The sequence below is a fragment of the Labrus bergylta genome, chromosome 24 (genome assembly GCF_963930695.1).
Source record: "Labrus bergylta chromosome 24, fLabBer1.1, whole genome shotgun sequence".
NCBI classification, from domain to species: Eukaryota; Metazoa; Chordata; class Actinopteri; order Labriformes; family Labridae; genus Labrus; species Labrus bergylta.
This window is the reverse complement of record NC_089218.1, coordinates 10,792,806-10,936,984: the sequence shown is the minus strand read 5'-3', so window position 1 is coordinate 10,936,984 and position 144,179 is coordinate 10,792,806. Positions and strand designations below refer to the sequence as shown.

Below are 144,179 nucleotides of genomic sequence, written 5' to 3'. Positions count from 1 at the left end.
AGAAAACAAAAGAATAAGACTGATCTAAAAATCGACTTCAACATGCCAGAAACACCAAAGACATCCCTCGCTTTGGCAGCAGGAAAGAGCCAAAAAGCATTTTTAGATAATGCCAAGAAGTGCACGATATAAATGAGCAGGTCTTGCATAAAAAAATAAGCATTTCCTCCTGCTTCTTTGCTTCTCTTTTCTCTTCATAATACTTCTCCCTGGACCCAGAGTATCATAAATGACTGTCATGTTTCATCCCCGCTCCAATTCTAAAAAGCTGGAGCTTTTCTCTACAGCAGCTTTAGACAAACACCTGCTTAATGCATGACAAGTTGTCCACCTTTTGAAGGCTGAGCAGTTTAAATTGAACAGCGGTTTTTTCACATGAAAGGCCAATTAGCAGAGTGACGTTCATGTTGCACAACCTGGCGTCCCTTCCTGCAGCCTGAATACTATCATTCAGCCTCACGCTCGCAGGCAGGTATGCTCTTGTCATCCTCCATCTTCATAAACAGGCATGTTATTATAACATGATGGAGTGCTGTGTTTTTCTCCAGCACCTTTATTTATGGGACACCGTAATATGCCGGAAATCAAAGCTTGTAATTCGCCGGTTGATGTTTATTGTGTGCCTCCTGTGTCTAGAGACATTTGATAAACAGCGTGTTGCAACAGCAGAAAAAAAAAGGTGTTGGAGGATCTTGTGGGAGCTTGCCAAAATAATACCCCATTCAACGCAGCTACCGTGTGAAAATGCCTCCCCGCACTGACTCATATTTCACCGCCAGAACGAGCGGTTCGCCGTATGGGCCCGGTGATGAATTACACCAAAGCACATTCCTTATGGGAAATCTGGATGGTGCAGGAGAGAAGGGGGAGCGAGCTCCAGCGACAAATTGCCTTCACTGCCAGTTAGTCTGTGTTCCTTTCTTCTCTGTTGTTGTCGGAGGGAGAGGGTTGGGGGTTTTATTTTGTTAGGTGAAGGTTATTGCGTCTTCTTCGAGGCATTTGGAAATCCCTCCAGGTAGCGGAGTCTCTGAATGGGAGGCCGGCAGAACAGGGGCCGCCTGTGGGACTGAAACCAAGCAACGCAACAGAAAATCTCTCAGATGATGATTTGCCCCATCAGCTCCGTCGATACCTGTTAGCAGCAGCGAGCAAGCAGCAGTGGGCTGGAGGCCAGACAAGCTGCCCAGTCGGATGGTTGGACGGTTGCCAGTTTGAATCCCTGGGATGTTGCGAACAGGAAGCAGCGCTCACCCACTCTAAGTCCTGCAGGCTGGAGAGCCAGCGAGGGCCCAGGGCCACGAGGATAACCCGCAATCTGGAGGATGAACTCCGCCTCTGAGCCGGGCTCGAGAGGAGATAATACAGGAGGGAGAGAAGGGTTCAATCCCATCCACAAACAGCCGAAGTGTCCTTGTGCAAGACACTAATCCTCCATCAGGCCAAGACTCTGACCACTGACCTCTTTTTCTTTCTAAGAACACCTTCATGTGTTTTACAACAACTTGTGCAATGATTACAAAAAGACTATAAAACACAGGAGCCAAAACTATTAAACTAAAACTCAAAGATTCTCTACAAGACAGATGGTTCACTACAAAAGAAATTCAAGATAAGAAATGGTTTTTCCAACACATAATAGAGCAGAAAATAAGAATACAAGTATTTTTTTTTATGAAGGAAATACATGTTGTTCTGTAGTTTTAGCTTTAAAGTCATGTCTTCACATTCAAGCACATTTAAATTTGAGTTTCTCAGGTCAGAAATGAAATAGGTCAATAAGCAATAAAATGCACAATCAGACAGATATGCGAAAACTGCTTCATCTTTCGTGACAAAACTACAGAAAAAATAACTGTCAACAACCATCTCCTTTTTTTTAACTCCGTCTGATTTGAACCACAAAGCTATTGTCCTATCTACAGCCTAAAAGTACGATTTACTGATAGAGACGTTGTTTGTCTGCAGCTGAGGAAAAAATGACCAAGTGGAAAAGCATTTTCTACTTGCCAGTTCGGATTAAAACAGATTTGTCCTTGTTTTTATTCACAGGATTATTTCCTTTTTTTTGTATTTACACATCCACCAGACTTGTTTTCTAGTTCTTTGGTTCCTGATATGAGCACCTCGATCCTCCAACTGGATGTTTACCGCACACACAGACAACAGCCAGCTTCCAGGTCTGTGTAATGTGGAGGGATTACCTCCTCCAATCCCAATTTACCTCTGAATAAATCCCAAATTTATGAGCATGTTAGCAGGCGTAATCCAGGCTTGATTTGCTCATTTTCAGGAGGCAAAGGGAGGAAGAACGAGAGAGAGAGAGAGAGAGAGAGAGAGAGAGAGAGAGAGATACAGAGAGAGAGATTACCTACTGGGTAGTTGTTGTCACCAGCAGCAGAGTAGGTGGCCAAAAAAGGCAGACAACAAGATGAAAACATGCGCAGACGGCTGATGTAGAAAGCAAAATAGGTGGTCTGTGCTCTTGTTGGTGTGTCTGATTTATTGATATCCCTCACTGGGGAGCTTTGTCTTTCGTCAGACTGTCAGGATGCACAGTGGCGACAAACGAAGGGGGGGGGGGCGGTGGGAGAGAAAAAACGAGTGGTTATTTCTGCTGATAGGGCATATTTTCTGTCAACAGTCTCTGGCAGATGAGTATATGTGATAATACCACTGCCAAGGAAAGTCTCTCAGCTCTTCAGCCTCCGGAAGAATATTAGTGTCTCAGCTCGGGGGCCGTGGCTCCTCTTTCCCCTCCTTCCAGCTTTTTTAAATCAGTGAACTCGAGTAATTACCACAGAGGCATGCTCGATAAACACAAAACGCCCCGTCACGGTCATGTAGGTAATGGCGTATCTTTCTCTTCTGGCAGCGATAACACAGGTGGGACGAATGGCTGTAAACAGATCTGATAGTATTGTTAATGGTAAAGAAATGACATTATGATCAAGGGTGGCACTGCTGCTGGGGGGGGAATACTGATATTTATATATGTGCGTGTGTCTTCTCTAATCTAGGCAGGTAAAAAGAAGAGCCGAGCGACATTCTGCCCATTTCTAAAGAGCGTGTAGAGATCCAGCCTCGTCTTTATCCCGTCTCATCTCTCCTTCTGCAAATCAGCATGAAATTTGCTTAATTATCAGCCGCAAATCGACAAAATATTAGCTGTTGTTTGCTGTAATCCCATTCTGCTTAGTTTAATTTCCCAGGCTCCTCTCCTGGTGGCATGTTTACTCAGGATTGGACATGGTGGCGTCCTGCAGATCCCGGCTATCCGAGCTGCAGCTTCTGCTAAACGGCGTCAGGAACGCACCACGTAATTAGCAAAATGCGGCCCTAATGCTCGTCTCCTTGAGAGTTTGACCCTATTTGTTTGTGCCGAGGTAATTTCATTACGCCTGTGCAATTCCCAGGAGCCGCCGCGAGTTAACGCTAAATGCTCACCAGAGAGCGGATAAGTATTTGGCAAGGCATCAGCAAAGAGAAGAGAGGGAGCGCTGGAGCTCAATAACACTTCTTTCATGTTGACAAATTCCATTAGTGCGCAAAGGCTGGTGTTTGTGCTCTATTTTATTTATGATAATGCTCCGGCATGGCAGGGAAGAGGGGATTCATCACCCGTGCCACCTATGTGGCCTGACAATGTGCGGCAGACGTGTGTGATTTGTTCACAACACTCAGCATCACTCTCACACCGCGGGCCTGTGGGAGAGAGAAGGTGGCATCCCGGATCAGCATTTCAACCCCCCCCCCCCCCCCTTTCTTTTTGGAGAACAATTCACTTCAAACCCCACACCATGAGCTTCGTCTTTCCTTTTGAGGGTTACGCTCTCGTTATTCACTACAAGGTACCAAGAAGATGGAAAGTTACTGGTTGAATATAAGAGTCTGGGATAAATATTCAACAGAGGGGTGGTCCTTTTGAAATCATTTATCCAGGACTCCTGGGCTCTGAGGTCAAAACAAACGGGAGGGTAGGCCAGCAGGAAGGCCGTAAACCTGTCTGAACTGAGGCAGGCCCGTTTAACTGAAACTTTTGTAATCTGTCCCTGTAAAATAAATGAAAAGAAATCATGAGGAGCTGAGAAACAAAAGTTCAATCATCAAAGCGTCTGCGCAGCTTTCTGTAAGCCGGCTGCGTCCACGGAAAGAGAGAGAAAAGGTTGCACAGCCTGTTTACTTTCCTCTTAACTACATCACTGCTTGATTCATAAATGTTTACACCAGCCTTACATGTCCTCATAAGTGATGCTACGTATATGGAATTGCAAAGAAAACAGAATTTGGGGCAATATTGTGAAAGATAAATATTGTTCCCTACACTCCTTAAACATGTTCTAAACATATTCAGACCTGGACAAAACTGCTTATTTCTGCTGCTGCAAACGTCACAGATCGGTACTTCTACCATTACAACACACCTTCAGTGGGATTTCTATGACCGGGGTGTGCAAGACAATAATTCTAGAAACTTTCTGCATGTATAACTGTAGGTCACTTTGCTCCGAGTCTCTAGATTGGAAAGCAGCCAAACTCTCAGAGGAGCTTCCAGAGGTTTATACAACTTCTTCTGGTTCCTGTTTCTCATTTATACTCAATCAGAGCTCTTTGTGTTTTAAATTGCATGTTTAATTTTATGATGATCAAGACGAGATACTGACGTATAAATATGTCAGGATCCACACAGCGAGCTTTTAATTCGGTCCCCTAAAGCCGCTCCAGGACCTGTGGGATGCGGTGGCCTCCACAGTGTCTGCTGGCAACATGCAAAGTTTCTCTTTCAATAAAATACCCTGACTTTCTGCATGCATGTGGCTTTATTTGACTGTGACTGTTGGTGTGTTTGCAGATGCCTGTGTGTGTGTTTTTTTGCATGCACGTATTTGTGTGCAATTATGTAAGCGTCTCATGCATGTGTAATGTGTGTGTGTTTTGGATGTTTTCGGAGGGGGGTAAATGCACGCTGAGGTTGGAAACATTCTGATGTCAACAGCGAAGCAAGAAATAGGAAACACATTTAAATCTCTGGCGCTGAGGACGGTGTGCGGGAGCCAGGCAAAAATCAGCGCACGAGCCCCGGCATCGCGTGTGACAGGGTGCATCGTGGGATAGCTCTTTATCCTCAACAAGAAAAAAAAAAAAAAGAGCAACGGGAGAGGTAGAGTCCCATCCCATGAGAGGACAGGGAGTGGGCGCAGGTTGTACCTATTAGGGAAGCTTAGTAACTCAAGAAGCGGCAATTTGAGAGCGAAAGAAAGGCAGGGAGGGAGGAGGGGGGGATCGAGGGGGAGAAAGCTAAACTAATGCCATAACTCCGAGTGCTCCCAGAAGACAGCTTTGAGGATTGCACTGGTTGACAGAAAGGCTCGTCATCACAGAGGTGGGTATGAGCTCTCGTAATGAGACGACTCGCTCCATGCCAGGCTTTATTATGGACAGATTGCACCCACAAAGAAGAAGAAGACGAAGACGAAGAGGCCCCCTTTGTCGGAACATAGATCCTGAAACATGCAGAGGGAAATATTAGGCAACAGCGAGCTCCGTCTTTTTTATACATTTCAAAGCATTGTTGATTCTTGCGGGGGGAATAAGAGAGATTTTCAGGGGAGGATCATAATAGATGACAGAGAAAAATGCGCCAACCTACTGTATTTCTTTTCTTTCCTCTCAGTTTTCAATCTTTTGTGGTTGGCAGCAGGGACAGAGCCCAGGAAACAGTATCCTATCACTTTAAACGCTTAAGTATTTTATGAGTAAAATGCTTCCAAATGTCTCTCAAAAAACCTTCCAGACCACACCAAAGACAAAATGAGGTAATATTACGTTTCTGAAAAAAGTCCCCAGTATGATACCCCGACTCTGCTGTAATTGCATCAGAAAAATGGTGCGCGAGTCTCTCTCTCCCTTACATGTCAGGCCATTTGCCTTGGCAAAAGCGGCGCTCATTAAGAGTGTGGGAGAGAGAAAAGTTCTCAAATTCTTCCCAGCTGACGGTTTGTGTGCGTACAGAGGAGAGAAAGCTCAACATGCAGACGTTACAGTATCATCAAAGTCACCCGTGTGTCTCCAGAACATCACTGGCTCCCGTGTTTCATGCCAACACTTCTGCAAAACGGTGCCGCTCCCATGCATTTAGCAATGCAAAGTCAAGACGTACATGCTGCATGTGTGTCATAGGAGGGTGGAAATGACTGTTAATAGCTATGATTAAATGTCATCGTGAAAGGAGCAGGTCATCTTCAAGAACTTAATAAGGTCAACACATACTGAACGCAAAGTTCAATTCAAGTAGTGTAGCTACAATCCTACGGTGATTAAACTGTCATGTAATGCTATTTCAATGACACACATTATGTTAAAGTGGAGGTGGTTAGGTTGTGCAATACCGACCTGGAGGAAATCATCTCTGCTGTGAAAGTCTTGAACCTGTATCGACAAAAATCCAAATCTTTACTGAAAATGTGTTCCATTATCCAAAAAAACGATTGTCGCATCATGCGCTGCTGCCAATTTCTACATAGTCCGTCCTACCCGCAGGATGGTTTTGCTCCGTCGGACGGCCCTGCCTCACTGGGTCTGTTTCTAAAGCGTGAGCGCAGCCATGAGCGAAATTGACAAGAAGTAGTTGCCTGTTTGGATGTAAGGTTTCTGCAATTCTAATCCTTATTGTCACATGATTTTAATAAGAATTCTGTTCCATAACTTTAGTGAAAATTTGAACACATCACAAAGAATTGCATAACACCACAATGCTGCTCATCATGTTAACCATTCAGAGCCACTGATAATATCCTGATTGTAATTTTAAACATATTGCTGAGCTGAGGATCAAGGCTCGTTTGGCTCACACCTCTGACAGCCTCTATAAGTGGAGTAGCCCACATGCTAACCCGACACAACCCTGAAGGCGTATCCAAGAAAAAAATAAAGCTATCATCTCGTCTTTACAACGATCATACCCCCTGAGGGACTTTCTTTTTTGGCCCTCTCCAGCTGTGGGCCCCTGAAACAATCGTCACCTTTCACCACATGCTGGAGGATTATTACAGCTCCTGTGACTGACACTAAAAAGATGCACTGGGACCACATTTGAGGTGCAGTGTGAACACGGCCTAATTCACCAGTCACTTAAGAGGGTCTCTTTACCCTTTACCAAAACTAAAACACTGTGTTACAATATATGAATCCTTAAATATCCTCTGTGATTCAGGGACTCCACCCCCCCGTCACCAGAACCCCTGGTCTCCATGGAAGCCTAATCTACTGCAGATTGTAAAAATGGCTATCATGAAACAGGCTTTCCCTGTAAGTAATCCCCTCCTCTGTGAAAGGAGAGAGAGGGGGGAGGCGAGGGAGGTGTTGGGAGAGAAGAAAATGTGCAGCAAAGAGAATCTTTTTTTTTTTTTTGCGTCTAGTTATGTCAGGCTGTATTTTAAGCAGCGCTAATCATATACCTTTGTGGACACTTAATTAAAATTACAAAACCAATTTTAATCGGTGGTCCAATTAATATGCAAATGTATGCAAATGTAGTAAAACAAGGTGGTGATTAAGTTAAGGACACTCTATTTCATGTCTTCCTTAAGTGTGAAAACAAACCGTCTTTTTTCCCTTGCCCCCCCCTCCCTTCCCCCACTGCCACCACCACCTCTCCACCCCCCCTGCTCGAAAACATCCAAGACTGATGGATTGTGATGTTTAGGGGGCCACATGCTGAGTTGGGAAAATACCCTCCGTGGTATTGTTTTAAAAAAGGAACATAGAGGAGAAAGGAGCCGGCTTCCCTCATCCACATTTCTCTTTATTTACTTATAATGCCCACATTCAAAAACATGCAATAAACAGCCGTGTTCATTCACCTCAGGACAGAGCAAACGGCAAGGTATCTCCGATGAGCTTTACAGGCCGCGTTTGAAATTCAAGGCGAAGTTTTCCAGGCTTGAGGTGAGAGTTGACAATTCCAAACGAGCAGACTTTCAATTCTAATTAGGCCTGGGAGATACGGTGCTCGTTCAAAGTGCTATCTGGAAGGGCCTGAGCAGGAGCCGGAGCAGGTAGTAATAATGAATCTGAATCAGAGTGGATATTAAATAACTTTGGGCAAAGAAAGGGAGAGAGAGCGAGAGAGGATAAATTAATTTCGCCTGTGAGTGAGGCCTGCAGCGCTGACCACATCGAGGTGAGCTCGGGTCATTAAACTTTGTTGCTTCCCAGTTTTACGCGCTCCGATAGTTTTATAAATACAGTGAAATCATCCTAAATGTTCCTTAGTTAAATGTTCTATCTATTTAAACGACTGAGGCCATACCTCTTCGATATATGAACACCTGACTGAAGAGCATTTAAAAAAAAAAGACATCTAAAGGGATGTGGTATTTTCTGCAGGAATGGTGTATTGATATGGATAATAAGGGTCTGTTGAATACAGGTAGAAATGCACCAATACGAACATTATCATAAAATTCTCCTGGTTGTCTCTGCTCAAAGGGTGTTTAAATCTAGCTTTCAGGTTCTGTGTTTCAGCATTGTTCTGTCTGTATCCTGGACTCTAAACGGCTGCTAGATTTGGTCACATTCTGGACCATTTGGGGCTGAAAGTTTGTAGTAAGTAGCATCCTATCTGCAGTGAAGTTTGATGAGTCTGGTATCCAATCTGGCACGAGTCTAGCTTTTAGATCTGCAAGATTTAGACCAGTTTTGAGTGGATCCGTGCATCGCAGTTTGAGCCAAAGCAGAATCTTTTAAACTATGTAAGTCATTCAGTGTTTCCTGGTTACTTGAGGCTGACACAGCTGAGTTCTGGTTTGTTTTCTGGCAATTCCACGGCGGCCATATTTGGTTTTTGTTGGTTTTGGCTCGCAGAAAGGGGCCAATTTAGACTGACAACTTTTTATGGTTAGCATGCTTACTTTGCCAGTTATAGGCCAGGCAGCAGGTTTGGGGTGACTAGGGTGACAATGCATGGCAACTTAGACACAAGAAGCATCGTTTAACATTTTTCTTTTTATTAATAATTATAACAAAAAAGAAAAAAGATATAGGATGTAAAAAGTAGATTATAGAAGACATGAAAAGGAACATTTAACTGGACCTCTCTTTGGATGGAAAAATACATTTTTATATTCAAAATTTAAATTCCTATGGCCTAGTGGTTAGTGGGCGCACCCTATGTATGGAGGCTGTGGTTCTCAGGGTGGGCAGCCCAGGTTTGGGTCCGGCCTGTGTCGTTCCCTACTTTCTCTCTCTCCCTGATTTCTGACTCTATCCTCTTTTTTGTCTGTAAAATAAAGGTATAAAAAAGCCAAAAAACAACCTTTTAATATTTTTTTCAATCCAATCAGCTTCGTTTAAGACTTCAAAAACTACGACTTTAAATACAGTATAATTAATATCAAGCGTTCCCACGGTGACGTAGATCATGTGAAGCTCAGTGATCATAAAAAGGGTCAATTAAAAGCACTGATACTGCCATGAACAGTGATACAGTGCTGGATATTAGTGTAACATCACACACTGATTCCATTAGTGAGATGAGCTGTGCGGTTATCGAGTTTGTGTATGGAGTGTGTGTGTGTGCGTGTGTGTGGTTGTATGAAAGGGAACTCAGGCTTTTTTTGTGCATGGATGAATATGTGCCGTCTTACATTCATGCGTGTAAAAACAACAACTCTAACTACAGGATTGTGTTGCATGTGTGTGTGTGTGTGTGTGTGTGTGTGTGTGTGTGTGTGTGTGTGTGTGTGTGTGTGTGTGTGTGTGTGTGTGTGTGTGTGTACTTGCTCACTCATGCTTGCCCGCTTGTTTTCTTCCATCCAACACAAATGCAATCTTACGTACGAGTCAAGCCGCCGTGCATGCACACACAACCTCGATTTTATGAGCGAGTTAACGCGCGCGCGGGTTCAGCGCACGTGAACGACAGCTTAGGTGGGCGAGCGTGTTCGTCACCAAAGGTGGGCTCGGTGCTGGAAACAGCTTGTGTCATCAAGTGTTAGCAACCTGTAATCCCATCTGAGCCGTGAGGATGTGCACCCCCCCCCCCCCCCCCTTCTCCTTGCATCACTCCGGCTCCCTGGGGCTGCGAGTGCAACCTGCGCCCCGCTGATACCTCTGCTACACCAGGTTTCCAGGTGACTTACACATATAAACACCAGGAGGGGGTCTCAGCTGTTAGGGAGGTGAAGCTAGTCCCCGAGCGGAGGAAGATGAGACCCACAGTCACAGACGGAGAGCAGGTAGCAGCACAGGTGGAGATTTATTCTGCCTCACGAGGCTGCAGCGAGGCAGCTGCCGGAGCTAGAAAAAGAGAGACTCCAGCATGCTTTAGCCCGTTGACGTCAGACTACTGGAGGTTTTTAACCAGCAGGAAACTTTCCTTCCATTGCTAAATTCAATGCACCTAACTAAATACTATAAGACCTCTTTACATATTTTTGAGGGATGCAAAATATCACCAATCCTCATTATCGGTAATATCCCCAAATATATCTAGTTATTATTTGTTGTCAGTCCTGCACACGCCTAATTCTTTTTGAATTTACAGGACAACAATGAACCAAGGAATATGCAAATTGCCATTCAAAGAATAGTTGTGCTAAATCATCAAGCTAAACTGTCCAACATGACAGTGACATGGAATAATGTGTTGTTTTTTTTTTATGGGCTACAAAAAACAAAAATCTCAGCATGTCACGTTCCACATATCATAACAGACGTGTTTAATCTGAGTGTGTCTGAGAGGGGAAGCTGAACGTTTGCCTTCTTTCCAGGCCCTTTTTTTCGGACAGAATCCAAGATATGCATCACAGCTGGACCCGGTCCTGATTGGCTCCCGTCGCTTAAGAATGACTGAAATCCGTCCAATGAGGCCGGTTTGCTGCAGCTGAACTGGAAAGTCTCCACTCAGCAGGGTTACCTCATTGAAATGAGAGGAGCGGCTGCTGATGGCCAAGCCGGGTTCACTTCTGTGCACTGAAGACATTCATTTCAATTCATTAAGCTGAACTATTTTAGACCTTAAGGGACCCAAATTTAACCTCCTGTCCTGCCAAAGACATGCTGCCATTTACATGTACTTCATCATTATGAAAAAGTATCGTCTGATATTTTACTTTGACTTTTTTTCTACAAACTAAAAGAGCAACATCTTAAAAAAAAAATACACATATTTCACATCGTTACCACTTTGTTCATGTTCCTTTCTTGTCTTTCTTTCTTTTGCAAATGGATGAGGAGCTGCATGTTGTAAAGAGAACATGAAAGGTGTTTTTTTAATTGCTCATTCATGTATTTTTGCAGATGCCACTTCTGTCATGAGATGATGTACTTTGTGGGCTATTGAAAATCTGAGGTGATGTTTCATTCAACACTGACATCAAAACGCTCGACTCCGAGACAAAATTATCACCTGCAGAGAGCCATGGTGAGAAAAGGAAAAAAAAAGCGGTGGTACTAATCACAAACGGCAGAATTGTTGCTTCTGTGGAGTGACAAGTGTTGAAAGGTGTATTTGCTGCCTTTGAAAATGAAATGTAGAAATGACAACACTTTTAGGAAATGAGACAGCAGTGAATTTGTTATTTTATCGCCAGGGGAAAGCACCTGACAAAGAGCAGATTCACATCCCGATTTGACTCATAAATATGAACTCAAGAGGTGTCACAGGATTGATTCCTACACTACCAGTTCCTTATTTGTACATTTCTGATTTATTCTCATTATCCCCGAGAATTCATAAAATCAGCCTTTTGTTTATACAAAATTTATGGCATGTAATGGTAGGCTTCGACTGGATTTTATGTGCGTTAGGGTAATGAAACCGTGTCTGCCCGTAAACATGGCCATGACTTGTATCATTTGACAATTAAATTACATACATGGGGATGTTTCCTACGCAGGGTAAATACCTCAAACATTTCCTGAACCAGGAAAGGAAGATGCATTAAGGTGATACTAATGGTAGGCTGGCAAGTCCGCAGAGATATCCACTCAATAGGCAATTTAAAAATGGAAGGAGAAGGTTTGACTTAGCAATAAAAGTGTTGGACTGCCAGCGAGAGCAGAAAAAAAGCAGGGAGCAGGGAGAGGTGGAAGCGATGGAGGAGGGGGGGAGGAGGGGGGACCAATTATCTTATTTTTAAATCAACAGTAATTCCACTGATGACTTGATGCTAAATTTGATCAAGCTGCAGGTTTTGAAGTCTCCTTGCAAAAGAGAAAAAAAAAAAAAAACCTCATTGATCTAATTCCCTTTATTGGTAATAATCACGAGTGTCCCTTTGGCCTGCACTAATCAGAGTCCCATTGATCTGGACCGGAGGGCTGAGGGAGAGAGAGAGAGAGAGAGAGAGACGGCCTGAGCTGACTCACTTCAGTATCCACAGAAATAAAGGATAAAGTTTAATTGGTCCTACTGAAGATGTTACTCTCAATAAGAGACTCAAAAATACATATGTTTCCTTTTTTTTTTCAAGAAAGAACAAAAGTGGCTGTGAGACAGAAACGCTCACTGAACAAGACCAAACTGCAAGATGAAACCAAACACTGGAGAAATTGAAATTCTGCCAAGCTATGATGAACATGTCGAACTGCTGGAGGAGCAGGAGGAAAAAGTCAGGATAAAGGCCTTGACCCACCAAGGAGATCGTCGGCCGTGAGTGAGCGGTCACCACCTTAGTTCTTGCAGTGTGTCCGGCTCCATCACTACCCCTCGGTGCCCACCGGCATTTTTTGGGCCGATTCTACATGTTGAATCGGTATCGTAACAATTGTTACGATACAAGAAGACGTTGAAACCAACACGCTTCAATAAATCTGCTACCACTTTAAAACATGCACGTTCTCTCCTTCTAATTACGCTCTATAAGATCATGCTTTAATGCTGCTGTAGCCCTACCCGAGCTGATAAATGAGGTTACCAGGTTAGCGTGGGCATTATCATGCAGCAGCTTGTCACTAAGACACATCGTCAACACCATGAGCATCCTCATTAGCGTGGTCACTTTTTTTTTTTTTTTACAGGTGATGCCTCTGGAAGAAGACACCACGACTCCAACAAGAGTGCAACGGTGCTCGGCCGGAAAAGAGAGCGCCCAAGACAAACAAAAGATCATTAGAGCACATTAAAATCCACATTACAGCTTTTACTGCCTCCTCAGGAGTCAAACGCACCGGGTGAGTCATCGTCGAGCCCGCTAACTCGCAGCACCGTGGCCTAATGGCAGCTCATGTGGACGCCTGCCCACTGATTGCAATTTGGCAGCATGAGAAGCTCAGAGAGGTGTATGATGTTACTGTATGTGGGCAAACACAAACTGGCTCAACAGAACTGAGTGTTTAAGCCAAACGAGGGTTAAGAGTGCGTCCAGAAATGACCTCGGCCTGCCAGTAAAGACGTAGAAGACACAGCCATGTACGCAGATAAATAACCTCCTCTCAATCTGCATGCTCTCTGGAGAGCAACATGGGTTTGCATGCAAGAAAAGGTTGCAACATGTGGGGGAAGTTCTGTTTCTTCTTCAAACCATAAAAACTGATTCTTAAAAGTTTTTGAAAACGGTCGAGAGAGGAGCTGCCCTTTAAACTGGAGTATTGGTGCAGATTTTGTGTTTTTATCTCCCATACAAGAAATAAAATGTTTTCTAGAAGGGACTAAATGTTCAGATGTATCAACCAAAGCTTTAGATACTTTTCAATACAGCGTGTTTTGAAGAAAAGAAAAGAAAAGAAAAAGAAAGACAGCAACTTCTAAAATGCATGAATGTATGAACAACTTTTCATTAGTAAAAATGTTTAAAATTGAAAAGTTGCCGATGTATTAGTCCTATTTAGATTTAGAGGCGTTTGCTTAGAATTTTTTTTAATTGCCCTGGAAAGTTTCTGGAGATACTAAACATGTCGGACTGTTTTGGATGGAAACGCATCGACAATAACGCACAAGACATGCAGAATATTTCCATGTGATGTAATGGGTGCAGCTTTTTAAATGATGGAATCTTGGGTTTGCACCTTTCACTCAATATAAGCATCATAACGCTGTAATGAAAGGTCGGAACATGCAGATATGTAACAAATACGTCATGTTCACAGTGGAAAAAAATAGAGGTTTTTTTACCACCTTTAAAGTCACTTGAAGTGAAATTAAAAGGTTAATGTTTCCATTTGACCTTCACTCTCAAACCCTGAGACAGTCTTCAGACTGTGTGCAGCTTTTCTCACAGCATCCACATATCCAGCTCTACTTAAATGCATTATCTCTGAGCCGGGCTTCACGGGTGCTAACCCCCTCAGTGTTTTGCCGATGGTGACTCCTGCAGCAACAATCAGAGGATCAGAGAGAGAGAGAGAGAGAGAGAGAGAGAGAGAGAGAGAGAGAGAGAGAGAGAGAGAGAGAGAGAGAGGGGATCTGCAGCACCGTCGCTCGCCCCGATGATAAATGAGTTTGTATTGTCTGTCAGGCCGACTTCCTGCCAGCCCAGGTCACTGGTTATTAAATTACCACTTGCCAATGTCCTAAATACTGATTGATGGATGAGCATGGCAAATGAAGGACTCCTATGACTTTTTGTCCCCCCTCCTCCCAGCCCTCTCAGAGCGAGGGGAAACCTACACCAGATTGTTATTGACATGTATTGAATGCAGGCTGGTGGCCTCCTTCCTGAATTGTTCTCTGTGGTTTTGTTACTGTTTGAGTTTGGCACACATTTCTCGCCCCTAGGGTTTCATCCAGCTTCTAATTGTTCAAATGTGACCAGTAAAAAGAAATACTTTTTTTTTTATCGTTCACGAGCCAGACCAAGCTCTGAATATGTCACAAATGTTTTAGCAATCATTTGCCTTCTCTAAAATGCAAAAATGGTCCATGTTTTTTTCCTCCTTTCTTTGAGCTAAACGGGACTTGTTCTGCCACTTTATTGCACAAAACTGCATTTTTATCCACAGAGAACCAGTAGCTACCTTTGCCAAAGCTTTCAAGTGTCTTTTAAGGAACTTCAATATTCCTTTATAAGTGCTGTCTTTTCAGCAACTGTAATGAACATTTAAACCGCAGCTTTTGCTTTAAGATATGCTTTAGGGCATGGTAGCCACACCCTAAAGCATTACGCCCATTATCTTCTATTTTTCTCTGAATTTACAATATGACCCTCACGCTGTATTGAAGAAGACTTGAACTAGCGTTGATACCAATAGCTCGTTTGGAAATCGTTTACAAGGTCCTACGTCCAATGAGAAGTCGGCTAATTACCTCACTAACCGTTATAAAATATGAAATCTAAATGAAAACAGTTGAGTCGCCCCCTGCTGGCCATTAGAAAGAATCGCGGTATCAGGCACTACCGCATTGGCTTCACTTGTCAAACCTCAACGTTCATTTCGTATATATACAGTCTTTAACGCTTCTTCAAGCCACAGAAGTGAGCTGTAAAAACCAGCGGCACTAATTCACTTTGTACATTTCTGCTTGTTTATAAACTTGCTGCTTGCTGCAGAAATTGCAAAAATTGTAATAACAACGTGGCCTGCTGTGTGTTTGATTTTGACCAGAAAAAGACTTCTGGAAAATCCATCTCCAACTGTACCCTCGTGCCTTGTTTTCTGCACGCCCTGATGCTGAGCTGGTGTGTAGTCGTGTGGGTTGTGTGTGTGTAGCCTGTGTGTGTCTCAGGGGCGTGCTCTGGGTTAGGGGCATTGATGAGTCTGTGGCTGACATTTGAGTGTGATTGAGGGGGGAGTGCAGATACTAAATCACTGCATTGTTCTGCTGTCGCTGCGTCCTGTCCTTACTGCACTTTACCCACCAACATGATGCGTCTAATAGGATAATAACCAATTAAACAGGAGCAGGAAAACTTGCTGCTTGGCTAGCCGGAGGTGCTCAAACCAAAATCTTAAGAAAGTTAAAGAAACAGAACGCCAAAGAGAAGAAAGTAGCTGTTGAAAACGATTAACTGCGTCTTTATTCAGCAGTCTCAAAGAAGAGTTTCTGGCTCCAAAGCCTTCATCAGCCTTATGAAGAAGTTCTGGCTCGCTCTGGTTTTTCTTTCTCCACTCATTGTTAACTATGCCACATTTGTGTCTAATGATAAGGTAAATGAAAGGATATTTCAAAGAGAACCGGCCCTCCCTGAGTAGTTTTTTTTTTTCCTTTTTTTCAAACACTGGACAAACTGGAGCACTTTGGAAAAAGACCGCAGGCGTGCCGAATGATTGTCAGCCATGCAAATAATCACTTACTTACACTCAGTGAGTTTGCTTCGGATAAGGCAAATTACCATTTGAAAATGAGCTCAAAAACACTCTGGGCGAAACGCTTGCATCATGATTCTCAGTTATATTATTGTGGATATGGAACCATCGGTACATGCACACAAATGCTGACAAACATGCACAAACACACGCTCTGTGAAGCCTCTGAACTGGCTGCAGGGATCTAATATGAGCGCTCTGATCTGACGGAAGGTTTGTCTTATTGCTGCATCTCATGAAATTGGTTTTCAGCCAGTCAGATGCTGCTTCCGCTTTATTTTCCCGCTGCTGATGTTGTCATTGTTTCGAGGCATTTTTTGCAACATTAAATGCAAAAGGAAACGGTGGATGTCAACAGGGCCAACTAGATAAGGGTGACGATGACGTGCTAGATAGTCTGCAAAGTTATTTTAGGCTGGTCAAACACTCGTTGAGTGCCAATAACTCTGCATCCCCAAAGAATCTGAAAAAGCATTTTAAAGTAGAGAAATGGGCACATGAAATGATCAGTATTTGTGTGTTGTTTCTGCTTCAGGCCTCCTGCACTCTAAGACAGGTGTTACAGTCAGCGGGTCCTTCTCAGTTAGAGAGCATCCGGGTGAATAGCCAGGTTATAAAAAGCCCTTTAAGCCCATATTATCCTTTTAGTTGCTGAGTCTTCTGTTGAATCCGGAGCTTCTGTCGACAATATGAAGTTCCTGACCCGGATTGGGCGGTGAGCAAAGTTTTAGCTACAGTGCTGAACTAATGCCAGTTTGATTAAATGCTCTGGATACAAACAGCAGGGGTTTCTGAGCTCCTGCACCATTATACTTCTTCTCAGGGTTTATAGAGCGGCTCTCGCTGCGCCACTCTCTTTCTGACCTCCTATCATATCATCAGAAAATGGCCGCAGTGTTTTCTCATCATCTCAAAATACAGCGGAGTGATTACTTCATCAGAACGGGGGTGTCAGTCTGGTAGAAAGCGCTGCTACAGTTTTCTGAAGCTTTCTTTCCAGCAGATGCATGGCAGAGAATGAACATTTGTTTGCATCCCCAGATACATTAAGTGTTTATTTGATTGCAAACACAATCCAAATTGTCACTTAGCAATGCAAGCTCCAAGTCCAATAAGCCGCGGGTCTTTAAAAGTCACAAAGTGCTGCCATGTTTAACAGGGTTAAATACACAAACAAAGATGGATTGAATGTGTAATTTGGAGCATTCAAATTTGGTGGAAGGGGGAAAAAAAAAAAAATCACAATAATTCTGGGAGAGTGTGCCTTGCTGCATATTAATTCTTATCGTGGTGATGAATAATCATGCGTCTTACGAGGAAGAGTCAGTAGAATACAGCAGCACTTTGAGCTGTCATAATTAACAGACTCACTCAACAATGGGCACATTCTCAAAGAGACTTCTTATTAACACAGACATAATGGGTAAAGTGCATATTAAAAATGGGTATTTAGAGTGGAAGGGATCACAACTACCAATGAAAACCCGGTTTTATGGTCGGCGTGTTTCATTGTTTCAGCATTGAACGGATGCCAGCCGACAGACGAGGCCGGGGCCATACTGTACGGCTGCCCCGGGGTGTCAAAAAGCTCTGGCGTGACACTGTCATTACCCACGGGGCTCGTGCACACCTCATTAGCGACAGAGTATCCTTTGGCCACCCATGGGCGAGATTCAGTCCCTTGGTGGCTTAACAAGATCACATTTGAATCTGTGACGAGATGAGAAAATGTTCCTGATGAAGATTCATCGACTGGGTGCAATTATTTTCAGACGGCTTCCATTTCTGATCCGGTTTTGTGAGGAATTCATTCACATACTATTGGCTTCTTGGTGAAAATATGGACAAAAAAGGTTTCAGGGTTCGCGCAACCAAATGAATAATTTCTGATCTGCATTTAGAGGCATCAAAACAGGCGGACATTTTTGGTTCAACTGCGAGAGAGTTTGCTCTCCTGACATCTGAGCTACATTTAATGGAGGTAAATTAAATTATTTTTGTAATTGATAATAGCTTAAGTCCTTGTTGCTCTGGATAATCCTGATATGGATTTTTCTTTTAAAGAAACTACTTCTTAACAAGGAAAACTAATGGGCATCTTCAAAATTGTGTAAATACATCTTATGGAAAACTATTTTTTTTCCAGATTCCGATACGTTTGTACCGATACTTTTTACTAGAGGTGAATAAGAAGTTCTCAAAAGATTGAAAATAATTATTTTAAAATGTGATTAAAGTTCTCTCTTGAAGAACAAGCCCTCCTACTCTGGAAGTACTTTCTTTACTCTCTTCTGAGGAAACTCCCTGGATAACCGGCCAAATGAAACAACACACAAATACTGTTAGAAATATGCCTCTTCGTTTAGGTTTGGTGAAGTTGAAACATGGGTGGACACATCTAGGAAGCAGCAGGGCACCTCAATCTCTGGTCATATGTTAGAAAACTACGAGGATCAATTGGGAAATATGTTTTTTGATATTAAGCTGAAAGAAGTTGAAGAGTTGGGGAACATCCTCAGACGGGTCTTCACAGGAAGTGAATAAACAATCCTTTGTCCTCTCTACATTTGCCCTTGAGACACTCATCAACACTATCTAGTTTTCCCTCTGACATACTCATCAAAGAAGATCCCGACTAACACACATTAACACCAGCAACTTGTCCTCGTCAGCAAGTAAAGAAAGAACAAAGAAGTCCCATCTTCTAAATGTTCCCTCACATCATGAGACGGATGGTTAGGGTCCGTAATTCAACCATCAGCCCTGAATTCCTACTGAATAGCCTGTTCCACAGTGTGCCTGTCAGGGGTGATTACAAGCTTAGCAAGAAAAATGAGATACTGGTTGACCTATTTCTGAACACTTTGTTTCATGCCGTCCCCCCCCCCCATCTCCCCTTCCTCCACTACCATCCTTTCTTCCAACCGAGTTCGCCAGTTCCTTTCATTTTTTTTTTTTTTTATTCCTCTCTCTCAGTCCACCGGTGCTCTCAGAGTAGAGGTCGGGTCAGAGGTCAACCTGACTCCACCACGTTGCAGAGCGTGAGCAACCTGGCAACAAAGAGCTCTGCTGTTGGAGATCTGTCGCTCGGTGGCAAACTTTCACCTTCAGCCCCTCCCCTTGAGCCTCTCTGTGAAGAAAACCCCTGCAGGGATGCTTCAATGGGGGGCTGTGAGCGCTCGGGCCAAAGTTTGGATGCTGTCACGAGGAGAGTCACACTAAGGAAGAGAAGAAGGTGGGAAATAAAAGGAGGTGACGCACCTCAGCTTCTGATTGTGGACAAAGGCGCTCAGAGTAGACGCTGCAACCTTTATGGTCAGCATTGATGGTCACGTCTTCACCATCATCTTGGGCTGTCAAAATATATTTTCTAAATGTCTTTGAATTCCACTCGAGGAGCCAGATTTTCAATCGGCTCATTGAAAATGCTTAATTGAAACAATACGCTATGAAATGAGATGAAAGAGTATCGGTTTCTGAGCGTCAAGAAATTCCTGTGTTGAGTTTTGCAGATAAGAGTCAAAGAAATAAAGTCTGGCAGTCGGCCCTTTCTCTTCTCATATCCACAGCAAAGCAACATGGGAGACCAGGGGTTTGGTCTTAAGAAGAAGTAAGTAGAGTTTGTTATTTCACCGCCTTTGACTAAGGTCATATCAAATTAACAGACGACTGACTGAATAAAAATAGCATACCATTAATTCTTTTTTTCTCCTCTCTGCTCATAAATCTTAAAGGTTGACCTGATTTTTAACGTTAAACTATGTGCAGAAATTAAAAAGGCGGAGGGAGAAGGGGGGAAAACATTCAAATAAGCAGCCGCGGACTAATTTCAACCATGTCGCCGGCTCAGGTTTCATGTGGGATCTGCGGGGAGCTAAAAATACTTTTGGTCTTTTGTGGGGGGAAACCATTTAAAACCTCAGGAAAAACAATGCAGCGTTTTCAATTACGCTGGCAGAGAGGTTGAAACTTTATGGTCAAGCAAATGCTGAGAGAATTATAATCAATTTTCAGGTGATAAAAAAACATAAACAGCAAAAGGGGGGAGGGGGAGGGAGTGGGGGTTGAGCCATTTAATTGCCAGCACATTCGTTAACAAGCTTAGCTCTTGTCTCGGCACTGTGCTCCACACTCAGCATTCAAATAGATCCTAATTATTTCTAGTGAAGGTCTTAAGATTGTCAAACTCTTGTGTTGGCCGATGATAAAACATGGCTCTTTCAAACTTAATCATTACAAGTACGTTCGGCGAGCATAAATGGCTCAGAGGTTAGAGCTGCATTAACTCGTCGTGGCCATTTTTGGTTGTGCGGCCCGGCGCGCTGTTTCGCTAAAGAAGCAGATTACATCCTCGAATCAAACCCTAACTGATGATCGCGCTCCTAAACAGTCAATTATGGAATGTTTACTGCTGCGTTATTTGTTTCTGTTCGCTTGATAACATGCTAGACCGACTTTAGATTGACAAGGATTTATGGGGGGAAGAGCGGGAAAAGCCAATCATGTAAACACCAATTACAAGTCCGCTGAGAAGAATAAAAGAAGCTGAATCAAGAGTTTTTTTTTTCCTTTTTCTAAAAACAGACGCAAAAGGCGGCGAGATACCGGATGTTTAATGAGGAGAAGGGATGATGGGCAGTGCTGCTCGGTGCATCATCATATGCAAATCAGCTCTGAAATAGCGTCTGATGCACTTCTGTGCAGCGGTGGAAGTGGATGAAGACCACTGCGGCTGAACGATGATGATAATTGACGATTTTTTTTTGGGATGCAGAGCAAAACTTATTTCACTAAAAGAAGAAAATTAAACAAAATAAGTCGCCACAAAGTCTCGCAATCTGTGGATCTCCACAACAGCCCTCTCACTTCGTCAAATACGAATCTCTACTTTGTGATGGGTCTTTAAGACGCAGAAGAATCCGTAGAAATGATCTTGTGACATTGATTCAGAGACATAATACCAGAGTGTAGAAGATCTCAGAGCGGCTACATCAACTCTCTGTTGTTTGTTTAAAGTTGACAGAATGAAACACAAAGTCTCAGTCTTTGCTACCTGTCAAAGACAAGCTGTCAGGAAAAAACTACATCCTCAAATAAAACCCTTTTCGGACCTGATCATACACAAGAAAGAGACACATGGGGCGCCGGGTAGCGTACTGGTTAGTGCAAGCGCCTCATGTTCAGAGGCTGCAGTCCAGCGGGAGGGTGGCCCAGGTTCAGGTCCGACCTGTCACCTCTCTCCCTGATTTCTGACTCTAACCAGTATCCTGTAGCTATATATAGGGATAAAAAGCCCAAAAATAAACCTTAAGAAAGGAAAGAGCCTCAAAACTAGAATCCAGGAATCTTAAATGTCTTCAATGATGCAGGACGATACAGGTCCATACAGGATGCTACAGGACAATGAATGACGATACAGGAGGTTATGGGAGGATACGGGACAATGTGATATGAAACACTTGTTGCTGTTGTAGGGAAAGTTGTCTTGTACTGCTGCACACAGTTAGCTGCCTCTACAGAAGGCCAAACAATAAAGACAAGTCATAGTTCTGATTTAACTTGTTTTTTAAACTGTTTTCATGAGTTGGATAAGGGGCTGAAATAAATTGACAAGACGCCTTGAAAAAGAACCACAGACAGTAAAACCTTGTGTTCCTCCCTCAGGTTTCATCAAGGTGTAATTTGCTCTGCAGCTGTTAACTTTCAGTCTGATGGTTGAACAATGGAAACAAGAAGGTCTGCTGAGTGCTATTAATAAAAGACACATCTCGTCACTCTCAGTATGGCAGGGGGAACCTAGCAGTCTTTGAAGTCCTCTCCTCTCTCTTAACTTAACCCAGTCTCCTCTCATCTCTCGCTCCGACTCGGCCTTTAATGTGGTGAGCCTCGTACCGTCCCAACAATCACGTCACTGCACGTCTCTTCAGAACTGGGATTATTTGCATTTCCTGGTCCGTTTGAGCTTCAATCACACCAAGAGAAAAAAAAAAGGAGCAGGAAAGAAGAAAAAAAAAATCACCCCTAAAGTAATGTGGTGCCGCAGAACTCAAACCAGATGAATCTTCTCTATTTTTACCTTTTCCTCTGCCAAGGAAACATCAGGCACATCCTGTACGCTTCAGTGAAGACGGGCCGGCTAAAGCTCTCTCTAAAGAGGAGAGGGAACAAAGATGTTTCACCCCCCCCCCACATGCAGCTCGCCCTCCAATGTTTGCCTGATTCTGATGTGTATGATCTTAGAGATGAGGATATTGAAAATGATACGACACACACCGGCATATGTATACACATCTGTGGGGATAGAGCTGAAGACACACACAAAACTCTTTTTCCTGTGATGTGGAAGCAGTCAGATAGAGTTAAAAGACGGCAGGGAGGAAGCTGGACATTTAACTGCAAGCAAACAAGAAAGCAACAAAACACAACAGTTTGAATCTAAAAACATATTTTAAGACACTGCTTCAGTCCAGGAGATCAAGATAATCTACATTTTATAAACCAAACCCTTTGCACACTACATAGTTCATCACATTTACTAGATATATTTTGTCACTTTTAAGTTCAAATCTGTTTACTTAGGGTAACATCCGGTGTATCAGACGCACTTTCAATACCTATTTTTTCATCTTAAAAGTTTGCTACGTCTTAGGGCGGGGGATCTTTGTGTGTCTCACAATTCGATTTGGATTCTTGGGGTCATGATTTGATTCAGAATCTATTTTCGATTCAAAACGATTCTGAATTCATGGATTGAAAGTCTCTTTATGAATTAGTCAGGATCTTGTTTTTCATGCAGTATATTATCTAATCTATTCACTTCATGTATGTGCAGCTAATGAGTGAATCACCTCTTACTGCACACTGAAGAACTTCCAGAGGAAATGTTGAAGCTGCATGCTAAGAGGAAAAACACAGTCTCTACGCTTCTGTTGCGGACTCTGTAAAATATTTGTGGATTGAAAAAGTCCAATCTGCTAATGGCTGCATAAAACAGCGTCTGACTCTGAGCAGACGTTCGTGTGCTCTCTTCCTGCACACTGAAAACCACTTCATCTGTTTGCAGCCAGCCTGTCTGTTTCAAACAACACGGCACCTGTGTGACTGCTCACTTTCAAAATTGCCCGTCATCAGTAAAAGCTGCAATTTCTTCCACACAAAAAAAAGAATATCAAGATGAAGAGGCGGTGAAAACAGATACGAGCCTCTGTCCTTGTAATCAGGAGGAGACTGTGAGGCCTGTGCACACTTTCCTGCAGCATCCTCTGAGTTTATGATGTTCTTAATAATTATTGATTTCATCTTTGCCTTATCATATTTAGATTACGTTGATCACACCGACAAAACTCCCTCCACAGAAGCACTGGTTCAAAATGTGCTGTTTCATATTTCAGTCAGGATGGCCGTGGACACTTCTCCCTGCACACACTCATTTCTGTAATTGCTTTTTCATATTTCGGTTAATGGCGGTGGCTGTTGCGCACGCACAGAAACACACACACACACACACTCAGATCTATAAATGTGCAAACGAGAAGCAGAGATTAATGTGTTGTGTTTAAAGCTAACCTTTTCTGTAAGTCAAGCGTTCTGCCGGGTTATTTCTAATTTAAAACTGGAGCCACAGCAGCGCCTTCACATCCTCATCCTTATTAAAGACATTTCAGGACACGCTGTAGCCAGGAGGCACAGTTCAAATATATATGATTCAGTGTCATTTGCAGAGGAAATCTGGGTTTTAGAGGAAGTTAATTCTGCCGTGTTCGGCGACTGCAGCTGTGACAGATGGAGTCTGTGGTCCAAAGGTTTCTCTTTACCGGTCATGGAAGAGTCGCTGTCCAGCCTCAGAGTCACTAATTACTGCTGAACTGAACATAATTCACACCACTCCCATCATGACGATTTTCTTTTTGTGCTTTAATACGTCTAACAAAACCAAATCAATGCAGTATCAGAACAAAATAATCTCTTGTTAATGCTACAATAGCAAATAAACAATGCGTATTTCTACCTTCACAAGATATGTTAAATCTGAATTTATCCTCTTCTCAAGACAGTCTGCACCAAACATACGACCACTAGTCAACTAATTATCACCAATATATCTGTAGTTATGGTGAGCTGGTGACTTCTACTGGCCACCTAGAAAAGTTAGATGCCATGTGACCTCGTATAACAATCAGTAAAGATCTCAGGATGTTTCCTCTCTCCACTAGTAGCGCTCACTGATTTGGCCAAAATGCAGGACGCCAAAGATGCCCGGATGTCGTACTGACCGCATCAGACCAGTCTCCCTCACGTACCGCAATGCTGAGCAGGCTGTGAGAGATCCAGCAGATGGCGGTGATGCAATACTTATGGATGCCAACCACCATAATAACCAACAGAGGAAGAAGAAGAAACAACGGACAGCAGCGGCTATCACAACAGGGAAAAAAATCACAATCACACCAAACCACACAAAGATACCACAAACTAACTATCCTGTTGATTCTCAAAATAATAATTACAAAATGAATCACTTGTTAACATTTATCCGCCATCCTAGCTCCAACATGATCTCAATGTAGCTCTGTTTTGGTCTCCACCTACGTCTGAAAACTAAAATGTGAAGCTGTTTTCCTGCGTAATGTTCCTCAGTTAGCGTCCAGCTTTGTCCTCTAACATTTGGAGCCTGAAGGAGCGCTTTAGGGGGCTCCTGCTGCACACAAAAACACGGTTGATTCGGAGCTTTAACTGCTTCTCATCATGTGGTGCTCATCCTGTGGGGTCATGACTAAAATTTAAGATCTGATATGTTACCTTTGACAGTCTTAGAAACAGAGTCTCTGAAAGGTCCGCCCCAAAATGCTATGAATTATTTGCAGCTCCTATTTATCCCCACATCGGTATACATACCCCGTGTGTTTATTTGAAATCAAAGGGTGTGGCAAAAGCCGGGTAATGAAACCCAGCTGCAGGCCGCAGAGACACTGGATGGCTTCCCTCACGACGTGGGCCGGAGCCGGAGCCGAGCCGGAGCGTAACACAACAAGAAAATGGAAAAAATACAAACAAAACGAGTGATTTGCACACAAAACAAAACTGAATCAAGCGCAGCCCCTGAACAGCACAGAGGTTTTTGTAAACAAGTGGCCGTGCTAAAACAATACAGCTGGATTTCCTCTGTGAACGCGACGATAATCATCATTCACTGTTTACCACAGAAGGAGAGGGGTTCCAGCCCTGAAAACCTCCGCTTCCCCAATAACACAAATGAAGCTGGATTCACTAACTCTGTCTCTGTGATGATGCATCTCTGCAGGAACATTTGGCACCAGGCGTCCCACTACTGTCCAAACAAAGCAGGAAAAATGTGCTTCATGTTTGTGCAAAGACAGAAAGTGGGGCTTTAATGCATTTTTAACAGAAAACCTGAGTTGAAACCACTTTTTAGCATAACTTACCACCTAACTAAGACAAAAAAAGAAGATATTTTTTTAATGTATTCTAAATGTTCTTAATATCTCAGAGCTGGGGACACTTCTTCCTCTGCAACATTTCCCAACCATTCCAAAACTAATCATTCCTCTTTATGGAAAAAGAGCTTATCATATGCAAAGTGCTCGACATCAATGTCTTCATATTCTCGTTTGAGAAATTCATTGCGCGGTGAATTCCCTCGGGAACACCGCCGCCAAGTTTCTGCCTCGCAAAACTTTTTTCTTTTTTTTTTCTCTCTCATTCTCTCACTTTAATTCAACTTGGCACGTTATTTCTGAGAAATACCGTCGGGCTCGGGGGAGAAACATAGACGTGGTCTCACTTGTTAGTGCGGGTTTTAGTGCTGAATAAGGATCAGACAATGGCTGAGGGGAGAGGGGCTGCAGTCTAGCGAGGTATTGACACAGGAGATATTGCCTGAACAAAGTGGATCCGTGAGAAAAGGGAGGGAGCGAGCGTGAAGCAGGAAGAAAAAAAGAAAGATTATCTTAATTATCATTCAGGAGCTGCTTAGTGCAGCACCTGTGCATGAATAATGTCATTTATAGGCACATTGAGATGTGCATAATTCCCCCTTAAATCATACACATTAGCGGCATAACAAGGGATGAACAAGTCGGCCTCTCGCAGGCTCAACTCAGAGCGAGGGGGTTCATTGTCAGCCCTGCACCTCCCCAATAAGAATGTATTTCTCTATTCAAAGACTCCACTCCTCTCTCATTTAACACTTGCTATTCGGCCCAGAAGAGCTGTGAGGTTACATATCCTGATTCATATTACAGTGCTGGCTCTCATTTGTGCACCGCAGGACTTCAGAAAAGAGGATATTTCAGGGCTCAAAGTGTGATTTAGCAGCGGAGAGGTTGTATGATCACACTGGGTTTAAAGTTAAACATTAAGGAGCTCCATTAAAACAGAATATTGTACAGAAAGCCGTCGTCCTCCGGGTCAGTGCTTATATAAAACAGTGGATTAGATCGAAATTAAAGATGCTTTGTTCCTTTGAACAGGCTTTCTCTTCCAACACACCAAAATTTAGTCAGTCCAGCAGCTAGAAAAATAACTTCACTTTGGCTCCCACACAAGCAAAGACAGAAAAATAAGCATTTGCATGCCTACGTAAAAATGACGTCAGATAATTATCATTACATTAGAATATTAAACACAAGTTGTACGAATAAAAATACATTTCTAAGATAAATAAGTCAAAACAGGAATACACAAGACCGTAAAGAGTCTCCAGAGACATTTATACGGTAAGTTAGCGTTTTTAATCACGTTTTAACCATAGACTGAACATATTGTTTTAACACTTCATCGACAGGAGTTACACTCACCTGCGATTCAATCAGCTAATTGTAACAGGAGGTAAACAGGAAGTGACATCATCAACGTAGGGTCACCTATCGGAATAAAAGACACAAAATAAATGCACAAAAAAATACAATTACAAGGACAAATAAGATTCTTAAAAATGTGATACAAAAAAGGAATATTTGTCAGCTTGTTAGCTCAATTATACGGAATTTTGTCCCCAAAAAATTTATTTGAACTACAAAATATTCAATCATGCTAGCATTAGCCTAGTTAGCATTTATGGAAAGTGTTGCGAGATTGTTTGAATATATATTTTTAGAAGTTCGTTTGTATGAAACCTAAAATGGTAAATGTATTAATCCCTTACTTTAATTTTATGATTGTAAAATTGATGATTTTTCATAAACTATGATGGTATAATTCAATCTAATCTGTTTCCAAGTTGTAAATATTCCAATAAAGTCATACGGTTAAGTTAAAAACCCATATTTTTTTCTGTCAACTTTTGTCTAATAATGTCAGCAGTCAAGGTAACAACAGGAGTAGTAGTAGATGATGCTTTCTCCCAGGTAGTGCGCAGATTGTCGAATCTTATTTCACATGGTGGCCAAACCTGGTATTGCAGCAACATGTGATGTCATTGGGCTCCAAAATACTTTAAACATTAGGAAAGAGCTGCTATAAATAAGCAGACACCACATGGTACACTGAATAAGTTTAAATGGCTTCACTGATTCACAACATTATTTGCATATACGCAAAATTTAACGCAGAATACATTCACGCTCATGTCAAACAGTCCTTGAAAATAAGTTTTGCAGGCCTCGCTTTGAGAATGAGCTGGGTGGAGTTCGCCAAAAACAGTCCACACTGCAGAACCGGAAAGTATTTGTCATCCAGATCAGATTTTGCGTGTTGCCAAGGGGAGAAGCCGTGGGCCCACACAGAGAGGATGCATACAACACCAAACAAGAGTAGTAACAAGGCTGTCATCACGGAGAAATGTCAAATATTCCGCCCCACTGCCGACTCCTCAGAGCTGCTCGCCGCTGTCGAGGCCCGGCCCACGCAGTCAAAAGTTCAAAACAACAATAGAGGGCATTGTGGGTAGTCTGTAATCAGAAGGGCCTTCCAGTTGGAGCTGAATTCTAACCATGCCAACAGAGATAAGGAGTAGGATTAAACTCGGAGTGTGTGGACCTCCTCTGTGCAGGGGTCAAACTGCAATTTTAAAGCACTTTAAGCGCTTGCTCCAAGTCTGGATGGAGGGCCGGGTGGGCGGGATTCGTCATTGAGGGAGAATGTGAGTCGATTAAAGAGAGCCATTTGATTGCATCTTCAACTGAACATGTTCATCGCATGTAACTCCCAAAACTGAGAGCTGCTTCACCTCGCTCCCCCTTGTGAGCAACTATCTCCTCGACGCACAAATCAAAGTTACCAAAAAAGATGTTAAATCAGTTCAACACATCGAACAAGACAGCGGACACAAACATCACAGCAGCAACCACAGAGCTCTGCACGGACTAAAACATGCAAACAATGTCAAACCAGGATGCAAAAAAACACTGATTTTTGTTCCCTTAATTTCCACCTTTGAAAGTACAATTTCTATAGAAGAAACAGAAGATAATTCTGTTATATTTCATCATAAAATGCACAAAGTATCCTTATACATATAACCCAAAATCACACTTGCAGAACTTTAATATATGCTATATTTGTATTCACTTCGGTCTGAGTGTTTTCTCAGGTTGTTAACATTTTGGAGCAAATTCATGCTATAGTGCATTGATCATTTTGGGTTTTGAGAAAGCTAGTGGCAATTTAAATGCCTATAAGAACACTTTAAGTCCATCATCTGTAAAGAATAGTGTTCTTGAAAAGTAGACATTCAGAAGACTTTGGAGAATCGTCTTGATCTGCCTGTGTGTTCAATAAAGTGTGAGAATACAGACTAATATATAAATAAATACTGTTTAATGCTCATGTTTTGTTTAACAGGTAGAGGGGTGTATCACAGGAAGAGCAAATGAGAAACAATAGCACAAACTTTGACAACATCCATTCTCTACCTGATGGTAGGACGACTTTAAATCTCGTCTTTAAAAAAAAAAAAAACCTGATGTTCCCCTCTTGAACTGCAGCAGCAACATAATGATTCCTCTCCAGATCATTATTCTTAATACCTCAGAGTATTCTGGTAATATTTGATAATTGCGTTGGAGTGACCTTAGGACAAATGGCATTATGAGTTTAAAGGATGACGCCTGTAATGAAAGCTGTAATTCCCTGTGAACGTTTCGGAAAAAGGCCCGACGCTCGACGCTCAGCATCATGTTTGAACTCAACTTTTATTTATCCACCGCTATTTGATATCTTTAAGATCCTGCAATACAAATAAATTATTCATGTCAATTAGCTTTTCATCTTCCAAGATGCGAACTTGTGTGATCCCTTTAACAACTATTTATTTCATGCTAAACCAGAGCTCTCCCTGGAAGCCCACTGCTATCGCCCGAGGACATGTCTTTTAAAGAAAAGCATCAGAGCTTTGCATACCTTCCATTTGCATATTAAAGGCACCGGGAGAGACGCTTGATAGAAGAATTGGGTGAAGCAATCTAATCATTGCTCAAGTCTGACTGGAATCCCAAAGTCTTCCTGGCTTCGGCCTTCAGAGACACAGCGGAAAGATGTTCACATATCAGTGGAAATCTTTCAAGTTGTTATTGTCAGCCTTGGTTGGAGTTGTTTCTTTGTGCTCAAGCTGTGACCACTCTATTTGCTTATCTCCACTTTCTTACAAGTTGAAGACACACTGGTGGAGAGGTTAAAAGAGCTGACACCTTCAGGTGTCTGTTTGGGATCATTTGCAACATTGCTGGGTCCATTTTTATTGAACAAATGTAAGGAGTGATGGGGCACAAGACGATCTAGATGATGGTTTTGGAAGAGAAACCTACACCAACATTAGAGGTGCTGCTTGTCAACAGGCAAGGCAGGCAACTGCTTGGGGGCAAAAGACCAGTAGGGGGCCCCTACCATCATGAGAAAATTGATGAGAACAGACTAAATTCACCTCATACCTGACTCCCACGTCAGGCATGCTCAAACACCTCCCCTGTGTGTCTGCTCAGGTTTCATTTGATTTCAAATTCTGCGAAACTTTGTGTTGGATTCACCTCAGAACTTTGGAGTTGTGAGTCTTTGACTGTGATTTGAGCGGGTGTCTTCTTGTCTCTGCGTAAACGGGCCGTTTGTAGCTGAGGGGTAGCAGCAGCAGCGGCGGCAGCGAATCAGAGGTGATCAGCATGATGCAGACTGAGAGGACACACAAACAAACAGAGATGGAGTCAGAGCCGGTTAGAAAACCTTCACACATCCACAACCTCAGGAAACAGTGAGAGCTCCTCTCATTTAACATATATTTAACATATCAAGAATGACAGAAGACAAAAAGTTAATCAGAAAATAAATCAGATAAAGTCTCATCGTTGAGGGAAGTTTCTCCTCAGGCAGTTTTGAATAATGTTAGATTTCATCCATCTCTCACATTCAGTGTTATTTAAGATCTTACACTTTTTAAACAACTACTAACCTTTTCCAGAACGTTTGATTTTCTGGAAGGAACATCCTTAATTCCCTCCTTCCTTCCTCAAAGAAAGTAAGGATGCAAAGAAGGAAGGAAGCAAGAAGTCATTAAGGAAGAAAGAGAGGAGTGAGGGATGAGCCTTCAAGGACGGAAGGAAGGCTGGGAGGGAGGTAGGAAGGAAGGAAGGAGAGGGAAACGGTCTCCTCTAAGGGATCCTCAAAAGAAGGAGAGAAGGAAGGTCTGAAAAACAAAGAAGGAACGAAGGAAGGAGGGAGCCAGTGAAAAATAAAGGAAGGAAGAGGGAAGGAAGGGAAGAACCCTCTCTTAGTGAATGAAAGAAAGACAGAGTTTGGGGCCGCTGGTGGCCCAGTGGTTAGTGCGCTCACTCCATGTGCAGATGCTGGTCCTCTAGGTTGGCAGCCCGGGTTTGGATCCTTTCCTGCATGTCGATCCTCGCTCTCTCTCCCTGGTTTCCAGCTCTGTTGACTGTCCCGTCTCACCGATAGATGCACAAAAGGCCCATAAAATAAATCTAAAAAAAAAAGAAAGATAGACAGACAGAGCTTTAAAGAAAGACAGGCAGAAAGCAAGGAACAAGAGAAGTAAGGACGCAGAAAAAGTGTGAGTTACATAACAGCGCTTATCAACCTTTGCTGGTGTGATTAAGTCATCAGATAAAGACATTCAGATTTTTGGACAGACCCTCCTCTCTCTCTAACCGTCCTCTGAGTCTGAGCTCTCTGTGTGGACTCAGTGAAGTGCAGAGCTGCAAACTTCTCATTCAGCGTCTCCCTGACTTCCTGTGATTTGTTCGCCCCGTGGCTACCAGCGTCCTGCATCCACACACACACACACACACACACACACACACACACACACACACACACACACACACACACACACACACACACACACACACACACACACACACACACACACACACACACACACACACACACACACACACACACAGTCCATCCTCCCCTCCTCTAACGGGTCACATCACACGTCCACTAACTCCGGACCTGACCCACTTCATCCACTTCTTCTTCTACACTGTCATCAGCCTGGTCCTCAGCCGATAGGCCCTGACACCCTGCAATCTGAGCCACGCGGCTATTTAAAGCCTTCATACTCCATCAGAGAGGCAGCGGCTCCTTCCCCGACATTGTCAGCGACAGCAGATTGATGCTCGGCGAGATCACGCAAATGAGGGCGGCGAGGGTGTTTATGAGGAGCGGATCATTGTGATGCAGGAAACTTGTGTGACAAACTTCCTGCTGGAGAACATGCATGTGTTGCAGGCAAGAAGGTCAGCAAAAGCAATCAGCTGGGATTAATGTCTCTGGCTCTGGGTTTGGTGTCCAAATAACTTTGATTTATTTGTGTCAGAAAACTAATTTAAAAAGGCAAAAAAACTTTAAAATGTTTACCTAAAAAACTAAACCTTAACTTCAGAGCAGACCAGCAACAGCATCCAGTCACTTTTGATTTAACTCATAAAGTAGGACTGGTTAGACCTTCACACATGCACTCCTGAAAATGTCAGGACAGGCTTCCCCCTGAACGTCTCAGGAGGCGGGACATGAAGTGTCTCCCGTGCGGTGACTTTTCCTGAATATTGTCACACATGAACTGTTACCAAGGGGCTGGCAGGATAAACTCCTGGGGAACAATCCGGCCCATTGCTTTGATTTACACATGATGCAACTCTCATTAAAAAGGGTTTTGTGCATGTGTGAAAACACAATTAATTAATTATATTTAAAGGTATTTATTTATGACATGATGTTTGCAATATTAAATCGAATCCAAGAAAAGAGACGTTGCAATCAGCCAAATTCTAGTACAGTTGCTGCATAGGTCAGGGGTCACTGCAACATAAGGATTGGGAAGAGGAATAAAAAGAAATCAGTCAAGGTGTCAGAAACACAATATTTAAATAGATTTCCTCCGTTTTCTCACAACTGCATGAAGCATTAGACGAGAGGGAAGAAAATTTGCTCAGAATGAAGCAGAGTCGTTCTCCATCTCGTTGTCTGGTGCGACACGTTGGCCACAAGTCCTGGCTGAGTGTCGCCTGCAGGGTCTGAGTGTCGCCTGCAGGGTCTGAGCGGCGTGCAGACTTCCTCAGCACACATGGCGGCGGGCTCACCCCTCGTCGCCGCCCTCCACAGATCCATTTAGAGCCTCTGTGTTTTTTTTTTCTTCTGGAAAGTTTCACCTCGCCTCGCCCGGGGGGACGAATGTGAACGGTTACAGTCAGAGCGGCTTTGTTACAAACACTGCGGTCTCAGTGCTAGCACACCGGCTGGGCCCTGCTGATAGCTAGTGCCACTGCCAAGGTGGGCTCGAACACACACACACACACACACACACACACACACACACACACACACACACACACACACACACACACACACACACACACACACACACACACACACACACACACACACACACACACACACACACACACACACACACACACACACACACTTACAGAGTGCCACTAACTCCTCCAAGCTGCCCGAGAGCGCACACGGCATGAATGGAGATGTGCAGGAGGACGCCAAGTACATGTCGACCCTAACAAGAACATGAAAATGTGAAGTGACGACACGCTGCAATGAAACATTTAAATTAAACCTGAATGTTGTATTCAGCTACAACAAAATTCATGCAGGTATTGAAGCTACTCTGGCATGGAAATCACATTTGGTGCCAAATTTCTGCAGGTTTAGGAGACAAGAAGTGACAGAACAAGTTTCAATTATCGGCTCAGGTCTCCTAAGCTCTTCATGCACAGGATGTTGAAGAACAAACAGTGCCAATAGAAGGTAATTAATCATTTACAAAGAACAATGTAGTCCTAATTAGTCCACAGAGATCCAATGTGAGGCCAAGAGATGGAGATAAAACAAATAATAAAACAGTTTAAGTGTGGTAAATGTCTAACTGTAGAACATGAAATGAGACATTTTAATGATGTGAAAGCTACATGACAAGGTGTCTGTTGGATTTTTTCATGCACAAATTGATCAAGAATCTTAACTGTTTGATTCATGCAACTTTAGATTTTGAATTTAAGCAGAACTTAAGTTTTCAAACGACGCATGGGGCGTCATTTGAGAACTTCTGGAGCTTTTGTTTGACCACAACATACAAGAACATGGATGCTTTCTGATATCACAGCACGGACTCTGATTAAATGTAATATTTATGGATCATTTAGTAATTTGGTTTGATTTAAAATGAGTGCACATGCCTACAGACTCCAGCAGTTGTTAGTTTGGAGTTTTGTCTGCAGCGTAATCAGTTTTGAAACCTGGAACACATGTGCCTTGTTTTTTCATAAATGTATTATAAATATCACAAATACTGAAAAGAAAGAATGCAACAGTTAAGAGTTAAAAACAGAAAACGTCAAACTACAGAAACTGAGTTTGTTTGGAAGAGCTGCAAACTTAAAATGTTTTTTTGTTGCATTTTCCTTCATAAATTGAACCCAAGTCCGCCATAAATACCACAAATATTCAATGTTTGACTTACATTGCTTCCGCATTTATTTAGATATTTCCAAAGCTTTTGTGCATCCACCACTTTTGCTAGTTGTTCACACGTTACCTTGGAGGTTTTTATACCACAGGACTTCTCTGCACTTTTACATTTATATTTTACCTACTTGTTACTTGGCAGAGCTCGACTTTCTCCCTCCCTGAGCCAAATTTTACTTTACTTTGAAAAGGGACAGGGAGCTCTGGCGTTTGAACGGGTTCAGAAGGTGATTTGGATCTCGGGCGTCGGAGAGACCGGCGGTAATCAGAAGCGGGTTTTGTATGTAATAATAATTAAAAATAAGACAGAAAACACCCACACAAGTTGACATGGCACTCCCCCTTCCTTCCCCTGCCTTCCTGTGCAAATTTGGACATGATTACAAGTGAGAAAAGCCGAGGGGGGTCTGGCTTCACAGCGCCGATGGAAGACACTGAGAATGTGTGTTTTTGTGCTTGCATAGTTTTGCATGCGAGTGTGTTAGCGAGAGAAAAAGAACCCCGCTTTGGACACACACACACACACACACACACACACACACACACACACACACACACACACACACACACACACACACACACACACACACACACACACACACACACACACACACACACACACACACACACACACACACACACACACACACACACACACACACACACACGCACTTGAAGCACACAGAACATACAGTCCCTGCCACATGAAATTCCAAGTAGATTTAATATGCACAGTTGCACAAATGGCATGACTCGGAAAGCTTCCATGCCTCTCTCTTTCTCTCCTGTAAGTACTTTAACAATGGCACTTTGCTGCTTTAACATACCAGTTATGATTGAATAATGCCTTCTCGTGAGTCTTTGATGTCAAAAAAGAGCAAGGCCAACCTAAATTTTGTACAGATTAAGGCTTGTTCAAAGCCGCAGAATGACTGCACTTTCTTTTTTTTTCATCCTCTGCAACTTTTAAGTCGCCTGAGAGGAGAATCATTACACTTCAAAAGTACTGCTCCTTACTGCAAAAAGGGGCCGATCATTAAATAAAAACTCAGGGAAGAAATACACCTAATTACAGGCGGACACATGTATAATTCTCCTGTTATTTTTCCTCCACCTCCTGTAGAGCGCCGTCGAGCGTATGGCGGATTACAGCAGCTCAAGCACTTTTCACTTTACGTGTTGAGGTTTCACCGGTTGGAAAAGGAGGGAACAAAATGAAACGAATTAATTCCCATTTGAAAAGTGGCAACACAGACGGTGAGACTCCTCGTGCGTTTATGCATTCACTACTGGTGTGTCATTACGGGCGAATGCTGTCACAGGAAAGTGCAAGCGAGTAAGAGAGCGGGGCTGACGGGCGTGACGTCGTCTGTAGAAGTGACTTCTGTTAGCTAGAACTTTACTTTTTTTTTAAAGACGCTGGCACTGATGAAATAAAAAGGCTAGGTGGACATGAGGACTTATTGTTTGGACTCAGTTTTTCCAAACGTGATCAAAAAGTGGGGCAGGAGATGCAGCATCGTATTTGTTTCTTCTTGCTCACCTTTGGGATGATCGTGTGAATGTATTATTTGTCAAACGACCCCTTAGGAACACAAAGTGAGTATCACATAACTGATCCTCGTCATGGACCGTTAACCCCTGAACTCCCTCAAAGTTCCCGTAGCCCATCACTCCTGCCGCACACGTTCATTTTCTTAAGATATTAGGCCCTTTAATTACAGTTAAGAGCATTAAGGAGCAATTTTAAGTATAATTTGCAGTTCATGAACTGTTTTTGAGAATTACTCTTAATATAATTAACTTCTGTCATTAGGGCCTAATCCCTGCAGGCTACAGAGGCAATGCTTCCTTTAAAGAAATTACATACATGTAACGCTACATTCATTCCTTTTACACTCGGAGGTTGGACTCCTCAATGGAGTAATTATCTATTTCCAGTGAGAGAGTACAAAACAGTGCTAAGTCCATTAAGTGCTGGGAGTCTCTCCTGCATGAATAATCATAAAACCAAAAATGTCTGTTATCTGTTCTGAAAAAAAAAAAACACAGAGAGAGAAAGGACGTATGTGGAGCCCGTGTTTTTGAGAATTTGGGGGGAAATGCCAAAAAAAGGGAGGGCAAAGGGCAAGAAATCATGGATTTTTTATGACCACATTAACCCGGCGTTGAATCGCATGTCTGTTCATTGTCTAACGCTTAATTAGAGTAGATATTTCCTTGTCGAAAATAGAGGGGGCCAACGTCTAATTAAATCAAGAGGACAGTGGCGTATTAGCGATGGGAACGCCCAGGCAGCCATCCACCATCGGCCATGAGGCCTTCATAAAAAATGCATGCCGCTCCCCAAGAAGAAAGCTCTAATTTACAGAACGGATGGAGAAAAATGCGTCCAGGGCAGAGGGTCTCAGTGGGGTGAGCCTTGCACCTTGATGGGTAAGCGATGGTTTGCTTAACGTCTCCTTTGATGAGGTTAAGGACGTGTCACTTTGTCTTTGGCCGCGCTTTAATCAGGCTCCAGCCGGGCCTCTGGCACGAGCCGCGGCTTCACCGGCGTGTAACTGACCGGCGATTTAGAATGATATGATTACACCTACACCGGCATGCTGCGCCGCGGTTCGAATTAGCCTCCCCCCCTCTCTAGAAAATGTGTAATGAGCGATGTTCCCTGCACCCAGCTGAGGCCCTGCGGACTCAGCCATGAGCCGGCATCCTAATCAGCCGTCAGCCAAAAACGCTGCTGTTGCTGCCGCATTAGAATCTGTGTTTGTGCATATCAAAAGATCTCCACAAACACATTGGCAAAACACATAATCACTTACCCCCGAGAGGTGGGGGGGGGGGAGAGAAGGGGGGAGGATGCATCAACGACAGACAGACTGACTGACGGAGATCGTTTCCTTTGAGTGTTGCAGGAAATCGCCGGCGTCACGTCACAGCGAGTTTGGGTTTAATTGAAGGACGCTGAGCTTCTCTGTGCGAGATCAAGTCAAATTGACAAAAAGAAAAAAAAGTGCAGAAAAAGATCAAGAACTAAGGTTTCAGCTGTGATGTTTCTGCAACACCTCTGAGCTGAGTCCGCAGCAGAAAGTGACCACTGAGCTCCATCACTCACAGCAAGTGGAGCAAATTCAAAGACATGGTTAATGAGGGCAGAGCTGCAGCGTGATCGCCATCAGGCCATGAGACGAGCAGCAGATACACCTGATAACAGAACACTACAAGAGTTTACCGTTTAACACAAGACACAGATATGATTCATTTCTCTGGAAATAAAGTCAAATATCTCAACGGTGCAGCTTAGTTTGCACAAAACACAAGTTTACAACTTAAAGCATGAGTATAAAGATCTTATTCAACATGTTTTTAAGCCTGTGATTTAAGTGTAAAGAAACTGAAGAGTACACTTCCTGGTTTTCAACATGCCACGCCCCCACAAACACACCTGCAGTCACTTCTAGTTATTGAAGGTAATCACTGGAGTTACTGAACTGATTCTCAATGACAAACTTTTTAATCTAAAAGTATTATTTGTGCCGTCATAAAAAAACCACAAGAGCAGTTTTTAACGTCCAATCAGAGGCTAAGGTGTCTTTTTACTCACAACAATGTTCTCCTCTTGGTGTTACAGCCACAATGTTGTTGGATGTGTTTCCTCAAGATCACGAGGGCAAAGGTGACTGGAGGCCTGTGAAAAAAATCTTTATTTAAAAAGAGATGGGTACAAAGTGTCATCCAACAGGGGGCGCTTGAACAGGAAGTTTGCAAGTCTTCTCTCAGATAATTCAAACATTTTAAAATCTTGAGCTTACGTGTAAAGCTCTCTCGGTTCTTATGTGAACTTCAGACACTTTGAGGTCACTTTACCTTTGGACACTTTCAAATAACCCTCTAAAAGTTTATGTAAGTTTTGCAGCATCTTCCTCTATTGACGTCCCTCCTCCAGATCTCAGCAGGAGTGAGGTTTACCGCCTCCATACCATGACTTGGGCTGTGCCAAACGCGGTGTTTCGGTGGCAGCCAGAGCATAAAACCATAAATGCAAATTAATAAACCTCCAGGCGGGGGTCTTTGCAGAGCTGTCCAACATCACCACGGTGCAGCAGACCCCCTCCGACGCTCGGAGCATTGTTGTCTTTGTGACGCTATGCAGCTGCTGTTATTCACTGTCCCCTCAGACTCACTCTGTCACCTCCAGTTCACACGCCGCTCTGCAGGAAGCACGCCAAAAAACCTCAAGATTTATCACAATCATTTTTTTTTAAAAAGGCATTCACCCTCACCCTGTTACAGAACGTTTAACAGTTTATGAATTATGGTGGATGCTATGCAAACATGCAAGAAGAAAAGTTTGATTTTAGCACACTGTAGAGGATGCAGAGAGCCCTGTGCATTCTGGGAAATGTAGGATATCTCCATCTGAGGCTGAAATAGACATCAGACAACACAAATAGCGTAATTTTCATCAGCAGGTAGGTCCTGAATGGATATAGAGAGATGAAGTAGAGCTTTAATGCTCATTTAAATTTAAGTTATCTTCATGTTTGCTCATTTTTTATTGACAGTTTTTATGATTTATGGCTTAATTTTACCTCCACTTCCTCCTCTATGATGCTTTTTTTGTTTCTTCTTTGGATTATTTAGAAAACGACACATGAATAAAGCCTGAGGGTTTCTGTTAAAGCTCGCTGCTTAGTAAGAAATGGAAGAAATAAAAAGTGAATTTAAATGCACAGCAGTTTGTAGAGCCCAATGCATTCTGGGTAATGTAGGAAACCCTTCTCTAGAGCTAAAGTTGAACATTTATATAAAATTCAAGAGCATTTCCCTGGACTTAGTCAGCTTCTATTTCATGACCTTTGTTTTCCTTTACATCCCTTCCTTCCTTTTTCCTTCCCTACCTTTCATTAATTGCTTCTTTCGTTTACGCTCTGTGGAGTGTTTTGGATGCGTTATGAAAAATGGCACGCAAATAAAGCCCAAGGTTCTTCTTCTGAGTGAAAACAGAGATGTGTCTCATGTTCCTGGATTATTTATGCGTAATACTGCGAGGCAAAGCAAGAAAAACGCAGGCGCAGAGTCCAGAAGAAATACATGAACGTCGGCACATTAGGCTCCAGTTTCTTTTATCACCATCTTCTCCTTCTTCTTCTTCTTCTTCTTGTCCTCCTCTGTAGCACCGCTGGCACCGGGCTGCACCACCTGCTCCTAGGCTCTTTTTCGCTGCATCCAGAATGAACAGCTGGCTGCTCTTCTGACGCTCTGATTGGCCAATCCCTGCTGGTCACTTGTGCTTTTTCCCTCCCTGCATGTCATTGAACTTTCTCTCGATGAATGCCAGGTCCGAGGAGTGCTCCCTCTCTCTCTCTCTCTCTCTCTCTCTCTCTCTCTCTCTCTCTCTCTCTCGTCCTTCATGCGCCCTGCAAACGGTCCGGGTGGCATATGGGGAAATGTAAATAATTTAATGAGGTCAAAAGTGGGAGAGTCTCCTCTACTTTTCCTTCAGCCAGACCCATTTTTTTCATGAATCTATTAGATAATAAATAACATTAATTAAAGCAATATATACATTTAATAATGACCTTTACCACCTGGTGCTATCAACCTCGATCTGATTGAAACTCAGGTGTGAAAATGTTCTGAACATGAAGACAAATATATTCTGTTCAGTAAATCATCTAAAGGAAACGTTTGCTGTCAGGGGAAACAATGTGCTTTATATCAATGAGTAACATGAGAATATTTATTAGCCTAGCTTAGCACAAAGACTGGAAACTGGGGGTAAAAGCTAGCCTAGCTCTGTGCATAACACTCCTTAATGTGAGTGATGTTGCTGGAGACAGCTCGAGTGTCTCTCTGAGGAGAGTCCTTGCAGTGACGAGCAGCTTAAAAGATGTATTCTTCTGATGATGATAATGATGCATGTTAAGCGAACACCTTGCGTGCTCTACCTGTCCTTTAGTATTGAGCGTGTTGGTTCTCCTCTTTAGATCCGAGGCCGATCGCCCTCTGAGTCACTCGCTCTGTTTGTATTTCAGGGACTGATCTGTTCTCCAGCGCTGCTCCGACTGACTCCAACATGGAAATAAAATACACTTCCAATCCTCGTCTGAAAAAAACCCAGACCTCAGACCTCATTTCATTCAGCGGGCTCCGACGTGTTCTGTCATGCTCTATCGCTCTTATTTTGTGCATTAAAGCGTGATCTTTTTTTCCCCTTACGTCTTCATTTTGCTGCTCTGCTTGTGTCTCTTTTTCCATATTGCGATTCTTTCTCTCTATATATACTCTGGTTTTGTGTATAAATAAAGTTAATTTGCTTTTACCACATGCTACACGGACTTTCTGGTCTCTGGAAAGATGAAAAAAGCAGGTAAAGGAGAGGAATTAAAGAAGACAGAGGGGTTTTTTTGCAATGCAAACCAGCAGGTTTTACTTCCACGTGTATCTGTGGAAGTAGCCTGAGGCAAAATGTACACTTAGCTTTGGTCTACACGAGGCCCAGCAGTGAATCATTAGAGCTCAGCTGTCCAAAATACACCACCAATCTGGCCCGGGCATATGGCTGCATGACACTCATATGAATTACACCACTACACGCTCGTGTTGTTGTTTTTTCCTCCCTTTAAATGTTCGATTAGCCGGCTGAAACGCCAAACACCGTTTTACATCAGAGGGCATCAAATTGAAGATGCTGGAAAAAGATGAGAAACAGGTCTGAATCCTGAGCAGGTAGGAGGTCTGTCAGGTTTTTAAGCACTGTTGGACAAATGAAACACATTTTAAGATGAATATGTGGTGTCATTTCTATCCTTCAAATCTGCCGACTATTGCACCTTTATAGTGTCTTTATGCCACAAAATTCCTTGAAGGTTTGGTTGACTGTTGTTAATCTCTCCAGGTGCCAAGAATTTGGTGGATTTTTGGCTCAAGGACAATAAAATAAGAGCTGGAAATATCAAAGACATAAGTCTCCCAATGTTTATGGAGGAACTGTTAATATTTGTCTGACAGTAATACTTCTACTTAAATAAATATATTCACACAAATCACAGGAGAACTCCAAGATCACTCGAGACAAACGTGAAAGCAGCACATTGCTTTGTCTGTCTGTTGATTTGTTGTTCATTCGCTGCCTTTTTTGACATATTGATAAAATGATCAAAAACAAGATTGTTAGTCCGTATATGTGTTTTATTTTGAAATTTACCAAAAACTCTGCGTTTCCGTGTCTGAAGTCATGAAGTTGTATTGAGAAGTGATGTCCTATTTCAATAGCAAAGTAAATAAAACAAAAAATAAAAACAAGAATTAACAGAAGAAAGATATTTAGGGTGTTTTTACTCACTTTTTGTCTCTCCCACGACGTTTTTATTCTCTCCTACAGCGTTTCAATAACATGCCAATTATGCAAATTAGGCGATGACATCATTTAGCGACTTCTATCGAGCTACTTGAGTTAGCAACCAGCTAGCCGCTACATCTCACTCTCACATCAACGACCTCCACTATCCAAGTCCTTAATTCACCTTCACAACAGGTGACGTCGAAAGACTGTTCACCGACGTGGCTGGATAGTTAAAAGTCATTTTTGTGTCTTTTTGTTCTGCTTCACGCTGCTGCGCTGTCTTCTCTCCTGTCTCTTCCCGCTAACTCCCGCCTTCCCGACCCACAGCCAATCAGCAAGCAGGAAAGTGGCAGTGTAACACATCAAAATAACTATTTGAATCATATGTTGTTCATTCTGTTGTTTAAAATTTAGAAAGAAGCTTCATTAAAAAACAGTTTAGGTTTGATGTCATCTTTGGACAGTCATAGAATCATTTTGTGTGTTTGGAGTTAGCCTCACCTAAAACGACAATAAATAAGAACTTAAAAGTTGATAAAATTTCTTTTTAATGTGATTTTAGCGTCTAATGGTTGCTTTTTTGATGCTCAGTCTAAGCAGAAACTGTCAATTTCTTCACTGATGCCTCATACAAAATGTATCAGGAGCGACACTTAAAGCCCAAACATATTCAAGTGCAAACTGAAATTATTATTAAACGCACAAAAAAATCAATGCAGAGCAGGTTGATGCAGCCTGATTGCAATTAAAAGCGCTCGTCCTTTGAGCCGGGGCTAATAGTCTGAGACAGTATTGATCTGCTGATTGGATTAACATCAGTATCAGCCGATATCTGAAGAGTGACGACTTGGACTCCTACAGACAGAAAGGAGGGCCTGAGGAGAGCCTTGTGCAGAGGTAAATAAGAGTTTTAATCAGAATATGATCTGATTAATGTAATTTTTCTCCTCCTTCCTTATTCAGTGATTCCCTCTGTGCTTGCAGGAATATTTCATCCCATCCATCTTGACTTTTGACCTCCAGTAAGTCGCTTGTGAAGCTCTTCTGCGGATGTAAAATGCAAAAGTGAAGGAAGGTGGAAATTTCTTTCATGGTCTCCTGAGGATTCCCCGCTCGCCCGCCCCGACACGCGCGCTCATCTTTCACGTGTGCATCAGTTCGAAGCACATTATCAAATTCATCAGCTAATCATTTAAGACCCCGGCTTTTATCTGCAGGATGCTCCGCCGATGATCCGATGGTACGCCGATCGATAGGAGCAATCCGAATATGCAAAGCGTGTTCTGATGTTTGGCATCGCTCAACCTTTGGCGCTTTCATCTCGGCCGTTTGATGTTGCTTTGAATCTGCATAACGCAAAGCGTGAGGCTAATGGAGCCGAGCATCTCCTTCAGCGGAGAGGAGGCCGCTGCTGGAGTCCACCTGTCAGCGCCGAGGAGAGTTTAAAAGTGAGATTTGGAAAAGGAGACTACAAATCCTGGGTTTTACAACAGTATGGATATCTTGAGGGGGCTAACGTTTGGATTTTTCCTAAATGTACTGAGCACCCAATACAGAGCCAGGTGGGACTCCAAACATTGTGTTCTTTAATGCATATACACAATAAATAAGTATGTCTTTGGGAGCCGTATTGTTATTCTAACTGTCAACAAATCCCATCCAAACATTCAAATATTTATCTTCCAAACCGATCACAACTATAAATCATATTAGAGACAGACTCCATCATTTACTGACACTGCAGGACACTGAAGTTTTAAGCAGAAATGACTCTAACCGGAGGTATCCGGGTAGTTATTGGGGACTATTTTCAGCGGCGGATTGACACATAATTGTGCACAGAGACACTAATCATCATGATTGAAGGGAATGTTTGCCTGTTTGGATCAAAACATTTGAGGTGTTCTTACAGGATTAGTTGACAGTAAGTGTTTCTTCTTTGTGATGCATGTGGATGAAACGTGCAGGTGAAAGAAGATGTAGAAACAACATGTTTGGTTTTACTTTCTCATCTCAATGAGCTGTAATAAGCAGCAGAGCCGAGGTCAGCCCACTTTGATCTGTTAGAAAATGTGAATTGAAACTGTATGTGATTAACATAATGATGAGGAGCAGAAAGATGTGGGTGTGAGGGGAGAACCATTCCCACTTTCTCTCTCCATGGAGAGAATTTGAAAGCGACTGGATGCCGACGCTGCCAGTAGAGAAAGCTCTCGGTGTGTGAAGAAACACGACGCGCTGATGGGTTGGTACTCTGTAATTTGGCTACTTTTATTCGAGCAGGGTTCATTTTCAAGAGAAATTACAAATTAAGAATTCAATAATACTTTTACAAAGACATTTCAGGAAAGATTCTTCTTCAGTCATGATATCATACATAGTATTTAACAGTCCCTCTTCATTTTTTTTAGCTTAAAAAAAGAAACAAACATGAAGAAAGTGGAATTTTTCAGTCGAAAATACAGTGTTTTCACAATTGTATAAAAGTTCCCAAATTTGGAATTTTCCAGCAACTGGAAAATAAAAAGGAAATAAAATAAAATAAGATTAAACTTCGCATTTCACAATGTTTCAAAACACAATAAATGCTCTCTTTACGTAAAATTTGCCCCTATGATCGACACCATGTTCCTTTTTACTAAAATATATCTATATATTGAAGAACTATAGTACTGTACACAACAGTATGAAATAAATAAAATTAGGAAATATAAAATGGGCCACATAAATAACGCTTTTTTTTTTCAAACCTACAAATAAAATGAATGCAATTTGTTGTTTCCAAAGAAAAAAAAAAGAAGAAGAAGAAAGAAGTTGGTTTGGTGTAATACTGACAAAAAAAAGAAGAACATTGCACAACATAATGTAAACTAAGGAACTGCTGCCTATAATACTGACACGGATGCTTCAAAGAACAACGGTGAACCATTTCATAATACTGAAGCTGGTGAACAAAAGTAACCTTCCTTTTACACAATACGAGGGTGGCACTTGCAGAAAACACACAGGTTAAAAGGTTTGCATATAAGGCTTCTTTTTTTTTCTTATCAAAAACACCTTACAAAGGCTTCATCCTTCATTTTTTATCCCCCCCTCCCTCCTCTCCATCAGTCCATAAACTGTATTTTCCCTTAAAAACGAAGGTCTCTGTAAATCTCCGTCCGTCATACAGTCCGTTTGTTCAAAGTCCTTCATTTGGAGTTGATTCAAGAGGCCTGAAATAGTGTGGCTGGAGATGTTTGTGGCGAAAACTAAAGACGACACCGTAGGTAGGTAGGTAGGTAGGTGATAACAAAAGGTAATACCGAAGGACTGTAGTGCAGACACTACTGCTCTTTTTCCAACACTGTATAAATATATACATAGGCAATACTTTTTATTATTTTTGTTCATGATTATAGAAGCGGAGTGCAATTTGTACAAGTCACTAGTTGTGCTATAAATACTATGGAACACAGGGGGTTTATTTGAGGAGGTTAGCACCACACATATTTTTAGGCCTTAGTACTGTACATTTTTTGAAATGTATTCATTTATTCATTGTTCGGTTTGCATAATGCAGCTTATTTCACAAACCCATGCCTCCTCCAGATTGATTTCGAGTCCATGTCTTGTTCGGCAGACATATTTGTTTCCCCCCTCTTCAAGGGAAGCTTCCCGGAAGCTTCAGGCACGTGCACGTACAGCTTAAAACACGGCTGTTTTAAACCGAGCGGGTAAGAATACTGAACCGAAAAAAGAGAGAAATTAAAACTCTTTTTTTGTTTTTTTTAAGATGGGAAGCTTTTTAAAAATCTCCGATTACATGCCGTCCTCCATTGCGTCCTCGTGATCCGATTTGGTTTCCGTTTTGCCGTCCAGCGAGCTTTCGTCCATCGAGTGCTCTCCGTTCTCTTCCTCGTCCCTCAACGTGTCCGGGTCCGTGTCCATGCTCTTGCTCTCCTCCTCCTCCTCTTCGAACTCGTCCCTGCGTCCGATCTTCGCGTACCCTCCTTCCACTTCCTTCCGTCCTTCTCTGATCCCTCCGTTCACTGCGTCGTGCCTCAGGATGGCCTCGCGCTCAGCCATTTCTGGGTAACCCTGAGGTGTCATGCCCTGCAAGTAAGCCCGCGACATGAGCAGCTCCGTGGGCTCCAGGTGGCCCTTCTCACGGGCCTCCCTCTCTGCCGCCTCCCGCTCCTCGGCCTCCCGCTTGCAGTAGGAGTAGCGGTGGTTCATGTGCTGCGAGTAGGAGCCAGAGTGGGAGAACCGCTTCCCGCACTTGTCACACTGGTAGGGTTTCTCCCCCGAGTGCAGCCGGGAGTGCTCAATGAGATGGTGTTTGTGTTTGAAGGCTTTCTTGCAGATCTGGCACTGGTGCGGCCTCTTGCCTGCAGAGAAGAAAACACAAGAAAGACAAAAAAACGAGACGTGAGTCGACTGTCCCGCTTACAAATCCAGCAAAGCACACAAGTCAGATGAAAAAGGAGCACAAAACGTTGAGGAAAAGTCTGATGGAATTGATGGCATGGAGTAAAAATGACATCACGGAGCATTAAATCCAACTTTGACATACGACTTTGGGGTTATTTGTTTATTCAAATTGTGAGCACGATGAGAAAGTGCGCTCGCATTTATGGCCCGACATTATGGAAATTCCCTCCCGTGGTTAAAAGCATGAAGAAACTCGACCACAACTACTTATTTAAAGCTCATGAATGCAACATAAATAAACAAGGAAAACAAACAGAGAAGGCGCGACAAAGGAGTAAACACGTCCAAAATGGGCGGAGGAGGAAGGAAGAGGCTCCGAGGGGTTACTCTGCTTATCTGCGAGCATGATTCAAGTTCATGGTGACGCCTGGGCCTCGGTTAAGATCTGGGCTGGGGCTGCGGGACGCTTCGGATGCCAGGGCAGAAATGAGAAACCCAAGCTGGCCACAAGGGCAGGGTGAGATAGTTTTATGACACGGGGCCATAAACTGTCGGGCTAAATAAATGTGCTCCGGCTTGTTATGTGGCCGCACATTTTATTCCAAAGGACAGACTTCTGCACTCAGGATTTTGTCTAAAAAACTAAAGCCGTGAAAAAAAAAAAAGAGGATAAATTTGTCTTGAAAAACTTCTTATCCTCAGTTTCTGCAGCTCAGCACGCGTGCAAACATGGCTGCCTCGCTCGCACAAAACAAGACTCCTCTGTCGGGTTCAAAAGCTCTTCTGAGTTTGATAATATTCTTAAAAACAACTACTTTAAAGAGTCACATCCTGAGCTAGATGCAGAAACTCTTCTTGAGATAACGCCCCCCTCCTCCCTTTTTTTTTTTTTAAAGAGTTCGACACACGCTTCCCCTCCCTCCCTTTTATGTCCGCGCAGATAACATGAAGGCTGCATGAAGCGGCGAGCACTCGGCTACAGATAGCGGATAAAATAAATGATGCAACCTAGTGAAAGAGGATCTCTGTATTATAACTATAATGAAATACTTGTTATCAGCGCTGTGAAGCTTCTGAGCACCGCTCCGCTGATGTGATCTATCGCCAATAATGGGGCCGATAAAGGCATTAAGGCCTTTTTTCAGGGCTTTATATATCTAGGTGAATTGATGTGTGTCTTTAAAGATAGCAGAATGGTTCAAACAGCAGGGTATGATTGGAAAATAAAGAGCACAATCACTTGAAAAGCTCCCTCTGCTCTGCCTACCTGCATTAATTACAGTCTATTCTTTTCCAAAAGAGCACTACATCTTTTCAAATGTGTATTTTTTTAGAGAAGAACACACACAAACAAATCACATTTTTAGCAAGCTTTCTGGTCTAAACATCTACTCATTCCTTGGACACGCCTGTCAATGAAAAGGCAAGTTAGGTGTAGAATTACAAACAACTTAAAACAGGGAAGGAAAGAAAAGAGAAAAAAGGGGGGAACATAAAGTATATAAATATTCATACTGATTTGGAAACACAAACATTTAAAACATAAAAAAGCATGGGGTTTAAAATATAAGGGTCTAGAACAGTATATACCTGTGTGTTCATATTTGTGTCTTAGAAGGGAACTGCTCTTCTGGAATGTTTTGTCGCACAAGTCACACGCGTACATACCACTTTCGGTCTTCTTAATCTTCTTCCGCGACAGACAGGAGTCGGGGTCTGTCATGTCGTCCAGCCCTGACATGTAATCTGGTGTACCGTCGAGCAGGTCCCCCTTCAAAAACACAAAGAAAAAGAAAAAGGGGAGAGAAGAACACAGTGAATGTTGTGTTCAAGTGCATCCAGTGACTGTGAGAAAAAAGGAAGTTGTTAAGGGAATGGCCAAGGGTTGCTGTTAGCATTATCTTAGATAGCTAACAAGGCTAGCCACACAGTTTTACCGACAAATTGTTTTAAAGAAACGGAATTTCAAAAAATAAAGCTAGCTAGAAACAGAAGCTAATATGCTAATAGCTAAACAACTGCTAATTTAATTGAAAAATAAAAGCTCAGACACAAGTTTAAGTTCTATGAATTAAAGTATTTTCGGAACAAATTGAATTGATATTATTATATTTTATTAGTAAAGGGACCGTGTACAATATTAAACATAAATGTTGCCATTTGATGTTTTGTAGCAGAGTTAGCTTAGAGCTAGTTTACATCTGCAGTCCCTCAAAATGTAAACATCACATAGTAATAAAAAAATATAAAGTATAACAAACATAGCAGATTATCCCAAAGATGATGTGTTAGTGCACATACATTGTTCTTCTTGGAATAAAAACTCTGCTATGCTAAAATAATAATTGATTGATTCCAGCAGATGAAGCTGTAAGCTGAGCCGTACCTCCCAAACAATCAAACCATGTTACACGTACTCATGCATTTTTAATTACAACACATAGCAGCGTTGATTTCTTATAAAACTTCCCGCTCTGGAGTAATATCCCCCATCTATATCTGACACGCTCCTCATTATGAAGCCCCTCCATAATGGCGTATTCAGTGTGGTCTCATTTTGTACAGCAGCGTTCATTCTGCACAATCCTTTAAAAACTCTCTTTTATGATGAAGATTAGTCTTAAACATGAAGTGATGGAGGACAATATTACAACATTAGAGGAGGCGCGGAGAACCATTCTTGAAATTGCAAACTCATATAATGATTAAAATCAGAAGGGGCACCTTAATGGCCAATATTGAGCCACCAAAGGTTCCTTTAATGAATATGAGGGTGATAATGTGAGGACAGGCTGTGTTTTAAGAAGGGACCACTATCACTCTGCAATCAATTTGAACTAAACGCCTGTAGCTGTATTTTTAAAATCTAATTTAATAACTTAGAATAGGAAACATTATTAATACTTTTTTTCATCAAAATGGTTCCCTCTATGTTAAACAGCCTTCAGCATTCGCTGGTAATGAACATGGAGCCCGTGCATTATTAATCCACATGTAGGAGCTCATTTTGTGCTGTGGCTCGCTCTTTAAAATGCAGCAAAGTTGCGACGGGAAATTTCAGAGAAGTGCACGGCTCCGGGGCTCACCTTTGTCATTTTTACAAAGGCCTTTCACCCATATTTAATAAGAAGATATCTGAGTTCAGGCCAGAGCTCGGAGAGGACCAGAGAGTGGAGCTTTAATGGTTTCTACAAAAAGCAGCAGTGGTTACAATCACAGATTTTAGGGCCAAAATCTGTCCTGATATATATTTGGATCTGAATTAAATATATGAATTGTTCAGGTTTAGCCCGGAAGACCCCCTAAATGTCTGTTTTTAATCATAATTAGACACGTATAACATCTAAACATGAGGTTAGAGGCTCATTGGGAATGGAGTGAAGCTGCATTCTTGATAATCATTTGGCATTTTTGATATTTAGTCAATAAATGTCACGAGAATTGCTTCCAGAGCTCTATATTGCATCTTCAAAATTGCATATTTTCTTCCCCATCAACACTCTAAAGCCTGAAAATAATTTATTTTAAAAAATATTAATTGGAAAAGTAGCAGACGCTTTCATTTGGGAAGCAAAAACAAGAAATTATTCTGCAGTTTTCATTAAATTAATGACAAATTTAAGATGTTAAGCACAACAAAACTTTCTGAAATAATGGTTCCTTTCCTCATTCATTAATCCAAAATAGTTTAATTATCATCCTTGTATAAATCAGCCTTTTCTCCATGACACAACCTAACTACACCTCCCTTTTCACCAACCCCGGGGTCATGTCACTGCTGTTTATCTCCATTGCCTCTGCCAGCTCAGTCTACCTCAGGTGAGACTTTCTCTCTCCTGACTCTCCTGAAGTGGTTTTTTTAATTAGCACCAAAATGAGTTCAGATCATTTTAGGGAGCCTGAGTGAGCCTGGGGGCTTCTTTCACAAAACCACAGGTGGCTTATTTACCTGGAAACCTGGTTTCCGCTGGTATTTTCTCCTCTGCTGCATCTCGGCAAAGGTGGCCGCCCCTGCTGCGTAAGTGTAGGCCATGTGTGGTAGGAAGCCCATTTGATCCATGCCCGGGTAGGGCCTGAGACCCGGTATGCTGGCCTGCATCGGGGGCATGAATGTGGCAGGTGGGAAAGCGCTCTGAGGTGGAAGTGACGTGTACAGGGGTTTTCCGGCAAACGGGTTCATGCCGAAGATGGGGCTAGTGCTTTTTTCAAGGGTCCCGTTGTTGGTCGAGCCTGAGAATTCCCTCTTGAGATAGGCCAGGTTCAGAGGCTCTTCGAAGTGCTCTCGTGGGGAGGGGATGCTGTTATGGTCGATGGTGATGCTGTTGACTTTCGGTCTGCTTTTGACAGTCAGTGCATGCTTGGGTTCCTTCATTAGTCTGGGCAGGGAGAGGTCCAGCGGCTCGGCCTGCAGGTCCTCCGAAGTCAAGCTGTTTGGAGTGTAGGAGCTGCTGTGGGAGTTTTTGGAAGATGTGGACGACAGATTTAGCGGGGAGGGGGTGTTGCTGCGGGACTGGTCCAACCTTTCGCCTTGGGGTTTGGCACCGTTGCCGCCAAACTGGTGGTTTTTCAAATGTCTGAGCGAGTTGTCACAGTTGTTCACGTTGTTGTGGAGCTCTGCGATGGAGGGGGAGGTGATGCGGTCAGAAGGTTTGAGTAGAGACACAGGTGACCTAGCTGCCATTGAGTCTTTTGGTTGAGTGTGGTGGTTATTTGTTCCGACAACCATGTCCATGTTGTTCCTGTGCTCGAGAGGCGGGCTTCTGTTGGAGCCGTACTGGTACATCTTCCGCTGCTCAAACCACTCCTTGACGAATTCCTGAGGAAGTCCGACCGCTATGGAAATCTTGAGCAGCTCCTCCGAGTTGGGCTCCATGTTCATGGCGAAATACGCCTTCAGCACAGACATGTGGTCCCTGTAGGGGTGGATGTGTCCGGTGAGTCCCTTCTCAGACAACATGGAGGAGGGTAAGTGGGAGTTCTTCTCCATGAACATCGCCGGTTTGTTGGCCATCAGATTCTCACTCGGCTGCAGCACGGCTTTGATCTCCTCGTTCATCTTACACAGGTAGCGTTCGTGCTGGTGCAAAGGTATCGGCCCGGTGAAGCTTTCTTTGCAAAATTGGCAAGCATAGGGTGTAAACATGTGATTTTCCTGCACCTTCTCATCCACACCTCCGTCAAGCATGTGGTTGGGTTTCTCTCGTTTGATATTGCTGATCTGTCTCTTTGAGTCTGTCGTCAAGCTCTGGAGACAGGCTTTGGCTTCGTTCACTTTCTCTAACGTGTAGTCGATGATGCTTTTGGTGGCGCCGTTGTGATTGACAAGAGGAAGACAGACCTGTCCCGCTTGTGCCAGCCCCTGTTTCTGCTCCTCCACCTGAGACCCCAGCTCCTTCATGTAGGCTTTAAGCTTGGAGAGCTCCTCGGGCTTGCAGTCCATTTTCTGCCTGCACACAGTGTTGTCCACGATCTGCAGGACCTTCTGCACCTCGCTCAGGTTGTTTGCCAGAGGACCGGGGTAGCACAAGAGCTGTGACTCCAGTCCGGCCATACTCAGGTGCTGCAAGGGGCTCTGACCAGTTGAGTTGTGGTGAATTCCCAGTGGGCTGTTCCCTCCCATGCCTCCGTTCATGAACGGCCCAGGAGCGCCAAATCCGTGAGATGCCATCATCAGCTTGTAGTCGTTGAAGTCCAGCGGCTCCGTCTTGATGTTCAGGTGGTTGTTGTGGTCGGGGAGGCCGAGCGGTTTGCCGTTCTCAAGCTTCTGCCGCAGCTGGGTGATGGCAGAGTTTGTGGGCGAGGAGGAGGCGGAGGTGGGGGAGGAGCCCGTCTTCATGTTGCCTCGCATCCGACCGTTGACGGCGATCAGGCCGATGCACTTTTTGCTGCTGATGTGGGAGCTGTAGGAGCCCGAGTGGGAGAAGCGCTTCTTGCAGTTAGGGCATTCGTATGGTTTCTCACCTGAAACAGAAAATATGAAGCGTAAGATATTTGTGTGAATGGATAACTTAATATTAAAAATATATATAGTTTACTGACACTGCCATGGTAAATGTGCAGAGGGAAGCTCAATGTCTGCTTTGTTAAAAATGTAAAAAGAAACAAAAGAAAAGAAAAACCATCAGGATGTCAGAGGCTGCTTTTGACTTGTAAAAATCAAAATCATTGCACCAGCGCAGAGAGCCTTCTGTTTTACGTCAAAACATCCAAATGATGTTGGGTTTATTGGTTCATTTCTGAGCAATAAAATTGTTAATAAATTCCAAAGTTGTCCCTTTCCATCCGGCCAGGGGCAACAGATGAAAATTTTGCCCTTCGAGCTGCTTCATTTAGCTCCTCTGTTAATCAACGGACATTATTCCTGACAAATAAGCTAATAAATGAGAACTGCTGATGTGCTTCACACGCATACACATTTCTAAGCAAATATTTGACTTGGCAGCCGGATTGGTTTTAAACACAGCAGAGTTCAGCGTCCATCAGCAGCAGGGAGGGTCCGAAAGAAACCACAAGGAATTTCTGCACATTTCAAAAATCACAGTCATGAATATTCACATTCCTCCCGCGACTCACCGCTATGAATCCGGAGGTGTTCTTTCAGATGGTGCTTGTATTTGAAGGCCTTGCCACACTCGTTGCATTTGAACTTGCGGTTGCCGGCCGCTTGGTTGAGCAGTTGGTGCTGTGAGAGAGAGAGAGAGAGAAAAAAAAAGGAGATGTTGAAAAAAATGTACAAACAACGTGAGGGTGAGAGTTCAGTAAATAATCACAATCAGCCTGCGTGAAAACAAGCAACAAACGGCTCCAGTCGCCAAACGAAGCATCTTTGCTTTCTACTCCCACCTCCCTCCAACGACTCCGGGCAGCGGCGGCGATAACACAGAGAATCACATACCTTTTAATTTCCTGGCTCCTCAGCCAAAGGAGGCATGCCTTTAGAATTTGGCAGCCCAGAAAATAGAATAAATGAAAAGAGTCTTTTTTTTTTGAGCGTTTCCCCTTCATTAGAAGCGACGATTTGATCTACTTTTCATTAATTTGGGCCTAATCAGTCTGAAAGGTATTCAGAATGAGCTCCTTCGCCCCGCATACCTGCATTCACTACGGGTGAATTACACTTTGTACTTCTTTCAAGAACACTTTCAAATGTCTCATAGTAATTGGGTCTTTTTTTAAAGCCTCAAATGTCTCTTTAATAATCTGCGGATACAGAACAGAGCGAAGAGGCCCGGCCTTGATTCCCCGTTCAAAGGTAAACATCAGTTGCAATCCATCGAATTTGCAATTCAAACAAGGCCTGTGCTCTAAAAAGAAAGAACAAAAAATCTAAATATAATACACAACGACAACAACAACAACACTGGGTGTGTGAACCTGGCGCATCACTCACAGCACGATTAAATCCAAGTGGGAGTAGAGGACGTTAAACAGTTAGTAAATTAAAAAAAGACACATTTTCTACGAGCTCGCTGGGGGGGAAACACCCCCCCCCCCCCCCCCCCTCCTCTGAGTTCAGCCTTGACAAATGCTGGGGTGTGTGCTGACTCTACCCACATTCCTGGGGAGACAGATGGTGGCGCGTAGGACACTGGGAGGACTGGGAGGAATTGTTCAAACAGCCCCAACCTTCAAAGATCAAGCGGGGAGATTCAGGGGGCCCAGCCAAGCGCCGGAGAGGGACCCCACCGCTCGTATGTTGCTGAGTTGCATAAACAAACAGCAACAGCTGCTTCGCTCCCCCTCCCTCTCGCCCCCCTCCTACCTCCACCTCCATCCCTTAACTCCCCCCAGAGGACCCCTGCCCGGTAAAGTTTAGTCTCGCCACTGCTGCTAATAAGGCACAATCGCTCGGCGCTCTTAATTGTGAATGGCACCGGCAAAATGCTCTCCTTCATAGCTCGTTTTCAGTGTGAACACCGCCCGCCACTGCTGGTTGTGGGCGGGGACCAGACTGGATGTTTGCATATGTATAACCTCTAATTAGTCATATTTCAGCTAATTGCTTAAGAGGAGGAGGAGTATTAAGGCTTGTAAACATACGAGACGGAACAGCAGAGCACATGTTTACCTATCCAGGACATTATTCTTTATGTTAATCTGATTGCTCCGGAGTTAGCTGGTAATTGCTAAATATACAAACAGGAAGTGATATGTTTGAGAGGCAGAGATTGGACGTAACAGACGACTTATTTTTGGTTCCTTTACTTAAGCGCAGGTATCTCCTCTCTACTTTTGTTTTTATTTGTCCGCCAACTTTTTTCATTTTTGACACAGAGCGATGGAACATTTTAAAAACTGGCTCATTATTTTAATGAATTTGCGGGGAAATATAGATTTATTTTTACTTTGCATCACGGTCCACTGCGTTCTCGACACCAAGGCTGATTTCAACCTTAATGGGTGGAAAAATAACATGATGGAAAGACGCTTATTTTGTGCATCCAACGGTGCAAATAATGCAGGACAGGCCAAAACAACGAAAACATCCAAAAGATGAAGCATTCAAAATATGCAAACTTAGGCGTTTTTGCAAACCAGCAGAAACAGCCCACAACATTGGAGCAGATTTCGGAGTCTAAATCTAAATCCATCTGATTTTTACATTCGAGCAAAAATGTTTTAATTTTATGGGATTTTAAGTGAGAATGTTGTTAGATGAAGTGACCTTTGCAGAGGTCTACTAGTCACTTTAGCCTGTACTTTTACACTTTGACTTCAGTACAGAACTTAAATTAGTTATTTACTTTTACCAGAGTCTGTCATTTCACATGCTTCTCTACTTTTTAATCGTGTAAAGAATGAAGTTTTTCTTCACTGCTGATTTTTGTTTTGTAACTCAAATAAAAAGAAACAAAAAAAAACAAAAGAGAAAAAGATATTATGGATAAAAAGAGAAAGAAAAGAGCGCCGACTAACAGAAAATCTCACAGAGTAAGACATCACCTCAATCTCATCTGGAGGATTACCACTTAAGCAATCCAGCTAATTTACAAATCAAGATAACCGGCTTTGTGGAAGGAGCCACGCTGCCTGAATGGGAGTCTTTGGCCATTGACTGCGGCTCTGGAGGGGAGCAGCGGCAGCATTGTAATATGAGGATTGGGACGGACGGCCCATCTGCTCACGTTTACACCCAGCTGGTAGATCAGGTGAAAGTGCTGGCTGCTGACATCTGATCAAATCAGCCACAGTCTGAGCCTGTCGTGTTCGCTTCAGAGGGCCCCGACACAACAGCCACGACCTGTCACTGAACACCGCGGAGCACCGGGGAAACGTGAGAGCAGCTGGGATTGGACCGTTTTACACAGGACATCACAAGACTTTCATAGCAGGCGAAATTTAAGAGGCAACAATTATTTATGTCACTTTTTTTTTTAGGGGTGAATACACATCATTCTGTGTTATAAAAAATATATATATTCTTAATGTGACTTGTGAATGTGAAAAATAAAGATAAAATAGAATTATTTTAATCCCTTTTTTTTCTGAGAATTTGTCTTCAAACATAAAAAAAATATATTTATATATTTTGAAACTTTCTTTCCTGTTTGTTATTGTGTTCTTTTTTAGATAACTGAGAAAATAAAAAAGCATACAAACTAGAGAACAAGGCAAACCTCCTCTAACGGAAATAAAAGATTTGAAAAAAGATTTGATTCAATTTTAAATAAAAAATAATCAAAACAAATAACGGAAGAAAATCTAAAGAAATACCATCCAATTTAAACAACAATGGTGAGAAAAACTTAAATAAATTATAAGACTGTAGAAATGTATAAAATAGAATAAAATAGATAGAGAACATTTCAAAGAGAATTGGTTGCTGTGTTATCCATTTTTCCGTACATTTTGTTTTGATGGATTCATTTTATCCATACAAATATTCTCTCTACTCCCAATGTGTCCTGTCTCTCTTCAGCTGTCCTCTCTAATAAAGGCAAACAAATCTCTTCACCAAAAATCACCAAGGTGTCATGAGTCCTCTCCGCGCTGTGATTTACTTCAGGAAGGGTTAAAACATCTTTTCAAATATTTTAGAGCTAATTTTGGAATCTTTTGCTTTTTCGCTCAGCACAAAGTTGATAATAAAGGAGATTCAGCATGAAGAGGGCGATGAAAGTTTCCTTCTTTCACATGTCAGCGTGTCTCTCAAAACAGGAAAGTAGAGCCTTCACATTTTAGAGAGGCCTCCTCCTCCATCCAGGCACAAAAACAGACTCCATCTCCGTTGATATTTACCGCTCTAATTTAACTTCACTGAGAAGTTATAATTATCCCCCAATGTGCGAAAACTCTGAAAGCGTGCAATTTCTTTTTTTTGCCACAATCTATCTCGCAGCGCATCTTCAACTTAAAGCTGACAAGCGAGTTAAACGGCCGTGACTGCTGGATGTGTTTTCACCTCACAGGACTTTAAGGTGATTCATGCTAACTGCCAGCGGATTCACATTATATTTCAGACGTATAGGGGTATAAATCGCTTGAGAAAATTCAAGTATACACAGATGTTTATGCAGTGCATGAAATTAGAAGAGGGGGGGAGGCGGGGTTTGATGGAGTGCTACTGCTGCAGGCTGCACCCGAAGAACATTAAAGACCAGGAAGTGAAGTGAAGTTAAGGAGCTGATAAAAATTTCCAAATTGGAAATTCACACAATCATCCGATCGTGAACACGCCACTGGAAAATCATATCAGGGAGGGCCATCAAAAAACCATTTAGTCCCTCAATTAAAGTTATTACCATTAAAGGATCTGCATCTTCAAAATGCCATGAAAAATTAATAATGATTGCCAATCAGAAAAAATGATCTCCCTTCTCGGAGGGACATTAGAAATGAAATGGGGGACAGAAGAAGAGGAGGAGAGAGAGGAAGAGGAGGAGTAAAAATTAAAAATCCCCCTAACCTGATCCCTTGCAGGCTTGTGTGTGGCCATATGCCGCTCAAGCTGAGTGCGGTAAGCAAACGTGTAGTTGCACAGGGGGCAGGCGAAGTTCTCCTCGTTCTTCTCATGGCGGTACTTGATGTGCTCCTTCAGCGATGTCAAACGCTTGTAGCCCCGGTCGCAGTAGGGGCAGGTCAACAGTTGGGCGAAGGCATCTGGCGTTCCAGGTGGCAGGTCTGCACGGGAGACAGCGGGAAGAGGAGGGGGGAGGAGGAGAGGGAAGGGGAAGGGGAAGGGAAAGCGGGCCAAAAGGTCAGCGAATCAATGGCAGCTAACGGGCGGGCTGCCCAGGAGTGGTATGGGAGTTATCTCTGCAATCTGCTCCACATGAGAGCAGCAGTGTCAGGCTGGCATCCGCTGCACTAAGACCTCCTCCTGACTCCTCTCACACACACATGTTCTGTTCCACATACACTCCCCCTGCTCACTATTTCCTTGACAGAGTAACGGCACTAAGCTACCAAATGCACAAAAACACATGCTACCATCAACACAAAGTCACGTTTTAACACCATTCACACTCACACTATCCTCATTTCTGCAGCATGAATCATAAATTCATTCCAATTCAGCCCCCTCGCCCCCATTTCTCCCCCTCTTGGGAGCTTCGGAGGTGCACTATCTGATTTCAAGCCCCTGCCCAGCTGTTGCTTAAGACTGTAGGTAAACACTGAGGCATCCGGCGAATCTGTGGGACCAACAGCTGCCCGGCCGTGTCAGCCTGAAGAGCCGCTGCTCTGTCCAGATTCTTTTTCTTTTTTCCTAACCTTTCCTGTCGCTTACCAGAGAGGTTAAACGGTTGTTTCTTAAAGTTCACGAGCTTCATTAGCTACCTGATTTCATGAATGTGTTGTTGTCCTTGTTGATAATAAACAGTCTTAGAGTCTAATCGCTAAAGTACAATTAGATACATTCAATGAATCCCAATTATCCTGTTTATAATTCTCCTTGTTGTCAATTGTTTTGCTTTCACACTGTTATAAGCTAACTTAAAGCTACAAGCAAAAACAATAACCAAAGCCTCAAACTCGTTAGCTTGATGCTAACTCATTGTGGTTGGCTGTACTTTTGTTGTGCTAAATTGAAACATTTACTACACATAAACTTGTCATACAATATTCTTAATTAATCAACTTTTTCCAAATTACTGACTAACATAGGAATGTGTCCAGGTAACAATAGGTTAGCATCAAATTTGTTAGCTAGATAGCTAATTTAAACAGCTAATGTACTTTGGTTTCTATTGGACATTATACCTCTCTGATCTTAAAAGTATGTGGAAAACTTTTTTGACACTTTTCATTGTACATAATAAAAGTAACAGCTTTAATTCAAACATGTACAAAATGATAAAGGATGCAAACAAACAGGACTCGTACCGTTCTCCTCTGGACCGGTGGCCTCCGGCGTGCCCAGGCGGGACAGCTCCTCAGGGGCTTCTGGGTAGATGATGGCGGTGTCTCCCCTCTGCAGGTACTCGGCGATGCTCACCACGTGACTGTCGGCGTCGTCCAGCTTCCGCTTGGAGAAGAAGTCCTCGAACTCTGAAGTGCAATCGAGGCTCTTGACTGAAAAGAGGGCGAGAGAGAGAGGAAGAGGGACGATGAAGGAGGAGACCAATAGAGAGGAGAGGAGGAATAAATTGGATTCATTTTTATCCCCTGAGAAATGTCTTACAGGAGGATATTGGTGGAAATGCGATGAGGACAGCCACCCTAAAACATTACAGCCGTGCTTTGGGGAGAATACATCTAAATTACCGGGTTTGCTTGTCACGCCATGGCGCCTAAAATAAGAATTGTAACTTAATCCGGACAAAAGTCAGAGATAAACCGTGAGCTGCAGAGAAACTTCACTGACCCAATTTAGTCCTGACATAAAATCTGATTTTGGGTTTAGGGCTGTGAAATAAAAGAAAAACACACTTATACACATTAAGGAACATACATACACAGGCCGAGGTTAATCAGCAACAGAGCCATGTTTCTTTGTATCGACTTTCACATATAAGGTCAATCAAGAGACTGTGGCTTTTGTTGATTCTGTGTTGAACAGATTACGGAGGCCAAACCACAAACCGGAGCAAAAAAAGAAAGAAAGAAGGGGAGCAGAATGTATCTTAAGCCAGCCAAAGTGCTGAGGCCACACAATGCGTTTTCTCAAATTATTTCCCAGTCCCTCCTCTTTGGGGGAAACTCTCTAAGCTGCAGTGTGGAGATAGCTGCCTCCAAAAACAAACCGGAGCTAAAAGAAATCAGCAGGCTTCATTAGTCAAGGGGATGGCTGACTTTCAACACACACACATTTATAGAGACATTCACACTGTTTACAAACTGGAGAAATTCTGCACCAAATTAAAAAAAAAAGTGACGTCTCATCAGACTGCATCCCCTGTTAATTAGGCGTTTAGACGGCGAGCTAAGGTGAGGTTTAAAGAGCGATTTGTTCGCCCGTGATGACTTTGCGGTCCAATTTGCAAAAGGTCAAGGTAGTAGATATTCGGTTGTCAAAAATGGCACCTAAATGTCAACAGTGCCAATGGATCTCTTTTGATAATCGCAACAATATCCAGCGTTCTCATTAGATGATTCTTTTTGGCTGTTTGAAGACGTGCTAAGCTAATTGTTAGCAGCAGGAAAGTAGTGTTTTTAAGCACTTATTTCAGAGTGACAGATGAGAGACAAGGATGCTAATTTGTGCAAACACTTTCTGAACTTGAGATGTTTTTCTTTCAATCACAGCAACGCCTTCAATGTCTAATTTCTGAGCCACTGGGGAGGAAAACGCAGATCTTTCTTTAGGAACACACAACCGTAAAATGTTGTCAATTTCACGTTTTACTTTAGCAACATGCAGTCCCTAAATATTCTCTATAATTTAACTGAAAGAACAAGTGTTTCTCTTCATATCTGAAGATTTTGGTTTTAAAAAAAAAAACATTTCTTAAAGAAGAAACCACCCTTGTGGTATAAAATGTGATTTCACTTCTTATTTTCACGATATGCAACCTTTTTTAAGCTTCTTCTTGATAACTCAAATGCAGAAAAACAGTCTTATTCTTAATTTTTGTGTCATTCTGGATGTCAAATATGAAGGATTTTAAAGGAAGCAGTCAAATCTGGAGCAGAAATTGGCGATTTGAAGTTAAGCATCAACAAAATGCAACTTTATGGGCTTTAAAACAAAGTGTAGTTTCTGTTTTCCTTCAGTCAGTGCAATGTTTTCAAGTCTTTTATCATGAAACTGCATTTACTATGGGCTTTTCTTTTTTTTTTGAAAGATTCTGGAAAGGAGAAAACGTCCCACTGGAGCTGAAATGTTGTTCATTTGATGTTTTACTGTCACGAGATTCAAACTTTTGAGGGCTATTCTTCACATTTGATTCATTCTGCATGAATAATGAAAGTGATTCATCTTGAAAACCCACTGGTTCTGGACCTGAAATGTTTTAAGTTTCATGTTCTAGTTTCACTTTCATGCTTCTTTATCATTTAACTGAATAAAAGGAGTCGTCTCCTGCATGTTTAGGTCTGTCTGGGTGAAAAATATGGATGTTTCTTTAAGGAAAACGTCACATTTTTGGTCCCAGCGCGGGAGGAAATCACCTGGATCAAAGTGTGCTTTGGCACCGGGGACGTGATCAAACTGCTCATGTCTCTAAATGAAATCACATGTGATCTGGTGGCGGGGAAGCTTCCACGAGCGGTGCCACAGCATTGTTTCCAAAAAACTCCTTTGAGTGGTTCAAAATGGAAAACATTTGCTGGACGTGCAACAGAAAGAAAGACGAAGAAGAAAACATGGCGACAAACAGAACATAATGAAATCTGAAGGGAGGTTCTTTTTTTTTTTTTTTTAAAGGCAGGGCTGTGTAGCGTTCTGTGGGGTGCGTTTGGTTTACCCAAAGCAGCGAGCAGGGCCAGTAGTCAGGGTGGCCGGGATGATATCATGGAAGGGAGGGGTGCGTGGCTGCAGTAAAGCTTCGGTGGCTTAATGAGAAATGGCAGGTAGGGTTCAGTTCCACCAGGCGTCGGACACAGGACACAAACACTCACTGAGACGCCAAAAAACACATTTCTTAAAATATTATAATCACCTCAGCTGAATGTAAACGACACCGGATCTGTGTTCAGCAGGATGACATCTTTCCTAACTTATAGCTTCATGTTTGTGGATGTAACTGTTCTGCTATTGTTATTTTACAAGTCTGAGGCTGCATGATAAATCGAAGCGTTATGTCTTGAATGTCTTGAATGTTCACTCTGGTTAAACTGGATGAAACTGGAGATGTAACCAGCGTTTATCCGGAGTAAAAAGCTTCTTTTATAGCATTGCCAGGCATAAAGAAATGTGTTTTAAAGCATGTTGCAATGAAGGGAGTGGGAACAAAAAGTCAAGAAAACAGCGAGAGAAAACAACAGCACAACACATCTGCAGTCAACTCACCTGTACCGTTTCCAACTGCCTGCAAAGTGGCGTCAGGCCCCAGGGTGTCGAAATCATCTTTTATTTCATCTGCACGGGGGAGAGAAGGAGAGAAAGGGAGGGGGGGGGGGAGAAAAAGGAGGGGTGAGTACAATCCAAACCAACAAACGCTGACAATGAGGCCTTTAAGAAGCAGGTATGGAGAAAGCAATAAAGGCACCGCTGTGCATCGCAGCGCAGCGCCGCTTTGTTCAGCACGCTTAATGAATGCTATCATCCGGGCCAGACAGTGACTTATTTACCTTTAACATGACAACAAGCGGCGGGGGAGGCGGAGAAAGCTTCAATCGCCAAACAGAGTGATTAAATACAACACGGAGCACATCCACCTGAGCAATCATAGAGCTCCAGCCAACACGCAGCCTGAGCTTATTACTCCCTGGCTGTGACGCCGCTGCAATCCTCTGCATGCAGGATCACGCTTGTTTTATCATATGTCATTTGGCGGATGCTTTTTATCCAAAGCGTATTGTGTGCACACTTTTTCTTTTTTTCTTTCTTTTTTTTTTATTTCCACCACAACAGTCATCATAGCACAGAGTCATCAGCGCCTTGCTGCTAGCTAAAAGAAAACAAACCCTAAACCACAAATGAAGAGTTGGAGTTGCACAAACATTTCCTGGGTGGAAGAAGAAATAAGCTCATTGGTGGGTTTAGCCTCAGGTGGGTGGAGACAAAGAAATTATGTTGTCAAGTGAAGCTCTTAAAACAGGAGGGGACAAATATTCTGAAGCTTTAAGTTAATGAAGCTAATGTGAGACACTCCTTGAAATTCTCTTTAAAGTATGACGGCATGGGATAAATCAAATACTGAAACGGTCACAGGCTTTTAATAAACTGTCGAAGCATTCTTTCGGGGGACAGAATGAGCATTAGCCAAAGCTAACAAGTTAGCACCCAAGCCAAAGCTAACAAATTAGCCTCAGAAGAAAGGTAAATAAAGGTATTGATGTTGAATATCTAAAAAATGAGCGTACATTTGCCCACTCCTCATCCTCAGTTATCTCTGAAATGTGAATTCCAGCAGTAACTTTTTGTTTAAACCTAAAACTCTGAGCCAAGAAAGAATTGATTTGCTCAATTGTGGGTCAGAAAAACATCTTGGTCGACACGTAGACCATCAAGTCTCTCTGGACTTCTGCCTTGGTGTTATTATTGGAACCACCAATCTAGACGTCGTCTTTTAAATGAAGAAATGGTCAAATTAAGCCTTTCAAATCTAAAGACGTCGGTTGTTTGGTTGCATCCATTGAGATTTACTTCACCTCGCTCCCTGACGTCGCTCTCCAAATGACACCATGGCTGTGAGAAATGTTTGAACGACCAACCCTCCAGGATTTCTGGTTCAAACAGAGCCAGTTCTTACTGCCCATCAGGATAATGGCCCCCTGCCTGTGCAGACGGGCAGATACTGTCCTGGCACAGGTGAGGCGGCTGTAAACAAGCTGGTGGACTGACAGGCTCATAAACAAACCCCCTTCTGACAAATTAATCTGTCCACGGTCGACAGGAGGACACCGACCGGACAATCAGTTTAAGGAGTCCCCGGTCCCTCCTTCCTGCAGCGCCGCTAAAAAATTAAATCAAGGTATTTCCGAGAACATGGGGCTTTTTTTTATTATTCCTTTTTCAGAATAAGGGAGCTGCATTGTTTGCATGACACGCATCTGGTCCTGCTCTGCTGCTCCTGCAACGACATTACAAGTGTTGCATTGTGAGGATTTGTCTTTTTTTTTTCCAATCTGATGTATTTGTTTCTCCACCGTGCAACCAGGATGCATTAGAGAAACCTGGCTGCGATATCACAGGAAAGGTGGTGGGTGTACTGTTGATAATAAAGCTATCCTGCTTACATTATGCTGCACAAAGGCTAGAAGACAAACATTTCTTTTATTTTTAGTCCAACACAATGGGTTTAATAGTTGTGGAATGCTTTCCAGGGCTCGTAATTCAGGGTTTTCTTGAAATTAAAGATTCCCTCTTCTGTGGTGAAATGATAAATACCGCTGTCGATGGCTTGGGAGAATAATGACAGACTCTTCTGTCCTAGTTTAACTTTCCCCTCGCTTGGAGTTTTTTCTTCCCCTCACTGTACTTTTGATTGCACGTCTGGCCAAACAGCATCGAAACCACAGTTGCAGTATGAGAAATGGGTTTTAAACGACATAAATTATGACAAAACAAAACAGATTTAAAAAAAAAAAGAAAAGCTTAGCCGCAGATTAAAATATACCCACAAGTATCAGATATCAGCAGAACTGCCTCACATTTCCGTGTCCTCGTAGGCACCGTGTTTGCTTTGGGTAATCAAATTTGGCTGCATACTTTTGGTCTGACGCAAAGGGGGATGACCGGTGGGATTTACTGGCCCTCCACTCTCCCCTATTTACCTTGGAGAACTTTTGTTATCTGTGGTCTGAGGGGAGGGAGGGAGCAAGGGAGGGAGGGATGCTGGCTTCCAGTAGGAGGTAGGCTAATACCACGAACACCTCGCTGCTGCTGCTGCGGCCCTCTGGCACTCAGACATGCAGAAACAGCATGCCAGTCCTGAGCTGGATTCAAATGGGACTAAGTGTCAGAGTCGAGACTTCTCATCGGAAGAAGAGACACAAATGTAGCTGCTGCAAAGTCTCTTTAACACACAACATCTATACTCTCAAGGTTTTAGGATCCCAAATGTTGTATGATGCACCTTTTTTTTAAAGCTTTAATTTATGAAAAGAAGGGAAATGTTGCTTTATCTGAAATAAATTACAGATGATCTCAACGGTCCTTGAAAAGTCTTTATCTGCACATTTGATTTGATAGATTCAAAAAAGAATGTTGCAAATTATGAGAAAATTGAGGTAAAAAAAGAGGGATTTTATGTTTTCTGGAGTCATTTATACAGCGGATCGCTCATTCTTTTTGTGGTTGAATAAAGCATTCAAACAGGAAGTGTGCACTGAATGTTGTTAACGTGTGTTTTGTCTGCAGAAGGTTTAAAGTAGTAATGTTCACACCTCCTTGGAAAGAGCAACAAATGTGAAAAAGTTAGGATTTTATTATTTTTGAGTCATTTTGCCACAACAGCGGCAGTGGCTTTTTTCTAAAAATAAATCAAACCAAAGAGGAACATCCTTAAAAAAGCGATGGTTTGCATCAGATTTAAATATTTCAAAGGTTTGAGGAGCTAAAAGTCTTACACAACACGATGATAAACAGGAAAATGAGAGTTCATTTATGCCACAGAATCGTCTCTATTCTGGATGACAGCGTCCCCTAAACGCTGGATTAAAGTGTGTTTTGTCTGCAGTAAATCTCAGCAGACCTGAAGCAGTAAGGTACACACCTACTCTGACAAAAAGGGCGACGTTGAGGTTTGGAGAGCCGACTTTGGACTCAGGAGGAGTCCAGAATACTTCAGCCTGAACCGAAATTCCACCTCTTCTCGCAGCGCCTCTAATGCTGTTTATTTTGAAAACATTCCTATTTTTACGGCCGCTCACCGCAGTCTCTTTAAAGTCCTGCCTTTTTGTACATTTAGCCTCATTTAATCTGAATCTCTGCTGCTAAACCTTTTGCAGCTTTTGATGTAATATCCGATATTTTCAGTGTCTTCAAATTTGAGCCGTCTGCAGCCAAAGAAATCACTGTTTTCCTCTGGATTTGATTCTTGGCCGTGTTGGAAACATCTGCACTTGCTGAAAAACACGGAAAACTCCTGGATGCAGGAGGTGTTTGAACGAGCAACTCCAAAACTTGATAAATGTGTGAAGAAAACAAGAACCACTGTTTTCTCCAAAGCAGCCAAAATGTGGCAGAGAGTGTCCTCAAAGAGAGAATTTAAGAGTCCTATCATGTGTCTGTGAGATCAATCCTGCAAACACAGAATCAAAAAGGGAAAGTTTTTCCTTCTGACGCCCTCGAGAAGAGTTTTAAAAGGGCGAAGGGAGAACGCAGGTGATTTATTTGAAAATGTCTGTCAGTGATAATGATGTCATGCTTTCCAGCACATCGCGTCCAGCCTCGATGTGGGATGAAGGAATGTCAAGGACAACACCAGACACAAGACTCTGATTGTGCCCGGGAATCAGAAGACGCTCGCTGATAAACTTTTATTCAAACATAAAGTCTCAGAAACCATCGAAGAAAACAAATTTAAAGCATCACGAGTACTTCAAATGCCTCCTGGGAGTGTCTGTTTCTGATTCTAGGCGACATACGTCCTCACTTTTATGAGCTTTTACTGCTAAATAATCGCTCACACTTCCAAAACGTGTTCAAACTCTTGATAAGGGAGTGACGACCAAATCAGTCCGAGTAAGCAGGAGGGGGGAGGAACAGGAGGAGGGGGGCTCACTTATCTCAGGCCTAAGTTATGTGCTGAGGTATCACTGCAGACACTTAGGCACCGAGAGGAAGAAAAAAAAAAAACAGGCTGGGAAACACAGCACCCGCAAGATTGGGAAAGAGACTCCCAAACGCTCTAATGAACTTGACTTGCTCTCCGAAATATGTCAGCCGCTTTATCACACGAGAAGCGTATTATCTGGGGATTGCAACATAGTTGAATTACAGACATTATGGCACCGCAGGTCTTTATCAAATAAACAATTACCGTATGCAACGACAGCTTGTTTATCCTTTATCTTGATTTATTTACCGAACCCTCTTTTCTTTCTCTCCCCCCTTCACGAGGCGATACGAGCTGTTATTTAGGCAAATGTTGATACCCACCAAGTTTTTTTTTCCACCCCCTAATAAATGTGCAATTTTCCCCCGTATTAAAATTTAAGACTGCTGAATGTTCCCCCGTTTTTCGGCGGCGTGCACAGCTAGTTCATTAGCAGAAATGAATAGCGAAGCCCGGCTCATTTAAATTGGCTGTCTTACATGACTTCTCGCCGTACTCTGTTCCCGTCACATGCTTCCAAGAATCATTGACTCTTATTATACATGTAAATGGCTATCATAAAAATAAAAATTTCATTTAAGATTGTTAATGACTTTTTTGCAGCAGTCTGGCTTCCTTTAATGATTATACCCCTGCCCCCTAATTAAAAGTATTTATCTTTCAAGCATCCGTGACTGAGGCCCCTGCAATCCGAGTCGCTCCACAAAAAGAGCGATCAGCCAGTCAAGTTTGGGGAGGCGTCACCTGCTTGGGATTAAGCAGCTTGTTAGGGGGGAGGTATAACATGGCATCAGGCGCTGCTGGAGCTTTTTGAAATATCATAAACACGGCTACACGTCGAGTGAAAGTATCATCTCCTGCAGAATCTGGAGACAGCCTCGCCTCCCTTTTTCATTTTCTGCAGCTCCCCGGCTTGTTTTGCGAGGTTATACATTACTGTAAATATTTTCCGTTGTTTGGCTCAGAGCGGGACTTTTCTCTAAGCGTGAACCAAATGGTCTCTGTCGCTCACAAAGAAACTGTTTATCGCGTCTGTCTGCCGGGGGAGCAGCGCCGGGGCTCCACCGTCAGACCCGGCTCAAGCACTGTTTGCAAAACGCTCGGCGGCGTTTGTTTAAGTCTGCTCGGGCACCAGATGGGTGGGGCTTATGGTGTAAGGCGACGCCACGAGAGGCAGGATGTGCACACATTTGCTATAAAGTATCCGAAAAGTCAGCTTAGGGGTTGTTGTTTTTGATTGACAGCTCACCTGAAGCCCACACATCTGGGGAAAACTGATTAAAAATCTGTTTTTCAGGGTTTTCTTCACACAGATTTGTATGAAATGTGAAAAAAAAATGACACCTTAACTTCATTTGCACTCCATATTTTGAGCTTTTTGCTTCTAGGAGTGCGTCTACGTGCTTTTTATACAGAATAATGTCGACGCTCCTTTAACCCCGCCCACGCAGGTCACCATTAACCAATGAGACACTCACCAGTACCGTCGACCGAGGCACTCAGCATGTCGTTGTCGGGCCAGATGTGCTCCACGCCGCTGTCCCGCATCTCGTCGTCCTCCTCCTCCTTGGTCAGCAGGCCGTGGCTCTCGGCGCGTGGCGAGGCCTCCGGGTTGGTGAGGCTGGCGGGGCTTCCCGTGCCGTTGATCAGGGGGTCTTCCTCGGACACTGGCAGCTTGTCCTCCTCCTCTGTCTCTGAGCCTGTCTCCACCACATTCTCGTAGTTCAGAGCTGTGACAGAAAAGAAAACGGAGAAGTCCGGTCAGTACAGGAGGATTCCATGCCGTGCATGTGTTATATGTGACGGAGGAATGGGGTGGAGTCGGCTTTTCAGCTGTTTTAGTGACGGAATGGTCTTCATAATCAACCATTGATTCAGCTTAGATCAATAAAATAAATCTTCTACCCTTGATTGTCCTAATAATGTCTAACCGGAGCTCATTCTTTCCTTGTTTCCCATGTTGTGGTCATGCCAGCATTACTGGCAGCTCGTTGTGTTATTGATGGAGAAATGTAGGCGTGTGCTTCTTTGAGTGTCAGCTTAGTGATGAAACATAAAATAAAGATGAATCTGAAAAGGGATTTTTTGGAAATTGAGGTCTGTTCCCAGATTAAAAAGGTCACCCCACATCACTGCTCGCTCCAAGGCGTAGGCGTTTCTTTCTCTTTTTTTTGTGGGTTACACCCCAATTACAGCATCCGCGACTGGAATCTGTGACTGCACCGCAGCGGTGGGCAGACAGCTGTCGAGGAGATGCGAGCCAAAATAGCCACTAATTTTCAGTCCTGCACACATGCCTGGGATACCAACGAGCTGCACCTTTCAGGACGGCTCTGCTCGGGAGCATACCCGTCACGTTTGAGATGCTCCGCATAGCACATACAATATTACAAATGTCATTGCCATGCATACAAAAGGCTTAACCTATAGTCATTTAGATTATTCATCACCCCTCGGATGTCTTCCCATTTGCATTGCCAGTGAACCAAGAACATAAATATAAATGTTTCCAAACACATGACAGAGCCTTAGGACGATGGAAGCACACATTCAGAGAGGTAACACACTCTCTCACACACACACACACACACACACACACACACACACACACACACACACACTCTGACACACACTCAAAACTCCAAGGCAGCATCAGCGGGGCCCGCCCGTCTCCACAGCACTCAGGTCCCAGACATATGCCTGCTTGACTTAAAATAGACGGCCTGTAAATAAGGGGCTGTGAACTCAATCAAAGGTGGCTGGCGTGCAGATTAGGCAGGTTCTCGTCGCATGTTTGGTACATGGTGGCAGAAAGGGACATCATACCACATATTGGTGGAGTGCAGATGGGGCGCGAGACGAAGCCAGAAGCATGGCATCACACGGAGACACACCTCACTGGCAGCTTGTGCAAGAATGTTCTGCTGTGGGAGCCAATCATGGGAGGGCCCCGCAGTTTGAGCCGCTATAGGGAAGAGGTGGAGGCTGTTTTTTTTTTTATGTGCTTAAGTTGAATTTATGTTTCTGAGACTAAATAAAATCTGCTGCTAGCTCATAAGTCTTTACAGATTGACACATAAATAGCACAACATGCCTCACATGGGGACCCTGTAAGGAATCAACAAGCTTCATTTTGGCATTTTATGGGCCGGTAAGGGTCCCTGCCGCTTGAACTTTCCCAGAATGAAGAGTGCCAAACAGATGAAGTCCATGCATGACATTTGGGAGGACATTATACATATCAAAAGATAAGCCTCCCCACATCTCCTCCTAACACGTCTCCGTACGATTGACTGGTCTGCACTTGCCTTCAGCGAACAACTGCACAACAGGTGCAAATTAAAATGAAAACAGGGCTTTGAGACGTGGGAGGGGGAGGAGGCGGGTGGCAGGCAGGCTGAAGGGGGGGGGGGGGGGGGGGAGGGTGGGAGTGCGCTGACCTGCCTCGAATACCAATCGACGGAGGAAACAAAACCTTTTCAAGAGGTGTGATCACAAGGGTTTAGGCAAGTTCAGACTCAGTAATGCTCCTTGGAGATGACAAAAAAGGCAAGCGAGGCTTGAGAGAGACGTTAGGAATTCCTGGGTGGTCCACATATACCTTGGTTGGTTTTGTGCCTTTATTTCAAAGGTTTCTTCATCAGTTTCACCTGGATAATTCAACATCTAGAGTCACTTAAGAGAGCAAGACAACCCTTTGAAACAAGCTCTCCATCTACCTGAGTACATTTTTTAAAGGATTCATATTAAAGCCTTCTCTCTTCCCCTGAAATCATTTCAACGTTGGTCAAACGTCTCTCAAGCAGACGTCCCTTTGAATCAACAAAACAATCATTTTGGTATTCACCTCTCCGTGCCTCGTCGCCCCTGAGGTTCTGAACTTTTCTCAGCCATGTCCCATCAGCTCTGTGTCCCCCAACTTCCAGAGGAGGGGGAGGCAGCCAAGAACAAAAGGCCAAGAGGCTTGGGAAGCTATCAACCCGTCGCTGTGAACCTGATCTCTGGATGCAGATTCAATGACGGCGGAGCAGGGGCCGGCTGAATGAAATTATCTAAGGCTGGACAGGTTTTAAAGGGCCCATTCTTCCCCAATAAAAGGAGCGAGGGAGCTTCTTTTTGTTTGGCAACACTTCCAATGCACGGCAACGCACACCGTTCTGACTCCCACGTAGGGAATGCGCCATTGTGTCCGACTGCGACAAACTTTCAGCCCATGATTGAGAGAAAAATCCTTGAGGAAGAGAAAGTGAGGCTCACATTTTTTTTTTTTTTTTTTTTTGTCACCGTTTCCTGACGTCTTGTTCCCAAGTTTCAGAACAAATTTTCGAGCACGGGGGCGTTGAAGTTGTCTCTGAAAGCTACAGTAGAGGCAATCAGCTGTCTCCCTCCGCATTCAACGTATACCTCCAAGAAGGCAAAATGACAGTGGGGTGCTCGTCAAGAACAAACGCTTGGCATTAGCGTCAAGAAAGCCGCCATTGTTTAAGTGCCACCGCTGACAAGTGCCTCTCCTCTCCGAGCATGAAGCATCTATTGGTATTGTGTCACGCAACAAAGTAATTCTAACCTACTAATATTTTCCAGGCAGCTATTTCGCCCCCCCCCCTTCTTCCAAGCTCACTCTTAATCAGCCTTTTGTGTTGTTGAGGAGAGAGGAAGACAAAGAAAAGATAATGTTTACTCCTCAAACCCCTCTCCTCGACACTCCTTTTCTTACCTTAAGTGTCATCCACGACAAAAGCAATTACGCCCGGCGTTCCACCAACTCTCCCTCTACCTGTTTGCCGTCTTTTCTTTCACTTTTCCCGCCGTTTAAGGTAAATAAAAGGAGCCTCTTTTGACTCAACTTGTTCAGATAATTAAAATGACAACATGTAAGAGTGCAGTTCTTGTCTAATGTGGGGTTTTAAACTATCTGACATAACCCTTTCACAGGCCTGGCATTATTCTGTCACTCAGGCAAAAATAGAGGGTGGAGGGGAATATTGTATATTGATTAGGATGGCTAGAAGCGTCAGCGGTGACAGCCAGAGAGAGCAAGTCTTATTAAAATCTAATCATTTCTTTGATGAAGATAAATAAAGGAGAGAGGGTGGGGGGGGGGAAAACAATGGCTCAGGCAATACTTCAGCTGTGACAGTCGTATTCTGCAGATACTGAGGATTCTTTTAGTGCCGGGAAACAAACTCCAAATCTAAAACGATTATATTTCCAAGGCGTCACGTTTGACAGTGAACAAATGGCTGCAGTGATCAAAAAGTCCTTTTAAAAGTCGCAGTCATAATCAACCCCAGAGATATGTCACCCCGGTGCTCGCCCTTTGTCAACAGTTGTCTGACCACATGCTGCATTCAAAGACGCAGCAAAGTCACTCTGAGGAACACGCAGCCTCCTAGGTGCTTTTGATGCTGCTCAACAAAACTTTATATGTACGGTTTGAATGCATGGAATTTATTTTCAAGTTGGGCGTGCGTGCCTTGAAATAAAAATGTTGGAGAATGAGCTTGTTGATGAATGTTTGCTAAAAGTTTGACTAGAAGAAGCGAGAGGGGAAGGTAGAGAAGTCCTATACCTGAGCTGATATGAGCCAGGAGGGTCAGGGGCGTGTCTAATTTGAGAGAAAAGGGGAATATCAGCAGCCAGTGGACAAGGTGAAGACGAGCTCTGGACGTTTTCTGTCCAAGAAAATAAACTGACCGGAGCCAGGAGTCGAAAATGAGAAACTTTTTCTCAAAGTTGCAACCTTATTTTACCTTTAATGTCAAGCCATATATTCAGAAATGCAACAACAATCCTGTGGATGTTCAGTGATTTGCAGCCAGAGGGGGAGATAATGAGGACTTTAAAGAAGTTTTCTGTCCATTGATCGGAGCCAGAAGTCTCACATCGACAGAACGGGGGAACTTTTCTTCCCCTCTGCCGTCTTGAATCACACGTTCCTCGATGCTACACCTGCACTCTGCCGAGGAAAACCATTTCACAATGCTAACAAGTATAATCACATTTATTTAACGCTCCCTGAGTAGTCGTCCAGTGCCCCGGAGGAGGCTGCACTAAAAGCCCTTCCTGCTCGGGTCTCGGAGCCAGAGAGAGAGAGAAGGAGAGAGCGAGAGAGAGAGAGGAAGAGAAGAGAGCTCTTTCTGTTCGGCAGGCCAGCGGTGGAGGTGATCGCTGCAGGGAGAATGACTAACACCCACATTCGTGGTCTCACTCTAACCCCGGCTGACTTTTTTTTTTTTTTTTTTAGTCGAGTGTCGAGGCTTAGCTCCAGGTGACACGCTCGGCCTCCTACGCCGATAATGAGCCAGGACATTCTCCCTATTGGACGATAACTGCTCACGCTCGCTCCCTGTCTCATGAATGTGAGCCAGGCGGATCACCTGGATGGCTGCGAGGGAGACGGCGAAGCAGGAGTGCAGTGTTAGTCAGTGTGTGTGTGTGTGTGTGTGTGTGTGTGTGGGAGGGCATTAACGTGGAAGCGAGGTCGCTGCCTTGTGGCTACGGCCAGCGGTAGCGGATTCTCATCCTGACCTTTTGTCTGCCATTGTTCCTGTCTGCAGCAGTTTAAGCTCTTCCCCGGGTGAGTCTCAACACTGTGATGGAGAGCTCACACCTACAGGAGGACCACTCTTCTGCATCTCCTTTTTCACCTCTTTAACTTCTTCTTCGACGTGTTTCACAGGAGGCCTGATGCCTCAAAGTCTTTGTTTCTTACATTAATTACCCTTTTCCCCTAAAAATATATATTCAAATGAAAGAGTCCTGACAGATTTGGTCCCTTCCTTCTTCCATTTTTAAACATACTGTCTTTCTTTAATTCTCCTTTTTTTATATGTTTTTTTTTGTGTAGTAAAGCATCCATTTTTTTACATTAGTTACAAGAGTCCTGACCTTTTTTAAACTTTATCTTAGACATATTTCCTACATTTAAACTCTTCATTTTTTCATATTTTATAATTATAACTGTGTGCTGAATAGTTTTTGGTTTGTTTTTCTTGTTTGTAACATCTTATTTTTTAGTATAAATATGTTTTGTCTTCATCTATTCTACGTCTCCCGGTACAATGAGGCGCTCGGTCTTCTTATTTTTACCCTTAAGGAGTCTTGATGCTTTTTATCACCGTGTTTCCACATTGAATCTTCTTCTTTATCGACATTTGTTCTTGAAGTTGCCTTTTAAAATTTAATTTTTAATTTTTACAACCAGAACTTTTTTATTTGCATATTTCTAAAGAGTTCTGATGCTTTCTGGGTGTTTTTTGGTTTGTTAAACTGAATGCACATGTCGTTTTTCTTGACATAGTTTTGATTTTTCCTTCAAATAATCCGATCCACTTTATAAAAAAACAGATCATTTTAAAGCTTCAAAGTTAAACTAAGGTCAGTCATTTATAAACTTTTATTAACTGTATGTTGTAATTACGCATCTACAGATCATTTTTCTTCCAACGGGACGCAGCCGTGGCGTCCGGAGGAGGAGGACTGAAGTCACGGCGGACAAAAGAAGAGCCGACATGTTTGGATATTTTGTGCTATCTTGTCTCGGTATAATGGTGCCATCGAGCACAAGGGCCAAATCAGGGCCAAGTCGGTGAAAGGACGGTGGCAGAGGGCAAACAAAAGCCCTGAAAAGAGAGAGAGAGAGAGGGGTGAGGGCCAGGAAGGGGGAGGTAGGGGACTTGGGAGAGACGATGAATGGTGAAAACTCAGTGAAGTGTAAACGCAACCTGGGAGAGTGAGTGAGTGTGTCTGGGTGCTGTGAGTGTGAGTGTGTGTGTGTGTACAGGCAGGGGGAGGGGTGTCTCTGACAAGTGAAGAGACTGAGTGTGTGTTTGACTGATATGAGTCGTCGCTGTTTCACTGTTTAGATGATTTTAAGTGTTTTATTAAATCAGCTCTCTGCGAGCATCAATGAGGTGAGACACCAAAGAGCCCGTCCTATAAGGTCAGAAAAACTCCCCAAAGGTCCAGATTTATCCCTCTCTCAGGGTGTAAAAAACTCAAAACAGAACCCCATAGGTCACTCGTCCTTCAGTCTGAATAAAGAAGGCAACATTTTTCAACCACCTCAAATGTTCCACTACAGCTACTAAATACAGATAAAAACTGGCATCTACATTATGTTCCTGCTGAGATTTTAATTGTAACATTTCAGCGTTTTCGTCATTTAGGACCAAACTTTGCTGAAATATAAGGAAAGGATCAAGAGATTTTCTGCACGATTTTCTGCTTTAAGGCCGGGAGTTCAAGCTACTGCAACCAGCACCATATATCTAAATGATTGCTTTAATCTCATTGGATGATATTCATGGCTTCTGATTGCTATATGTTCTCAATTCAAGCCTGGAGTAGCTTAAAAAAATGTTGTAGCAATTTGAAAATAATATTGATATCAGACTGAGGAATTTTTTTTTTAGATTTTTTGTTTGATTCTATAAGTTGCAGAAAATCACCACTCATCCCTAAAACCGCCGCTGGATTGGTCCGAGAAGAGCGGCTCGCAGCAGCTCGGACTCTAATTCAATTAAAGTCCCATTTATTTGCAGAGGAGGCCGGAGCAACAGGCAGGGGAGGAGGGAGATGGAAGAGCGGGGGGGGGGGGAGAGAGAGAGAGAGAAAGGGAGAGCGAGGGAGAGAGAGAAAGCTGCAAGGTTTGCTCAACAGCTCAGAGGTCCCACCTTTGCCGGGTCCTGCATGGATTCACCATCTGTGCCTCCTCTCCTCCTCCTCCCCCTCCTCCCCCAGTTCACACATGTTCCTGCCTCCAACAAATGTTCGAAGTAAAACCTTCCCCTCCTCTCCTCCCCTACCCACCCCCCCCCCCTCCCCCTCCTCGTCACACAAGCCAAAGAAGAAGAATAAAAAAGACACAACAAAAGCTTCCCTGGCTGCCCTCAGGACTCCCAGGCCAGGGGAGTGGGAGGGGAGGATTCAGAGAGGAAGAACAGAGAAGAGGGGGGAGGAAGAGAGCATGCAGAGGGGAGGAGGGGGGAGGTTAGAGAGTATGTATATTTTTTTTATTCCAGCTCAGGTGAGCATCCTTTCTGCCTCTTGACGTTACCCTGACACACGTCAAGCAACAGGAAAAAAAGGGGGAAAACGGTTAAAATTAGAAAATTGAATTTATTTGATAATTTCCCAGAATAATTAGAGTAATATGGGTTAATTAATATGCAAATCTCTCAGCAGATGTTCGGCAGCAAGGCACTGCGCGGCTCAGGAAAAAAAAAACAGAAAAAAAAAAACAGCCCCCTTCTATTTTCTCCTGCCTGGTTTTGGCTGTCAGTTATTGGGCCGTAATTACTGTAACTAACCAAATACACACACACACACACCACACACACACACCACACACACACACACACACACACCACACACACACACACACACACACACACACACACACACACACACACACACACACACACACACACACACACACACACACACTCACTGAAGGGAGGAGAAAAAAAAAAGGAAAACGTTTGCTGGGTGAACCGCTTCCAGTTTTGGAGTCGTCGCTTCTCACACCACATAAGAGAGACCATCGCTAATTTCCCCTCCGCCATAAAGACTCTTTTAAGCTCCCAGCTGAATGAATGTGTGTGTGTGTGTGTGTGTGTGTGTCTCTCATGCATGTGTGTGTGTAGATGTGTGACGACAGTGAAGAGAGCACCTGTACGTTAATACGGAGAAGAAAAAGCAGCTAATGACGCAGCTGAATACTACCACCAGAAACATCCATAGACTCACTTTGAGTGACATAAATACAAACAACATGAGGCCATAAATAAATAAAAAAGCCTGAATGAACACGGAGGATTCACAAAATATTTAAAATACAAGCTGAAGGTGACACAGGTGGTTTTATTAGATGAGTTGACTAATTACACGACGCATCTTTTTGCAAAATTGGACAAATTTTCAAATCAATAATTCAACAATTGGTCAGTATTTGATCGACAGATAATCACAAACAAGACGTTTCACTGATGGTTTAGCCTTTTTTTGAGCTAAAATGTCAAAAATAAAGTAAGAAAATAGATTTTTGAGCATTTAAAAGCATCTAAAATATGCAATTGTCCTGCTTTGTTCTTGCTCTAAATTGAATTTTAAGGCTAATTTAGAGATTTTGTAGTTTTCTTTAGACGTAACTTTTGCCCTTATATGGACGTATTGCATGATTTATACCATTTGTTTTAAGCTAGAGTGAAGATTTCACATTTTTAAACCGTAAAGGATCTCAAATATAAGATTTTTAACGCTTCTTTCCTTTTTCAAACTTGCTTTAAACCTGCAGTTTAATAAATCAGTTTTTGTTCATGATTACTATTATTCTGCCACTGAACTGTTGATTAATTAAAGTAAGAATGATCCTGAGGTTGATGTGTGATGAAAATAATCTCTAGTTTAGGCTCTAAAATGAAGGATTTCTCTTCCCTGCTCTGTATTCTTGAGGGAGGAGGGACGGGTTACCTTTAATAGAAAGATTTAATTCATGAATTCTTCCCTGGGGAGGGAGGAAAATATAAGAAGAGCCTATCTCAGGGCTTCTTGCCAGGGTTCTCCTGTGGTCAGCTCTCTCCAATAATAATGTGTTTCCGATAGAAGTGAGTGTGTGTGTGTGTGTGTGTGTGTGTGTGTGTGTGTGTGTGTGTGTGTGTGTGTGTGTGTGTGTGTGTGTGTGTGTGTGTGCGTCAAAAGCTGAGACTGTTATCTAAATCGTTCCTCTTTCTGTACGGCCATGACTCTTTCTCTCTCTCTCTTCAGTTCCACTCCTCCTCCTCCTCCTGCCCAGTCTCAAAGGGACACCGTGGCTCAATGCCATGAGTCCACGCCCCGGCCTACACACACACAAACACACAAACACATGTACACACACACACCTACATGTGGGCAAAGCAGCAACATGCGTTCATAAAAATAGACGCGCAAACACACATGACGAAGCGGCATGCGGAACATTTTTATAAATAGAAACACAAGCGCTCACACAAGGAGGAAAACACACACAAACAAACACACCTCGATCACACACACACACACACGGACACACACGGGTGGTGGAATCTGCTGACATGGACTCGTATCAGGTTAGATTTGGAGGAGGTGGCTCAGAATGTTGGTCACAGCTTTTTGTTATCAGGTCTGCTTAATATTGGAACCTGCCTTCATATGTGTGTGTGTGTTTAAGTGTGTGTGTGTGAGTCTGTGTGTTTGCCGGCGTGGCCTCGCACTACTTTGTGCACCATCGTGATAACACATCTGCTTTGGGTTCATCTGTTTATGAATCACTCTTATCTGCCCTGGAAGTGCTACACCGCTCCTGAGTGTGTGTGTGTGTGTGTGTGTGTCGTGTGTGTGTGTGTGTGTTTGTGTGTGTACGTGTGAGTGTGTGGGAGTGTACATCTGTGTTCCTGTGTTCCTCAGTGTGTGTTTTCTCTGTAGGATTGTGTCATTGTGAGTATTTACAAGAGAGGAAGATGAAGAGGAGGAGGAAAGAGAGAAAGATCCACTTGGAGACAAATCCTAACACATGCCAGATCTCATTTGGATTCTACAGTTTTTGAAGTGAATTGCTAAAATACACGGCAACAGTGCTACAACTCATTGCTCTATATACGTCAATGCGATCAATATGATGAGATGTTTATTACAGGTAGTACTACAAGGTTTTAAAAATGATTCTCTGCTTGTGGTAGGACAGCAAACTGCAACTTTAACGTCCATTTCAGGCGTTTTTCTTCAATTCCTTGCATTAAAAATGATAGAAACTCCAAATGCAACCTGGTTAGGTATGCAACAACTCATCACTTAACTTTCCTCCATATTTAGATCCATATGCATCATTCTTTTGGATACAGAGATGGTCTAAAAAGTCAGGGTGGCTTACAAGCATTGAGTATTTGGTCGCGATTACTGCAGAAGGAGGATCACAGAAGTCATGTGTACACATGTCTGTGGGGTGGTGAAGTGGAAAGATGGCTTTTTTGGCGAGATTGTGCATCACACCTATGAGAAGAACTCTTTCCCTCGCAGCACAAGACGAGCAGAAATCCAGCAATTCTTCATTGCTGACGGCCCCCACGTGCCTCGTTTTAATAAAAAAGAATCTATAAAAATAAATTACTTGCACTAAGTATATGCAAATTCAAATGTAAGCAATCATTGCAAAATTAATTTTGCCAGAACTGATTAAAAGCTTTAATAAATCTATATACAGTATTGCGCCAATCTGATATTGTAAATTTATTACGCTCCCTGTAAGATTAATTAGAAAGCTACGGTAACATATTGCACTGCCAGGCCAGATTACTGTACTTTTTTGTTAATAACAGTTAAGCAGAACCTGAGCTGTAATTACCGGCTAACAGAAGCTTTTGATGCTGATTTCCTTCACCGGGAGGACGGAGAAGAAAAGGAAACAAATGAAGGCGTCTTTACTCCAATGCTATGCATCTTTTTGGGATAAAGAAGAAGAATTAATCAGCGCTGGGAGATCATCTTTCATGCAGAGTGGGAGATTTCATTTGGGGAACGAAGGATTATATTAAAAAGTATCTTCATTTGGTATTTGAGGTGAGCGAGCCAAGGTTAGAGGCTGGATGCCCACACAGAAAAACATATGATGAAGCTAAAATCCTCTTTTCTTCACAGTGAAGCACCTTGAAGCTGTGACATCAGAGAGGCTACAGGCGGTTATCCAAGACTCTTTCACCTTTTTCCTCAGACACCAAACTGTCGAGGAGGCCGCCAGATAGCAGCGAAAACAAACCGGTTTGATCTGGCCAAGGTTGTTTTGCATTCTTGTCCACGGCGACGGAGGCCATGGCCACGTTTATCTCTGCAAAAACAGCACCTGAGAGCTAAAACAAACGATTCTCACCGACCTCAAAAGCAAAGCAGGAGAGTTCGAAAAAAGAAAAAAACTGAAAGTGACAATGACAAGGAAAAAAACAAGAGGAGTGAGACCTCTCGCCGTAAAACTCTGCCAGTCACCAGCTGTTTAAAGGTCGATCAGAGTGTGTGTCTGTGTGTGTCTGTCTGTGTGTGTGTGTGTGTGTGTGGGGGGGGGGGAGTCGAGCAGGGACCTCAGATGGACTGAAGAGATCAGACAGGATGAACCAGGAGGGGTGGTGGGGGTGGGGGGGTGGGGGAGGGGAAGGGGGGGGGTCCAGGTGAGGGGCCACAGGAGGGTGAGGAGGAGGGAGGAGAAGGGGTGTGAGGAGGAGACCTCTTCTTCCTCTCTGGTCCGAGCCAATCTGGGGGCCCGGGGCCTCATTCACATGGTAATGAGAGTGTAAAATCACATCTGTTACCCCGACCAACACACACACACACACACACACACACACACACACACACACACACACACACACACACACACACACACACACACACACACACACACACACACACACACACACACACACACACACACACACACACACAGAGGATCTTTGTCACCTGAAAAGCATCCCCACAAGGTATCAAACAAGCACCATGAAGTGGTGTGTGTGTGTGCGCGATGTGTGTGCGTGTGCACCTCATCCCCAGCAGGCAACCGGCAAACTGGGCTCTCCAATCAGTATTACACACACACACAGACACACACACACACACACTGGAGAGGTGGCCTGGGCCCTCGCAGAGATGGGAAAGCCCTCTGGAGAAAGGCGACTCTCTCTGACACTGTTACCAAGTTCCCAATTAGCTACCAGCCAGCCAGAGGGGGGGGGGGGGGGGGGGGGGGGGGGGGAGGGTGAGGAGGGGTAGAAGAGGAGGAGGAGGTGGGGCGAGAGAGAGAGAGAGTCTGGACAGACAGGGGGCATAGCTTATCGTCACAGCAACGACCTGAGTGTCCAAAACCATCTCCTGGAAGCATTTGACAAGAGTATTCAGTTCAATCTGTTTCAACAAGAACGTCACACCATCCACCCCCAAAACATCCCAGCTGCCCTCACTGATGCTGCACGTTTGGATGAAACTTTGTCCTCAAACAGACATATGTCAGGTTTTTTTGTTACGAAAAAAAATACATTTTTAATCCATACCTCATGCTGGATTGTTGAATATGAAAATCAACAAAGGCTGCACTAAGTTTAAAAGCACACGTGTTAGTCTAAAGTTTACGTTTTATTAGATTTATTTGGTCAATGTAAAGATGTTTCAAAATCCGATCTTCATTTGGTGCATTAGAGTGCTGTAAGCTATGATAATAAAGTAAATCTTTAAGGATGCAAACATTTAGAAATGTCTTTCCGGGTTGATTTAAGAAGCTCTGAGTTAGATTTTTCTTCACCTTATTGTGATCGCCTGCAGCATGTGAGATTCTGCACACCGTCCTATTTACCACCACATCTGAGTGTGTGTTTGTGTGTGTGTGTGTGTGAGACAACGCTAGCGGCAAGGTACGCCAGGTGTAAGACAGCGGCGAGATGACACAACTTAACCTCTCTCTCGATCTCGGTAAACGGCACAAACAGGCAGCGCTGCAGTCGGAGGCCCCAGAGCCCATGACTTATACATGACGTGGGTGGGAGTAAACAGGAACAGACCGAGGCATTTTGTTTCCCTCTTTTCCCTCTCTCGCTTTTTTTTTTTTTTTTTCATGTTGTACCTGTCTTTCTTATCTAGCCGCAGGAGGGCGAAAAACTACACTTTTAATTACATGGTGGGAGTTGAGGGTGGAAGCAGCAGGGGGGGGGGGGGGGGGGGTGTGGATACCTAGGGCTCTTTCACATACTGAGCTGCACCTTAATAAGAGAGCTGAGACCTTAACTGGGTAAGTTCATGACATCAGCCACGTCTATTTGTGCAGGTGAAGACTTAAATATATTGAATTGATTTGATTTATGCGTCCTTAGAAGCTCCGTCTCCGTCACTACAACACCTTCCTGACAGTTTGTTTTCCTTCAACCATGCAGAACTGCCATCTCTGCCAAACTCCAATCGTGACATCATGAAATGTGATTATTAGGGTCAAAGTGTGCACTATTCATGCATAATGTATTTTGGAGTATTTTTTCACACAGTATTACCTGAGCGAGTGTCACGTTTGTGGTAATTTGTCACACTGTGGCGAGTAACCGTGACGACACAGTACACCCTATAGATAGATGTCAAAAGGAAGGTGACTTCTAGATGAAAATTTACATTTCCTACAATCATCTTCAATGGCTTATACTCAATCGTATATGTGTGTGTATGTTATATGTGTCTTACATAATTGAGCACCTCCATTGGCATGACGAGAAAGGCTGCAACACACACACACACACTCTCACACACTCTGTAGTCTCCATACTGTAAGTAAAAAGGAAATTTTGATCTAAGGCTTTTTCCCCCTCCTACCCTTGGGTTCTGCCTCCCCGTGTTTCTGTCAATCCTCTCCTTTTTTTGATCAGTGGCTTGAAAGAGTCGAGCATGTGTGAGCGCTCAGGTACCTGGGGTATGCCGAGGTGCTAATTAGCTCGGCAGGATAATTGATGTGTAGATTACACCGTTGAACAAATGCTCTGACTTGTTTGTTCTTCGCACTTCTCAGGAAAAAAAAAAAAAGAAATCCTCCTCGCAGCACCTCCCACCCCCCTTTTACCTCAGCCCTAATGAACAATTTACCTGGCTTGTAAAGGAGGTGGTTAAGCCTGCCAAGGCTGAGGGAAAACAAAGAGCGGGTTGCGCTGGAGTTCATTTCCCACAGGTGGAACTCCTGTCTCCTGTGCTTCAAGACCTGCGTCTATTCCCCGGCGTTAGCGAGGCTGGCTGAGGAAGAAGAGTATGTGTGTACACGCTTTGCCAAACCCTGAAGGAGAGGATGGCGAGCATACATAATTCCAAAAGGGAAACAATTTAAAAAATGAAAGAGCATGCCATTAAGAGCGCCGGTAGGCTTCCATTGTTCTGCCCCCCCCTCCTATAATGCTATTTCCTCCATCTTTTGTCTTTGGGACGCTATTATTAGCCGTGCGAGCACGCGAATAACCTCCCCCTCCCACCCGCGTCCGTTCAATAGGGTTTGAATTTGCTCATTAACAGCTAAGAATCCGCAAACACATTCGCCGGAGCTTTTGCTACTGCTAATAAACTAATCATGCCCTCTCGTCTAATTGGGAAATAGAATGAGGGGAGGAATGAGAGCTTCGCCTGAGGATTTTAGGTTTCTAACGCGCTGGCAGAGAAGTGGAAGTGGAGCCCATTAGCAGGACAGATGTAGAGGCAAAAGGTGAACGGCTGAGACGTCGGCTCTTTGCCACACTGCTGGACCGCCCGTAATCTGTCACCCACACTAGTTTACAAGTTAAACACATTATTGTGCTTATTGAGTCTCATTTCTAGGATGCATAGCGCCGGCTGCTTTTTTTCCCCCTCCCTGGTGGAGTGCTTACAAACCTGCCAGGGCACTGTCACTGCATGCAAGCTATTACCATTTTTCTTAGCAGTCCTGATTAGTCAGGCAGGCAGGGCAGAGAGAGAAAGAGAGAGATAGGGGAATTAAGCCAAGACGTGGAGTCTTACACTCATTGTTTCTTGATACTTCCTTCACATCCCTCAGAAACCTCGTCTCAGCGGCTCGAGAAGCCCCCGAACGGCTTCACAGGTCTTCAATTTTCACAGCTCCCGGAAGTCATATCATTGCTATTTTCCCGTGCAAGGGTCAAATGATTTGCACATTGTAAATGAAAGGAAATGTGTTCTGCAAGATGTCCAATGAGGCTGTTAACGCTGGGTGTAGCAGTGAATTAAAGCCCACAATGCAGGACATACTTCAGCCATGAAAAATGCACTCAATACCGCCTCCCTGAAGAAGATCGTTTTATTCTCTTGTTATTGTGTTAGTGGCCTTAGGCACCTCCAGTTTGCTATGTCGGTATGATAAGGGAGAAAAAAGATGAGCCTTCTTCTTTAGATCAACCCTGAACTCCCTGGGACAGATTACCGTGTCATCGAAAACCCGGGGCGGCATGTTTGGACTACACCAGATTGGGAGTCTTGCTGACTAACTGGCAGTTTCCGTCGCCAACCTGATAACTCTCCTCCAACATCCCTCACCCCGGCCCAGCCAGCCAGCCAGCTAGCGAGGCAGGCAGGCAGGCAGGCAGGCAGGCACTCTTTTTTTTTTTGTTTTTCCTCCCTGCCTTTTTCCTGTCGCCATCTCGGTATTTAATCTAACACCGGCAGGCGGCAAGAAGGGTTTACTTTTCCCCCCCTCAAAGACAGCTCTGCGAGGCGGAGGAGGCAGAAGTGGGAGGAAGAGAGGCGAGCACTCAGGCGGGGAGGGACAGGGGAGTCTAGGCAAGGCACAGGAAACCTGGGCCAAGCGTCACTTTTAACAAAAGCCTTTCATCTTTCGCTCTGCTTTCCCCCAAGACAGTGCGCTTCCAGCAGTGGGATCCTTTTAAGTACATACCTGATAAGGAAACTTTTTTTTTCTTCCCATTCGAGAGTGCATAAAGGAAAGTCTCCCCCTCCCACACACATATGCACACATCCCAGTGCAGTTTAAAACCCTCTCATCGCTTTGAACGCAAGATACTGTCCCTTTTATCCACGTCAAGCGGGTTTCCTATGGCTATTAAGTCATTCAAAACAGGTAATTACGGCAGGCAAACGGAGACGCTCACAGATCAGAGAGAGGCACTCAGGCCAACTCCACCTCAGCAATCAAACCGGTCTGAGCTTTACAGGACAGAGGTATTCCAGGATCCATTTGCGGATAACTGCACCTAATCCATTTTAGTCAGGAGTTGCTGTGGCAGGGCGGTGTGAGCGCCAGGGGGAGGACCCGCGGGATGTATCTGATGGAGAGGTCATAAATCACAAAGAAGAAGTTGAAAATGTCGAGCTCCCACGATGGGAGACGGGGAGGGGGGGGGGGGGGGGGGGGGGGGGGGGGGGGGTGGTGGACGCCCCCTCGGAGGAAAACAAGCGAGGCTATCATCACCTTGGTTAAAATATCATCAACCTCAGGACAAACAATGGCCTCGTCCCTGTGGTAGGAGAGGAGACAGAACCTCTGGTGGGTGGTTGTTATTGCGGGACAATTCCCTCAAGTGTAGTTAACATAGCTCGAGCCAGTTGGTGGACATTTTTATCCAAAGCGGTCTCGCTGCATACATTTTTAGCGAGGGTGATTCCATTGGGAGTCGGACTACTAGCCTGCCAATGTAAGAGACCAGCGCATGGGGACTTGAACCTTTCACCCCAGCAGAGTTGGCTTTGAGCTCCAATGCAGAACAACTACCTCTAAAGGCCAAATATGTAACAGAATCACAGTGACGAAGAGAAGAGAAAATCTTGAGTCAATCTCAGGAGCCAAGTGCTCCGTTTTCACCTATCTTCTCATCTGCACAGGAAGTAAATGGCGTCCCAGGGAGCACTCACTCTTTCCTTCCTCGTCTCCTCTTTTTTCTCTGCTGTTTGTTGTTTCAGGTAATGAAAACAGAGCGGCTGACAGAGACGTTTTCATGTTGTTTTCGTGACCCGGACGACATGCCAGAGCCTCCCGCAACGCTTGTTCAAGCCAGAGGTGAAGTTTGACAAGATCCTTAAACATTCGCCCCTTCTCTTCTTTCCTCCCTCCCTCCTTTCTTCCACTCATATTTTGAAGCAAGCTGTTGCGTAAGAAACTCTGTATCTATGGTAATGGGCAGCTAATTGATCCCATGGGGTTTCACTGGCATGGGGAGAACTTATTTACTCTTGCGACAGAGGGATATTTCAGCTCAGACATTTTTCTCCCTCCTCTCAAGCCTTCCTCTAATGTGACTCTCAAAGTCTCTTATCCGCACAGGGCTCGGTAAGGTGCAAAAGGGGGCCGATGTCGACACGGTTTCCCATTTGAGGAGCATGTGTTCATACGGTGACAACCAGTCACCCGTTGCACCGCAGAGAGGAACCAATCAGGCTTTAACACCTTGACTCGTCTCTCCAAATGTGGCCGCTGCTGAGCTGCTTCACCCGCCTCAATGTCAGTGCTACAAATTGGCTTCCAACAGGAATCCAAGGTGCCAAAGAGCCATTAGACGGACAAAGGCTTGAAGTCTACCCAGGGATTAATGTGTCAAAATCCTCGTGTGATACACAGGACTCAACCCTCTTCATTAGGGCTTGCAAGGGAACAAGACATGGCCTTTTTATTCGTCTGCTCGGTGTGCACTCTGCTCTTCTTGTAAAGAGAAATTGAACCCTTTTGACAGAAGGGTTTAGAATTTACCTGATCCTTTTAGTGAGTGTGAGGTGCCACAGCTGGCTCCCCATAAATATGAGGATCATTTCTAAGGCTTTTAATGGAAACTTCTAGCTTCATTTGGCAAAATCATTCCACTTGGGCTTTAATGGATATATTGGCAATAAATGCCATAAAATAGTGTTCCCCTTAAATACAGGGTTTCAATTTACCTTAACAAGAGTCTGTGCTGGGGCCAATCCTCAGAAAAGCTGCTGATATATTGGTGGATGCTTCATAATGAAGAAAAGCATCAACAAAACACCTGCACCACTGCGCAACAACAGGCCCCCGATTGTCAGCGAAGCCCATCTCCAATTAAACAAAGTCGTAATCTGCCCCTGACAGAGCGGATTAGGCTTTGTCCTGGTGGGTGCCTCATAGGGACACCAAGGAGGAGGAGGAGGAAGGAGGTGGTAAACCGCGGCTGGCGACTTAATTTCCTGTGAATACGCCCTTGTATCCTCCCATGGAGTTACCTGACTCAGCGCCGTCAGTCTCAGTCGGCCGGGTGGCTGGCTGGCTGGCTGGCTGGCCGGTCGGCAGGCTGACTCGCCATCCGCTTGTGGGAATCAAATCCTGTCCAAGATAACAGCTAATCATTTGTCACCCCGAGAAGCAATTCCCTCCAATCACCCGGGAAGAGAGCGCCACTTTATTCTGTAGCGCTGTCAGGATGGCAAGAAATTACATTCGGCCATGCTTTTTCTCCTCAACTCCCCGCTCCCCCCCCCCCCGCTCCCCCCCGCCCCCACCAAATCTCTCCTGAGCCCTGTTTGGAACCAGAGAACAACAGCTGAAAAGATTGGAAAAGACACAGGCGCGCACATTTCTATCACTACACCTGCGAGGATGGGAAAAAGATTTACTCTGTCAACACCAACCCTGAACACTTGTGACTGTTTTTACCCCAAAATCTGGACCACAGAGAAGAAGCACAATCTGTGAAAAGTGTGGAAGCGTCTTTCTGATTTATCAACCGTTCAAGAACATGTGGTCCAGTAATACAAGAATACATGATCACACAGGAGCTTTGGGACACTCTGGGAAAACACATGCTGGAAAGTACATGCATGGAGGCCTGAATACAGCACACCAACACACACACACACACACACACACACCAACACACACACACACCAACACACACACACAAACGCTTTGGCCTGCTCATGCAGCTGTTTCCTTTTGGGATTCTTTAAGTTGTTACACTGTGACACTCTCTCTGCTTTCTCAGTTAGACAATCATTTGGACCGGGTAGCGGCCAGAGCCCAAAGCTGAACAGTTACCAAGTCTGAGAGGGCCTTAGAAGTCCCTTTATGATGGGAATAACGTGCAAATGTGTCATCCAAAACATTTATGAAAAGCCCTGTCAAACACAGCATGGGTAAGTGAGTTACAAGACAAACACGGGGCAGAGACGCACGACCACATACTCTATGTCCACACCTTTCTTTTTTTCTGTCCTTGCAAGCATTTTTAACACGTCTCAACTTTAGTTTTCTTTGGACAGACGCTGATATTTTCCTTCTGAACTTTAGCTTTGTTTTGAAATGTTTTACCCATTGTCTCTTTCTTGAGCAAGAAGAGACATTTCACCAGCAAAAAATGTTGATCTCTGTCTCTCCGAACCAGGCAGTCTGCCAGTTCCTGTTGAACTTTGTGTGGGCTTGTACTAAAAAATATGAACATTACTTTACTCAAACTGTTGAAGCAAACTGTCTTGAATGTGCACAGAAACGCAAATTAATTAATTCATCGGTAACATTCACAGGAAACAAACAGAAAATCAAGCTTAAGGCCTTAAAAAGTCTTTTAGATGTAATGTATGTCAACTCAAGACGACTGCAGCAGCTCCAAATGTTTTTGGCGCAACCACCAGAGCTGAATGAAGGTAAAAGCCAAGCAATGGCAGTTCATAAGGTTTTATATTCTGAGTTAGTGAACAGCTCTGGGACAGCTGCCCACACTGCATTGGCCATACTTAATTACATTATGCACGGCACGGGGATATTCATAACATACATGAATAGCGAATTAAAAAGCAAAGAGAGACACTATTGCCAGTGTGGAAAAGGACCTCTGACACTGAACGAATTTGGTGATGTATTCAGAAAAGGCAGCGTCCTATTAGATTAGCAATGCTAAATTAGCGACAATTTAGAAAAGAGCAGAAGAAGTCCAACCTGAGAGGAGACGAGTGTGACTGGGAGACAGCAGCTCGTTGATGGCACAATGCTAAGTCTGTGCGTTGGAGATAAGAGTGCCATACAGTAGGCCCTAGGCCCAATGCAGAGAGTGTGTTTGCATGTGTCAGAGTGGGGGGAGGGTGTGTGTGTGTGTGTTTGTACACCGATACATATGAGTGTTAGCGTGCAAGACAAATGGGAAAGGTACTTGCCGGTGTGCAGCGACTTATCTCTCATTATGGGGATGAAGAAGACGATCGATAGAAGAGAGAAACAATTAGAGAAAGCATCCAGGACTGGCTAAAGATTAGTAAAGGTTTTAGGTGTGTAAGGAAAGGAGGACTGCTATAAAACTGTTTGCCAGGTTACAGGTTATATCAAATAGATGAGCTCTGAATGATCACCTAAGCACTGACTTTGAAGAAGAAATGTGGAAAATTGATCGTTCCAACCACACAAAGTTTCTTTTTTTTTCAATTTCAAGGTAGTATTTTGAAAATGTTCTGTCAAATAAATGGATGGAGCAATCATGGAAGAAGAGAAGTGGAGGAAGAAAACATACACCACTGAGAAAATCAGGAGGTTTTTTCCCCCTTAAGTACCAAAGGAGGCGTCTAATTTCTCGCAGGTTTTACTGAATAATGTATGCATACCTTCACTTGGGCATGATGAAGCAATTTTGGCCTTTACAACCTGCAGGAGCAGGGGTGGGCTTCACTTCCTGCACGTTTGAATAATTCACACAGCCAGGTGGAGAGTCTCAGAATACTTGCTATCTTTTATTCGTGTCTTTATTCAGAATGGCTTCATGAAAGATTCAAATAGGTGTTAAGATAGGGGGGCATATGGTGGGGGGAAAACAAATGGTAGGTTGTCCAAAATGATGCATCATTATGAGATTTACATTTGATTAAGATTTGAGGGATCAAAAAGGTCAGAGTAAAGCTCACTCGATCAGCCTGAAAACACAACCAGCCTGACCTTTTCTCCTCTGCTTGCATGTTTTCACCTACATCCCAACATTTAGGCTCAGTCTGCCGCCGCACTCTTTGCAAGTCGCTCTGGATAAAAGTGTCAGCTAAATGGCTAAAATGTAAATGTAAAATGACAGGCCCTGGAGAACTCGCCGCCCTGGATGTGTGTGTGCACGTTTTTCCACGGAGTTCAGGTTTGCCCTTGATAAAAGAGGGGAGGAAGAGAAAAAAAAAAAAGAAAAAAGGAAAATATATTTGTGCCGAAGAGGAGAGAAATGAATAGAGGGATTTGGCGTCACAAAAGTGTGTCTGACAGGTTGAAGGGCTGGAACCGCGAGCGAACGGACACCTTGGTGAGTCTCCTGAAGGAATTTATGACAGTGGGAACATTGCAGAGTTCAACAAAAGAAATATGATTGCTTCTGCATTACAAAGCCATCCTACAAGACAGATTTAAAACAATTCCTGAAAGAATATTGTAGTAAGATGCAGCCTGGATGCTCTGTGTTTCAGAGACATGTATTTACTGTGTCCCACCTTCTTGCTGCTTCTTGCTGACACTTAAATTTCCCTCTGGGATAAATAGACCCTGTATCACGCAGAGGCCCTGCTGTTTTAACACACAGACGCACACTGAGCGATCTGAGAGAAACCCAGGTACTAGTCCCTGCAGAACCTTCAAATTACTTTAAATCGATGCAGTAAAATAAAGCAAAATGCATAATAATGTGTTAGCTCTCCGCCGGGAACGCAGAGAACGGAGAGAGCAGGATAAAGAGGCAAAAGGTTTCTAAGGCCGTGCAAACGTCTCTTCTCTCAAACTCCACACACCCCACGCTGCTCGCTCCTCTCGCTGCCCTCAGTGGCCAAACAAAGAGGAGGATGTTTGTCAGAAATGTAAAAAAAAAATCAATAAAAGCGAGACCCCACAACCAACCACCTGGCCAAAGGCTCGCAGTTTTCCATGCAAGTTGTTACACCAGCAGCTCCTCTCCCTCCGAGGTTTTCGCTTCCTACGCTAGCCTGAGCACAGAGGAGGAGGGAGGAGAAGGCCGGGGGGGGTTAGACTGGAGGCCTGAGGGGCAGCGGGGCCCCTCCCACAGGGTTACCCGTGGGCTGGCTGCAGGTGTGGGATCAAGGGGGCAGAGAGGCCACCACGCAGTTGCCCTCAAATACCTACACCTTAAAGCAGACATTGTAAAGTGTTTTTTTTTTCACTTCATACTTCATACGCAGATTTATTTTATGCGTTTGCACATCTCCCCGATGATCACTTGGCAACCTGATGGTGTGGGTGGTGCTGTGTGAACTCTGCTAATGAAAGGTGGGTGAGGAGATTGAGCGTTTGGGTGGTTTTACTCAAATATCAGGAGCAAATATCCAGCGTTTACTTGATCAGTGATGTAAAAAAAAAAAAACTCTCTGTAGGCCCCTGAAGGAAACACAAACTGACCTCAAATTCTCACAAAATCTTTTGACTTTTTCTGCAAACTTCTGAAGTAAAACAAGGCGGACAAAATGAACTTTTCACCATCTGTTCCAAACTTTTATCTTAACTTTCCATTGCTTTCACCACCTCTTTTGTGTCTCCTTTACAAGCCTTGCGCGAGGCCGGTTTCAAGCATTTCTCTTGATTACTTTCTTCTTTTTCTTGTTTCTAGTTGGGGATTTTCAGCAGTGATTTTGAGTTCTCTACTCATTTCTACCTCTGGCTCTTTTTTTTCTCCACCACCCCTTGTATCGCACATGTTACACCAAAAAAGTCCTGTCCCACTCGCCGTATGAGCGCATGACATCATTTACGAGGTCCTTTGGATAACAACATCAGCTGAAAATGAAAATATGACTCACCGCTCCCTCTTCTCTGACACACTGTTCTGGCAACAACATAAACCCCCTAATGCACTCCAAGTGTGGCTCGCCTTAAAACGCCGCTGCACCCCTGTGAAGAGGGAGCACTCGTTTCCTCCCACACAATATGAGAGCGACTTCATCTCAATTACACCCAGAGGTGAACACCGATTCACTTCCACTACCTGAGTGATTGAGCCCAACTGTTAAGAGCAGCTCTATTCTGCACTCCTCGACTCCACTTCCCCTCGGAGGGGGTGACGAGGATTGCGGTTGAGGTCAGCAGAAAACTGCAGCTGAGGCCCTCACGGTTCATTCCTGCCTCGCAATCTGTATTAGAGCGTCTTAGAGGAAGGGGCTTTAGTGACCGGGGAGTATTTTCCTTCCGTTTCTCCCTGAATAAGCCATGGCAGCCATGAGAGAATCCCTCGGATACTGTTCGTGTTACAGCTGAGGCCCGCCCACGCCGAGACCTCATCACGACTGGATGGTATAGGGGTCAATGCTACTGCCCTGGACCTCGCCGCAGCAATGGGGGGGTTGTAAAGATGTAGGTGGAGGTTACTCTGGAGACCTTTATGTGTTACTTTCCTGGCTCTTTTTTTTTTCTCTCCAGAAAAGAAGATTATTGGTTTGGGTCGGGTGTTTAGGGGTGTGAGTTTACACCGGATGTTAGTGCATATAGTTTTCCTTTCTTTATCCTCCAAGTCAAAAATAAATAAAAAAGCAAAGAGCACGAGGAGTCTCATTTTATAAGACAAGCCGCGCACAAATATCCTTATCTTATTCCTCTCCTGTGTCAAAGCAATGAGCAGGGGCGCCTTGAAACTACTTGTATATGTTTACATTCTGTGATTATGTGTTATGTAAATCTAATCTAAGAACTGTTTCTTATATTGAAACGTTTTAAAAACTCTGATGGACGCTTCCCTTTACAAACATCTGAACATTCAAGGCCACCTTATACGCTGAAAAGGACCTTTATCTCTGTTGTGTTGGTTCTGACCTGGGATACAGGGTAACTAATCTTATACTTGTGCGTCCAGTGATAATGCTCTTTAAAGCCCTCCCCTTAAAAAAGATTCTTCTAGGACCATTTTTTTTTTGGGTCAAAGCAACGAGCAGGTGACTCTACTCCAGTGTTTTCATTCTGTGATGATGTCATCATAAGGATCAATATCATCACTATATGTGAAGTTTGCACTCCTCAAACCCTCTCCAGAGCCCGCTGAAGAGAGGAAGAAGTCAAACATGCAGCCTGATAGCAGCTCTCCACCCTTACCTGCCCCCCCCCCCCCCCCCCCCCTCACACTGAAGAGAAAGTGAGGGAGGAGGGGGGAGGCTGAGGACAAGGACAGACGTGTGTGTTTTTGTGTTTTAAATAAACATGACCCTTGTGGTTTCTCCCAAGGCGAGGCATACAAACAAAAAGAGAAGATGCCTGAGTGAGGGAGAAAGGGAAGGGCTCTTAACAGCGACGATACCTTCGCCCTGAAAACAAAAAGAGACAAGAGGAGTTATCGCAGGAGGACGGTGGAGGAGGCAGAGGAGGGGGCTCTTGGTGAGGCAGAAGTGCCATTCACTTAAACATGCTCTCTCTCTAAGTGGGGCCAAAAATAGCAGGAAGTTCACCCCGTGACGCTCCGGGATGAGAAATTAAGAAAATAAAAACCTTATTGCCTGGATTTAAGAACAAATCCTTGACGTGAGCACAGTGTGTCTGCACAAAGATATGAGACTAAATAACAATCAAGGTTCAACAGGTACCAGTTCAGACTCCAGGAAACCTAAACTGTCTGCCTCTTTTCTGATAAGTCGCACCGATAGAACGTCCTAATCTTGTTTGCAGGGACATTTGTTGCATAAAGTCGGCGACACACGGCTCTCAAATCACTTTTAAAGATAGTAGAAGCATTTAGGGCTCAACAACTAATCAACGTTTTATCAAAGGTGTAATATTGGTTCTTCAGTTTTAAACTCCATATTTCAAATGTTTTAACTCAAACACTGTGCTGCAGAGATGCTCCGACCTGCACGCCATACACAGACTTTGTGAGGTGTCACACTATTCAGTGTAAAGAAGACTTAAAGGAAGCAACGGTGAGTGTTTACAATCAGTTGCCTATAGAGGTACTTGTTCAGGAAATGAAGCCTATCTTGCAGGTTGCCGAGCAGTGGAAAAAAAAAAAAAAAGCCCCAGTTCATTAGACTCAAAGAAAAAAAAAAAAAGTAATGTAGACACAGAGGAGGGAGAGGAAACTGGGGGAGGAAGAGGAGGAAAGAGGGGGAGGAAGAGGTTGTCAGAAACAGAGCAGAGAGCCGAGGTCTGCTTTGTTAAACCTCCACTGAAATCTTCCAATAAGGGATTATGACACAGATCATAAATATACTCAACCTTATAAATATTTGAGCTTGGCTACTCCCCTTGCTTAATGTGCTGTACAGGCCCTAATTAAGCCAGTATCTGATAGATGCCACTGCATAATGATGTGCGGGTGTCTGGGGGTGGGGATGGGAGGCAGGAGCGGGAGCAGCGAGCGGCGGCGGCAGTGGCTGGGGACAGAAGTATCATCCGAACTGCTCGCTTTGTAATAATGATAGCAATGTTAATGATGGCACTGCTACTTCAATTAAAAGTACTTAGCTACTACAGCTGCTGCCGCCGCGCTGACCCCGACTCTGCCGGTGAGAACAGAGAGGTAAGCCGCTGCTCGCTCTGCCTCCCTCACTGGAAAAATCCGCCTTTTATCAGGTCCCCTTTTTTTGTCAATTATTGAGTCCTGTAAGCCTCGCTCGCTTTAAACACGTGAGCAAACCTTCCTGGTTCCACCATGAATCTGACGGTTTCAAGAGTTTTCTTCAACTCGGGGTGATTTATCATGATTCTAGTGAACATTTGCCTACTTGTCTACTTTGAAGACACTTACATCTTAAGGTTCCTGTGATTTCTACTTTTCCACAGTTCATGTGTTGCTTTCCCTCCCAAAAAAAAAAAGCATCACTAGCTTAAACGTGCGACAGAATGCAGCCCCAAAACCAGCAGAATGTACTTCATTAGATGGACGTTGTTTATGGTAGTCTCAATCTCTCTCACTGCCTTTCTGTGTCACACACACACACACACACACACACACACACACACACACACACACCGGCCGTATCTGCATGAGATAGTCCAGGCATTGATTTACACGTCTCAGTTTCACTCCCTCCTCTCTCCCCTTCGATCACACTGAACTACCTTTTCCTGCTGCGGACGCCTCTCGTCCACTGCACCTATTTGAACACAGATCTGCTTTTTTTTTTTTTTTTTTTCTGCTGATGAGGTCCATTCACCTCGCAGGAGTTGCTTTGCCAAGCACTATCTGAGCTGTGATTCAGTCAGTAACACGCTGCACAGGTCCCTGATTCAACCCCGGTGACACAATGAGGAAAACTTGGACCAGTGCAGTAATTTATTCTAATAAAAGGGGTGATAAAAGGTAATGAGACAATATATGCTGCCATTTTTAAACTGAGACTTTTACTGCGTGTGGTGAAAGCTCCCAACAATCAAAATAAAGGGAGGAAACCTGGCCTGGTTTTGGCACGGGGTCTTGAGACGAGAAAATAGACGCAGAAAAAGTTAAACCTTTACGACGCTCCTGGGTGCAATTCAATCTTGATTCTTCCAAGCTTCCCTTAATTTAAAAAGTCGACTTGTAACCTTGTTAAGGCCCCGAGACTGACTTCTCACCTCGAGTTCAAAATGTTAAACCATTGTCTGCTGAACTTCAGCTCCACATTTAACCACCAAGGGCTCAAAAACTTCATGACTCAATTATTCCGCCATTTGATTCATGTGCTAACCAGATGATCAATGCAGATTAATTATGTAAAAGTTGTTCTGGCTGTGCGCCACGTGCAGCCAAGGCTAAAAAAAAAAAGGAGCTATAGACTCTTGGCTTGGAACAGAAGGGGGGGAAAAGCCACAAGGGCAGCCGACTTGCTCAGGTACTCGGGACTTATTCAATTACTACGCCGCAGAGCTGCACTGGAAGCATAATTTCTGGGTTTTATCCTCCTCCATTTACACACACACACACTCCCCCACTCCCCTGACCTGGCCTGCTTCTGACAAGCTCTTATTACTGAGCAAACATGCCTGCCAAGTAGCCATGAAGCAGAGCCTAATGAGCACATTATTGTATTTACCTTAGATAAGGTGAGCGACACAAGGCGATAAGAGCCAGATAGCGCCTGTGTTTGAACAGTGGATGTATACATGCCGCGGCTCTTTCGGTATTTGTCAGTTGTAGCAAAGCGTGGCGGCTGGTTTGAGGAGGAATGTGATAGCAGAGGATCAGATAGGGATGTTTCTGACTGCAGAAAACGAAGCGTCAGTAATCAGAGAAAAGGGTCAGTGGGTTTCGAAACGTCTAATTGCCAAATGATATTTCCAGTGAGGGCGATGCAGTAAGCAGGGTGGAGGAGGGGCTGCTACGAGGCGATCTGGCAGGATGTGACCTGATGATCTGACACTCGGGGTAAAAGGTCATCAATGAGTCCTTTATCCTCAGCTGGCTGCTGGGTTAAAGTGCTCTCAAGTCTGCAAAAGTACATTCTGAACTATGTCATGTCTGGTTTTAGGATTAGGGTAAAAGCAGAATTCTGCTTTTCTAAAACCTGGGCGCTATTTTTACACATTTATGGACTTAATGACTGATGCTTGCAAAAGATTTGGAATTGCTCCAGTGGATTGCTTCAGCTGGCAAAACAGCGACTTTGAATGCTTCATCGTCAGGCTCAGATTGTTATTCAAAGTGTCTGACCACTTCACAGAAAGGACAGACAGATTCTTTCTGACCAGAAACAGTCAAAACCACCAGACTCCACTGACAAAAACATTCATTTTACCTTGCAGAAAACAGGAGTTGCTTCTCTACCACTGCTTCCATCTGTTAGTCTGTTTGGCTTTTTGCATCTGTATTAACCATTTACAGCACCAAAGAGCCAAACAAGCTACCTGACAAAGCTGGGGGTAAACCAGTAACCCCCTCGTTCTGTGGAGTAAAAATACTGTTTTTGTCAATGCAGTTTGGTGGCTCTGAAGAAAGGCAAAGTAACGGATGTTTCTGGATTAAAAAAAGGAGCAGGAAGTCTTTTTATTGGTCTTTATAGGGTCAACTCTTCAGAGTGATCTTTTCTGGATGCTTCCCTGGAGATCTCACATTTAAAGCCCCGCTCTATAGCAAAGAGGGCCTCTCAAATTTATCACCTATTGACCAGAGTTCATGGCAAGGTCATAAATCCACGTTGTGGCCCGCGCAGATGGCCACCTCTGAGCTCTGTCAGCTCGATAATACGAACAGGATACGGGGCAGACACGAAGAACAAAGCCCCTTAACTCACTCTCGTGTGAAAAGGTATCCGCCGCTGTCAATCCTGCGTATTCGCAGCTTCCTGATTCCCAGTTTTTTGTCCCCCGGTGGCACCTATAGTGTGCCAGATGTGTGTTCCCCCCTATCCTCCTGCATGTGACCTGAGACAGGCCCGGGGCAGAATTCTGGGTAATTTCTCGCTCACATCCTACACCGTCGATCGCGGCGCCTTTTTGAGGTGAGGGAAAGTGACAGCACCGACTCTCCAGGGCAGAGCTTCCCAGTCGAGTGGATCAGTGGACTGAAAATCGCTTATGAATAGTCATTAGGCCTTCATTACAAAGCCCCTCACTACCCACTTCTTCCTGTGCAACCAAATGCCTCCTGTCATCCTCACAAGGTGTATCATTTAATTGCCAATTGATTTTTCTCCCCCTGTATATGACAACATGTCACATAGCAAAATGCAGCCTCGTCCAGCCCTAGGCGGCCACATATTCTTGGCATCCTGAACTGAATATTCTTCAAAAAGAGACAGGATGCTTCAGCCCAAAGAGAGCTTAAGCGCCTCACACAATAATTAAACTCAATGCATGTGAAGAGAGAAAAGAAGAGAGGAGAAAAACAGGCTTTGTGAGACGACTGGCAATTGTTTCTTTGTGACCCATTTTCTGTTTCAGAGGCCACAAAGCTCTGAGAGCGTTTGCTTCCTTTTAATGTACATAGCATCAAGTCAGGGTGGTTTTTTCCTTTCTTAAAAATCTGCAGTTTTTCTACCAACATGCCTGTTTCCTTTCTTATAGTCTCTGTTGGTGCCATTGGCAGAAGTGATAAAACCTTTTGTCCCTCAGTGTAAATATAGGACAGACCCCTCAGATCAGAAAAAACTACAATCGGGCCATCATGGAAGTCATTTGGTGGTGGTAGTGTTAGCTAAAAAGTGGATGATGCTGATGCAAGTTGATGCTAATGATCAAATAATTTGCTTTTTCATTGAATTTTCGCTCAGTTCAAGCTACCCACACATGTTGGCGATACATTTGTTCCAATCAAATCCTTTGGAAACGGACCTTCCATTGGGGTCATTTGGACTTTGTTTTTCTAGATTATTCTGATCCATAAAATAAAAACTCTAAAAGCTAGAGCCTTCTTTCTCTTTGCATGAGGAAAATGGCCGACTCGTGAATATGCTGCATACTGAAATGGTGAAGACAGCTTGGCAGACATCAACCCAGATCTCCTATAGATGCTTTTTTAAATGGGAATTTTAGTGCATTTGTTGTCTGAAAAGGGACATCAACCCCCCCTCCCTCCCCCTCCCCCTCCCCTCGCTCATCAGATGCTTTTCTATCCTGTTGCATTCCCTCACAGCTGTCTGTTGTGTTTTGTTGCCCTGACGGATTACACCGCATGTTCCCAGCCTGTTGTAATGACATCCAAATCGACGGGGTTATCTGTCAGGTGCACTTCGCCTTGGGTTTGACTCCAGGGAGGAGCGGGCTAAATAAAAAAAAATAAAAATAAAAAAGGGAAGGCATTACACGTCGCCTGTATTTACAGAGCAATTTCATCCCGCCTGCATGTGTGGAGGATTGAGCTCGCAGCCTTGTCTAGCCTTCAAATGTGGCAAATCAGCACAGTCGCCCCCTTTGACACGAAATGCGGCGCGATTATCGAGTTGGTGCAGCCTTAATAAGCTGAATAATGAGGGAATTTCAGAAATGCCCAAGCGCCATTATACCCCAACAATAAGAGCTAGGAGTGAGTAAACCAGTGCGGGGCAGAAGGTAGGCGTCGGGGATATAATGAGGCTACTGTGTAAGTAATGTAGTCTCTATTGTATACCCATGTAAATGCCCATTTCTTCACATGCACAGCAACCACGGCATTAAGCCAGTCTGAGATTTTCTGGAAGAATGGCACACACAGAGGCGCTCTTTTTTCTACTTCACCCCTCTCTCTCTCTCTCTCTCTCTGCCTTTCTTTCTTCACTCTCCCTTTCTCTCTCGTCTCGGTGACAGCCAGTGACAGTGGCTGGCAGCCGCCTGGCTTCTTGAAGGCAAACATTACAGCGAAAGATGAGCTGCAGGTGTGCCAGACTTGTAAACACGCGCTAATTACACATTTTCCAGCGGATGACAATGAGGTCACTGAAATAATTGCTGTTTTTTTTTTGTTTTTTTTCCTCTGACTCCACACTGTAGTCGGAGTGAGAACGACAGGAATACGGAAGCTGCTCTGCTGCTGTTTGCTTGAGGTTTATCTCAGATAATTTGGCACCTACAAACCGACAGAGATTCACTGTGAAACAGCAACATGTTTTACCTGTTATGGCCTTCAAAATCAAAAACTTGGAACTGCTACCAGATAAAAAGCAGCACTGTTTATTTGCCTCTGGTGCTTTTCCATCATGCTCTTATTTCTAACAGGTTTCCCAACATCAAACTGTAACCTACAACACAGACTTTACCTTTACTTCATTTGGAAACAAGTTTATCTTAAGCAATGTTTCATTAGGCACTCTAAAAAAATCAGGAAATGTCTCTTTTTTTAACAGTTTTTCTCCCTTTCAAACCATCATTTGCCACCCAGCAGGTCGTTTCAGCATCAAAATGAGTCTTATCATGAATTTACATCCATTTCTATTGGAACTACTGGCTTACAGATGCTGCTTTGTTCTTTTAAATGTGCACTTTATTACAATATGTTGTCATCTTGTAAGGCAAGACTGTTAAACAACATGTGTTACCTTTTTTGGCCTTCAAAATAAAAGCTTAAATCTCTCCTTTGTTTTGATATTTTTAAGTTTCCTATTACATCCATCTTCAAAAATGAGTCCTAAAACATTTATTTCAAGAAGATTTTTATTGGGAGCTAATTGTTTTTCATGCCATGAGGATCAGGATTTGTTTTGTTTTTTAGCAGTGTGATTGTGCAGGCGTGCCTTTTAACCCTGTTTGGTAACGCTGCACACGGAGCCAGAGCTCTACTTTACATCTGTTTAATGTATGAACGGAGTAAAGGGGGCAAACAATTTCCACATGATCATGATTCCCATTAATTATATTGGCACTTCATTCAATACTGTTTGTCCTCATTTTTGAATTATGACCCGTCCGGACAGTAAATTATGTCAGGTACCTCGCAAATCACGCCTTCGGCCGGCTGAGTTGCTTCAGCTGGAGGATGGTGGGGGGTGAGGGGGTGAGGGAGGGGGGGGTCTGTTTCAGGAAAACAATCTCTCTCCTGCATGTCAGACAAGGGGATGGGGGGGGGGGGGGCTTACCCAGTGAATAGGCACATACATCAAAAGAACTGCCAAACAATTGTCTGTTTTTTATTAATAAGCTCTGAATATTGCTGCTGGACAAGGCCAGCAGAAGTGCTTGGCTTGCACTTTTTTCTGCAACACAATACAGGTGCAGAATTTAACGGCCCTATACGCGGCGGGGGGGATTTTCCTGTAGCGTAAAGAGGCTTGTAAAACGTCCTAATCTGTCAGGCTGTGTGCTGAGGCTACGATCTATTGAGACAACGAGGAGGACGAAGAAGAAGAAGTGTCGCCAGGATCTCCAGCCAGGCGGGTCAGAGAGGTCTGAAACTGAAGACTCTTTCTCTTTAAAAGGCAACAACTTCAAAAGTTGAATGAGTGCCTTTAACTGTGGGGGAACAAAAAGCACGAAGCAAAGGAACGAAGATCACCAAAGATCAGTTTAGAATATGCTTCATTTCTTTGCTTGTTTTGCAGATTTTCTCACGATAAGAAACTAGGATTTCAAACAGGAAGTGGTATTCTCTAAACACCAAAAGATCCAATAAACAAGTTGCCGTTTTGTATTTAGCTTCAAAAAGGATGAAGGCTCTTAATATTTTATTGCAAAAAAGGTTAAAGAAGATCTTGTAAAAATGTGCGCTATATACTGAACCAAAGGGCGGTCCATTTTTAAGTTTTAAATTGCAAAATCATTGGGCTCCATTTTGGCCTGAAATTAATCTTAAAATGAAGATTTGTAACATATTTGGACTAAAAGGGCAAATTACTTGGATATTTGTTCATATCTGATTATTTTATTGGAGAAATATCCTCCTGCAGCCTCAATGCAAACCTCACAGATCACTATGGCGACTGTGGAAAGAGTCAAACACTTCCAAATGGAGCTGTTGAGTTTCCATCTGATGCCCTGATCGGCTGCACTTTGTTTAAGTATCTCTGTCCATTTGTTGCAGCGGGCTAATCCAACGCCGTACTTTTCTTTTTTACAAGCTGTTAATATTGATTGCCGGCGCGGCTGAAGAGAGCGAGAGGGGCGGCTCAATCTCAATAACAGCATTCCATTATTCGACGGACGACAGCCGTGCCGAGTGTGCATCTTCCATGCAGCCACGCATTTAGGGTATTATCAAATTGATAGTGACTCAAATTGATTTGGATAATGAAGGTCGCTGCACCTTGAAATATAATGGCCACTTATTGTAATTACCATCACAATTATCAAGGTCACCGCATCAAAAACAAAAGGGGATGACATTGTGACCACGGAAAGAGACCCTGATGAGCTCTTTTTATGAAGCCCGCTCAACGTGTAGTAATGCTGTTTAATATTACAGCGATGAAAAGGAGAGGTCATGTTTTATAAGATTTGGGAGATGTCAGTAACATATGTGTGTCACTTGTTTGAACTTTTTAGAGACAAATACACACAAAAAGATGCCAATCAGGTTAAATTTGAGGGCTTTTTGTCTTGAATTCATCATCAAACTTCCAAAATAAATCACCAAATTTACCTGAAATCATCAACTGATTTCATTGATTGTGATGTCTGACATCTGATACTATATGTTCAATTACAGGAAGAGTTCAAAGTCCAGGTTATACCTCGTGAAAAAGGTAAAACTTATCAGTAGAGACTCACTTTGCTGAGGCTGTTTGTGTGCAGGAATGTCCTCTATGCATCATCACATTTCCTATAAAATCATTCTGTCATCTCCAGAATCCTTCACTGATTTCATGTTGGTCAATACTTTCCAAGTCAGACGTCAAACAACACAAATATATTGACAAAGGAGCTCAGATCTTGGCATCATTTCGGGGGGGGGGAAGAAAAGTACAGAAGGACAATGTGACACCTCCTCTTGTATGATTTTGACTTCGGCTGCCCTTCACACACCCTTTTTTTCCTTTTTTTCCCTGCCTCTCCGCCTCTGATGCCCGTCAACATGTCAGGGAAAGCGGGGATGACATCCCAACACGAGCAAACTGTCACGCTCGACACCTCGGCTGGGGCACTCGCGGGCATGAACAAAATTTCCAGCAAAATATGTACAAAAGAAACCAAAACCTCCACGCTGCAGCTCAGATACCGATAGTCTGCCTCCATGCCATCCAAAAGGAAACAGCAGGGATGTCTGCGTACTATCTCCCAGAATCAAACAATGTTGGAGTGCGTTTCCTTTCACACAGTTGAGCCTGCAATAAACCCGTGGCCTTTGTTTCGACTACGCCGAGCAGAAGGATGACCTCAGCTTTGAAACAATAAAGGGCCTGTAATGGTCTCTCCAGAGGCCCGCTGCCTCAACTTTAGTTCTCCTCAATGTGTGAGAAGAGGGGAGGAAAAGCAGGAAAAAGGAGCTCAGGTTATAAACTTTCCCTGATCTTTAACGGCCCATGCAAATTGGCAGCGATAAGGGCAACACCTTGAGATTTACAGGGGTAAAATGATAGTGGAGAAAAGTGCTTATCTTGTTGTAAAGTAGATAAGTGATAAGATTTTATTACAGAAAAACAAACCCTTAAATGTCAATACCACTTTTTTCCCTTCCACTTTCTCCACAGTGTAGACTTAGGTAATGGCTAACATGAAGTTCTCAAGGAATCTCCTGTGTGATGAAACGCACAATTTTATAATCTCATTTTATATTTCCTGAAATGACAGCCTAAAACTGCAGCAGCTACGTGCAGCCGCAAATTTCCATTATTTCAGGGAAGGCCAAAGTTTTCAAGAATACAGAAGTCGATTTTTGGGATGTGTGAAAAAAAAATACGTTAAAAGCTTCTGCATCAGCTAACCCCGACCTTAACCCTCGCATCAGAAAAATCGAAATAAGATTTGTCTTGATTTAAGAAGCCCCGCCCATCTAGGCTGAAACAAAACCTAAAACAAACACCCCAAATCCTTTGCAAACAGTTAAACAGGTGACAAGAGAGAGAGAGAGAGAGAGAGAAAGTAAGAAAAAGCTCAACAAAAGAGATTACAGAGGTGGACTAGCAGTGTGTGTGTGTGTGTGTGTGTGTGTGTGTGTGTGTGTGTGTGTGTGTTAATGGTAGTAGTAATAGTGTTGGTGGAGGGTAGTAAGGGGGCGGAGGCATGGCAAACTGCTAAGAGGATCAAATATTGAAGCACAACAAAAGCTGTGTCACAGGGGCGTTTGAGTCACAAGTCTCCCTTAGACAACCCCTCCTCTGCCCCCCACCACCCCGTACCTCTAACCTCCTGTTACCACGACAGCGCTCTGCCACAAAGACGGCCCCTGATATGACAAAGAACAAAACGGCAGACAGATGTAGGTATTGTCATGCAGAGTGTTCCCTCCCTCCTCCTCCTCCTCCGTCCTCCGTCCTCCTCCTCCTCCTTCAGTCAGAGAGGAGAGAAAAAACAACCTGCCCCTGAGCCTCTGCCTCGCTAGAAAAAAAAAAAAAAAAGGGCAACCGAGTCACCGCCCTGGAGTCACCAGCACTGGAACTCGGAGACGGCTGTGACAGTCAGCGAGCAGGTCGACTCTCTGGTTTCTTATTCGCAGCTTGACTGTGAAAGATTGGGTTGATTGAGAGACCAGAAATGTTAAAGCCAACAAAGTTCGACTAATTTGGAAGTTTTTTAAAGTCTAATCTTGTGCTGAGGTTTTACATCTTGAAACTTCGATGCCCAATTCTACTAATATTTAGTTTGTATGGACAATTGTAGGTACCCTCACACTTTTCTAGCCACAAAAAGAACAGCAAAAGGCAATGTTTTTGACCTGGAGGTTGACAGGAGAACTACATAAGCGCTTGTTGATTTGGTATTTGGACCCAACAAAACAAAACTGACTTCTACAAACTTGTAAGTTGACGGGTACGTCAGAGACGACGATACACCAGCTAACTTGGGACTCAAGACTCCAAGAACTGCCTTGTCATCTGCACATGCAAACATGCATTTTGTGAGATCACCATGTGGGACAAAGATGCCAAATAGAAACAAAAGTTGTGGGTTGCTTCAATCTTCTCAGTGTTAAAGAACTCACAGAGCGTCTGGCCTGGAAGCCAGACTAAAGAGAAGTTATGAGCTCCTTCAGGCCGAGTGAGGCCAGCTGTAGCATTGATCTAGTTTCAACATCAAACAGGTTTTATTTTTAGCTTGTTGGTAAACTGGGTGAGACGGGATGCTCTCATTTCATTCTCAAATCACTGTCACGGTTTGCTATTTTGACTGACTGTGAAGTCATGGGTACAGTATTCACTGAAGGGTGTTAAAGGCAGACTGTATTTGGTGGAACATGTGATTATTTTCTTTGACAGACAGTGTGGATCTATGGGAAACAATCAGAAAAGAGACTGGTCGGCATCCCTCTCTTCAGGTGCTGGGTCATTAGCACAGGACTGACCCCTGTCCGAGTCGGGCTCTTGATGAAGCCGGGACATATTTGTACAGCTGGGGGACCTGGGGAGACGCTGGCCTGCGTGGGGACGAGTCTGATTGATTCAGACCAGATGGGCGTCCCAACACGTTGCTGCATCTGCGACCGAAATAGCTCCACGCCGTCTCGCTGCATTCCTCAGGAGCACATTTGTGCACTTCACGGCAGAGACGGAGGATCTAAGGGAACCTTAAATCAAGTTTAATATTCACGCTTTTGGGCTACAAGTCAGACGCTTATATAAACAGATATTAGAAGTTTTCACTCCTAAAATCGACCATCTTTTAATGTGTCACCTGCCTCAGGACACGCCAGCTGAACGAGCGGACAAAAACATTTACTGAACACCGTTCTGATCACCAAAGGAGCAATCTGTTTCAAACCTTCAGAGTTAGTCATTTTGATACTCTGCATGGAAAACTTCTGCTTCCACTGAGCGTGTGCACCAAAATAACAAATTACTTAACACTGTGGGAGTTGAGATGGCCGGAGAGGTACCGGGGATTTAATCTAATTGGTTGAAAGTCATCTGCTCCAACCTTCACCGTGCTAAATCCCCCCCCATGCTCTCCAGTCTAGACTGAATTCTTGACGCTCCTGCGCTAATGTCCCGGGCCGGTGGCGGTGGGACAAATGCAGAGCGGCAGGCCAATCTGACATGAGGCCCGTCTCTGGAGCTTTAATGCTGGGTGGCAGCGTGGGCCTCTTTTTTAAGGGATTCAATTAAGGTTTAAAAAGGTGATTCCTGGACGCAGTGTCTGGCTTTATTCCTGGGAGGGAAGAGGGGGAAGAGGGAGGCTGAATGTGGAGGGAGGGGAGGTCCCATGGGGGTTAAATAGAAACCACACACACACATAATCACACACCTCAATGGCACCATTGTCGTCACTGAGAATTCAGAGCTGCTTTCTTGGCCGATTTGAAAGTTTACATGCTTGTTTTAGTGTGGATTGACTCTTTGATTCTTGGAACCTGTGGAGAGTAGAATTCCTCTCCCTCCTCCACCTCGTCGCTCTTTTCTTTTCTCTCCTACCTTCTTCAACATTGTTTTCCTGACGTGTTGACATGTTGACGTGCTTTCTCATGAGCGGTTCTTGAGATTTTTGTGTGCAGGTCCGAACGTGAAAAAACAAAAAACGTTCAACCTTAAACACATGACGACTATTTTCCTGGTGATTCTGAACTTCTGTCATCTGCACTTTAAAGAGACCGTGGCTCATGGACCCGTCTTAAGAGCCAGCAAAGTTACATTTATAGTTTAACTCTTTGAACATTGGTTGGAAAACGTTTCATTTATGGGCTTTAATTCCAATTATTCGGGTTTATAGACTGAAGTAACCTCTTAGCAAGGGTTGAGTAGATTTTAAGGATTCAAAACATTTGGAGGAACTTGAACAGATGACATCACAAAAAGCAAAAATAATGGCAAGTTGTTTTTTTTTCTGCTGCAGATTATTAATTAAAATTCAACACAGCTGAGTTCATTTGGCTCGTCCAGTTCTCCTGCCAAGACGTTCTACTTCATCTGATTCCTCCTGAACTCTGCCTCACCCGGTCACCCTCCATTTAAAACCACGAGCCGCTTCCAAAAATCACCTCGGGTCCCTTCCAACTGCTTTCATCGAAACATCTGATCTCGCTTTATCACTCGCCACTAAAACTTCCAAACCTGTGGGAAAGGCTGAGCGAAGGTGTTAAGCCTTTATCTGCAGCGTTTAGCGGTGAGCTTGTTGGATTTCACTCGGTTACAGCATGTATCAAAGGGAGAGCGTCTTTACAAACATTAAGGTGCTTCTACACCTTAGCATCCACTTTAATCTGCACACCCCGAGGCGCCAGACAAACTATTCTTTCCCCTTCGGCGAGGCACCTTGCATAAGATGTCGAAATCAGCTTACGACATGATCTTTTAAGAAAGCTCTTGTGTGCAGGTTTGGGGCTAACCTGTGTGTGCAGGAATAGAATAAATGCCATTGTGATGTATAAAAGATGAACATCCTGCTCGCCCTGATCACCAGCCGTCACATAAACAAATCCAGGGAGTGCAGCTTAACGCATAACTCTTATTTATGTCATCCAATTCAGCCCCCAACGCCTGGCAATTCATTTTCATGATCAATTACGAAACCTTAAGGCATCTGTAATGCATTTGGCTTGACAGGGCGCGTTCACAAACGCTCACTGCTGTGAAATATTCACCCCCAGCGCCTTTGAGAATACGTTGAATCACCTAATTTCCCTCCTTTTCACAGCGTATTTGTTTGTATTTCTCCCCTGGGAGCCAACAGTTACCTACACCTTTGATGCTAAAAGCAGCCTTTGTGTTGTGTTGAGCGTGCTCAGTTGTGCGAGGTGTGTCTGCAGCTGATGTTAAACACGATGAGAAACGAGGTAATTTGTGTGCCGGAGCGATGCTGAGAAAACGCTTTGCTGTTACATCATAATGATCAGTCAGTCTCTGCACATTTCTCTCTGAGATTTTCACCTGTGATCTCGATCACCGTCGGACGAAGAATAAAGAAGAGAAAACAGCCCTGCTTGAATAAACCCAATAATCAATGAGAAAATGACAAAAGTAAACCTTTTCCTCCGTTAGTGTCAGACTTAATGGCTTTTCCAAATCCTGACCTTTCACATTTGCACCCCACTTTGACCCCTTTTTGTTTGATCTGGCACTCGAGCTGATACATGAGGCTGACACTGACATCTTATTGAATTTATTTGCTATCAAATATCAGGTACTTTTCCACCTCCTTGGATGCAGCTGAAGTTGTTGTTTTTATCATTTAAATCTGTTGAAAATCTAAACTCTTTGAATTCTGCAACAGAAACGAGCCCACTAGAGGTATTTTTGCTTATTGTGATTAATGCAGCATTGTTTTTCAGCATTTTGCACACCTAACATCATGATGTCATCAGCGTATTCACTGACTTTGGCCTGAAATCGTAGTGTCCCATGATACAGAAAACACTGGTTCATGGCAGGAGTTGATCTTCTAGAGTACAGAAACACAAAAGCTTCCCCAGTATTAAAGGGAGAAGTAAACAGCAGATGTAGAAAATGAACAAAACATTTAGAAAGCACAAGACAGTCCTCCTTTCTCCTGCTGTGTTTTCTCTTTTCTCTCCTGTTCCTCCTTCAAACAGGTTCGATTTTATGAATCACTGCTCGCTCCTCAAGGGAGCGCATTGTGCATTCCTCGAGCCACAACCTCGACCGTCTCTGCTCATATACAGGGAAAAATTCATTTCAATATTTATCTCCATGAATATTTTTCTCCTTTTTTCTTTTTTTTTCTTCTGTGGGGTGAAAATCACAAAACGGGGGGTGTGGAGGGGTGGGAAGCTTGGAGGAGATCATCAGAAAGGGAAATTGTGCACAGCGGGGATGAAAAATCATTGTGTTACCCCAGGTGAAAAATATTGTTGCTTTGCTTAAAAGTGCATGCAAGGCGAGCTACATTATTAGAATGTTTAAATATTAATTCTTCTGCTGGGTAGTAAAGATGATGGAGTCGCAGAGTCAACTACTTTGTTTTTCCTCCCCCCGCGTGGAGGCCGCAGCTGCTTTATTTCTTCCTGATCTAACCTCGCTTTGTTCCTTCTTCCTGCAGAAAAATGCACGTTTTCCTCTGCACCCTGGGTCACACTTTGGATTCTGTCTGCAGTTTAACATGTCCATTTGTGTTTTAAGTGAATGCACGAGATATTACAGGGAGAATCCAGAGGGTGTGATGTGTCATCTGAGCAGCTCTGATGTGAGAATCAATACTCTTCTTCTTTGTCTTTACTCAAGGTGAGGTCACATTTCAAGCACACTGACAGTTAAAGGTATAACAACATGCACTTGATGTACAAGGCTCCTATTGAGGGGCGGCTAAAAACAGCTTTTTGTCAAGGTGACTCACTCCACAAACACTATGAATAATTTTCAGGAAGTAATTATCACCTGGCGCTCAGAAAAAAACCTGTAAAATGATATCACGGCGAACATAAATGGTTCAAGATTGAAGATAACGTCGACTTCTGTGCGCCAATTTGCAATAAAAGGGACCTAATTTTGAAATGAAACTCCTCAGACATCAAGAAGTGCTTACAAGGTGTTAGTGAGGAGAAAAAAGGGAGGAGGAGGAGGTGGAGGGAGGGAGGGAGGAGTGTTTGCCCAACAAAGCCAGGTGTGATTTAGGAGGATCTCGAGCGGCACTCAGGTAAAGTGGAGGAAAAAGAGAAGTTCCCCTTGTTATGTTGAAAAGAGATTTCAAAGCCGCGCGGCTTAAAGGTGGGTATTAGGCTGCTCAGATCTGAAACACTTTAGGATCCTTCAGACTGAAATGGATAAAGATACAAAGAGCTGAGGGCAAGGAGAGGGGAGGAGAGGGGGAGGGTGGAGTAAAAGAAAAAGAGAAGCGATGGAGCAGAGACAGAAAAACCTGTAAATCTGACAAGTTCACCGCTGTTTTTCTGAACTGGTGTTAACTGCAAACGTTTAGTTCTCATGTGACCTGTGTGGCTGGAAAATGTTGCTGTAAGATCTGCATTCAAGCAGACATATTTGGACCCTCCTTTTTTCAAGTGTCCAAAATGTGGTTTTTCCGGACCGTTTCAGAGAAATGAACGTCTTGCAGAGATGGAGGTATTTTGCAGAGCGCGCAGCGGAGACCATGAGGGCAGTGACACGAGGCGCAGCGAAGGAAGGAAGGGGACGGAGGAGACAAAGGAGACGACAGATAGAGACTTGAAGGCCCCTCAGTGCATGAAAGTGAGAGTGCTGTCACTCTCTGCTGCCCCTGCCAGCCCTGCCCCCTCCCACCCTGCCCCCCTCCTGTAAACCCACCCAGCCTGCCCGCCCCACCTGAGAGCGATTGCGATGCATGTTCTAGTCACTCATGCAGGAGAAGCAATACACAAGTTGGGTGTAGAGCCACTTTAAAAGCTCATCAGGCGCATACTCTGCTTGTAGGAAATACCTTATTCATGACGGAGCCTGCCGAGGCATAGGTAATTACTCGAATCAAGGTGGCCTCGGAAATGTTTAAATCTACAAGGACTGGGAGAAGGCATGAATAATGCAAAATAATTTGCATCTAAATTTTTTAAGTGTGCTTTATTCGAAAAAAAACTAAAACGCGGGCTTCGATTAAACTTTGATGAGTGAAAGCTGAGCGCCGCGTACATGCGTGCGGCGGAGAAAACCTCCTCATTTGTAGAAATTATTTAGAAAGGCGATAAAGGGGACAGAGGAGGCGAGAGGAGAGGCGCGGGGAGCCAGAGGTAGTGCCAATAAATAATAATTAAGACAGAGAGGTATTACAGCGGCCGGGCGTCTGGAGCAGCATCCACTGCGGCAAACAGGTTGCTATGGCGCTCTTACATCCACGCCACCACCGAGCATCTTGTTTGGAGGTTTTTTCCCTCCTTGTACACACGTTTTTACAGCTGCAACCCTCTGAATATTGATGAGAAAGTGTTGTTCACAAGGCAATATTTCCCTCTTCGTTAAAGCTAAGGAATTCACCCGGGCGCAGGTTTGAGTGTGCGCCGGCATCCCTGAGTGTGCGTGTCATGTGAAATGATGTGTTAGTGCGGCGACTGGTGCATGGAAGGAGGTTTTACAGGTGCTGTTTACATAATGTAGCATGAATGAATAAAAAGATGGTGCTTACCTGCTTTGGAGTGACGGGGAGGATCAGCACCGAGGAAAGAAAAGAGAAGAGAAATGAGATTAACAACTGAAGAGTTTCATCAGTTTCTGAGACATTTAAAGCCAAACACCTTCACTGCTGTGATGCTGCCATGAAAGGCAAACTCTTTACAACAGACGTTTTAGACACACCGCTGAGGGTCCCGAGCCCCAAGTTGAGAACCCCTGAAAACAGTACAACAAATCCTGAAAAGGTCTGAGTAGTTGTCATTTTTTTCAACTTCAACATCTCATATCTGCACCAAATATCTGCAGCCTGAGTGTGAGTTTCTGTCTCTATAATTCCACCTCTGACTGATAAAACAAACCTGTCACTTCACATGAAAATAACCTGAATGAATGTTGAGTCAAACCGACACACACACACACACACACTCCCTCTCTCTCTCCCTCTCTCCACACAAACACACACACCTCTGCCTTTGTTAAACGACCCATATATCACTGCTTTTCTCTATCTGCTTGGCCCGGGCTGGGAGGTGATAGAGGAGAGGTGGTGGGGGGATGAGGAAGAGAAGGAAGAGAAGGAGGAGGAGGAGGAGGAGGAGGAGGAGGAGGAGGAGGTGGTGGGCATTTTTAAACGGAGGCTGGAAACAAAGGCCCCTCCTGAGGCCGGCCCCCTGCCCGGAGGATCACCTAGTCCCAGACTACGCTGCTCCACTTTTCCCACGCTAACCTCCGGCCTCATTTGCATCCCCTGCTGCCCCTCGGAGCGATTATTTTCAGGTGAGCTGCTCTGTATAGAAGGCTGGATTAAGTATGTGTGTGAGCGTCCCTGTATATGTCTACGTGCATGTGATTTTATGTCCTGAGGTCCCTCCGTGTGCATGCTTCGGTGTGCGTCCACCCCCTGATCCTGCTCTTAATTACGACTGACTGGCACCAGACACAATTGCCCCCTTGATTCGTCAGTTTGCCCCCCCCCCCCCCCGCCACGGCAGCCCGCGGTGACCCGAATCATCTCCCAGCAGCTGGAGGAGGAAAACATCGTCCACACACGCTGACGACCACAGAGGGAGATAGAGGAGACAGAGTTTTTCTGTCTTTCTCCCGCGCACACTGTCACTACTATTATAGCGTCTTTCTAAAGGTTACAACAGAACTCTGTGTGCGCCTGTATCAGCTCAGCACGGAGAGAGAAGCAGCCCTGTTCTCCTCTTAACACTGCTGTCACACATGTTAGCCACAATCACCAGTCGACTGTTACACATTAACTCTTTAGGGGACAACACAGTTCATGCTCTGCACCAATGGCTCCTACAGGATGTTCTTAAAGGTCACTGGATACTTGTTTACTTAGGGCTAGTTAATCAATTAATAAAGCTTGTTTTAGCAGTCGCTACTGGACAACACTTTACATATGTTACCAAGTATAATATATCATGCTAACAAATATGCATGTTGCAATTACTCTCACATGCTATGCTCTACCGTTGCAGTACTATACTGTAAAATGCAATGCTAACCCATGCTATCTTGCTAGCTCCCACACACACACACCTTTGCTATGCTAAGCAATGCCATGTTGCAAAGTACTTTACTGTTTGATTCTATGCTAAACTATGCTATGTGTCAATGTGTTATGCTATGCTAAATCATGCTATCTCGCGAGGAGCCATAATGTTTTATGCTATGCTTAACTATGCTATGTTGCAAAGTACAGTCGTCTATTTTATCATGCTATACTTATAAAACATTATGGCATTATTTGTTTTGTGATTTTTACACTCCATTATGCTATGCTAGTTATGCTATGCTAAGTGCCACACTCTATGCAGTTATGTTGCTATAATTTACTATATTTTTTCGATACCACTTTGTAGAGTTTCTGAGATTTGAGAAGACTGATGGTTATTAAAGTTCATTGTCGACCTCGGACGAAGTCGTTTCCATCCATTAGTTTGACTTTTATTCTCCCTGTCTGTCACTGGGATGTTTGGAGGCGACTCCAGCTCCTCTAAGTGGACTTATTAGTTTGTGAAACTCGACCAGAGCAGTTATAAGTAACAGAACAAGTTCTGAGTTAGTGTGTTAAATTGACTGTTCATGTGATGCCGCCTGTTAACCACAGGGTCTCTGCTTACAGAAAAACTTTCTGACACAAGTGTGTTAGCAGACCTCCAGTTTATTGGCTGTCAATAATCGGTGCTTCCACACAATCAGAGTACACAGAGTTTAACGTCTAAAGGTCAGATATCGTCACTCTCCGGGATAAATTTATGTAAAAATGTTCACATCTTTAGCATTGCTCTCCCAAATAGACGTGAACTCTCTCACCCCGGCTGTGTCAGAGCCTTGTTCTTCCCACAGAGCAACACATACAGCAAACCCACTGATCTCTGCCACAGCAGCCCTTTATAGAGATCGCAAACAGACAAAAACAATGTTTGTCCCGCTGCAGTTGGGGAGTCGACACATAACTACACCTTATTATTTCATATCATGAGCTGCGGACTAACTCTTTCAGCTGTGGCGAGGGGAAAGATGGCTACAAGGCAGCGTACAGGGTTTACACAGAGAAACAAACACACACATCCCTAATATAATTGTCAGAGTCTGTCCCTCCTTGCTCAGAGTGAAGCCCCGGCGTTCACAGAGAAGGGTAATTATCGTGTATCCGAAAGGGAGGACGCGACCATCTCTGGCTCTGATTAGAGGGGACAGGAGAGGAGAGTCGCCTCCCCCTTTCTGCAAGCCAGCGTTTACAGGGAGGCGCACCTTTCACTGTCCAAACAACGTCTGTCAGCCGCTATCAATAGCTGCCGTGGGAGGAAACAGTAGCCAAGGTGCCGGGGCCGTGCTACAGGCGGAGAAAATGGATATAAATTGGGTGAAAAGTGCATTACAAGGCTCTAGTAACTCCACAAATCCCCGCACGGAGGCGGAGCGTGGCAGCCATCGTCCCAGAACATGTCGTACAACGTCCCTCAGCGCTAACACCGGGTTTCCATCATGTTTCAGAGAGTACCTGGCAGCTCCCCGGATTGTTATCTCTCGACGGATGTAACACAGAAATAATCGTCTTCTTTTACACGAGTGAAAGGGGGGACAGGTTCTGTCAAAGTTGGTCTTCATCAGAGCTTTTTTAGTTGGCCTGTGTGTCACGCTATCTACCTCCCTACACCTCCCCAGAGGTTACCATCTGCCCCCTCTCCTCCTCCTCCTCTTCCTCCTCCTCCTCCTCCTTGGCACATCTGATATTTTTGTGCTTTCCTGTTTCCACCCACTGCATTTGGACATTTTTTAAGTTAATTTTCTAAATGTTTTTTAGGATTTAATGTACCATGATGCACCTTCTTCCTCCTGGTTCACACTCAAAAGTATAACTCAAGGTAAAACGACACACACACTGTGCTCGATCTCGCCCAAAAAAAAAAACCCTGAAGAAACTTAATGTGCCGACAGCCTTTGAAGTTGGAGGGAACAGAAGTTAGCTGCCTCTTGAGATATCATGGCTAATTGTCCATTGCGAATGCTCGTATGATCACACGGCAAACGTGAAAGCGGTTAATGACAAAACAGAGAGTGAGTGAGTGAGGGGACATACACCGAGGCCTCATTTAGTCAATAAATGAGCTCAAAAGAAGCCCGAGAAAGAACAAGAAAGAGGGAAGAAATCGCTCTTCCCTGCTCCCCCTAACACACACCCGGAGTTGAGTTAACGCATCGTGGAAGATGATCGTCTCGACTCAATTTCTGAAAATTGCCCCCGCTCCCCCCCAGAGAGAGAGAGAGCGAGAGAGAGAGAAAGAAGGAGGAAAAAAAAACTTATCAGCGGTTACTCCTCCTTCATTTTATTTCATTTATGAATTACAAGGAAAGATGCCATTATATATTATTAATTCTCTGCTGTTGCTTTGGCTCTGGCTGCTGCAGGAGGATGTCGGCGGCGGTGTAATTACGTTCTAGCCGGGCAGCCATCCGTTTCCTTTCAAAAATTTACAGGATTCTTAATCACGTTGCTCATTTGGGTGCACGGTGGCGGGGACGGCGAAACACAAACAGGGGCACGTCTGTTTGCACGGGAACACCTGCTTAGCATTGATAGCAGATGTCAGTCAGTGAACTGAACAAGGAAAAAAGTGCGGCGAGGGGAGGGGGTGGAATTAAAAATGCAAGCATCACCAACTTCTTATTATTTACTTACTCCAAAAATGAACTACTGGAATGGGAGACGGAAAATCCTGGCAAACGGCGGGGACGCTGCATGGGCCTCGTAATTGTGCTGCTGCCTTCCTCCTCTCCTCTCCTCTCCTCTTCCTCCATCTCTTTCACAAACTACTGAGCATCTAGGGGAAGATTTTTTTTTTTTTTTTTAACCTTTTCCCTTCCTTTCCCCCCTCATATTTCTCCCTCTCGTTCCCCAGTATGGATCCTGCTCTGGAGTCTTATATTTCTATCCGTTTGCATCAGTCTTTGCTGCATTATTCATTTGCATTATAGCGCTGGATGGTAATTAAATCTTGCCTGGGATGCCGTTGTATTTAAATGAAATGTGAATATTTTAGTGAAGGGAAATGCAGAGTGCTTAATCTGCCCCCCCACCCCCCCCCGCCTCACACCCACTCTCTCCCTCTCTCTCTCTCTGTGTTTTGGCCTTTTTTTAAACCTCTACGATTGGCCGAGATTTGAAACCGTTTATTGTGCTCGCCGGCTTCTTCTGAAGAATAATAGTGTTGAGTCAACAGCTGCATTGACAAACATATTTCAGCTGATGCATTTGCTTGGACGGGGTTATTTGATACCTCAGAGACCCACACACACACTCACACACACTCACACACACACACACACACACACACACACACACACAGAGACATAACTGTGCACATGCATGGATGCAAACACACACAGAGCAAAATGTCGCTCACAAAATGGCCACTGAGGACCTTTGCCTCACAAACAGAGAGCGATAAAGAGAGACAGACCTTGATTATGAGCACACTATAGTAGAAGAGAGAGAGAGAGAGAGAGAGAGAGAGAGAGAGAGGAAGGAGCAGAGACGAGGAATTAGAGAGGAAGAGACAGAAAGATAAGAAGAGAAGGAGATGTTGAGAGGTGATAGTCAGAAATAAAACCCGAGATAGAAGAAGTAAAGAGAGAAATGAATCTAAATCAAAGACATCAAGTGGTGAAAAGTGACATACTGGAAAAACCAAAAGCTTCATTAATCAGGAAGTATTCAAATCCAAGTTTCTGCTTCTTGTTTCACAGAAAATAATCAACTTTTTGAAAGAGAATATCACAAAATATGAACCGGTGATTCTCCACTGGATCAGTATTTTTCTGCACCATGTGTTGACATTTTACTAGACAGTGACAGAGACACTCTGAGAAAGACAGAAAAACCAGAGAGAGAGAGAGAGAGAGAGAAGAAGAACAATAGAGAGAGAGAAGAGACCCTGAGAACGAGATGACAGAACACACAGAGAGAGAGAGAGAGAGAGAGGTTGAGAGGGGAAAGGGATGATGCTGTGCCTTTAATGCCCATCTGGCCCCGAGATGTAATAAAATTGACATATTGATTCCTTTGAATTTACGAATGCCTGTTTCATAAACTCCATTTCCAAAGCCGAGGCCTCTTTAGAGCCCTGTCATTTTTCCCCCAAATGGATCAATTATGTGCCCACGTAATCCTGTTACCTGAGAAACCCACGCATACTTCTCCCATTTGCGGCGCTTCACCGGGCGCACAGACTCGCATTATGCGCACATAAACAAACTCGAGGTTCTTTTTGTGTGTGTGTGTGTGTTGGTGTGTGTCATCCTCCCTCCTCCCCTCTCCTTCTCTCCTCCTAATATTAGCGATCCCCCCCCCATGCGGTGTCGACGTACGAGTCTCTCCCGGAGGGTTTCAGGGCGGTCTTTCCTCTGTGTCTCTCTGGCTTGTTTTTCAAGTCGTAGAAATCCTTTTTTACCCCCACAAACTGCGTCTCTGACACCACAGCATCAACACAAACATCACATCATGTGCCGGTTAAAAGCCACTGGAAGCATGCAGCAGAAAAACAACGATAGGATGAATCCTCTTAAATCACAGAGACAGTTGGATACATACGAGGGTGTTTGTATCTCCGACCTCTGCCTTAAGTTAAACACGATGCAGGCTGCAGTAGCACAGAAGAGATTACTTCATCTGAAGTACTGAACTGAACTCTGCTTCTTCTTGTTCTATGACATTTCAGCATAGAAAAAGGGACAGGTCAGGAGACAAAGTGTTCACCTAGAAGTACATTTAAAGTCTTAAAAAATTTATTTTCTAAAAAGTCAAACTCAAGCTAAAACCTCTCCGCACAGTGGGAATAGTTCTGCTTCTTTCAAGAAAAACATCAGAAAAATAAATCCATGCTTGAGGAGATGCTTGAAAAAAAAAAAAAACGGATCCACAATAGTTGCACTTTCCAAACTTTGACGTCTTTCCTGAATTTGTTTAAGGAGTTTTTCGAAAAATGATGAACACCTGGTTCTGCTAAATTATCAATTGTTTTCCTGTAGACTTCTGCAACTTGACACTAAGGAAGAAAATGTGCTGAAAATTTGAAGCTTTCTGCAACCAATCTGCTGTTTTAAGACATTTCTCACAAATCACTGCCTCCATGCTGTCTGTGAATTTAACAGATTAGTTACAAAAACCTTTTCTACATGCTAGAGAACTTTAATTGAAGCATCTTTTATTAGTGGGTTTGCACACTACCCTTCATGCAAGTACTTTTTTGATTCAGCTCTTGATCATCACGGTTTTCTTCAGCGTGCACTCGTGATTTAGTGCAGTCTATAAAACAGCCAGTTCACCAGTTGGTTTTAACCAGAAACAGAGTTTGGATTGCTCTTGGTTTCACTGGTGCAGAAACGCGTCGACAACTTAACGACCTCCTGAATGATACTGGCAGAACATGGATGGCTCACACTCATAACCTGGGAGCAAACAGAGGAGTCAGCGCGGCTCCAGCCCGGGCGGTAATAGCATACAAGTGGTCACGGGTCAAACTGGTGCGAGTGTAAATGTTGGAGCGATACAGCGGGCTGTCAGGTGGAACGGATATGTATGAAGAGCGACAGCAATGCCGGCACACGGGAGCTCTCGCCCAGCCACTGGATATCTATTTTACTATCTCACATTGTTGTAAAAGCAAGTGAGAGACAGAGAGGGAGGGAGGGAGGGAGGAGGGGGCGAGGGAGAAAAAAAAATCAGTCCTCGATCTTATTTTCCACACTCCGGCGAGCTACAAGCGGCTCAGTTACACTACACTTGCACCGAACAATCAGTCTGGCAAAGGTTCACAAAACGACGAAATACCTTGTCACTTACTGCCTGACCTGTTCAGCCGAGTGACTCGGAGGAGGAAAGAAAAGAACAAGGAGGAGAAGAGGGAGAAGAGGGGGAACAAGGAGAAGGATGCAGAGGAGAGAGGGAAAAAATGATGAAATGAAATAATCATGAAGGAGCTCGGCTGTGGTTGAAAGAGTTTGAATTCCTTCATGTTCTTGTTTGTTGCAGTAAACGTGGAGCACATTTGTCGACTATTTACTCTGGTTCTTCCATTTTTATTTCTCCTTTACAAGCTGTAAAGCCTGTAAAAAATTTTTTTACTTTTTATCCATATTTAAGTCAGTCAAGTGGACATATTCTAGATGTTTTGTTCATCATCTTCATCAAGTCTATGGAACAAATATTCTTGAAAAGTTATGCAGAATTTCAACAAATTTCCTCCAAATTCTTCCAGACCAAATTTGATATCTTTGGACATTTTGACATCTCCAGTAGAATCTTGGTCTGTGTTGTCCTAAAAGATGACCCATTGGAAGGTCATTGGGGTTCAACTGAAGTCTTAACCACTTAGCGTAAAAACAAACTTCCTATTTATCCAAATCCACAAAGCAAGTTGGGCGCTATCCCCTCCAAACCTGGAGCCAAACAAATTACTACTGTGAAGATGCTTTATAAGCTAAACTTCAGCATGTAAACCACACTCCACTTTGAGGAAAAAAAAGCCCCCAAACACCTCAGGTTTTGTGATGAGAGAACTCCGAGGAATGCGGCTTCGCAACAGAGCAGCTTGGATGTCAAAAGCATGGAGGGGGTGAGGGTGGGGGTGGGCAGGCGGGGTGTAAAGTACATGATTTGTCACATAGCAGCCGGAGAAAGTTGGGGGAGCTTTGAGGCTGAGTGAGAGAGACGATTGTTAAAAAGTGAAGAAGGGGGGTGGGAGGGTGTTGGGCTTAAGAGGCTGACAGGCGGCTGAGTTCTGCTCACTGGACTTAATCTAAAAGAAAAAGGCCCCAGTTATGATGAAAGGTCGACAGAGTATGTCTCAGCAAATTGGCTTTTCCTTTTTTTCACCTCGTGCTGGCTTGATGCTTCAGCTCCAGCGCCGTGGAAGCCTAATGACCTACGGCCTGCTAGCTCAAGCCTTTCTCCCACCTGTCCAACACCAATTTCTGGAAAAACTTCCGCTGCCGGTGTCATGTCCGCTCAAGCTTTTTCAACATTAACGCTGGTGACAAATCAGGCCGACCACAGGACTAACTTTTAGGGACGTCAGCTCAAATTCTCATCCTTTGCACAGCAATAAAGAACGCCTGTCCATAGTTTCCATGGAGGCCCCACATGCCTCTTGATTGGCTCCATATTTGTACGATTTAGGTCAAAAGTACGTAATCGTTTTCCTTACACATAACTGCCTTTCAAATTTAATTTTACTGGGGTTATAACAACTGGAACAACACCAAAGAGTCCTTTATTTTGAAGTATGGAGAGAAATTTTACGTGTTTTTTTAAAGCATTAACCAATAAACATTTGCTTCGCTGTAAAACCCTTTTTTAGTTTAAGGTCTGAGCAACTACTTTTACACTTTTACTTCAGCATCTGACAGAAATCTGCTTTTGTGACCGCTTTATTAGTTAATCAAACTGTAAAAGGTCCAATTAACACGAGTTGAATTCCAAGATATAACCCTGAAAACGTGGAAAAGTCCAGCGGGGCGGACACTTAGAAAGGATTAAAAAAAACACATGGGAAGAACCCACGCTTGGCGTTCAATAGCATGCCCATTTTATAGCACATATATATGCCAATGTGGGAAACCCATGCCTGTTACATGCCCATCGAACAAGGTAGAGCCCCTCTTGGACGTGGCTTCTGCAAAGAAATACCAGAGGAACCTTTGGAAGTAGCATATAAACTTTGACATATTTCAAAAAACCACAGATAAACAAGCTAGATTAGATCGATAGGACTTTGGGGGAATTCAGTGAGAGGGTTGCGACGCAGTTGTGGCCAAGTTTGTAACATGATGGAACAGTTTGGCTCCGGCTTGTTCCAGGTCTGACATTTCTCCAAGGCCAACTATAATGATGGACAATGACAGGTAATTACAAAGTTGAGGGGAGGGGAGGGGTGGTGGGGTTGTACATGAGAGCTGGAGATCAGCAGTATCTGAGATGTTTCTGGAAACTCTGAGCGGGCCAGGGGAGGACAGCCAACATCCTCCGATTGGAGTCAAATAGGAAAAAACCACGCCGTTGTAATTTTGATGTCGTGTTTTCCCTAAGTCGAATTGAAAAGTTTACAACTGACGTTTCTGTGCCCGAGCGAGCTGCTTGAAGGTTACACTTCCTTTCTCTTTTCTTTGCTTTGGTTGTCTTTCTGAAAAGTTAGCAGCAGAGTCAAATGGATGTTTTTACACCTGGATAAACCCCGGCCTCCGAATGCCTTACATGCATTTAGCCCTGGTCATGGCGCATGGGATGTGCTTTTCCCGACTCTTTTTCTCCCAAGCAAAGGGGGAGAAGTGTAAGTGTAAGCGATGTGTGTGCGATGCCCTTACATATCACTATTTAGTCTCGGGTGTTTACTCTAGCTGTTGTGAGGAGCACAGATGAACTCTAACGAAGACGGAATACCAAATAGCTTCAATATTTTCCAAACAGCTTCACCTGCACGCTGGGAAAGCTGGGATGTGTAAAGGGGGGAGGCAGAGAGACGGGAGGGAGTCGGTGTTGCAATCTCTCGTGCTGCACAGACTCCTTGGCGCTCCCCCTTTATAAATTACCTCATCAGTGAGTGAAATTAACACTGATTCTTGCAGGCAATTTCTCAATTTCCAATGCTAATTAGCTTTTTCTCTTTACTTTTAAATTCTGTAGCACCTGTTTAGGGGGAAGACATCTTAGGCAGTGCAGGCGCATTTAATCACAATTTTAATTAACCATCCCCGTAGATGTGAAAGAGAAGCAATTATAATGCAGATGAATGATGATTTTTCCACATTAAATTGTTTTGTTTCTTCGTTATGTTGATTGCATAAATACTGGCGCCGTTCAGTTTTTATCTACTGTAATTTTGTAATTGTTTTGCAAAAAAAATAAAAAAGCAGTTCTCAGAAAAGGGGTTTGGAGAGACGGAGTTTGTGTGTTGACAAATTGTTTCATTTCGTTAACCCGTTAATCGCCCGAGCAGCTTGAGGAGGATTTGTAAGGAAGTGTCTTATTTGCTTTCTTTCCCCCCAAAACAACTGTCGCCAACCTCCTCGCTTGTCAATCATGCTGAGGTTGCTTTTGGAGAGGAGGGGGATTACACTCGCTTCTTTTCTTCCCTTCTGACCTTAAACTGTTTAACCAAATGAAAGTCACCCCTCTCCTTCCTCAGCCTCCCCTTTAACTACTGAGCTTATAGTCGCAAATGAAAGCACAGATGGGCGCGACTGGAATGGACTCATAATCTTTATGCGCTCGTGAAATTATCATTGGGTTCGATGACGGTGCTTTCGACCACGTTTACTGCCCCTTGTTCTCTGAAAGTTTGCTTTTATGTTGATGTCGGAGTGACTGTTGCAGTAAAAACAAAAACACACCGTTGTGCATATCTCCTAAAAGTGCTGCCACACTTTCAGCTGTTAACGGGGGACGCTTTTATGTCAAAGGCTTGCATTGGCTTAAAGTGGCAAAGCCTTTAAATGTGGAGATTGTGCATGCTTGAATCAAGCACTGTCATCTGCCACACAACTTTTAGACACTCAAGCATGTCAGACATATTGGGAGTTCTGCAACTTGAGTCAAGTAATGTTTCCTCCAATTTTTCACTCATCGTTCAGAATAAAGGTGCTGTGAATGCACATCTGCACTCTTTAGGTTTTTACTTGGTTTCTTATATAGGAGATCCCTGCTAAAGGTCTAGTATTGTGCAGAAAAACTCCCAGAATCCTCCTGTGTTCAATCAACATCAATCCAGCTTCAGGACATGTGGATGCCTGTTTTTTTGAAACAATTTTTCTTCTGACTGCACATCCTCTGTAGAAAACCTGTAGATTTCACTGCAAAGGGACTGAGCTATAGTGCAGAAAAAAAACTCCCAGAATCCTCCTGTGTTCCCAGTCCTCCGCCCTTAGCCAACCCCCAGCAACACTCATTCTCTAATCCCACTGAGCGCTGCTTTCAGTTTGCCCAAAGACCATGCAGGGGAACTGCAACGCACCAGACCCACACACACACACACACACACACACACACACACACACACACACACACACACACACACACACACACACACACACACACACACACACACACACACACACACACACACACACACACACACACACACACACACACACACACACACACACTTTGCAGTCTAAAATTGGTGGGGTCATCTTTAACATGAGCGGAGGGAAAGAGGTGCGAGAGTAGTTGAATGATTTTCAAAATAAAATGCAGGCCTTTGCTGAATCCAAAGATAATGAACTACGAACTGAAACGTCTGTTTTTTCTCTTCTCCAGTGCTGCAGACAGAAAAGTGCAGCTTAGTTTCTCTGTAAATCAAAGCCGCAGGTTTTTATGGATCTATCTTAAATCATCCTGAGGTGCATCTTAAAAGGAAGAAGCTCCTCTTTGAATATTAGCGGCGATTGGCTGGAGGTAAACAGAGCATTAAATCCTGCAAAACTGTGGCAGGGCCAATACGGGCGGCGGGACAATGGCTTGGCCCCGGCATCTCTGAGCCTTTGTTCTCGGCTTAACAAAACTCTGCCGTCACACCGTTTTTACCTCAATGCTGCCCTGTCGAAACGGCCATCAGCCCCGTCAGAGCACATGCAAAGCTCCGGATGGGCAGGGAGGAATAAGGAAAAATACAAGGGAGGGGACAGATTGAGACAGAACGAGGAGGGAGATGGTGGCAAAGAAAGTGCCAGGATGTACAGAGAAGAAGAAGAAGATTAAAAAAAAAAGAGGAGAAAAGGTGTGACAGGGAGAAAAAAAAAAGATATGGAAGAAAAGAGTGTCACAATCCTCCAAGGCTGTAAAAGTAGCAAAAAACAGATGAAATATAGTCTGAATCGAGCAAAAAGTGAATAAAAACACAATAATATTCACCTCTCAAACGTAGCTTTAATAAGAATATATAGCAGCTGTGAGGGGTGGAGGTTTGGGTGAGGGGGGGGGGGGGGGGGGGGGGGGGGGGGACACAGCGTTTTTGAGCTCCGTGACGTGGCGGCGACAGAACTGGAGCAGCGAGATTCGCTAAAAGTTTCATCACAAAGTCCTTATCTGGTTCCCTCTGAGGGCCGCGGTGAGGTTCAGGAGGAAAGAAGAAAAAAGGAACGGCACATCTGTGTCTGCTGTGACCTGTCTGCGTGCCAATTAGCATGTGTGTGAAGTGTGTGTGTGTGTGTGTGTGTGTGTGTGTGTGTGTGTGTGTGTGTGTGTGTGTGTGTGTGTGTGTGATATATATAGGGCTAAGAGTGTGCCAATGTGTGCATGTGTGGCCAAATATGCAGATCTCAACACTATGTGTGTGTGTGTGTGTGTGCAGATGTGCGGTTGCCTGGCGAACATGTGTGACTCTTTGCAAGTGTCAGCCATTTTCAAATCGATGGCACATAAACGCTTCCTCGCTCGTCCAGTCGCTCCTAAAATCTAACGTTTGACACGACGGTGCGTTTTGTGATGGTGTGCTGCATCTTCTCAGGAACATGAGAAGAGAAAAAAAAACTGTTCCTCAAAGCTTCTAACTTATTTTTAAAAAGAACTTAAAGACATATCTCGACTCTTTAGCCCTTAGCTCGCTGTGTATCTTTAGCTGCTAACTTCTTGCTGCAGGCTTCAGGTTTCAAGTGTTGCCTTCTACGTATATTTTTTATTGTCTTGAGCTTTAGTTTGTTGGTTTATTGTATCATTTCCAGCAACATCTTAAAGTGTACTCATTTTAGCCTGCAGCAGGTTAGCTTTAGCCTCCTGCTGCCTGCTTCTTTTCCAACACTTTGTTTTGCATTGCTGTGTTCCTACACTCTTTTTAATCAAAGATTGAATAGCACAACCTGACCCCACAGCCACCATCTTGGATGTAGTTCAGGTTTGCAGTGCTCAGTCCTCCCTCCCTCTCTCTGTCTCTCCTCCTCTGTCAGGTTCTGGCCTGCCAATTTCCACTTGAAGCTTGACTGGGCCTGATTTGATGCAAACTACCTCGAGGGTGAGGCGGGAGGGGGGGGGGGAGTCGCAGCGAGGGATGGGGGGGGGGTGCTGAAACTGATGAACAGTAATGTCAAGTCGATTTTGCACCGTTGGGAAAAGGTAACCTCTCCGTCGGGGAGGAGACGGCAGGGGGAGGAGGAGATAAAGGTAGCACAGGAAGAGAGAAAAGAAAAGAGAGGCAAGGTTAGAGGAGAAGAAGGCAGGGTTTAGGGGGTGTGTAGTCACAGCAGGGTGCACCCACCCTTCTGCCGCTTCACCTCACCTCCCTCTGCTTACCGCCCCGCACAACAAAAAAAAAAAACGCTAACTGTCAGCGTGAGTGCTAATTGCAGATGTGCCAGTCTGCCATCATAATAAAATCAGAGGCAGGGCGGACATTAAGCATGGCTGGCTCATTTGTGCGACTGCTGAAAAGGTAGCATAAATGAATATTTCATTACCTTAATTACTAAGGAATACTCCTTTCCGCCAGTCGTGGAATGAGTGTTGCTGTAACTAATTATGAAAAGTAATAACATTAGGGATACTGTGATTGCCAGTTTAGAAGGCGGCGTCTGCTTTGCTTGTTGAGGTATAAAACCGTGTTGGGAAACATACGGCGAGGAGCGGAAGGAAGGAAGGAAGGAAGGAAGAGAGGGGCTTGGTTTTGATCAAAGTGGCACAAAAAGTGCGTTTGCAGGGATGAATGATCTCTGATTATTTACCCTGAAAGCTTGGAGATAGCAAAGTGGAGTTTTTAGCAGGTATGAACGGGCTAAAAGGTTCTAGAAACGACAGCTCTTTTGCTCTATGGTACATTTTTCATGCACACGCGCTACCTGGACCGCCGCATGCGACCTGACGAATCCTTTTTCCACGGCGCCCTGAAGTACCTGCGCTTCCAAAAAAGAGCAGACTGCACTGAAACGCCACCAGCTACACATTAGCATCGCTTCATCATCCCTCCGTCTTTGATGTCAGGCGCACTCGGCTCAATACCTTTGTCCGTTACTCACCTCTGGCGCCCGCGGGCACGTCCCCCATGCCCGCCTGTAATGTATGACCACTGATAAGGTCGTAAGGGAGGAGGCGGGGAGGTAGAGGGAGAGGAGGAGGGGGGGGGTGGGAAAAGAAGTACAAGAGTACAAGGTCCGCTTTGATGGACATGCTAATTCCAATACCCCTAAGTAGTAAGAATAACAAAGTGGAGGAGAATTTATCTCAGGAATGCCGGAGCAAGACGGCCGAGCGATAAGGAAGTAGCTTCCCCTGGGTGGGGGAGAAGTAATTAGAGCGGGCTGACTGCTTAGATGACTGACTGAACGACTGGATGGATGGATGGTGGGAAGGGGGGGGACATGAAAGACAAAGTTTTAAAGCAGAAACAACAAACACGACAATTGTGATAAGCAAAATGTGACAAAACTTTTTGGAGAATATTTCAGTGTTTGGACACTTCAGGGATCTGTCCTTTACATGAACACGTTTCTTATACTTTTATCTCTTTCATTTTAACACAAATATCTGAGATTTCCAGACATGCTCATTACTGAAGGCCTCATGCATCACTGCAGATTTATCGATTGTTTTTATTAGGAATACTTTTTAAAAGACAAAGTTTTGTTTCGCAGATTAAGCTGAGTAATGAACTCTGAAGAGTTCAAAACTAATCTCCAGGGATGTTCATGAGCCCAAAATGACTAAAACAATTAAAAGAGTAAACCTCAGTGATGTTAAAAAACAAGAGTCATGAAGACTGAACATAAACTAAAACCCCGGCTGAGTCATAAGACCAAATCTGAGGACAGAGCCTCCATCTGTGACCCAATCTGAGCCGTCTCCTGCAGGGTTTCTGGGTCAGGAAATACCCATCAGCCCTCAGCAGCCGGGCTCGAAAAAAGGATCTGTAACCAAACTCATCCAGAGCTCACATCAATCCGCTTCTGGCCCAAAACCTGAGGCGCAAACTGCAGCCACAACCACACACACCACAGGTTTATCACTTCATCGTGACTTCAGAGAAGGACGTAATGATCATAATCACACAGTATCTGTGGACTGAAGGAGAGATTCCAGACCCAAAACCAAAATCCTCGAGTCTTACTGTGTCACCAAAACCAAAAACTACAAGCACGACTACAATGAGCTCAAACCTTCTGTCCCTTATAATTATTTACCTGATGTTCATGTACGAACTCCAGCTGCTGCATGCCAGATTTCACCTTCTTTAACCATTTATTTTAAGGTATACATGATACATCATCAACAAATGTCCAACATGGAGATGCAAGAGACAGAACTCCGAGCTTCAGGCTGCAGGAAAAAAAAGGCTCTCTAGATCCACTTGAGCAGGATTGTGTAAAAACTGGATCTGATTTCAACTTTCCCCAAGTCCTTGAACACCTTGCCTTAAACCCAACTCCTCCTCTCTCCTCCTCTCCTCTCCTCTCCTCTCCTCTGCTCTGCAGCCTCAGATCATGTTTGTCCTGCACGTCAGAAAGGCTGAGGACAGGCCTGTCGGTGTGATTATCCCCCCGCTACCTGAGGAGGTGTTTGTTTGACATCCGCGTTTGACAGCGGCGGGACACGAGGCGTTCAGGAGCGGGGGCTCCCTCTCCCGTCACAACTCATTAACACGTGAATCCACCTCTCTGAGTCCTGAGCGGGGACGACTCTGCTACACATGTCCGCTGACTGCAGCACAGATGACATTTAAACGGGGAGGATGCTCTCGCCCCCCTCTCTTCGTGTCTCTGCTCTCCTTGACTCACTCTTGCCAAAGGTTAAATGTATGTTTGAATAACAACGAAGCCAGAGCAATTTCTGACCATTTCCTCTTTCCTGCTGCAGCCTCCGCTTAAGAAGGTGCTTGATCAACGGGGAAGATGAAAGCTTGGAAGTGAGTGGAATTTGTGCAACCGCAAAATGACCTAATTTTGTCCTAATCTCGCTTGGCAATCGGCTGCAATTAAAGTGAGATAACACATGTGAATTTACTTCCAGAACAGGGGAAACCGGAGCACAAACGGAAGCAGACAAGTCCTCGTTAAATTAAAACAAAAAAAAAGAAAAGGAGGTAACGAGAGGGGTGCACTTAGGTGGCAAAGAAGCGGGACACCTTGTGAATAATGAAGCAGAGTCAGAAAGCGAGGCCTGATCAAAAAGCATGTTCTATTATCTTGAATGAAAGGTAAGAGTGTGCTGCCAAACGTGTGGACTCCTTTTTAAAAAAGGGCCCAGATTTCCAGATGTCACCGTGCCTTAATCTGGTGATCTGTTATTGATTGCTCCACGCCGCCGTGACCTTGCCAGAAGAGCTCTTCCACCCGACAATCAAACTCACATCAAAGAGTGTGTCTGTGTGTGTGTGTGTGTGTGTGTGTGTGTGTGTGTGTGTGTGTGTGTGTGTGTGTGTGTTTCCTCTGTATGTGTGTGCACATGTGGCAGCGAGCGGCGCTTGCAGATCAGCGGTGCCGACATCAGAGCAGGAAAAAAAAAAAAACTGGAGGCTGCTTTCAACACTTGTTTGCACAAAGGTGTCGTCTCTGAAAGCAGCTGCTGCTGCAAAAAAAAAAAATATGGAAAAAAAATCATTTTAATGGGCGGTGGAGGTGATTACTTTTTTCTGAAGCTGTGCGATGTTTAACGGGTGACAGGAGTGAAAGACACACACAGACAAACAGCTGGGATGTGTTTGTCTTCAGAATTCTTTTCTATCTGTGTCTCTGTTTCTCTATTAGCAGATATTCTGTTGGTTCAAGAGCTCAAAACGTAGATCTGAGTTGACAGGTTGCTCCCTGATGGTTGTGAACGGCAGAAAACATCACAGATACGTGCAAAAGCTGCACAAAGATGGAACATTTTACATAAATTCTTCCAAAATTCTGTTCTTAAAAAAAATAAAAAAGGAGCCTCATCATGAAATCTTTCCAAAAAGGATAAACCTGGAAGGTATTCTTGGATTACATTTCATTTGGAAGAACAAACTCATCTGGTGCATCCAAAGCAGGATGCACATGCACACATATACCATTGTTGGGAGAGGAAGGTGTTTTTAAACTTGTTTCTCGCCCCCCTGCCATTCCATTATGAAATCCCAATAGTTAGTTTACACCTGCTCTGCAACCTGTCGTCTGTCGCGCCCAGACTCCCTCGCAAACGAGAGAGAAAGTCGACGCGTGGAAAATGTCGACAAATCACACGGCGAGACGCAGGCGCAACAACTGAATAAGTGCAAACAGCAGGACGAGACGGAACGGATGGGCCAAATAAAGACTTTGCATTTTCACTTGAGAAAGACTCAAATGAGGCATGAGATTTCAGAATGCCTTTCCCCCTTCCTACGCAATGCATAAAACATGCCGGCTTAGGGTAAAGAGTGTACACACGTAAATGAAAAACACCAAATGCATGCAATTATTTGCCGGACCAGTGAAGTTTTCAATTTCGGTGTTTGCTTTCTGTCGAAATCACAAGAAAGAAAAGAAGGGGATGAGAGAAAGGAGGAAAAAAAAAAGAGAGAGAAAACACGCAAGAAGGCATGAAATCAAGTCAGGGAAGCAGGGAGAAGACATCTGACTGCAGAGCAACTTTACTTAGACTAGCGTGTCGCAGAGCAGGCGTGCATCGTGGAGAAGGGGGGGATGATACGACCTGTCAAACCCTGAGAGAGAGAGAGAGAGAGAGAGAGAGAGAGAGAGAGAGAAAGGAGTGATGGAAGGAGGTGGGTCAGAGTTTGACAGGCAGAACGCCGCCGCCACAAAAACACCTTTAAGTCTGTCACCTTTGCTCCATCACTCTCCATCCGATCAACCTGCACTTCTGACAATTGCTGCGTCACTTTAAACACGCCGACATGATGCAGAACAAATTAAAACTCGGACTTTTCTCTCGCAGCAGAGCTCATTTGCATAATTTAACCTGCAACTGGCCAAAAAGGCGAGAACAAGCTGATTTCTCTGCAGCGATTCCTTCTGGAGACGAAGCACGAGTTCAGCCACAGTTCAGCCGCCGGGCTCTAAAATCGGACTCCTGCGCTGGTTTCATGCAAAACTGCCTCCATTTTTATACAAAATGCAAGCGATTCAGACCAAAAGCATGCAGGGAATGCCACGTCGCTGCCCGTGTCGCCACATTGTTTTGTGCGATACATCATTATTGTCGTTTAAAACATAAAGGGAAGTCACAGGGCGCAGAGTTGGCTCGCTATTGGCTGATTCATGCCTCGGTGTTAGTCAGGCAACGGAGCCCAGCCACCGCTCTCGCTTTCATCGTTCTTGGCAGTTACTCTATGCATGTGTGTGTGTGTGTGTGTGTGTGAGTGTGTGTATTTTGTGTGTGTAAGTGTGCATCAACTAAAATACACTCTAACTTCTGCAGGTTTTCCAGAACCACAGAAGTCACAACAGAACTCAAACCGGAGCTGGAGAGAAGGTCAAACATTTTTATTTTTTTTTTTAAAAGGGAAGAGAGGATGCACGAGGAGCATGGAGTTTTCATGCAAAGATTTCAAAAGGTTTCTCCAAAGCACGGGTTAATATCATGGCTGCCTGGTAAGGCTTTATCCAGAACCTCCCGGAACAAAAGGCCCCTTTTGCAAACAGACTCCTACCCCCCCCCCCCCCCAGTGTCCAAAGGTGTTTGCTGAAGTAAATCTGCCTAAATCCTGCGCAGCTTGGCCAGGGAGGGGGGAGAAAGGGAGGGGGAGAAGGGGGAAGGTGTACCGATAATCCTTCTTCTTAAACAAAAAAGAAAAGAAAGTTCTGAAAGAGAAGGGGAAGAAAGAAAGAAAGAAAAGTGGAATCCATATCACATGATGCCATTTAAAGAGCCGATGTACCCCCCCTTTCTCCTCCGCTCCAAGCCCCCATCTTTGCTTCAGATTTGCATACATCCAGCATGGGAATCAGGTGATTAAGATATCCTGCTAATCATTTTGATAAAGCAAGAGATAAACTAGCTTTGCCACATGAAAATAAAGGAGCACTGTGTGATTGGATTCATGCTTTTAAAGGAGGGATGGCGGTGAATGAAAACGCTGAACGTTGACCCCCCCAGTGGGTTCACGTTGATCTGGAATAAAAACTACAACATCTAGAGGCTTTACACTGCAAAGCTCCCCTCTATCATGCCTTCACATTAAATGTTGGTTGATGACGTCATTAAATACATACGTTTAGAAAAACAAACGTAGTGAGCGCCCGAGCAGCAGGGGGTGATCCGACCGCGGGACATCGTAGTCTACATAATCCAGTTTATGAAGTGACCTTAAATATGAAAACTACATTTACCAGATCATATCTTGTAAACCTGAGCTCATCTTTAGACTGTACCGATTACAAAGATATGAAAGATTTAAAGACACTCCAAAAGACGACAGCGGAGGAAGTGTCATTCAGCTGCAGGTGAAACCACCATTTTTTTAAATGTATGACACAATTTCAATCCTTTTATAATGATTATAGTTATATGACTTCTGTCAGTAGGAAGCATTTCAAGATAATCCAAGAAATGACGTCATGGTGAGGAGAAATACTCGAGCATTGACTCTAAACATCACCTCCATGAGGTGCTTGGAAATGGAGTTCATAGACGTTTTTAAATCCACCAAAGAAAAAGAAAGCGCTTCGTTCAGACACCTGCTCCCGACTCTTATCGAGGATTTTTCTTCTTCTTCTTCTTCTTCTCCTTCTTTAAGTGTGACTCGCCACGAATAGTGTGGGCATGCCATCTCGTAACACTATCTGTCTGTCAGGGAGGGAGGAGGGGGAGTAGAGAGGGGTCCCTGCTAGAGTAGGGGAGGCTATAAAAGGCTTGTAACCAGGGGACGACCAACAAACAACCACAAACACCCTAGTTATTTCTCTCCACCACTCACCCACCCACCCTTCCTCTCTCTCTCTCTCTCTCTCTCCCTATTTTCTCCTTTCCTCCTCTTCTTCTTCTTCTTCTGCTCTCTTTTTTTTTTTTCTTCTTTCTCGCCCCCCTTTTCATCTCAGGCCCTTTTTTCTGATGCTGAATGCAAATGTGTAGCCCTGCTGCTGCTGGCGGGCGAAAGGGGGCTGAATTGTGATTAAGAGGGAGAAGGAGAAGAAGAAGAGGAGCTCCTTTTCTTTGTTCTCCCCCCGGGGGGATGTTTACCAGGAGAGACACGGCGGATCAGATATGAAAGGCATTCAGGTCAGCATTGATGTGAGCGAAAGTGAAATCGTACCTAAGGCATTCCAAAGACCCGCGGTGTCAGGGGGTCCGGGCTCGCGGTGCCTCTGCGAGTGTGTGTTCTCTGGCCGCCAGGCGCAAATAAAATATCTTCACACAAGCAGGGCGGTGGACGGAGGCAGAAAAAAATGAAAAATAAAAAACGGAAAATACAAAAAATAAAAAACAAGAAAAAAAGGAAAATGTGTCAAAAATATTTTTTTGTTTTTTTTTTGGAGGGAAAAGAAGAGAAAGTTTCTGTCCAGTGTCCAGGATGGAGCTGATATGATCATTAGCTCTTTTTCTGTGTGTGTGTGTGTGTGTGTGTGTGTGTGTGTGTGTGTGTGTGTGTGTGTGTGTGTGCGTACAGCCACAAGCCATGCTATTTGCTTTTATCTGCCTTATCAAAGCGGCGAATAAAAAATGTGCATGTTTGTGTGCTGCTGTTGCCGAGCTACATTCCTGATTTAAATCCTGGTGGAAAGCACATATTAGAGGATTTGTCCAATAACACATCAGCTCCAAGAAAAACGACAACTAACACACACACACATTAAAAAAAATATAAATAAAGTGGGAAAAAGATGTCGCTGTGGCACACATCCTTCTGCTCCTAAACGCCGCATCACGATGATCTCGTCAGGGGAAGTCCATTCATTTTTACGCGCTTTGCTGTACACACTTGACTCACACACTTTGAGCAGATGGATATATTTAGCTCTGCAGCCGAGGGAGGAAAAAAAGGATGCAAAAAGAGGGAAAAAAAAAAATAAGGCTACCGGAGAAGAATAAGGCCTCACGCAGCACGCCAAAGTGCAATGTGTAGTTGTGACAGGACAAATATGGCTGCTTATTAGCCGTACGTTTAGGAGAACCTGCTAGCTGTTTTAACATGGGGGGGGGGGGGGGAGGGGGGGAGTAATTGGAATGTGTGTGTTTGATTCACATTAAAAAAATTCTGTTCACTGTAATTATTCCTCCTCTTTCAACTGAATCATTCCTGCAACACTTTCCCCAGCTCAGAGCCTGCAGGAGTGTGAGGTGTCTGGGAATGGCAGCGAGTGAATGGCACGCTAAACTGGACAACCCCCCGCCACTATTGACGGTATAAACATGTAAATGAAACACATTACCGCTGACAATCAATTGTCCGCGAGCGCCCTGCGAAACCTGCCCTCCTCCTCCTCTTTTCTCCCTCCTTTTTTTTTTTTTTTTTTTTTTAGGAGGGTGCACGGTGCAAACACTGGCCCTACCTTTAAATTCTGGGAGCAAGAGAAGGAGGAGGAAAAGGAGAAAGATGGGGCTGAAAAAGGAGAGGAAGAAAGGGAGCACCTTGTCCCCCTCCCTTCTTATTCTCTCCTGCAACTTTAGGCGAATAATAGAGATGGACAAATTGTTTAGACTGGCAGAAATGTGGCATTGTCTGCGCCTGAAAGCAAGGCTAACTCCCCCCCTCCCTTCTTCCTCCTTTCACACAGATATACACACACAGCTTTTCCCCTATTTTTCCTGCACCTTAAATCTGTGATAATAAGCACATTCAGACTATTATATCAAACTCCAGCAGACACAGAGACGCAGAGAGGGAGGGAGACTGGCCTCGTCTTCTTCTGCTGCCGCTCTAGATTATGTAATCGAGCGTTTCCCGGCATCCAAATGTCACCAAAACTGCATCAACACCCGGACTCCGATGAGAAATAACGCAACATCTGCATTTCTCCTGTTTTCTCACACAAAAGCAACATCGAAGAATCTCTGGGACGCGCGGATAAAAACAAAAAGAACACAATTATCTACGGCAAAAGGCATCTTCTTGATTTGTGTGCTGGTTGAGTAAGAGGAAAATAAGGACAGGTGTGCGAGCGCTGCACAGCTGGATGTGACAAGCAACACCTGGCGAGGGCCAAACTCTCAAACGCTTCACGCTGCCGGGATCAAGTTTCACACTAGGCGAGGAGAAGGGGAAGGTTTTTTTTTTTTAATCGCAGCTTGACAATAAAAAAATATATATTTCTCACGGTTTTGTTGTGTTTTAAATACTGCATGTGAGCTCCGGGGGGTAAAAACGGACACTTGCACACACACAGCGGCAGGATGAGGACGAGGACGAGGAAGAGGATGAGGACGAGGAGGGGGATACAAGTCATGAACTGTGGTTAAATAGCACATGACAGGCCGGCCAGTGAGTGAGTAAAGCTACTGTAGCACCTCCACCCCTGAAGGCCAACAGTCATCTGGATGAGAATGTCATTGGGTAGACAACTTAGTGAGCAAATGCCTCATTAATACTAATTGGCAAGAATGCTGCCATGCCCCCCCCCACACTTTAATTTTGAGAAAAATAATCCAGACAATTTTATTCTGTGTGAGAAGGATGAAAACTAAGAATTAAATCTGAAAAACTAAATTCAAAGAGAAAACAAAACCAGATTTAGTTAGCACGTTTCCAGATGAAAATAAATATATGTGGTGCCAAAATTTTCTTTGCACCCAAACCTGCTCTGGAAAACAATCCAGCACATCTGACAGTAATTGTACAAATTTAAAATTGATGTTCATTCTTCTGATCTCACAGAAAATAAAGAGGATTCAGGGTGCACGCTCGCTCAATCTGCAAAATATTTTAGCAAAATCCCCCGTGTGTGTGTTTGTGTGCGGTGTAGTTTTGGTGCATTTTTCCTCGCCGGAGGATTCAGAGTGACGGCCGCTTTCGCCCTGCCCTGCCATCAGAGAGCCAGGCAGGAAGAGGGACGGAGAGACAGGCGGAGAGAGACACAGAGAGGAGAGGAGAGTGGCCAAGCCTCAATAAGCCTCTGCATTCCCAGGGGGGAGGAAAGGGGTGAGGAGGAGGAGGAGGAGGAGGAGAAGGAGGGGAGGAGGGGAGGAGGGGGGGGGGGGGAATCATCAGACAGAGCTAGTTATTATGGAAGAAAAAAAATAAAAGAGCTTTAAATTCTGTATTATTTTACGTATTTCTTGAACGCACTCTCTCCTGCATTGAGGACATTTTCTAAAGGGATAAAAATATTCTTCCCACAGTGCCAAAGCTCGCCGTGTCTCCTCAGGTTTAAGGGTGTGAAAATTATATTTGCTTTGCTAATATTATTTTATCAAACGCTGCATTTGGACCGCTTTTCTCCCTCTAACACTCCCCCCCCCCCCACCACCCCACCCCCCCCTTTTTGCAAAACAGGTGGCCACAGCTAAACAGGCTGTCAGATCTCCAAATGTGTGTCTGCTTTTCTATTCAATCCTGCACATGTACATTTATAAATATAGAAATAAATATACAGTAGAAATCTCCGGCATCACTGTGCTATTTCATGTGGATCAGAATGCTTGTCTGCTATCGATTGTGTGCGATCAATAAATGAAATCTGATCTAGATAAATAACCTGTGGGGGCAGAGATTTAAAAACTGTTGTGGAGCAGAGCAAATAAAAGCCTCATCTTTATATTTCACACACACACACACACACACACACACACACACACACACACACACACACACACACATGTACACACACACATTTACAAACACACACACACACACACACACACACACACAGAATGAGAGTGTGTTTGGAGCCTATATGGAATAATCAGGAATAACGGGGCCAGGAAATGTCAGAGCACATTTGCCTCTTGTGGGAAAGTGTGCAGTCAAATGGAGGAAGAAAAGCAACAAATCTGCACCTCCAGCGCTCCCTGAACACACCCAATTAATGTGCACCATTTATCGGACATGTCATCCTTTTTTATACATGATCCTTCCACAGGAATAAACTTACACAAAAACGCACAGGGTCATAAAACTACAGCCATTATTCCAACACTCGTTCTGTCCCGTACAACAGCGAGAGTGTGGAAATACATCACTTGAAAATATGTCATTCAAAGGCCTAAATAGAGACAAAAACATCCCCACAAGCGCGTGGGTTTAAGCAACTGACAACTCAAGTCACAAGATTGGACTTTTCACACGGAGCAGCATGAGTCTGCACCCAGCCTGCGCCGCTCTGAGTGACCGTTACACAGTCCCCCCATGGCGGGGTTTGTCCCGAGCCGGCACCGCTACGCTGCAACTTTTTACATCCACAAGTTTCCAACTACTTCACTGCAACATTTCGGGAATAAAACCTCTAAAAACAAACATTTATCAGCCGCTATTTTTTGAAGATTCCACAGATTTCATTGACGCATTTACGCAGTTTCCCAGTCGGATAACGGTCCCTTTCTGTCTGCGTAAAAGGCAGCAAAGCGCACCAGCAGCGGACCCTCACACATCCCCGACCCGCAGAGGAAGCCTTCAAACACGGCTTAAATCCAAAGGCAACCCCCTGATCGACGTCCATGTTGATTTTCTTACCGTTTTTCCGTCTCGGGTTGGCTTGTTTTCGCCTCTTACACCTCGGGCCATCCGCCATGATCTCTTGCTTCATTGATAAGTGTGTGTGGGATCAGATGGCAGCTCGCATGGACTCGATTCCTTGATTTCAGCCCGATATCTGACGGGAAACACACGCACACACATACAGAGTCAGACACACACACACGCACACACAGAGGACAGACAATGTGGGTATTAGCGAGGAGATCCACTTGCGCCGGACGCGCGACAAGAAACTGCAACTTGGATAGAGGGAGAGATTGTAAAAAAAAAAAAAAAAAAGAGAACGAGCGGAGAGAGGATCCGCGTCCATCTCATTTTGATTTTCAGCTGATCGGCTCTAAGCTTTGTGGCATGAAGAGCAGAGCGAGGAAGAAGGGGATTCTCATTTGTTTTATTAGGAAAAAGCACTTTTCATTTCGCTAATCAGGATCACAGTGAAAACATTAAAGGGACTGTTTTTCTGTCAGAAAAGTTTCACAATAAGGTTCTGATTTTCCTTCGTGATTAAGAGAAATTAATCTTGGACTTATTTTAATTCAAACTGGCACAGTTTGTTCACTACCTGCGCTTTTAGTCCGGCTTTGGCACAGAACGTGAAACAGCTTAATAAATCAAATTTCTGTCAATTTTTCAGGGTCAGATCCCGAGTTTTCACGTTGAAGACGGAGAAAGCGAGAGCGAGGCACAGCCAGGACTGAGCCCTCTCTGTGTGGTCTGATTAAAAGTCATGGAACTCCAATAAACATTTGGAATCGCCTGAGAAAATTGCACTTCCAGGTTTAATAAACTAAACTCAAAGCCTGCTGTCAACAGTTAATAAATAACAGATGGGGAATAATTGTTGAAATGTGCCAAATGGCTCCGGAATAGAAAGGAAATCTTTAGGGCACAAATTGCGCATAAACAAAAGCGATAAGATTCAAATCGTTGGTTAATTTATCAGCGCAGACGCCGTTATGAGGAGAAGTGGATATTGACAAGAGATTTGTTTGTTTTACGCACACAAACAGACTCGTATTCAGGAGAAAATAAAGACGAAAAAATCGGGATGCTTATCGTGTTTTTCCTCCACATGATAGCGGTGGTGTGCAGCGCCAAACGCCCCGCGAAAAGCGCACTTTCCCCGGCTGTCAGGATCCTGCAGCGCGCCTCTGCACCGCGGAGGTAGAAAAAAAGGAAAAAAAAAGCAAAACACCTATTTCCACCTGTGCAGGTAAGGCGAAGTGGAGCTCCAACTCTGAGGCGGGCGCGGGGAAGTTTAATATCCAATCTTTCCAGGAAAAAAAAAAAAAATCTCTTAATAAGAAAAGTAAGGAGGAACGTACCTGTTTTAGTGTTAAAGAGAGGTCTCGTGGAGAAGAGTCGCGAGGAGAGGATGATACCGGAGCGCGTCGGTGAGCGGATCCTGTTCCACCGGTGATAATAAAGCCTTAGAAATAAAAGCCTTAGAAATAGTTGGGAGGAGGGAGGGACCGCTATTCCTGCTAGGGCAGGTTTACAACTGATGTCTTACACCCACTCCAGGAAACAAACCTGGGTAGGGACTGACGTGTTACGCCTCTTCTAATGACATTTTTTTTCTTTCCACCTCCTTTTCTTTGCCGTGTAACACAGAGGAGAAGCCCCCTGAAACGCACGCCACCTATCTTCACGGGAGGGGATAATTGAGGAGAGCCAAACGTGAGCATCTTCTGGGTTGAACGTGAAGTTTTTTTTCTCTCTTTCTCCCCCCTCCTCCTCCTCCTCCTCTTTTCTTTCCCTCACTCTCCTCTCTCTTTCTCCATCTCTTCTCTTTTTGAGTGAAACCAACTATGTCGGGCTTCGACGCGGAGCAAAGAACAGGCGACAGTGTGGCTTTTTTCCCCTACTCTTTTTCTCCCTGTGAATGTGTGTGTGACCGTGTGACTGTGTGTGTGTGTGTGTGTGTGTGTGTTTGTGTGAGTGCAGAGAAACTTGGAGCGCGTCCACACCAGCCGCAATCATGTAAGGATTTTTTTCTTTATTTCTATTTCCACTCCGTTTAATTTGCAGAAAATGGCAGGCTTGATACGGCAGGATGCAGGAGTTGGGGTGGGGAGGCAATTCCACATATTCTTCATTATTGTAATTGGCTGCGACTGCAAAAGGTTTGAGGATGTTCGGCTTTTATCCACGCTGCAAAAAATGTCTGTTTGGACATTGTTTGTCAGTGTAACGTTATTTTAATGCGTTACAATCCGCAAACTGCCCTCAGCTTCCATCAAAAATAATCTTCTCTTATACTGAGAATTATTTACTTCGTGTTGAAGGTTGGATTGTGCTTCATATATTTTTATTAATTCAAGCAAATTATTTGAATCAAGTTAAATTTGGAAATAAGTTTTATTTTTTTGTTTTTTCTTTAATATTCCAAAGATGTAAATAAAAGCGTAAAGATAAACTCAAGATGCACTATTGTTTTTGCTGCGTAGCAGTTCAGAATTGTACTTTTTTTAAAACCTGTGATGCACCTGCAGCAGCATCATTACGTGCTGCAGGTACATCATCACCTGTGTGTGCATTATAGGACTGCATGCTCACTCCTCGCGCGCTTACGCTCTGCGCCAGATAAAGCATACGTGCATGTTTAGATTCCCAGTGTTTGCATTTTCCTTTTTGCAGCCACTTACGGAAATGCACCCCCCCCCCCCCCCCAGAAAATGTGCATGTATATTCTGCAGCCACTAACTGTTTGAAGCATTGATAGAGATGTCTGTAGCTTCTGTAGAAATATTAATATGAGACTAAAATGAATAAAATAGAACAAGGAGAGTATAAAGTCACACTGCAGGAATCAAACAGGAAGTATAGCTCAGGGATGTTTCGGGATCATTAGAGGGATTTTTATGTGCTGGACACAACTTAACAGGAATGAATCTCGCGTTTATTAAAGAAGTCAACCATCTCAGCCATGTCTGACAGAGAGAGAGAGAGAGAGAGAGAGAGAGAGAGAGAGAGAGAGAGAGCGAGAGAGAGAGAGAGCGAGAGAGATAGAGAGAGAGAGAGAGAGAGAGAGAGAAGCTCCACCTTTGCAGCGCCCTGATTGGTTATGTAAATAAAGTATTATTTGGTGTCCTGTCCTCCTGCAGTTCGCCACTGTATGGCTAATTAAATCATCAATCAAGGGGCTGAACTGGTTTATGCTACCCCTCTTATACACCCCCCCCCCCCCCCCCTCCAAACACCCCCATCCTAAAAACATAAAATAATCAAAAACACTGAGAAAAGAAATCAGAGACGAAAGAGTCAGGAATTTGGTATAAAATGTTTTAGCTTCTTTGTTTAGATGCCACTTGTTTTGCCAAGACTATACTCACAGTTCTATAAATATACTATTTAACATTTATTTTAAATATTAATATCATAGTTGTATTATTAATTAAATATGTGGATATCTTTTAAAACTTCTGTTTCTCTGCAATTTACCTGCATGGAGCAGAAGACTCACGCAGGACTCACATTTATTTTTTCGGTAAGTTTTCCTCCTCTTTAGTTTTTTGATAATTTCCGGTATGAAACGCTGTCATTTTTCCCATTCTTCTTCTACTTCTAATTGAGCACCAAAAGGGAGAAGGAAAGAGGAGAGAAGCGGGCTGAAGCTGCTTCACCTCCCGTTTCTCCTCGGGTCGAAAGTGGATCCAGTCCTGGGTGAATTATTGTCATGCGTAATTTAGTGCCACGGTGCTTGCATGTAAACGAAGCAGTCTCTCTCTCTCCCCTCCCTCTCTCTCCCTGTCTCTCACTCACACTCCCCCACTCTCTCTCTCTCTCTCACACACACACACACACACACACACACACACACACACACACTTGAACCGTATGGCTCCAGCTCCCATTCATCCGTGCGCGCCTGGAGTGGCACCTCGCGCCTCTGTTTTTACGCACACATGCAGGCTGCTCTCCTCCGCGGGGCCGCGATATTCACCGTGAAAACGGATTACAGTCGGTGTGTGACCTATAGGGGGACCTTGTGCTTAATGAATATATTGATTTAAATGAGGAGGGGGCTGCAAAAACAAATATATGCATGAGTTCAGAATATGTTGTTGCTCACAGATTTGATGAGCAACAGATTTAAAAATATTATGTTATTTTTGATTTTGAAAAGTGCAAACTGTCAGCCTGATTTTATTCATTTAAATAAAAATTATTGTTTGACATGTTTGGGTTTATTTGTATTTTAAAAGGGGACATATTTTATTTTATTTGTGCAGATATTTTCTCATGAACTGAACATTTTTAACTGAACATTTTTAACTGAACATTTTTAACTGTACTGCTCTTCTGTTTGATGTATTTTAGTTCCTCAAATAAATACAATAATTAAATCTTGTTGCAGCACATTATCCTCCTTGTTTTTTTTTGTATTTTCCTGAAGTTGAAATGTTGCCCAAGACAAATCAATAAGTGGAAACTCACTTGGGTTTAATACTTTTTAATGTCCAACACCTAAATTGGAGCGGTGCAGTTGTGCAGCTGTCTGCCTCAGGCATGACTGCTGATTACTGAGATTATAATCCTAATTTTCTCTCCCTCTCTGCCTCTGTACGAGTGTGTGTTTTGGTGTGTGTGTGAGAAGAGAGGCCCTCTTTTTAGCTTCCGACAGAACAAACACAAACACAGCGGTGCAGCGGGGTTGCAGGAATGTTTGAGACGATCTGTCAGGCTAATTATGACTTCTGTTTGTACGTTTGGAGCGCTCACATACACTCACTGCTGCTGCCGCTCGGCCTTCAAACTTCATGCGACAAAGATCGACATTTTACCCCGATGCAGCTCAGAGTAATTCAAACATGTTTGCACACTCCTCTGATAATGTTCATGTTTAAGATCTGTGTCACAAGAAATCAAACGAGAGGATGTCAGAGGTCACTGCAGCATGAAAGCGTCCTCTTGATTTGAAAATGTTTTTGCAGCTTTTTAAAAATTGAATTCTTCCGTAAATGAGACAAACTTGAGCATGGTCAGTGAGCGTGAGCAGCTCGTCTTTCAGCTCAATATATTCATGTCAGAGGTTCAAATTGGAGGTGTGTGTCACAAAAGCAGCCTTTGTGCTTTAAACTCTTGCAGGTTAGTGTTCTTTAATTTGTTAAATGTTATCTCTTACAAATAAAAGGCTTCATATCTTAGACATGACTCCAGATTTTTTTTTTATTGCACTGATCATAATAACTCTGTACGGTCACTGCAGCATGAGATTATCCTTTTTACTTCACATTTACATCCAATTCTTGGAGTGTATTTGCTCATTTTGGCTGTTTACAGGTTTAATGCCTAATATTTTTTATATTTTCCTCAACACGTATTTAATTTAGAGAGTATGACATTCATAAAGACGGCCTCAGCTCAACATAGAGCCGTAAGTAGAAGGTGGAAGAGCAGCAGGTTTCATCACAGAGTGAAATCAAATCCTCTTTGAAATCAGGTCAGTCGTCTCGTTAAACATCGGATGTTTCACAAAGAGAACGTCGACCATCAGCTCACGCAAAAGACATCCCATAATTATACATAATAAATGTTTTCCAGAATGCTTTTGCAGCTTCACTGGTACACACACACACACACAGACACACACACACACACACACACAGAGTGAGAGAGAAAGAGAGAGAGAGAGAGATGGCATTGGAGCTCGCCTCCAGTCTCAAACACACTCGCATGTATACGTTTGTGCATTGAGCAGCTCCGCCACCAGGCGTCCCTGATTATTGGCCTAATTTAGATCTGTGAAAGTCACATGACGTCGACGAGCATCCACTGATGAATCTTTGCCCAGGCCTGCTCTCACCCAGCAGCTCCGAAAAAACCTGCTACAGTCTGAGGACTCATCGTCGCCATGACTCCTGCTCAATGAGTCAACACAGAACTCAAGACTTTCAACGACTGCACGGCCTCACACTCACATTTAGGATGTAGGATGACTCAGACGTGACAGTGATAGACAATAAATCAAACGTCACACATCATGTTTTCTCTTCTTGTCGACCTGTCTTTGTGATAACTCGGAGGTTTGAAGCTGAAGTGGTCGTGCAACATTTTGCAGCCTGCAGAGTACGAGGGCTCCTCCTCTCTGGACCACGTCTCACTGTCTGAAGTGTCTCATTGTGTTGTTCACAGACTGTACACGATGCATCATGAGGGAAAGAGAAAAACCTTTCACATCACTTGGAGTCAAGTTTTACATATAGATTTTAGAGGTCGCGATATGACGACAAATTTCATACAAACAGAACCAGCAGTGAGGAGGTCAAAGGTCAGAGCTCACACACACACACACACACACAGACACACACACACACACACACACAGACGTGTCGACATGTTCTATCAAACTAACGTCGATGTCTTCGGCTTAGAGCTGCAGAAGCCGATAAACGGAGCCAACAGTTCAGACTTTAATTGTTGGCACAAAGAAATCTGACACTTTTCCAAGCAAAACAATGACTCAGCGTTTACTCCACAGCTCCATTCTTACATGAAGGACAAGAAAAAAACTGAAACAAAAACTGAAGACGAGAGAATATCTGAAGGGGAATGACATGCCCTAACATTTAATTTGAATGTATGTCAGAACTATGAAAGCCCTCGGGGGACAAGGACGCTTTGTTTCTACTTCTGATCTTAATATTTGTCTCTTCTGAGTTCATATCTAAATCTTTTTTTCTTGTTTGGTCAATTCAAAAATATTCCAGGAGAAAAGAGACTAGGTGAGTTTTGTGAGCAGAAACTGGAGTTTGATGTGTTTGAGATAATGTTTGTCTCAGAAGGTTGGGGAAGAAGATGAGTTAGTCGGTTTAATTCAGTGTTCATGTTGTTTTAGTTTAATTTTCTGTTTCAGCCGTTTCAGTTCACGATGTCACAAATAAGCCCACGCACGCCGGGCATTTAAATGTATGTACGAAACAAAAATAAAACAAAAAACGCAAACCTAATGAGCTTTTGAATTTGTCTTTTTTTTTTTTTGAAAAAACATTTTCAAGGTGGAAAAATCTTTTATTTTTCCTCTAGGTGGAAGGTGATTGGATCTTCAGAGGAGCATTAGGGCCGAATTAATAAACGACTTTACGAGAATAAAGTTGTTTATTTCAGTCTTTAGTTAAATCAGAAGAGCAGCCGCCTGGATGAAAACGAACGTGGAGCATCTTGTGAAGTTATACTTCAGTAAAGGTTTCACAAATAAGGAGATACCTGACCTTTTGGCACCTCAGCATCACAGTGTCATAAAATATCAGGACCTTAAAAAGATACTGCAAGAAACTGCAGTCTAAACCACACTGACTTTGAAATGTCTTTGAAGGTTCCTCATCTTCACGCAGGCGGACGGCTGCTCTTCTGAAACAACCTTTCAGAAAAATGATTTTAACCATAGAATAATTTAAATCTATTTACAAATTTAATATCCTAAATCTACAAAATCATCTAAAAAAAATGTGATTCTTAAACGTGGCCCTAATACTCCGTTGTTTGGATCATTCCTCCATCTTGTTTATCTTTAAAAAAAGGTTAAAAAAAAGTTTTCTTTCTTTGTTAACACAGCTGAGAAAACTGTTCAATCTGTTTTACAAATTGCATCACAGATTTTTTTCTCTCTTTCGCCTCCGTACAAAACAAACCAAGTCAGAGACTCCCAGCGACATCATCCGTCCAAATGTTAACCCTCTGCTTTTCAGCCTCATTCTTCTTCATGGAGTTCTAAGAATCCATGAAGCTTGGGAGGACTCCTGTAGCCCTACAGTGGACTTGTCCTCGTGTGTTGGGTGGTGACGCTTTACTCGGCGGTTGCATCATGTGTGAGTTTGACATATGACATCTCTCAGACATGAAGTAAGAGGGGATTTTAGGTCATTATGTGATTCATATTCGCCCTCAGGAGCGGTCATTCAGTAGGAATACATTTATCAGGAATCTTAATATCCTTCTTTCCGATGAATTTGTCCTGAAGATGTTAAATAAGGCTTGTACATTTTTTATTTATTAGCATGGAGTGCACAGAGAATAATAAATGTTGTGAAAGTCGGAGCAGTCGGCCCCCAGCTGAAGGAGAAGTTGGTGTAAATACAATTAGAAGCTCTTCATGTGATGTAGAAAATCAAACAAAGCTGGTTTGACCCGAGAGCGGCTCTGCAGAAGAAGAGGAGGGACAGTTTGAAAATTCACTTCTACAATTCAAAACAGCTGTCAAGTGAGCGTGCTCGGCCTCTCGAGTGTTCAACCCTCAGCTCACAGTTTGTGCTTTTATTCCAGGAGCGAGTCTCGCCTCTCTTTAATTAAAATAACGCTTGTTTGGTGGCGTTCTGAGGTTGTTGTTTTTTTTCCTCTTTCTGAATGCATGACAGAGAAGCATCCTAGATCACGTCTCCTCTCGCCGCTTGTTTGTGGCTCTTCCAGCTCCAGCGACATCAAACCCAACATCTCTCCACGGGGTTCGCTCTCTGTGATAGCCACCGCGAGAGCCTCGGCGCCGCAACATCTCCTCAGATTGACGGACAATTAAAGAGCGAGAGGCGAAGGCTCGGCCCTGTGATCTGTGAGAACTCAGCAAACATGCAGAAATGAATGTAGTTTACATTTGCCGTGAGCGAAGCAGAGAGGGAGAAAAGAAAGAGGCAGTTGTGATCTCTGTGCGAGCTTCCACGTCCGACTGAGAGGGAACTAGATTGCTGCATAGCAGATTGCTGCAGAAACAAATGCTCACACCAAAAAGTATTGATTTTTTTGATGTTGTTCTTGTTAGCTGCAAACCGTGCAGAGGCTTCTACAAATGACCACTTATTCGACTGAGGGGGGAAAACAAACACATCATGTGTAAGGAGCGTTTTTCTCCTGGCGCTTTGTGGCTTCCAAAACACAACAAGTTTGGAAAGACAACTCCATAAATAAACAAAACTTTTCTTATTCCAGCATCACAAGGGACTGGAACCTTTCTTTATGTCCTATTATTCCTGAGACTTTCTTTCATTACAGCCTTCAATATGTCTTCTTTCTTTACATGTTTGGGTGCATGCCACTCAGGTTGGCCATGCAGGAAGCAGAGTTATCAATTCATATCAGAAACAAAGATATTAACAATAATGAGCAGGATGCATCTTCATATCTCCATTGAGGAAGATGTTAGGCTCAAGCTAATGCTAAAAACTAAAGTATAGACTGAATAGACTTTCATGCTCATTAGGCATATTTCTCCTTCTTGTTTACACGACTGTCAGTGCATACATGAAAATAAACATGTATGTATATGACATTTAAATACATATAGAGGTCATCAGTTATTTAAATTAGATTTAACATAATAAATCCATACCTTTGGATTCATGAGGTTTGACAACCTCAAGTTATTTGCTGCGAGTTCAAAGAATTGGACACAAAAAGGGTCTGAGGAGTTGAGAAGGAACCGTCTCTCCCTCCCCCTTTCTCTCTCTCTCTCTCTCTCTCTCTCGCTCTCTCATATTGATCGTTGGCATGAAAGTGGAGCTCCTGATCCGTCCGTGTTAAAGTCTGCAATGATTTTAACCCTTCTGCTCCTTGACTGAAGGCTACAGTGATAACATATTAATTGTTGGATGCGATCTTTTTACTGAAAGTAAATCGTATCATAACGTTTTCTTATTGTGACGTATTTTTTTTGCTCCTTTTTTGAAGAACAAAAAAAAAGAGATTGGGAGGGGGGAAACATGCAAGGGTCCCTGGATAGAGTCCTGGATGTTTTGGTACATCACAAAGTGACAAGGCGAAATCTTTACAAGATTGTTATTCAGCTGCTTAAATAAGTCAAAAGTGGTCAGAAGCTGAATAACTATTGATTAAATAGTAGAAAACGTGGTAGCATCAGACAGAGAAGCAGGTATGTGTCATATGAAGTGTCTCGTTCCTGATCTAGCTGCAGTTTCTGAACCCGGGCCACCAAAACAAATCCTGCACATTTACTGTACTCGACAAATAAAATGCTTTTGATTGGGATTCTGATTGATCCCACAAGAAAACTTTTTACTCTGATAAGAAAGAAAAAAAAAAAAAAAAGAGGAAAAAGACGACTTATCGCTCGCTGGAATGAATAATTGACGCCGTCTCCGATGAATAATTAATCAAACATTTGAATAATTGTTGTAGCTCTAATCTCGACAGACATTTGCATATCGGCGTGCTCTTAATATCTGCCACTGTATATGAGTTTACATCCTCTCAGGACACAGAGATGGAATTAAAAGATCTGACTCAAAGCTGCAGAAGCCTGGTCCAGCTCTCAGACATTTCCCCCCCTCAGTCAGATCTGTGCACACGGACATCAGCTGGTGGGATGATACTCTGATGAAGAAAACAACACATACATAAATTGCCTCACATGATCTTACAATCCAG

General features: G+C 43.8%; 1 protein-coding gene and 1 long non-coding RNA gene across 5 annotated transcripts; one reads left to right on the top strand and one right to left on the bottom strand.

Annotated features, from left to right (window-relative positions):
* Positions 1-43,792: 43,792 nt before the first annotated feature.
* Positions 43,793-135,350, bottom strand: zeb2b (zinc finger E-box binding homeobox 2b). 4 transcript variants are annotated; one of them, XM_065952047.1, is made up of 10 exons: positions 135,128-135,350; positions 133,779-133,917; positions 67,260-67,514; positions 61,347-61,415; positions 58,280-58,468; positions 56,862-57,076; positions 52,529-52,637; positions 49,905-51,916; positions 47,546-47,726; positions 43,793-45,912 (listed from the first exon to the last, which is right to left on the bottom strand). In XM_065952047.1, the coding sequence occupies exons 2-10, from the start codon at positions 133,849-133,851 to the stop codon at positions 45,344-45,346; spliced, it is 3,672 nt and encodes a 1,223-aa protein (XP_065808119.1). In that variant the 5' UTR covers positions 133,852-133,917; positions 135,128-135,350; the 3' UTR covers positions 43,793-45,343. The 4 variants fall into 4 exon arrangements, with proteins under 4 accessions (XP_065808119.1, XP_065808120.1, XP_020489832.1 ...); XM_065952048.1 differs by having other exon boundaries at positions 47,624-47,726; positions 135,128-135,348; XM_020634176.3 differs by having other exon boundaries at positions 67,260-67,511; positions 135,128-135,347.
* Positions 135,351-135,638: 288 nt separating this feature from the next.
* Positions 135,639-138,169, top strand: LOC136178164 (uncharacterized). The gene is made up of 2 exons (XR_010665545.1): positions 135,639-135,785; positions 137,260-138,169. It is a non-coding gene; the product is annotated as an uncharacterized lncRNA (long non-coding RNA).
* Positions 138,170-144,179: the final 6,010 nt, after the last annotated feature.

Bases quoted from the DNA above. Each gene is read 5' to 3' on its own strand.
- zeb2b (XM_065952047.1), bottom strand. From the start codon at position 133,851: ATGAAGCAAGAGATCATGGCGGATGGCCCGAGGTGTAAGAGGCGAAAA. The intron at 52,638-56,861 runs GTTAGGGGGATT...TCTCTCTCACAG, and splicing joins ACAAGCCTGCAAGGGATCAG to CACCAACTGCTCAACCAAGC. The intron at 47,727-49,904 runs GTAAATAAGCCA...GTGTTTTTGAAG, and splicing joins AGCGGAAACCAGGTTTCCAG to GGGGACCTGCTCGACGGTAC.